This window comes from Acromyrmex echinatior, chromosome 15 (genome assembly GCF_024713525.1).
Source record: "Acromyrmex echinatior isolate Ae372 chromosome 15, ASM2471352v2, whole genome shotgun sequence".
NCBI lineage: Eukaryota > Metazoa > Arthropoda > Insecta > Hymenoptera > Formicidae > Acromyrmex > Acromyrmex echinatior.
In genome coordinates this window covers 669,215-779,606 of record NC_141866.1, presented here as the reverse complement: position 1 = coordinate 779,606, position 110,392 = coordinate 669,215, and the positions used below count along the sequence as shown (strand labels likewise).

At 33.3% G+C, this 110,392-nt stretch overlaps 6 protein-coding genes and 2 long non-coding RNA genes across 23 annotated transcripts in view; 5 read left to right on the top strand and 3 right to left on the bottom strand.

Annotated features, from left to right (window-relative positions):
• Positions 1-9,922: 9,922 nt before the first annotated feature.
• Positions 9,923-18,735, top strand: LOC105151248 (uncharacterized). Its single transcript, XR_846811.2, has 2 exons — positions 9,923-12,245; positions 12,326-18,735. It is a non-coding gene; the product is annotated as an uncharacterized LOC105151248 (long non-coding RNA).
• Positions 18,736-18,904: 169 nt separating this feature from the next.
• Ipp (inositol polyphosphate 1-phosphatase) lies at positions 18,905-22,782 on the bottom strand. Of its 2 annotated transcripts, XM_087414010.1 has the most exons (6): positions 22,603-22,782; positions 22,079-22,530; positions 21,744-21,987; positions 21,367-21,637; positions 20,944-21,112; positions 18,905-19,700 (listed from the first exon to the last, which is right to left on the bottom strand). In XM_087414010.1, the coding sequence occupies exons 3-6, from the start codon at positions 21,954-21,956 to the stop codon at positions 19,250-19,252; spliced, it is 1,104 nt and encodes a 367-aa protein (XP_087270136.1). In that variant the 5' UTR covers positions 21,957-21,987; positions 22,079-22,530; positions 22,603-22,782; the 3' UTR covers positions 18,905-19,249. The 2 variants fall into 2 exon arrangements, with proteins under 2 accessions (XP_087270136.1, XP_011063146.1); XM_011064844.2 differs by lacking the exon at positions 22,079-22,530.
• A 1,236-nt stretch (positions 22,783-24,018) lies between these two features.
• On the top strand, positions 24,019-33,157 carry Pep (Protein on ecdysone puffs). Of its 3 annotated transcripts, XM_011064841.2 has the most exons (10): positions 24,019-24,178; positions 25,880-26,198; positions 26,445-26,597; positions 27,536-27,765; positions 28,365-28,662; positions 28,873-29,031; positions 29,122-29,362; positions 29,442-29,636; positions 29,748-29,932; positions 30,000-33,157. In XM_011064841.2, exons 2-10 carry the CDS (start codon positions 25,893-25,895, stop codon positions 30,483-30,485), a joined length of 2,253 nt encoding a protein of 750 aa, XP_011063143.1. In that variant the 5' UTR covers positions 24,019-24,178; positions 25,880-25,892; the 3' UTR covers positions 30,486-33,157. The 3 variants fall into 3 exon arrangements, with proteins under 3 accessions (XP_011063143.1, XP_011063144.1, XP_011063145.1); XM_011064842.2 differs by lacking the exon at positions 24,019-24,178 and having other exon boundaries at positions 26,448-26,597; XM_011064843.2 differs by lacking the exon at positions 24,019-24,178 and having other exon boundaries at positions 28,368-28,662.
• A 390-nt stretch (positions 33,158-33,547) lies between these two features.
• LOC105151245 (selenoprotein F) lies at positions 33,548-34,953 on the bottom strand. 4 transcript variants are annotated; one of them, XM_011064838.2, is made up of 5 exons: positions 34,807-34,953; positions 34,584-34,729; positions 34,277-34,395; positions 34,086-34,201; positions 33,548-33,999 (listed from the first exon to the last, which is right to left on the bottom strand). In XM_011064838.2, the coding sequence occupies exons 2-5, from the start codon at positions 34,626-34,628 to the stop codon at positions 33,818-33,820; spliced, it is 462 nt and encodes a 153-aa protein (XP_011063140.1). In that variant the 5' UTR covers positions 34,629-34,729; positions 34,807-34,953; the 3' UTR covers positions 33,548-33,817. The 4 variants fall into 4 exon arrangements, with proteins under 4 accessions (XP_011063140.1, XP_087270137.1, XP_011063139.1 ...); XM_087414011.1 differs by lacking the exon at positions 34,584-34,729 and having other exon boundaries at positions 34,807-34,931; XM_011064837.2 differs by having other exon boundaries at positions 34,584-34,930.
• A 3,960-nt stretch (positions 34,954-38,913) lies between these two features.
• Positions 38,914-44,106, top strand: LOC105151243 (116 kDa U5 small nuclear ribonucleoprotein component). 4 transcript variants are annotated; one of them, XM_011064835.2, is made up of 8 exons: positions 38,914-39,014; positions 39,307-39,587; positions 39,877-40,148; positions 40,233-40,924; positions 41,028-41,257; positions 41,521-42,239; positions 42,372-42,652; positions 43,526-44,106. In XM_011064835.2, exons 2-8 carry the CDS (start codon positions 39,342-39,344, stop codon positions 44,029-44,031), a joined length of 2,946 nt encoding a protein of 981 aa, XP_011063137.1. In that variant the 5' UTR covers positions 38,914-39,014; positions 39,307-39,341; the 3' UTR covers positions 44,032-44,106. The 4 variants fall into 4 exon arrangements, with proteins under 4 accessions (XP_011063137.1, XP_011063136.1, XP_087270017.1 ...); XM_011064834.2 differs by having other exon boundaries at positions 38,948-39,063; XM_087413891.1 differs by having other exon boundaries at positions 38,974-39,143.
• Positions 44,107-57,009: 12,903 nt separating this feature from the next.
• Positions 57,010-81,516, top strand: LOC105151242 (uncharacterized). 7 transcript variants are annotated; one of them, XR_015547542.1, is made up of 6 exons: positions 58,244-58,429; positions 65,217-65,357; positions 66,612-67,189; positions 71,200-72,934; positions 73,334-73,433; positions 75,294-81,516. XR_015547542.1 is itself a non-coding variant. In XM_087413773.1 (5 exons), the coding sequence occupies exons 1-5, from the start codon at positions 58,414-58,416 to the stop codon at positions 73,378-73,380; spliced, it is 2,517 nt and encodes an 838-aa protein (XP_087269899.1). In that variant the 5' UTR covers positions 58,244-58,413; the 3' UTR covers positions 73,381-81,516. The 7 variants fall into 7 exon arrangements, 6 of the variants coding, with proteins under 6 accessions (XP_087269900.1, XP_011063132.1, XP_087269898.1 ...); XM_087413773.1 differs by having other exon boundaries at positions 73,334-81,516; XM_087413774.1 differs by lacking the exon at positions 58,244-58,429 and adding an exon at positions 57,010-57,933 and having other exon boundaries at positions 65,231-65,357; positions 71,200-81,516.
• LOC147907187 (uncharacterized) lies at positions 60,891-64,023 on the bottom strand. Its single transcript, XR_015547543.1, has 2 exons — positions 63,624-64,023; positions 60,891-63,561 (listed from the first exon to the last, which is right to left on the bottom strand). It is a non-coding gene; the product is annotated as an uncharacterized LOC147907187 (long non-coding RNA).
• Positions 81,517-97,276: 15,760 nt separating the features above from the next.
• LOC105151241 (Posterior sex combs) overlaps positions 97,277-110,392 on the top strand; it is a 13,569-nt gene continuing 453 nt past the window's right edge. Inside the window, exons 1-6 of the mRNA XM_087413777.1 lie at positions 97,277-97,416; positions 102,129-102,278; positions 102,365-102,455; positions 102,580-102,683; positions 102,782-103,170; positions 103,437-110,392. The exon at positions 103,437-110,392 is cut by the window's right edge and continues 453 nt beyond it. Coding sequence (XP_087269903.1) covers positions 102,164-102,278; positions 102,365-102,455; positions 102,580-102,683; positions 102,782-103,170; positions 103,437-106,829 — 4,092 coding nt within the window. The 5' untranslated portion in view covers positions 97,277-97,416; positions 102,129-102,163 and the 3' untranslated portion in view covers positions 106,830-110,392. The remainder of the gene's footprint in view (positions 97,417-102,128; positions 102,279-102,364; positions 102,456-102,579; positions 102,684-102,781; positions 103,171-103,436) is intronic.

The window sequence follows — 110,392 nt, the reverse complement described above, 5'->3', positions numbered from 1 at the left end:
CTTTTTTAAAATTGGCTGCGTTTAGCGAACTCAACAGTTGAGTGAGCGCTCGCTGTTATTGATGTGTTCTTTCAGATCTAAAATGCTGATCTAAAAGAATACATTATAACAGCGAACGCTCTATCTCAACTGTCGAGTTTGCTGAACGCAGCTATTGGGCAGCTATTCAGTAAATTCAACAGTTGAGTGAGCCCTCGCTGCTATTGATTATGTATTCTTCTAGATCGTAACAATGAATGTCAAATGTCATATGACGGATGTCGTACATAGTGTGAATCCTACATTTCAAGTATGCTGGGTTCATTCGGAGCGACTCTGAGCAGCTCCAGGAGATAAAATGAACAATGCTTTAGAGTCCTATTATCCTTTATAAGAGAAGTGCGACCAACTTATGTCAGTATCGCAAAAATACTAAAAAGTACTAGAAGAAGTATTAAAAATGGCATCGTTTGCAAGACGTACTATGAAATCCACTAATCATTCATTAAACAGCCATTTTTCGCATGAACTTGTTAGCCATGAAATTTGTGAGTAGAAAAGTGGAAATATAGGGAAATATGATGCAGTAATATAGAGCATTAGAAACGTAGGTATTCGCGTCCACTATTTTTGTTCCTTTTTCCACTCTACTCTGTCCTCATTCTATCACTGAGCTGTGACGTGTTATGGTCATTACAGGATACGATTTGTATTTGCTGCTTGAAATTTTGTAGCTCCTTTCATTCCATTTTTGTTCTTAAAATCAATTGAATATCTATCTTAATATTAGTGCAGGACCTGAAAAAAGTGTCTGGCGTTCAAGTTATTTCTAGAAGGTGCCAAATATATATGTCAATTTAAAGAAAAGGATTGAAATTTCTCATCCGCGAGGAAGTGTAGTAATGTTTATTCACAAGTCATGTATTTATTTTACAGCAATGCAGCAAATAATCGACGAATATTATTCGCAGGAAATTTAAATAATCGAATACCTTTTTCTATTGATACAGATTACCGCAAGGCATTTTATAATTTTTTTGCCTTCATTAATATACAATATAATATTTCAGTTTTTTTTATATCCTTCTTTTCGTCTCTTAGTTTTTATGATAAAATTTCGAAGCAAAAATTGTAACTAGATTCCGATCTGTTTCTATTGAATGGGACGGGTAGAAAAAATTGTTACGGGAAATTGGAACGGAACCGAAACGGAATGCTCAATTCCAGTAAGAAATCCGATTCATCATTTCGATCTGTGCTTAATGGAACGGCATCCTAATGGCTTAAGCCTACTCTACAAGTCGTAACTTATAGGTGATTGTAGTTGTAAGAATTGATCAATTACAGTCAAATATTCTCTTCACATTCGATTTGATTGGTGAATACTATGGAGTATAGAAAATAGGAGGCCGAACTTACATAGACGAGGCCATCAAAAAGCGTGGTCAAAAGTAGTCATCTGAATTAGTTCAATCGAGATGTCATTTTCGTTCCTCCACATCTAAAGTCATTAGATTAACAAAGTACCACGAACTGCTGCCATTTTGGCTCCATTACGCGCGGTTATTCAAAACTTCAACCTCTTTCGCTGCGGTTTTGCAATTTTCAACACAGCAACCGGACATTTTCGATAATAACAGAATCAGATTCTTCTTCTTCTTCTTCCAGACCCCTATCACTGACGAGATTCTATTAAAGATCGTCAACTCTGGGCAAATTTTCAACGGTATAAAAAAGGCTCCAAGGACTCGCAGGTAATTGAAGAATGCTGACATTATCGACAATTGATATAAATTTTTTTTGCTATTATTAACATAAATATTTGTTTCATACATTATTAAATTTATGATTTTTTATTACATAAATGTTTCATAAATAAATATGCATACTTGTAAAGCTGTAATATCCTATTGTAGAAAATTACAATTTTTTTCTGCAGTTATCACCTCTGTTGATAATAAAACTTTGACGATAACACTAAAATTTTATTTTAAAGAAAAATCAAGTATTATTGAGTTCTAAATGCATAAATATGTCTACTAAACTAATAAATCATAAAATAAGTACAATATTATCAGTTTTTAACTCTTAATCACTTGAATATTCACAAGGACGCGAACTCTTATAAGGATGTCGGTCTTTAATAATATCTTGTCAGTGCCCTTATATAGATTTCCGATCTTTTAATAGAATCAGGTTAGAATAGCATTTCGACGCCATTTTGGCTCGAAATGCTAATTCGGTGAATTTTCTCATCGCGATACTTTGTTAATCTAATGACTTTAATTACACCGTTCTCCCAGTTTGCATGGTAAGTCATATCAATTTTACATAAAGAAGAAATGCTCTATTCTTTATGCAGTTTTAATGACAATTTACATCTTCCTGTTAGGGCTCCGCACAATATATAGGGAACAGAAAACAGAGAATAAGAATTTCAACCTATCAGAAATTGTGTATTTCACTAGGTGTATTTTAATAGGTTGAAATTCTTATTTTCTGTTCTTTGTTCCCTGTTCCTTTTATTGTGCAGAGCCCTTTACTGTCAGAGCATGATGTCAAAGAATAATCTCTATTCTTAGGTTATGTATGTTCGGTTATATATGCATAAGTGTATAAAAGAGTTTTGAACGCTGCCTACCGAATATCACCAATACCACTTCAGAAACCTGATTTGGACACTTTTCAAAGCCTAGTTCAGCCTTTTATTCTCTATACTCTATGATCAATACTTACACTTACAACGGTTACACTACATTTCCATAAAAAAAGAGGGGATTATGTTGGTAACAAAGAAAACCTCTAGGCATTGCAATTTAATTTTTTATGGATTGATAACATCGTTTAAGTAGTAAATTTGTCAGTTTAGAAGTTCTTTCGGATAATCTTTTTGACATATGTGATATGCGTACGCGTATGTAATAAATATGTAATAAATATCTTTTAAACGTAAATATTAAATATATTGTGACATAAAATTAGAATTAAATGAAATAAAAATCACAAATAACTGAAAATATGAAGTGCATAGAGATGAAGCTTTATGAACATCCAAATTTCCGAATGAGATTCAATCGTAATACAGAAAGGAATTAATTATATTCAATTTCGAAAGAAATAGAAATAAACATGGAAAATTTGGATTTATGATTATTTTGTGTATGAACTGTCCCAACTCTGTGGAAAAAAAAATAAATTAATGAATATTTCAATACTCTATTCTTTTTTATTCATTTTGTTAGTCTCTATGCACTTCATATTTTCGGTTATTTGTGTGATTTTTATTTTATTTTATTCTAATTTTATGCCACAATATATTTAATGCTTACGTTTAAAAGATATTTATTACATATTTATTACATACGCGTATGCATATCACATATATTAAGAAGATTACCTAGTAGAACCTTTAAACAGATTTACTACTTAAACGATGTTACCAATTTATAAAAAGTTAAATTGTAATGAGATTTTCGTTGCTATCAACATTATCCCTTTTTTAATGGAAATTATATTGGGTCATCTAAAAAGTATCCGGTACTTTATCATTAGATATATGACCATCAACACATCTAGTGACAAAAAACCGCGGATACTTTTTAGACCCAATAATATAAGTCTGAGCACAAGAATTGTCGTAAAACTTATTTAGAGACTTAGGTTGTAGACGTAAGTAACGCACAAGCTTTAGCGTATAATGTACGATTTATTGCCGTCTTGGAGACATGGTAATAAGTTGTACGTCATACATGACAGCTTATGCGTTACTTACGTCTACAATTTAAATCTAAGTAAGGGCCTGAGCACAAAGATTGTCGTGGATTATCGTTATCGAGATTAACTTTCGAGAGAGTCATAAATCAACGCACAAGGATTTGTCGTAATTTCCGACAGAATTGTAAATCAACGCAAGGATCGATATAAACATACGTCGTAGATCGTAAGGATCTTTACAAAAATCATTGTGCGTTGATTCACGATTCTATCAGAAACTATTACGACAATCCATAACAATCTTTGTGCTCAGACCCTTACAATTACGATTACGATATTGTAGAATAGACTTAAGACTATTCTACAATGATTGTAAAGCCGGTTTTACATTAATTGCAAGCTGATCGCAAGTTTGTTGCGACAGCCAATCTGAAGCTTGCATTTTGAAATCAATGTCTTCATATTGGCTGTTGCAACAAACTTGGGATCAGCTTGCAACTAATGTAGAACCGGCTTAAGACCATAACATAAATCGCAACACGCAAAACTCATACGCAACGCTTGTCGAGACAGCCAATCAGAAACGCTGATCTGATGAAAGCAATGGCCGATTTATTTGTTTGCAAGATTATTAACTGTAATAGCGAATTCGATCATTTGCACTACACTAGGTCAGTGCATACTAAAACCTGCTTTGCATGAAATTAGCAAAATTAATTATTAAAGTATATAAATATTTTAAACGACTAATTATGTACTAATGATATTATCACGTTATTTAACAAAATATATGTGTCATTTTATTGTCAAAGTTGATTATATTGTATCATTGCATTGAGATAGTTTATATAAAGCAGCTTTTAATATGTACTGATCCAATGTAGTGCGAGTGATCGAAGATTTCATCATAAGTTTAAAGATGGATTTGAAGAAGGCTTTATAATGCGTTTGATTTTATTATTAAATCGAAGTAATGCGCTTTAAATGATTGTTTTGCAAGCATAGCAACAAAAGTTAGACATTGGTGGATCAGGCCAATCAATAAAAGAAGACGACAATAGAGTTTCCTATTTAACTTGTTTCACGAAATTAGATTAACTCTAAATTAGATCATAAAGAATTTTTTGCTTACACTCAACTCTAGCCTGAACAATATAAAATGCTATTGGAACTAGTAATCGTAATTAAGAAAATGTAGCAATCGGAAACCTCTCTCGTCCGATGCACGGTTAACCATTAACTTTGACGTAAGTAATTTCAATTGTTATTAATAGTATTCTGTTGCTTAAACAATTTATCTAATTGTTAACAATTTCTTTAATAATTATAACAATTTCCTCCTTTCTTTGTTTCATTTCAAGTATGTGCAACTTATCAACACTGGCCTAGTTTCCATCGAGGATTTAATCAGAATGTAAGAACTAACCAATTACAGTCGAACGTTCCCCTGTATTCGTTCGACTGTAACAGGGGAATACTCGACTAGTTGGCTGGTTTTTACATTCTGATCTGGTTTTGCACTTTTAGGCTGATTTTCGACTTGGTTCCGCCTTCCGTTATTCTCCTCACCTCTCTCCCCGCGCGCAGTCCAAATGTCGCTCGATGTTTAGGAGCGTATAACGCTCGCTTTAGGCGCTCACACTATAAACTTCATTCTATATCTTTTTTTTCATTACATAAATAAGATAGAATGAAGCATAAGCACTCAATTTTGCAACGCATTGCTTCATTCTATCTTAGTTATATAATGAACAAACAAAAAAAATAGAATGAAGTTTACAGCATGAGCACCCAAAGCGGGTAGACCTCATGTCTATGAACGTATGTCATACGTTCCTAAACATCGAGCGACATTTGGAAAGAGCGTGGAGCGAGAGATGAAGGGAATAACGAAAAGAGTCGGAGTCAAGTCGATAATCGGCCGAGAAGTGCAAATTTTGCCGAGCCCTGCAGACCTATTCTGTCTTTTAACGCAAATTTCATTATCATTATAACGCCGCTATGCAGCTTTTTTGAAAAGCAGCCATGATGAAAGAGCTGCGTAGCAGCATTATAATGATAACGAAATTTGCGTTGAGAGTTACAGAATAGGCCTGCTGGTCTTACGTCACGGTCATCGTAGAATAGGCTTTAGGACTGCCACGCACAAAATTCCGCAACAGTGACCGTAAGATATAAATTTAAGCCGATGAACTAATAAGGATATTGCTTTAGGTCTACGTAATCTAATCGAAATAGAAATGACAGTAAATTTATCCATAATCTCGCAATAAGGTGAATTTTGACCAGTTGAAACTCGCCTTATGAATAAGTTTACTGCTATTTCTATTTCCGTTAGAGTACGTAGATCTAAAGCAGTATCCTGATTGGCTCATCGGCTTAAGTTTATGCTTAAGGTTATCGTTACAGAAATTTTGTCTGCGGCAGCCCCTTTATATTGGCCGTAACCATATACCGTAATCTGTAAAAATTGATTAATCATCTTCAAGTATTCCCTTCTTACTGTTAAATGAGAGGGGAATAGTTGACTGTGATTAGTTAATTCTTATAGATTACGGTATACGACATACAGTTACGGTTAATATAAACACTCCCTTATTATAGAAGGCCCATAACGCTTATGCTAGTTACGCTTTATGTGAAAGCAGGTTAAAAAACGTAATCGGTCGATTAGTTCATTGGAATTGGCCAGTCGCATTTGTCATTTCGTTTGGCGGCAGATGCGATTGACCAATGTTAACTAATTCCAATGAACTAATCGGTCGATTAAGTTTGTTAAAGTGATCCTTATTAATTAAATCCATGTTTACTGTTATATTTGTTTACATATAAATAATATTGTATAGGATATTCATTATTAGAAGACAAATTACTTTTGGATCAATCGCATTTGATGCTAAATATGGGGTATTATTACGTGAATCCCCTAATCCAGAACCTGAACACATTTACAAATCGAAATACGCAAATACTTTCATCCTATAATAAATTGTTTCTACATAAAAAATTTTATGTTAAATTTAACACATTTTACATGTCCCAAACGATCCAAATTTTTGTGTTAATCAATTCAACATAAGATGAATATATTAGGAAGTAACACAAAGATTATGTAAAACATTAACACAAGAAGCATAATATACTTTGGCACTTTAAAAATAAATTTTGTGTTAAATTGGTACATTTATAATCCCAGCAAACGAGAATAGATTAAAATGGATTGAAATTTTTTTCTATCCGAATGCGTATTTTAAATAGCGAATACTTTTTTTGTGTGGAATTAATTGGATTTAATTAGATTTAATTAGATACAATTGGATTGAAAAATTGCATTTCCTATTCAAAATTTTGAATTGAACAGTATTCATAATGCACAGAAAAAGCTAATATTACTTTTAGATTGAAAGGCATAGAGATATGCTCCATGCAATTCCTATAAATGAATAAAAATGCATTCAGGATTGAAAAGCATTCATTTTAACATTCGTGAATCAATATTTCTGAAAATCTGAATCCATTTCAATTCATTTCAATCTATTCTCGTTTGCTGGGATGTTAAATTTAAGTGAAATTAAATGCTATGTTTATATTTAAATGAAATTAAATGCTATGTTTATATTTAAGTGAAATTAAATGCTATGTTTATATTTTTAATTTAGGCAATGCCTCTGTGATATTTAACATATGCAATATATAGATTTAACAGATATTTACTAATACAAAGAGAAAATAACACAATTTAAAATACTTTACCTTTTTGCATGTAAAATATGTAACTAGTTATATAGAACATATTTCTTCAGCAAAATTAACATTTATAATATATTAAATCAACACACACATTTTTATTTATTTATTCTTAGGTCCGTATTCAGAATGATGTTAGAGCGTTAATATGATATAATTTACGTTACTATAGAATTTTAGAGATAAAAACGTTTTTGAATACGGACCTTAGAATTTATATTTTAAAACTACATTATTTTTATATTATTTGTTTACTTACCTACCCAGCAAACAAGAATGGATTAAAATGGATAAAAATTGTTTTCTATCCGAATGCGTATTTTATATATATATAAAAAAAATAGCGAATATTTTTTTTGGATTTAATTAGATTCAATTAGATGCAATTGGATTGAAAAACTGCATTTCCTATTGCATTTCAAAATTTTGAATTAAATAGTATTCACAATGCACAGAAAAAGCTAATATTATAATATTTTTAGATTGAAAGGCATAGAGAGATGCTTCGTGTAATTCCTATAAATGAATAAAAATGCATTCAAGATTGAAAAGCATTCATTTTAACATTCGTGAATCAATATTTCTGAAAATCTGAATCCATTTCAATTCATTTCAATTTATTCTCGTTTGCTGGATATAAATTGTTATTTTAACATTGAGAAATGTTAAATTTTAATTTAACACAAAATATTCAAATAACACAATCATATTATGTTAAATTAAACTCGAATGTTAAAAATTCAACTATTGGACTAGTTCATATACCACATTGCGCGTTCTCTTTCCAACTCCTGTTCTCCTACCTATTGTAGTATACAGTGTTGGAACAGATATCGTTTGAAAGATATCTATCATAGATCATTAAAATGAAAAGGTCAGGGTCAGCAAACGAAAATGGATTTAAATGGATTGAAAATTTTCAATCCATCCGAATCCATATTTTAAATCTATAAAAATGAATTGAATTTCATATAAAAAATTTTTATACGGAATTAAAAGTTTAAATAAAAGTGTAAAAGTTTAAATAAAATAAGCAGTAATTACATGCAATTCTATAATTATTATTTTAACAAGTAGTTATACAAAAAATATAGCTGGATAATAAAAGAAACGTATTAATATAAAATATACACAAAAGCGATTAATTTATTAAATTATTAAAAATAAGGAATTTACATATGTAACATTTATTATACATATTTACGTAGTTCTTTTTATGTTTCTTTTAATTATTAAATGAAGTAGAATTCATGATTTATATTTTTACGGTACAACTTTTTTTTAACTCAGTTGAATTAAAACGAAAAATTTCTTATTCATAATTCTGAATAAAATAGCATTCATGATGTATTCTTAAATGAAACAATGGATTTTCTACTCACAATTTTGAATAGTATTCATGGCTCATTTTAAGAAAATAGACCATTAAAAGAAAAACTTTTTTTTATTCAATTGGATTGAAAAACTGCATTTCTCATTCAGAATTTTTAATTAAGCAGTATTCACGATGCATACCATACCACACAAAATACTATAATATTATTTTTAAATTGAAAAGCATAGAAATATATTCCATGCCATTCCTATAAATGAATAAAAATGCATTCAATTGAAAAGGAATAGACATTTGTTTCATGCATTCCTTTAAATGAATAAAAATGCATTCAGGATTGAAAAGAATTCAATTTAACATTTATGAATCCGTATTTCTGAAAATCTGAATCCATTTTAATCCATTACAATCCATTCTCGTTTGCTGGGAGCCATATTCAAAAACAGATCTTTAAACATGTAAACCTTTCAAAATTTAAATGATTATCTAACAATATATATTACCATGAAAAATAACTGATATATTATTCAAGGTCTCAGTTCAAAGTAAACATACATAAAGCGTGTTCTCAAAAAATATAAACCTTAAAAAAGTAAACGATTATCTGATAATATATTATCTAACAACATACATTACCATGAAAAGTAACTGATATATTATTCAAGGTCCCAGTTTAAAGTGAACATACATAAAGCGTATTCTCAAAAATGTACACCTTTAAAAATTTAAATGATTATCTGATAATATATTACTATGACAACTGATGTATTATTAAAAATGCCAGTTCAAAGTGAACATACATCAAGTGTATCCTAAAAAATTTAAACCTTTAATTTAAAAAAATTTAATTAAAATGTATCTTAAAAAAAACCTTTAAAAATTTTAATGATTATATGATGATATATTATCCTGACAAGTAACTGATATATTATTGAAGGTGCCAATTCAAAGTGAACATACATAAAATATTATATATTTTATCTAAATTTAATAATATGTAATCATAAAAAGTAACTCATATGTTATTGAAGGTGCGAGTTTAAAACGAACATACATACATACAAGTAAAACAGATTACAATTTGATTCTAGAAAATAAATGCTATATGTTATTCTTAGTGCACAAAATAAAAGTTTATTGAGATTCGATTTGAAATTTATACTAGCCCATACAATGAAAAATAATTGCTTGTAATTCCAGAGTACCAATTTGTTAATGACTCGGAAAAAGAAGATGGCGGCTTGCTCTAAAAAAACTTTCGATGGATGGAATATTGAAGTAAAAGAATTTAAAAAATGATTCAGATTAAAAGCTTCTAATCTTTTTTTAGTCAAATTTCGAATTTTCATATCAATTCCGATTTTGAGTTTATACCGTATTTTCAGCAAGTGATTTATTAATCAAAAAATATTACCTTATAGCCTGAAACTAGCAAATATTAAGTAAACCCAAAATTCATAAATAAAAAGTTTTCGGGTCAAGTACAAAAAAGCTATACGGTTAAAAAATTTACTGATTATTTGACGTAATATATTCACTTCGTTATAGAGCTTTTGAAAATATCATTCTAATGTAATACTTTTCGTATTTCAAGTTTGTAATAATTAAGGGGATGGACGGAATAAAGGTCTAATTAGAAAATCTTGATTTTAATAAAAATTAAAATAACTTGCAACTTTTTTATTATACATAAACGAGTATCAAACAGTATCAAATAAATTTATGTAATATTTTTAAGAAGTTATAATATTTCTCTACGATCAATATTATATAAAAAAGCTAATTTCTTAAAAAAGAGCCTAAGTAGAGTTGTGCCTTTAATTCACCCAATTCCTCTCAATTACTCTGTAAATACTTCGATATTATTTCTAAGTGGACACCAAGAAACTCATCAAAGTTTTGAGAGTAGGCTGCTATGTTCTTTTTCCGAGTCATTAACAAATTGATACTCTGGAATTACAAGCAATTATTTTTCATTGTACGAGCTAATATAAATTTCAAATCGAATCTCAATAAACGATTTTTATTTTGTGCACTAAGAATAACATACAGCATTTATTTTCTAGAATCAAATTGTAATCTGTTTTACTTGTATGTATGTATGTTCGTTTTAAATTCGCACCTTCAATAACATATAAGTTACTTTTCATGATTACATATTATTAAATTTAAATAATATATACTTTGTATATGTTCACTTTGAATTGGCATCTTCAATAATATATCAGTTACTTGTCATGATAATATATCATCATATAATCATTTAAATTTTTAAAGATTTAAATTTTTAGAACACATTTTAAATAAATTTTTGAAGGTTTAAATTTTTTAGGATACACTTTATATGTATGTTCACTTTGAACCGACATCTTTATTAATGTATCAGTTACTTGTCATGATAATATGTTATCAGATAATCATTTAAATTTTTAAAGATTTACATTTTTGAGAATACGCTTTATGTATGTTCACTTTAAACTGGGACCTTGAATAATATAATATATCAGTTACTTTTCATGATAATGTATATTATTATATAATATATTATCAGATAATCGTTTACATTTTTAAAAGTTTACATTTTTGAGAATACGCTTTATGTATGTTCACTTTAAACTGGAACCTTGAATAATATATCAGTTACTTTTCATGGTAATGTATATTGTTAGATAATATATTTTCAGATAATCGTTTAAATTTTAAAAGGTTTACATTTTTGAAGATCTGTTTTTGAACATGGCCTGACCTTTTCATTTTAATGAATTTTTAGGGATATATCACCTACTTTTCAGAGATATACAGGACAGCTTTCTAGTAATGCAAGTATCACAAATGTATATATTTTTGACTCTTAACTTTCTATAAACTACAATTTATGCAATACAGTTAGAAAAAATTGAAGCATATGGTATATACATATAATTATATATCATATGCATATATATTATATATTTAATAGTATATATGTAACTCATAATTATAATAAATATTGACTATACGTTACATATTTATTTCAATTGTAACAGAATGAATTCTTAATATTCTATGAATATACTTAAAATAAAGAATTTAGGCCCATTCTCGTGAGGATGCAACCATATTTTCTTCGTCTCTGCGATTTTAACACAATCTTTAATATTTATTTTGATTACAATAGAATGAATTTTTAATATTGTATGAATATAATTTTTTTTTGTTTGCGAGGAGGAGAAAAACACACATAGCCCCTCATCCGGAATGCTCCCGAGGAGAATCTAACCGGACTAACAATCAGGAGCCGGTCTCTTGATTGTGCAGGATTCGATGAGTCTATGTATAAAAAAGGACAGCGGACATCATCGTTTACCTGTTAAAAAACTCCCCCTATTCAGCATCTCCGCAAGCTACATTGGGCACACCTCGGAACCGCCCCGGCGATATTTCATCAGGGTGCACTCAAGTCGTATACGCTCCCACCTCCATGATATTCGAAGTTAGAATCCTACCCTATATTATATTAAATACTATCGTAATACGTATATTATATATACATTTTTACATGGTTATTATCAGGCCCGAGCTAAAAGAGCCCTTTGCCTCTTCAGGGCCTGACGCTCCCATTCGGCCCGCTCCTTCTTGCGAGAAGGAGACCGCATGACGGTCTCGCAGAAATCCGCGAGAGCTGTCCAACACGCAGCGGAGCACATAGCTGCCCTGACAATGGAGCCGTACGTCCTGTCAAGGACATCGAGCCCCAATCGCTCAAAAAGTGACGTCCTCTCCGCAGCCCAAGATGGGCAAAACAATAGCATGTGCATCGCCGTATCCGCAGTCGCACGAATGCGCACAAATCGGTGACGTGTTACGCTGTATCTCAAAACAGTAGACCTCAAAGCATCCATGACCCATTAAAATCTGGATCATGCGAATTATATGAATATACTAAAAATAAAGAATAGGCCCCTCCATCGTCCATTTTTTGAGAACGCAACGACATTTTCTTCGTCTATTTGATTTTAACACGATCTTTGACATAGAGATTTGACACAAAGATTGGGAAATTTTTTGGTTGATTTCTTAAATCATCGTATTCCAATCAGTGTTTGAATTATTTTGGAAACGCGCTGCCGTAAAATGTCCAACACTTTCGCTCCAAGATGGAAATGCCTTAAGGGTTGCAGATTATAATCTGGCTACCAAGTTAGCCTGGGAGGGGAATATGGACATACAATTTATTGGAAAAAAATTAGAGTTTTTAAACTCATCCTTTAACAAAATACACGACAAAATCGGAGAAATGCAATATAGACTTTGCAATAATACATTCCAATAAGTCCTTGGCATCGGAACTGTGGAATTTTGTGATGCGTTCATTGAATAACAGAGAATGCGGTACTTTAGAAGCTGCGGACACACTGTTAGGAATCCCTTGTATGGTACAGATAGTGATATCATTGTCAAATGGATTGACGTTAATGAGATGAGAAACAGAAAAGTTAAAACATTTAATGAAATTAAAGCTCTCGATGAAAATTCTACGAATATTTATTGTCCATCGCTCATCGATGATTACTATTCAAGCAAATCTAAGGAATTAGAATCATTTAATTTGTACGATTTTGCCAGATTTTGGGAAATTCGAAACAGATGCCAAAAAATGACGAAGTCAAGTGTTATAAACTTGTATCAGTTTATTTAAAAAAAAAATGAAAAAAGTGTTATTTAATTAATCATTATCGATTTAATGTAAAAATTGAACTCGAAAAATATTTTTACTCGTTGCTCCTTTTGTTTAAACCGTGGAGAGATTTGAGTGAAATCAAAGGTGCATACGAGACTTACACGGATGCCTTTAAGAATTCAATGTCTGCTTTGACGAAGGCGATGAAATTCACAAAAGGCTCGAAGAAATACAGCTTTTGTGTGCGTTGCTGAATTAATCGAGAAGCGCGAAAATGATCTGAAAACAGCAGATAGAGACAAATTCGATGACAATGAACTGGATTGCAATCCGATAGAGGCTGACAACGCGATGAAAGATCTGATAGATTTTGGTAAGATTGACACCCCGATTAATTTATCGCAAATGATGCGCGATTGAAGGCGACGAAGGCCAGAAAAGTCTTCGATAGAATATGTCAAGTTTTACAAAATAAAAATCAGATTCTGCGACTGTACATAAGTAGCGAGGGTGATACAGGAAAAAGTTTCTTATTGAACCGATTAAACATTGGATCAGATACATTTAAAAAAAGCGACTGCCATATCTGCTCCCACGGGTATCGCGGCATTCAATATCAATGGCTTGACGATCCATAAAATGTTTCAACTACTCGTTACCCATGAATCTATGGCAAAATATACGACTAAAGAGTGTCGAATTAAAGACTGTCGAATTATTTATAATTGATGAAGTATCTATGATTTTGAATGTGACATTTATGTTTATCAATCTACGATTATGTGAAATTGATACGACAGATGATAGTTTCTTTGGCAGAAAACACATTCTTTTGTTTGGAGACTTGTTGCAGTTTCCCTCTGTAAAAGAAACAATCTCCGAAAATATCTCGATCAGAAATTCACAAGTATTTAAGTACCATGGATGGATCTGATTCTTGGAGAGGATTGTTCGATTGCAACGAACTCTTGATTAATATACGACAAAGATGCGACAACATATATCGTAATATATAATACTTTCTAAAATACGCATAAGTTTGGTAACGGATTTCGATATCAATGTTCTTCAGTCGAGAAAAATCTATTTTAAAGGAAGTAGTTGCGACGAAAGATTGAATAAACTTTGCACTTATATGAATCAATTACCAGTTGATACAATATGTTTATTACGCACGTGATATTTGTGCAAGGTTTTGAACATGGCAATGCTCGATAAAATTGACGGTAATAAAATTGTACTGATAGCAGAAGATGATGCCAATTGTGCTCCAGCATTGAAAAAAAGAGTGCACAAAATTTTGGAAAACAAAGATGATAAAGTTTTGGAAACAGCTTGAAAGAGTAATAGCGATTAAAATTGGCGCTAAATTAAGTGATGATTCGACGAGACATTGATGTAACTTTGGGACTTGTCAATGGAATGATAGGCAATGCAGTTAATCGCTCTGTTGATGGAAATCATATTGATTCCATTAAAATAGTTATTTCGGATAACAAAGAAATCACAATAACGAAAGTAGATATTAAATTCGAAATATTTCACAAAATGATGGTACATCGGAAATAATTTCCATTGTCTCTCAGTTATAATTATACACTTAGGAATAACTATACACAAAAGTCAAGGAATTAGGAAAGATGGAAGGGCCCATTCTTTATTTTAAGTATATATTCATAATGACACGCGTTACATCAACTGGGACGTAATGTCAGTTGTATAACGACACGTTGCAATAATGACCATCAGTACACATCCACTAGAAATCTGTACATATATTTTTTTTATCTCTTTATCGACCAGTTTTAAAATCGATCTATTTTAAATATATATATACTTGTCATTTTGTAATTATAACATTGAGAATGACCTTATCGGGCTCGAAACGTCGTTTGTTATTTTTAATTTGGCTTAGTTCTTTATACTTATATGCAAACTTTGAATAGTCTTTTTATCATATTTCGGTAACTTTTACTTAATATTATTCCTTTTCTTCAATTTGGAATTATTACTTATTAACATAGACCTGCGGCATACGATACTTGTCTTCCCACTACATTTCTTGCAACCTTCGGAAGGTTAAGCAGTCACCTATCTCACGTTAAGAAGTTATGAAAAATGGAATAGGGAATTCAACTCTGATGATGCTGATTATGACATATTAGTCAATGTAATGATCCTTAGTGACCATCGAAAGACAATTCACTTCCGATAACCTTGACTCTTCCACACATTATGAAAATCATCAATCTTCGAACCATCAATCTTTGAACAATCTTCGGAGAATTGTAGCAGTCACCCATCACGCATTACAAAGCTATCTAAAAAAATTAAAACGATTCTTACTCATATTATTAAACTATTTAACTCATTATTATTTAACTCATATTATTATTAAAGTCATGACCCTGAATGACCATCGGACACTTTCAACAGACGGGGGTGAGAGAGGACGAAAGAGAGTGAGATAGAGCGAAAAAGAAAGGGGTGGTAAGGGTGGGTGGTGGAGGAGGAGGGGGTGAAGTTGGTCGAAGTTGGGGGAGATGTGAGTGAAAGGTGAGAGAGAAGAAAGATGCATATGACTGCGGACAAAAAAGAAGGAGAAGAAGGAGATGTTACTTCATTTTTCATGAAAATCATCATTTTTCGACCGCTTGTATGCCTAGAACGGCTTGACCGATTTTTATTTTTTTTGACTCAAATTATTCGTGGCGATGCCGCCTTTCAGGATATGTTACGTGCGATTCAAAATTTTTTATATTTTAGTAGTTCTGTACCCCCCCCCCTCCCAAAAAAATGGACTTTGGTGGCTCGGGATAAAAAACTTTGTAGTGTCTTTATGTCTTTTACTTTTTTTTTAACATAGCCAGAGACACTACCATGTCTCCTGATATAGGTATAGATATTACGTAGAAAATGTATTTAGGTATAAGTACAGATACATTTTTTTATAATTACCTAAGTATAGATACAGATATAAGAAAAAAGTATCCGAAAATTTAGGTACTTTTTAGGTACTTAAAAAAAAAGAAAAAAAGAAAAATGAGAAAGTAGGAAAAAATAGAGAAAACGAAAAGAGGAAAAGATATAAGCAGCATAAAATGCTACATTTTATTTGTTTGTTTTAATACATAAAAGAATATCTTTATAATGAAAATTTAAGTCAAAACAACAAGCTGCGTTCATATACAGGAGGTTCCCGACCTACGAGATCACTTCTCATGAGTGGATACATTGAGAGAAATTATTTTGTTATAGGAACAAATCAAGGGAAAATAAATGTGATATTTGTTAAGAAAACGATCGATTAATTACTATTGCAAATTATTTCTAATTCGTCAATGTAATAAATAATCAATAGTATCGCTAGCAAATAAAAGGTTCATATGTATGTATACATAGAAGTCGTAGACGATCAACGAGGATCTTAAATCATAAGAAATTGATCAATTCTAGTCAAGTATTCTCTCTATATTTACCTGTAATTGATCAGTTTCCCTCGACTTAAGTTATCCCACGATCGTCTGTAGATTTGTTCGCATCGCATGTTCTAACACGTTCCAATATGCTCCTATTATAGCTCTTACTCCAACGCGCTTGATAGAATGAGCAGAAACTATGATAGGAGCATGTTAGAGCTTGCGACGCGAACAAATCTTATGATTTTTATGATAAACGATCCTAAAGTCTATCCAAAAGATAGGTTAGGTTCTATATAGTTTGCTTCTATTACTAATAATTAGTTGGTATAGCAGACTAGTAACAATCACAATAAATCAATTGTTGTCACATATTTGCCGATTACTTGTTAAATATAAACTGGTGGCTTATTAAATTAACAAAATCCTTTCTCTCATTGTCAGTGTAGAACGGATTAAATTAAGTCGAAAAGTTCTTTATCATTTTGCAATTTTCGCAATACTTTAAGAGATAATAATTTCTAAAGATCACCAAATAAGCACATATCCATCAAGACTGTGCCTATCAGTTGCAATCGATTATCGCGCGAGGACTACTTGATAGGCGCGCGCTAAGCACCATAACTCAAGCAGCGCTTATTATCAAGCAGTCATTATTCTCCGCGCAACAAACGATCTTGACCAATAGGCGCATCCTTGATGGTATCCGCGCGGATACGTGCTCATTAAGTGATATTGGGTCAATAAAAAACCGCGAATACTTTTTAGATGACCCAATATTTAGAAATTAATACTCCTAAAGTATTGCAAAAATTGCACAATGATAAATAATATTTAGAAATAATATTTAGAAATTAATACTCCTAAAGTATTGCAAAAATTGCACAATGATAAAGGACTTTTCGACTCACAAGGAAAGTTTCACAACTGTCCGGAACCGATTTGATTCTCCATGAAATATGTTGTCAAACACGAAGATCTAAGAGACACGTATTTTTTTATATGCTCTAAATCATGTTTAAGAGGTTAAACATTTCTTTGAAAAAAAAACGGTATTTTTCTTTCGAATATCGTCAGAAGTATAAAAGATGGAAAAAAATTTTTTAAACAAAAGTTGTACGGTTTCAAGAGTACTTCAATGTTGTAAAAAAAAAAATTTTTTTAAATTTTTTTACCACTATTAACTATTGTTAAACAAAAAAAATTTTCAAAACTTTTTTTCTTCATAACATTGAAGAACTCTTGATGATTTATAGTATAGTATAGTAAAGATGATTTATATTGGGTCATCTAAAAAATATCCGCGGTTTTTTGTCACTAGATGGTCAACACATCTAGTAACAAAAAACCGCGGATACTTTTTAGATGACCCAATAGATAATAATCAAAAATTAAGTTTCTAATATAACATGAAATAAAATGTATAAGTACCTTGTGTATTTAAAACTTAAAAGATCCAAAAATAACTAGATACAAATACAGGGCCCTTATTCTTGAAAAGAAACGTATACAAAAGTCTAAGAAAAAACTACAGTGTATGTTACGTATACTATAGTATTTTCCTACTAGAATTTCGTATATGTTTCTTTTCAAGAATAGAAACCCAGGTATCTCCGCCTATAAGGATCTAGGTAATGCATTTAGATACAGCTAAAGTATCTAGATACTGAATCTAGATCTTTTTACTTAGATAGGTTCCAACACTGGTAGTATGCAGTTCTCTTATTCGTCCATTACAGTTCTATATCCATGCTTTCTTTCTTCCTCTCGTTGCAATCCTGTACTTATCATGTTATTCGCGTTCTTCTTTTTTTTCGCTAATTCTTTTTCCTTTACACTGATTTTATTGAATAAATATGGTAACAGATGTTTATCTAAATAAATTGTTGCATGGAAACCATACAATATAATTATAATTATCATATACTAGTTTAATATAAATGATTAACCAAATTTTTTTTATATTGTGTAATATATTTTTTTTACATTGTATAATCATTGTATACAAATAAAAATAAACATATATAATTAATACAAATTAAATGACCTCTCTTACTTAGACTCACATTTATTATATCATAATTAACAATTAGAATTACATCAATTAGCAAACAAATCTATTTGTCAAATCAACAAATATAATATTAGTGGATATATTTATTAGATACATTATATATATAATAAATATTTAGGACAATTGAATCAAAGTTCACATATATCACAAAATAAGTATAAGAAACAACTATGAAAACATCATCCAGAAGTTTTCGCATGAAACTTATAGAGTAGAATATGATTTTTATTTATATAATCATACACATAAATAGTAATATAATTATCATAAAATTTTTTAAATTCAATGTCAAGCTTTAGTATTAATATATCTCGTCATACTTATTAACGAGATTTACATAAAATACACTTGAAGGTTTCCAAAATTTGAGGATCTCTGTATGCTATCAAACCTGCACGATTAGAGAAATTTGTGCCAATAGGTAAATAATTCACGCTTAGATTGTCTGAATCTGGATTCACAATAAATTCTTTAAATTCGATGATATTTCCACCAACCGAAGACAAGAGAGCTTGTGGTCCACACGTGTCCCATTTATAAGTGGAACCCTTTGACAAGATGTAGGCAGCCGCCTGTCCAATAGCGACGCTCAGTATCTTGTATCCTGCTCCTGTTGCTTCCACTAATCTGAATCCACTGTTTAACAATTTTGATTTTACATCTGCATCTTCAAAGTGGCTAAGTAAAATGATTTTATCGACGTTGCACGCATTACTTATGGAAGACTTCGCGACTCCACCTCCCAGAAAACCCCAGTAACATTTTCCTGTCCATCTGTCCAATCAATACAAAATATAATGAAGTGGAAAATATAAAACGAGTTTTGTTTGTTTGGTTAAATATATTTTTTAATAATTCCAATATAAAACGTATATAAACGTTTATGTCAAAAAGAATTGCTTTTAGTCTTAACAAATATGTACTTTAACATACTAGCAATTTAAAATGTCGAAGTTGGATCTTCAAAATAATTGTTTTAAAATAATTCAAACTTAAATTATTAATATATACTATGTGCTTGCATATATACCATATTATAATTTTTTCGAATTGTGTCGAATTGTTGTCTCGATAATGGCTTAGTACGCTCGTACGGAATACAAGAGATCCGGGTTCAAGTCCCGGCCGGGATAATATTTTTCGCAATGAATTTATTAACAGTTTGTCAACATACTAATATCTTTATAACATGCTTGATTGTATCATCAAATTATTAAAATTGCTTGTCAATTTAATTCGCGATTACTAGAATAGTTTTAATTATGTTTATAGTCCGGAAAAATAATTCGCAGCACAGTTCGAAAAGATTACAATATGATATATATGCAAATACATATATAGTATATATTAGTAATTCAAGTTTAAATTATTTTAAAACAATGAAGATCCAACTTCGACTGTAATAAGCATTTTAAATTTCTAGTATTAATTGTGTTCTCACAAAAGGGATCTAAAATAAAAATTCTTAATATTGTTTGCTTTAAAATATATGAAGATGTTAATAAGAGAAAAAAGAAAAAAATTATTATATATACATTGTGAAAATTTTATTAAAAGTATATCGTTTTAACATCATCTATATACGAGAAGCGCCATTTTGGATCAATGTATATTCTTTAAATGAATTTATCTCAGAAATGACTGCGTGCCGATTACTTTCGAACTTTCAACACAATAAATCTGAAATATTAATAATCCCCCTAAATTAAATAAGAAACATCTTAAAACCTGTGAAGAAGGTCTTGATAGTTTAACTGTGAGAACACTCACATGGAATGTTAAAAATTCAGTTTCGATCTTTGGCCAAGGCAATAATTTTTTTACAGGTTTTAGATATTTCTTATTAAATTCAGGATTATTAAAATTTTAGATTGATTGTACTAAAAATCCAAAAGTAATCAGCGTGCAGTCATATTTCTGAGATAAATTTATTTAAAAAATACATACATATATATTAATAAATAAACTGTCTTGTTTCTAAATCTTATTGTTTATTGTTTCTATTCTACATACTTACTGCGAGTCTATATTGATGCAAAAAGGTTGATTAACTACACCCAAAACTGGTACTCCAATACTTTTTTTGTAGACTCCAATTAAGACAGTGACACAACGTAACCCACTCAAATATAAACCGGTCTGTTCATCTATTGTCTCCATTGCACTTATGTAATCTGCTGTTGAATCTACAAAAGTTCCACGAATTGCTCCACAGGTATGCATTTTATCAAACTATAAAACAAACAAAAATTCTTACAAGTGTTGTGTCTCAGTTTACAGGCCAATTATGATTCTTAACAAAAGAGACATAGCTTTATGTTTTACCATAATACTGTCCAACTTTTGTATTTTTTTCAGTCTTTTCCTGAATTAATGTAAATTTACTAAATATCAATAGAATATAATAATTTAAAATTACTGTTCTTACTTGTATACTTACCAATTGGATCTATCCAAATACCAAGGTCTTCTATATTGACATCGAAATCATTGGGAATGTCTAATGTGATTGGCACGTCTGAAAGCTGAATGTCTTTATGGACTTCGGCAGCAAGCAACTCTGCTGCCACAGCATCATTGCCCATAACTTTTGTCAGTAGCTGTGTTGTATCTTTGCTACATGAACAGATCTCAACAATAATAGATTCTCCCAAGGTATTGCTGAATACATTGGTTTCTTCACCTTGTACTATCTTGGCCAACTCTGGAAACTATTTATGACAAATTAAAAGTTTTACATTGGAAATAAGTTATTATATTAAGATATTTTTCTAGCATTTTGTACTTCCATATTTAAAATTTATTTTTTGTACTCACTTCAATTTCTATGTCATGTCTGATAGTTTCTTGAATGAGAACATCAGCTAACGTTTTGAAATCTTGGAAAAAACGAGGGTTTTTCTCTTCTAAAGATTTTTCTTGTACTAACAATTGAAAAAGAGCTTCCTTTTGCCGGCAAATTCTAGCAATGTTTGCTGCCTTCTCTGAGGCTTGTAAAAGAACTTTTAACAATTTACTACCGTTTCTCATTTTCTTTTTTTCTAAAGACACAGTATGTTTGCTAAAAAAAAATAAAAATTATTTTTATATCATTATCGTGTGCACATCTATTAAAAAAGAAAGAATATACTTTGTGTCATAAGAAACCTTACAAGCTCTATTGGACGTGTATGTATGCGTAAAAATTAAAGATATTGATTTTCTCTATAAATATAGCATAAGCACAATGTTCTTTGTGCACAATGAACAATATCAATAATTACTTCAAAATAGCATCACTCAGAATTAATAATTTCGTTCTATTACAAAAAAATAATCGCGGCTGCAGAAAATATATCAAAACAGTTATGAATGCGGATATATTTTATAAGGCGCGATTAAAATTTTTAATTATAACAGAAAAAATTACACAAATATAAAAGTACTCTTCCGTAAAAATTCGCAAATGAGAAAATTGCATAGAAATCTTTTTAAGGGTGCATTCCGAATTACGCATGGAGTGATATGATATTATTTGATATAACATCATTTCATCCTGTTTTATTCTTCGGTGAACGAAGACAAATGATGCATTGTGCGCCTTGTACCTAATTCGGAACGCACCCTAAAAAAATTATGTATGTATATAGCTAAATAACTTTAGTAAGATGAAATGATATAAGTAGTAAATATTTACCTAAAAGTTCAGTATAAATGACCGACAGGTGAAAAAAAGATTTATATACAGGATGTAGAGTGAAGGCCTTAAACTAGTATGGCTTATAATGCTAATATCAACATTAGTTGACATTAGGTGGCTAGTGACAGCCAGTAACACCAGAGAGAAACCTGAGAGAGGATATGAGGGCCTTTTTGTAACCGCAAAATACTTGTGCACTATCGCCCTCTGAAGAAGTAGATGTCAACTACATAACAACATCCACTTTTTTTGCGGTGCTCCTGATGGAAATAAATCATTGAAATAATTAAAATTTATCTAAATTAATTGAGATTTCAACGATTTCAATAATTTATTTTCATCAGGGACACTGCAAAAAGTGGACGTTATTACGTAGTTAACTTCTTCAGAGGACAATAGTGCACGGAGGCATTTTGCGGCTACAGGAAAAATAAAGGCTTAAACACAATAGGCACAGGCAATAGGAAATAATGAGTCAACTAATCAGAGTTCTGGGATATAATATCGAACTACACATCAGAGCTCTGACGGCTCGTTATTCCCTGTTGGCTGTGCCTATTGCCTGTGCCTATTGTGTTTAAGTCTTAAAGCTCTTAATATTGGGTCATCTAAAAAGTATCCGCGGTTTTTTGTCACTAGATGTGTGTTGATGGTCATATATCTAGTGACAAAGTACCGCGGATACTTTTTAGATGACCCAATATATCGGGTGCTTTCCATTTGATGACACAAGTCGACATAAACGTCGTCCTATTCTTCTTGACATTCAGAGAATAACAAAGATAGAACGACACTTGTGTCGACTTGTGTTAACCTGTGTCATCAAATGGAAAACACCGCTCAAAGTAGCGTAAGGCTGCATTTTCATGCTGACGCTCGATTTAAGCATCAAACATCACGTGATCAAAATTAACGAATATCAAGCATCAATTTTGATCACGTGACCTGTTATGACGCTGAAAATGAGCGTCAGTATGAAAAAGCAGCCTTACGCTACTTTGATGGGTTTTCCATTTGATGACACGGGTCGATACAAGTCGATATAAGTGTCATTCTATCTTTGTCACTCTCTGAATGTCAAGAAGAATAGAACGACGTTCATGTCGACTTGTGTCATCAAACAGTGGAAACAGCAACCAATCAGCTGGGTGATATGAACAATGGTGTAAAATAAATATTTTTTACGCTATTGTAAAAATCGCTTCGTTGATTAGTTACTGCTTCCGTTGCTTGACGCTTGATGCTTGCATGTGAATGCACCTTTAAGATAACTTTATACCTAGTTCACACTAGACGCGATGGGCGATGAACGACGAGCGATATCCAATAAAAGCTGAGCTTTTTCTGACGTGACGACATAAAGCAAAGCTCTTATTGGATATCGCTCGTCGCTCATAGCTTATCGCCTCCAGTGTGCAGTAGGCATTATGGTGGATAGTCTTCCTTAATTCCACAATTCATAATCGGAGAGAATCCGCCATTTGCGATCGTTCGCTGCATTCGTTTGCATTTCGTTCCGCTTGTTGTGATCTTGTCAGCTTTTCTTCATATTACGCGTAGTGTCATCAGTTTGGTAAGAAAACTTCAAAAAAAAAGACTTTACTATAACACATAAATCAGTATCTCGGTAAATCGGAGTTTGTTTATCGATTCCTTCACTGAGTATCGTGTATGCAAAAATCCGGTTCCACGATCGATCGTATTTTAGAATTGCTTCGGTCAGACATTTATTATCCGCCACGTCGTTTTGCGAGGCTTTGGTACAAAATAAGATGTGTTCTGTTTTGCGGTTATAGCACTTATAAGTATTATTTGTCCTTATTTCATAGCAAGAATGAATTGTTTACAGCGTGTGAACGTTAAAACGGAATGCACTCATAGTACATATGTATTGTATTTTTTATATTGTGAGATTTTTCTATTTGTATATAATAATAGTTTAATAGGACAAATTTCATTTTTACATGCAGCGCACGTGTGCGTGCACACGCGCGCATATATATATATATATATATATATATAATATATAATATATTATATAGAGGAAAGGCTTCTATTATGAGATACCAAGTTCATTTTGAAATGTTAGAAGTTTATGGGCAGAATTTAAAAAAATAATAGGTCATTTTGAATTTAATAAACTTTAAGATAACATTATATAAAATTTAATTCAAATTCAATTTTTTTTAAATTAAAGAAATGTAAAAAGTGAGCAAATCGCAAAGTAAAAAAAATGTGCTCTTAATATGAAATGCCCCAGGAAATCGTAAAACGCAAAATATATCGGTATTGCAATTAAAAAACTTTATTTCATGTTTCTAAAACGTAAACAAACAGCCAGCGTGCGTGAAAAATAAGCATGTGATAGATTATACCCAGAACTCGTCTTCAGGTAGTTGGAATCAAGCATCGCAGAAACAGGTACTCGACGTTCCGGTTGTCCTTTTCATTATTGTACAATAACATTTACTCTTTAGCAACGATTTTCACTATACAATAGGTGCATGGGTTATTTCATATTAGAAATATCCTGGATATCTCATATTACGATTTTCATGGCCTTATGGTTTTACATTATTATCAAATCGAACTTCTGTAATTAAACAATTTAACATATCCTATATTTTTCTATTAGTATGGCCTTATCACTACATGAAGAATTTACCAAATATTTATTTATTAAATAATAAACAAGGTTTAAAGGCTCATCTCAATGAAATTTGAAGCATTTAAATTCTAAAATCTTTTTACAATGACTACAGGCATGATCTAATAATGAATTTTCTACTAGTTTTTAGTTCTAATAGTTTTCAATCGAAGAGCAATAAATTCATGGTGGAACCAATAGATAGTGTTTATTAGTTTAGTAAAAACGCTGCTATTTTATACTAGGTGCCTATCTCAAATAGGTGGCTTTCCTTTATATATATAATGCGTGCGTGCGTGTGTGTGTATGATGATGTGTATTATTTTATCGTTGCTTTGGAGAACAGACTTTATTTTAGAATTCTGCTTCTATTAATTTCATTGTTATGTTAACAAGATGTATGCACGCACAGTATATTTATTTAGTATTAAAATTTAATTATTGAAAAATCCATATAGCATAATTATTACAGTAATTATCATTTTTATATAAAAGAGAAAGGAAAAGAAAATAAAAAATAAAAGACTAAATTTTTCAAAAATTATTGCAGAATATCCTGCATAGATTGGTTTCCTTTTGAATAAGAATATATTCAAGATTAATATGTTATTTTTAAATGTTGATCAGCATTAGGTACACAATGGCATATAATCGTGGAGTGAAAAGAGATTCCTTTAATCGAGGGACTTTCAATCGGGGTGTTAGTGGAGGTGGTGGTAATAGAGTTGGCAATAACAGTGGCATGGGAAGTAACATGGGCGGAGGACTAAGTGGGAGTGGTGGTATGGGTGGAATGAATCCCTGGGAGGGTGGCATGATGCCTGGCAGAGGCATCCTGCCTACACCCAACAACAATCTCTCCTTGGCATCGCCGCAGGCACAACTAGCAATCGCCAGCAACCTCCTTACAAATTTACTCCGTAGTCAGCAAGAGGCGCAACCACAGGTAAGAGAATCATTTCTATTTGATAATTCAGTTTTCATGCTCAATAGTAGAATTCTTTAATGTCTTATCTGCAATTGTCGCTATTGTTAACTAACAATAGTCAATGAAAGCCATGCTTTTTTCCAGAATAGTCCTTGTCATTGGCTATCACTAATTAACAATAGTGACGATCGTCAATAAGATGTTAGAAAATCCCAGTGGACTTATTATATTTAAGTGGGCTCATTTAACTCATTCATTTAAAAGCAGGTACCGTCTCTTATGAGTCTGGGAAATAATTATTCTGGACCTGGACCAAATTATCCCACTCAGCAGAATTATTCCTCCGGACGATTCGGATCTAACGATCGACCGGCACGGCATCCCATGAAGAATCAACGTCCTCAGCCATACAACAAGGTAAGAAATTTCGATTATAGAATACGTCATTTTTTCTTACAAACCAAGGTAATCTTTAAGACAATTCTTTTGACACCTGCTTACGATTTTCTTCTGTATCGTAAACAGGAGTTATAAAATGACAATCTGTAGTCCACGCTTTCTCGCATGGACACAAACTGTCTTTAACTATTTCCGAACGTTATAAATTCCCTTTCTTAAACGAATCGATTATATAGGATATATCGCTCACTCAATTAGACACGGCTGGCGAAATCACTAAGATATAATAATTCTTGTTGATGGATCAGCTTTGTCTGAAACGGCTTCTAAATATCATCTATAAAAATATTTCATTAAAAGAGCACTGTTGAAAAACGTGTTGATTTCAGAATGTAAATCTCAATTTACTACTGGAAGTTCACTGAAGGTTTTTGCAGGACTGAATTTGTATATTGCCTCACATTACAATCTGTGTAACCAAAGTCTTCTGTCCACTAATGTGATATTAAAATCAATGTGGTTGCACTTTATTCAAAATACTACCACTTGTACACACGAGTTGCATTTTTCACTTGATTTCTTCACGTTTATTAGCATTCACCAAGTTTTACTCAAGTATTTTTAGTGGTAAAAAATCACGTCTACTTTTCATAATTATGATCGTATCTTATGATCATTGCGATCGCGCCTGTATATATACAATGCGTTTTCAACTTGAAATCGGGATGCACTCTACAGTTTTCTCCTTTTCCTTCCATACTTGGTGTGGAAATGGAAGAAAGAGCTTCGGTATTTTACCGGCTCCGTCCTGTTTCCATTTATCGATTGTAGAACTGTTCTCTACCTCAAATCTCAAAGTGGTTTCTAGAACCAGTATCTCGATTTGAGAAGACTCACAGTTACGTCAGATACTTCTCATGATGCTTTTGGTCGTTTGACCTCTACTACTTAACTAGATGGGCAATCGAGCCCGAGATGGCCCCGCTGGGCGACGTGGCCCATCCGCACAACAATCTCGTGCACCCCAGTCTGGCAGTCAACGTATGAACGGAAACCAAATACAACATCGCAACGATAAATCTTCTAAACCAATTCCTGCCTCTAAACAAAATCAGACTGCCAAAAAGGAACAGCAGGATGTTAAGACCTCTGATAGCGAAAAAGCAGAACCGCCTGTTCCGAAAAGGTAAGCTCCCGATTACCTGTGATTGGTATAGTTTCTTCAAATTTCAGTAAGTCTTCAGTCTCTCCAGATTATTTGCCTAAATACATATATACATATACATATATTTTATATACGTTTCTTAATGTTAGCTACATATGTTTTTGTATCAGTCTCAGAAAAAAATTTTTTCTCTTTTATCTATATCTTTCTTTTTATATATTTATCCTATACCGTCAATGCAATTCAACTTATATTTCACAGACATTGGTCAGAGTGCAATGAAATTTTGCTGTTGCTTTCCGTAATTTCTTCTCCCTGTACATTTATCAAAATGTATTTTGACGTATATTGTTCCAATCGGTGATAATATACTTTATATTCTAATAAGATGTATGTATTACATCTTCTTATACACTTCTATATCGATGTAATTTTTTTTATTTGTAAAGGGATTTTATATGAATCGAGATAAATATTATGACTTGCAAAATAATATAATTAAATTTATAATTAGAAGTTAAAATTTTCATAACAAATTTAATATACTCAGCTGTTTAAATTGATAATAAAACTTTTCTTGGAACATAAGTTTTATCTTAGATTATTTATAATGTAAACAGCAGTGATGCAGATGAGTCTGAAGATAAGAAGCGCGATTGGAAGGATGAGAAAAACACGGAAGAAGTAAAAGTTGAAAAAATGGAAGATGAAAAAATGGACGATAGCGAGAAAAACGTGGAGAAGTCGGCTGAAGATTCTACGAAAGAAGCAAAGGATACCTCTGAGAAAACTGAAAAAGAGAACATGAAAACGACTGGCAAGAAATCGGAAGTTAGACACGCTGAAAGTCGTTACTCCGAAGTTCCGATGAACCATATGTTTTGTCATATTTGCAATAAGCATATGTGGGATGGATTTGTATGCATCATTGATGAAATTATTAGGTGTTGGAATTAATTCGTAGCGTTTTACAAGTGATGGGAAGTACTTTCATTAATGTATTTTTTAATGCTCATGTGAAATAAATAACATTCTTTCATTAAAAACGCTACGAATTAATTCCAACACCTAATACCAAATCTTCTATGTAATCGCCGAGAATTAATTAATTTTTATATTTGTTCGCAGTCCTTCGAAAATCATTTACGCGGACGTGCACATCAACTGATGATGGAAAAGTTGGATGAATCGTACAAATTGAAAGTCGATTTAATGAGACACGAGCTACGAGTTGCTGAGGAGCAGCGTGAACTTAGTTTGAACAATTCGAAACGACGTGGTAAAAAAGTAAGAATTATATCTCCTAGAAGAGTTGAATATATGTATATACAGATTTAATAGTAAGGGTATTTGTATTTATTTATAATTTCTTGATAGGTCTCTGTAGATTTCAATGTGAGAGAATATTGTACAATGTGCGATCTGAATTTTTATGGAACCTTATCTACACATAGGAAGAGCGAAAAGCATCAACAATTGAAAACATTTTTGCATCCTCGATGCTTTCCTTGTTTAAAAGAATTTCCGTCTCGCATAGAATATGACGAGCACTGTTTAACACCGGCTCATATGAAGAATGCCGTTCAATGCGAGGAACAACGGAAAAATAAAAAGAAAGGTAGTGAAGAAAATGAATGAAAGAAAACATTTGCGAATTAATATTTCGAAGAGAATTTTTAATTGATAAATTTTTGTAGAAAAACTGGCAAAGGGAGAGGCGGAGGTTCGTACTGCAGAAGATGAGGAGAAAGATGTGTGTAATGACTCGAAGAACGAAAAAGAAGAGGATTCAGGAGAACAAGAATACATCACGGATATTATGGAAAATTTAACTGAGAAGAAACTCAAGATACCGTCTTACAAATATTGCCGTCAAAATCATATCTTTATTGGTATGGATTATTGAAATTGGAAAAATATAATTTTAATTTACATGAACTAAAAAAAGGAAATATACGCGTATTTTTTTTGTATTAGTTTTACAAGAAATTATATTTACACAGGCAAATCTATGGTCAAGGAGGTCCAAGGATTTTATTGCGAGCGTTGCCGAAGATTTATGCTCTTAGCTGAAGATATGAACGCTCATCTACGCAGCATCACGCATTATCGGAACTTTGTGGCAGAAGTAAAGTCATTAACATTGAATGTGCCAACTACAGAGTCGAAAGAAACTGAACAAATTGATGTAAGTAATTATATCCCGTAAAATAAAATAAAGAAAATCTTGTAAAATTCTTGTATCATATTTACAGAATGAGAAAAATGTTGAAGTTAAGGAAGATTGTGATGTACATTGGAAACGTCGTAAGATTAGTCATGATGAAAATGATGATGACAAGCCGAAGGAGCAGCAAGAGAGTAGTGCTGATAATGTAAATGTAACACCGAAGAGATCGGACGGAGAGGAGAAGTATGATCCATTGGAAGCCGATGCTGCCGAATCGGAGGAGGAGGAAAATCGCGAAGCGGAGGAGGATACGAAAGAGACCGCCGTGGAAGACGCTACTAATATACAGGATGTAAAACCTTCAGTTGATGAAGTGTGGGCAGATATGGATAATGACAATGATGTTGAAATGGGTAACCTGATCGATGAAGCGGATGAAAAAGAACATGTCGAACCTGAAAAGTCTGTACCGAAGATAGAACGAAATCATAGTCCTCAAATGAAACAACCTAGAGGTCGCGGATTCGTACGCGGTCGCGGTGGTCCGCGTGCCAGGAGATCTCGGCGATAAGATAATGCCGATTTATGGAAATATGAAAGTAAATGTGAGAAAAAAATAACGTTGACATAAGAAAAATTTAATTCCGTATCTCATATTCATTCGGATAAGTTTTAATGAATAGAACACGTTTTTATCACCGAAGCGTGGGATATTAATATACATATTAATATTGCACATTATATTAATATTAACATTATAACAGAACATACATCCTTGGTCAAAATATTAGGCACCTATATTCTTTTTATTAATCGGAAATTATATCGCTTGAAAAATTATATTATTTGCAGCGACGGCCGAACTTAATCGAAGACTTTTAAAGTTCCAAATTAAAAATGTCGATAACAGTGACATTTTAAATTCAATTCTTACATTATTATTCTGTCTTACTCAAACGCATACATCTATCCTTATTTAACATATTGCAATGCCATTTTTGCAAGATCGAGTAACTACTAGTCACAATTACTGCTTTGTTTACAGTCTTTGCTAAGCATACACGTATACATGCAATTTGCAAATCAATAAAAATCTTTTTTTAAGCTTTTAATCTTAGTTTTATAAACACAATATTGTTCGTTCACATAATCGAACGAACAATGCAATGTTATTTTGTCCAAAGGACCCATAAAACTGTTATATTAAGGAAACGTCTATGTCAGATGATAGCTCTAGGAGTTGCAAAATAAGTAAGCTTTTTTTGATTTTTAGGTTAAAATATACCATCTTCTAATTTTTGCGTCTAATTCTGTAAAAGGATTTTGTATTTCATTCAGTCAATTCGGAGATTTTTATATAACTGTAATGTTTCGATGATTTGACCACTCCAGATACTCTATTCTGTAACTTGTTAAAACAGTAACGACATTGTTGCGCAGCTTTTTATACTATAAAATATCTTCGCAATAATATCGTTACTATCTTAACGAATTACAAAATACGAACTCAGAAGGAGGGGGGAGGGTAACGATCATCTAGGAGTGGAACCGTGAAAATTTTTATGGGTGTACGTATGTATGTACGTATGATGTATATATATATATATACACACAGGGTGTTTCTTAAATAGCGGACACTAATCATATAGCGTAATTCCTAATTAAAAATTGAGCCGAAAAATCTTCCACAATTTTTACAATGTTGATGAAATATTAATTTCTAAATATTGCCGAATAAGCGCGTATCCGGCTGCCCAATTATTAATTATCGCGAAAATTACAAAATGGTAGAGGACTTTTCGACTCAATTTTTAATTAGGAATAACTATATGATTAGTGTCCGCTATTTAAGAAATACTCATAGTGTGTGTGTGTGTGTGTGCGTGCGTGTGTGTGTGTGTGTGTGTGTGTGTGTGTGTGTGTGTGTACATATATATACATATATATACATATATATATTTACAAATGGCATCCAAGAAACTTCAACATGTCATTCATCGCTTGTGATGTCAGATTCAATATGGCCACAACAGCTACTTAAGAGCTTAAGGGAATGCCTAGGTAGCGATCATGTATGCCATTTGTAAATAAAGAGAATTTGTAAAAAAAAAATAATCGCTTATAAAAATGAGCCGCCCTTCTCCCTTACAATCAGTAAATAGTCGTAAAAGGCATGTAAAGTGAAAATAGACGCATGTGCATTAAGAGTTTATTCAAACAGCAAATGACATAAATCAATTTTTGAACTTGAATGTTAAATAATGGTTAATAAAATGCCTAATATTTTTTGACCAAGATTGTACATGATGATTGATGGTAATTCAGAGCAAACAAGCTAATGTGTTTTATCATCATTTTGACGTCAGTGATGATAGATAGCTTGTTTGCTAGGAAGTTCTTAATTATAAGTTTATAACTATAAACAACTTAGGGAGCGTTTATATTAACCGTAACCATGATGTAAGAATACAAGGTGTACCATTGCATATAATGGCGATATCATTCAAATTTTGACCTCTATACATTTTCCTGTGTATAATAGCGTTGGAATAGCCAATCAAATTTTGCCCTCAAATTCACTCCTACTACGCATCTTCGGGAATGGTACATCTTGTCTGTACCGTAACCGTATGTTGTAATGTGTAAAAATTGATCAATCGAGTATTCCCTTCTTACAGTTGAATGAGAGGGGAATACCTGACTGTGATTAGTCGATTCTTATAAATTACGGTATACGACCAATATAAACGCTCTCTTATACATTAGCACCATGGAGAGATTCAGAATTTTTTTTATACAAATGATGAGCTCTTCTCTTTAGCTACAACCATGATAATCTTTCTATTAGTGTATTCGATTTACTGATTCAACCCGATTCTGAGTCAATGATCTGTTCTGTTTAACTGCAAAAGAAGAGCTGAATTGTGCAAGAAATGCAGTTAAAAAGAACAGATCGTTGAGTTGGAGTCAGATCGAGTCGGTAAATCGAATACTCTGTATATCATATTTTAAAATCATTGCTGACTACACACACACACACACGCGCGCGCGCGCGCGCGCGCACACACACACACACACACACAAATGATAAATATTGGATATGTCACTAATATAATTAGAAGTTGTGTATATGATACCAAGAAAAAGGACGTTGTTTTAAATGTAAACAAGAAACTTCATGGAATTCTAAACACACAACTAATATGATGATATACGTAATCGAAATACATAATGTCAAATTTAGATATTTGTCTCTTTGTTTTCCATACACAATATATATCCATAAGAATATTCTTATATCATTTATTAATATAAATGGTAAAGGCTATACAAGAATTTCTAATTCTTTATTATGTTCCTCACAACAAAGTAAATGCATCCCCTTATTAATTTAAATTCTTTAAAAGATTATTAATGATTTTTCATTGTAACATTTATGTATTCAAGAGATACTGGAAGTGATGTTACATTTATGTATTCAAGAGATACTGAATGATGTTATAAATTTTCAACTTTGTATTTTATTTTAATTGCATGCATGAGTGTTCATTTTTAATAATAAAACAGAATAATATTTCCATGTATGAAGAGAAACAGATCAATTGTGATCTCGTTATATGTAAAGATAGGACATTTTAATGAAACAAGGATCTTTTTGTATCTATTTAAAAAATGTGCTTTACATTTTTGAAAAAATCAGAACATGAGATTATATTAAGATTTGAATGGTTAAAAAAAGAATTTGTATGACTAGAGATAACAAATATAGGCAATATGAATACATACAATATTAGAAAATAAAGTACAATCATATATGTACTATATATATAATATTCATATTAAAAGGATAGTTTATTAAGAATTCAATAGAAACAATATCATGTAATGTAATATTTTCTAATTTTAATCCTTAGAAAGATGAGTCGACAGAAATTCATCTACAGAGTCTGTATCCCATTTGTGTATATCGAGTACATCTTCAACTTTATTTTCTGCATCATACAACTTAATGATCGGATCTAAACCTCTTACATACTTTATGTTGAGGTTTTTATACTTTTTTGGTCGATCGCTTTTGATGAAAGCTAAAAGAAATGTAGTAGACATGGATTTATATTGAATTTGAAGTTGCAATATTATATTACTTTTATCAGAAATGATTGTAGGATACCTTGTATTTGTGGATATTGTCCAAATTTGCACGTACACACTTCAAGGATGGCTTTGGGATAACGTTTTGACAATTCATAATCGTTATCTTTTAGACAACATTCCTTACATATGGTACTAGAAATAAAAAAGGAGATACATTTACACTCTGGATATTCATAATAATTTTTGATGGAATAGATTTTTACATACTAAATTTTTTCTAGATCAGGTTCGGCAAAATGTTTACAGGTCGAGCAGAGCACATTGGCTTTATTAAATCCCAAAATCTTACAATCATTTGCCGAAAATTCTGCGACAGCAATGTCCATCTATAAAATTAATTATTAGTACTTATAATAATTTCGGCAAATTTCACAGTAATTTACTTTTTATTTATGATACATATGTATAAATTATGTTTTAAAATAAGAAAAATATGAGATATTTCGAAAATAAAATTCAGATACACGATCACTTTGTTATGTACAAATACAAAGTTATATTTTCTATTACTTACTGTAATGATAAACAAAAATAAAACCGTATGTAATAAGTGATTCATTTTGTCACCACATATGTTTAATTAATCAAAGAACTAATTTTATGTTATTTTTGTTATTAGAGATCTTTATTGTTATAAAGGTAATGTTTAGCTCCAACTAGCTAAAAAATCGATAAAATTATACTTTCAATTATCCGCGTTTTTATCCGAAAAGAATCTATCTGAAAAAAAGCGTTACTTTGTTCGACAAAGCGAGATATTAATTGTAGAATCTTGCCACTATCAATCACTATCAGCCACTATTGAGGATATGGCGAAAGAACTTGCCTCCATCATAATTGAGGTTATAAAAGCTCATACCGCTATAAGGCCCTGTACACAATAGTAGCAATAAGGAATTAGGAATAAGGAATAATGATTTTAACCTATCAAAAACCGTGTATTCCGTTGAATCCAATAGGAGAAATGCGATTGGATAACGGCCGCAGCACAGACTTTTGCATAACGCATAATGCATAGTGCATAAGCGAATCAATTAATCAGAATCTTTTCTTTCTTACCATTCCATAGAAAAGAAGAATTTGGTTCCCTTATGCACTATGCATTATGCTTTGCAAGAATGCTGCGGCTATAAGGGCCATTTCACACAACTTGCATAGCCGCATAAAAGTTTGTATAAAGAAAATCATCCAATCATATTTTATGTTTGTCTTTATGACAGAAATGATTGAATAATTTTCTTTATGCATACGTTTATGCGACTCTGCAAGTTTGTGTGGATATACCCTAAGCGGATAGCGGATCGCCAATCACAGAATTAAGTAGGGAATACAGACTCTTACATAACCCATAAAACATGAGGCACAAAAAATCAATCAATTGTATGATATACTTATTGCCATCTCTTAAGGGGATGCTGGAGTGTCCTGTTTTACCATTAATTATTAAAGACTCTTTTCTCTTAATTGTGTTTATAGATTGAAAAGTCCTTCTCCACAATTAAAGTATCGACAATAACGCAATTCGCCAGCTACAATTAAATACGAAAAACGAAAGAAAATTTAAGACTTATGTTTAAGACTTACATTTTCGTTATCGGCTTCTGTTAACAATATGTGTTGCATATAAGAGTTTCAGACCTTGCACGTTCATAAAAAGTTACTGGCGAATTGCAGAAAACCTGAAAGAACAATCCTATGTTTTTAAAAACGAAGTAGGGACTTTAGTATAAGAGAAAAGAGTCACCGAAAATTTCGTTTATATTGTATATTACGAGTGAAATTGACATGAAGCAATGAAACCGAGCAATATTTTAATTCCGCGATATTCGGACAGCGGCGCTATCATGAAAAGTTGAATCATAGAAATGATCTGAATTATCGACCTACTCAGATTCATACCAAAAAGCGTTCTTGCCTTGGTCAAAGTTTTTTGTTTTGAAAGGAAAAATAATAATAAAATAAATATAATATTAGTTATTTCAATTTTGTTGAAATAATTTCTTCATAAACAAGAAACATATCATATTATTTACATATGTATACAAATGAAGATCTTTTACATATATTTTATTTAGTAAATTATTGATGCATACATATGTGTGTGCGTGCGTGCGTGCGTGCGTGCGTGCGTGCGTGCGTGCGTGCGTGCGTGCGTGCGTCGTGTGTGTGTGTGTGTGTGTGTGTGTGTGTGTGTGTGTGTGTGTGTGGTGTGTGTGTACATATATACAATACATATATCTAAACTTTCCAAATAACTTTATTTACTGAATTATTTGCATATGCATATATATCAGGGCTCGGAACGCGATGTATATTCGGTTGAGTTTCGATTCTGCTCGGATGTTGGAATGACAAGCGGCAATCTCGTAGCATATAAATGAAATTTTCGAATACTCATTGCTCTTATACTAAAGCTCATAACTCTTTTCTGCAAGCATAGTTCTTTGAGGTTTTCTGTAAATTGCCAACTACTTATTTTAAACGTGCAAGGTCTGAAATTATTGTATACAAGACATTTTTGATTCGGATATCAACTTAGGCTGTGGTCAAAATCTCGTTACAAATGCTTTGAAGCATTTGAAGGATCAATTAAAAGAAAGAATTTTACAAACTGACCAGTTAACACTTCAAAGCGTTTGCACCATCGCGTTGACCGTACCCTTAGTAAGAAGCACCATTCCTCTTATCTGTCGCGCGCAAACGAAGTACCGCTATCTTCAATTACAGAAATGGATTGAATCATTGTATAAATCAACAATATATTGTTAGCTAGAAACGCAATAATAATAATATATTTTTGTATATATAGAAATATATATCAGGATCGTTGTTTAGAAAAGAAATCGTGCGCCCTTGTCGCATCGGCGATGATGCCAAACCAGAAATCACATTCTTGAATTGCAGAATGAATTATCGAAACAGAAGTACAGAGAAAAAACAGAAAAGGATAGAAGCTCCGATTGTAATCGGTGAGGCTCCGCACGCCGAGCTGAGCTCGTCGAGCGAAACAGCGAATCTAGTCCTCCAGAGTCTATCTCTATGGTCGCTTGTTTCTAGCGATCGAAAATACTTTCTGGGAAATTTCGACCGCTCAACATATATAATTAAGAGAAGGAACATTATAGATAACGTATAAATTTTAATAAATTATACTAATTTTAATAAATTATACTCCTATATTCCTTCAATTTATGTATAATAGCAAAAATAATTTCAAAACACGATAATTTAGGAGATATTGACATTTCTATGATTTTCCATAAGCGTATATATTATATTAGATGTAGTAAAAAGAAATCCATTATTTTTCCAATAGATGGCTTTAGAAATCTGTATCTCATGTTCGCGATTACGATTCTTGAAATGAGGTGAAAATTACGAAAGTGATCGAATTTACTAGAATATTTATAACTTCATTGGTTAACACCTAGTGAGTTTGCTCATTTTTGTAATTTTCACTTCGTCTAAAGAATTGTAATAAACCCCCAGGTCTGGATTCGAGGCGAGAAGTGCCCTGATATTTGTCATCAATTGTTTACACCTTTACGCTATTCTGCTACATGGGTAGGCACTCTTATGGCACGAACTCATGGTATGGAACGTATGCGCAATGCGGAATTAGAGGAACGATGTCCGTCCAGTCGCAAGTATTCCGTTAATTGCGCTCCGCTAACATGTCTTTTCTTATGTTCCATGGAGTGGAATTCGCAGAAGCGTAATTGGCGTGTGTTAATCACAAGAGATCTTTCTGTTGTATTTATGGGAACAGTTATATTATTGGCTTGCATAAATTACGCTTCTGCATTTTTCCACACATAAGGAAACGAATTCATGCAGACCAGAATCACACATGCGTGTGTATGCGAGTACAATCGGTTACAGAAAAGTTGCAACACTTTTTCTTTGATGAGTTTTGGAACGCAGCTTGCTCTCCGAGTGATTGGTTCTTGCTCATGGATCTATAAATAAGAACCAATCGCTCGGTGAGCAAGCTGCATTTTGTAACTCATCGAAAAAAAGATATTGCAACTTTTCTGTGACTGGTATAGACATTCATCAAATATAATCTACAAAACTCTAATTATCTGGCAGCTGTAAAGAACGATGTGATAATAATAGCATGGATCCTTATTAGCCACAAATTTTTTCAATCACGAAAAAGTTATACGCACGTGAGTATTCGGCGGTCCGCTAGAAAAGGATGTTTTCAAGTCTTGAATTGACAATACTGAAATTTAATCGATTAGCTTAATCGGAGTTGATGAAATCGGCCCTTTGATTTCTTCGCACAAATTCTCACAATTCCGACAATTTTGTACCATTCCATACATTGGGTATATTCAGTATTACAACTGTTCGGTGAGCTCTTGCATCTAATTAGCATATTCCATTAGAACTAAAAATATAGACCAAACAGATATAAGAGCTCATTAAATGCTCACTGAGCTTAATGAGCTCTTATATCTGTTTGGTCTATATTTTAGATGCAAAAACTCAGTGAGCAATTGTAGTACTGAATGCATCTATTGGGCACATTCAGCGGATTCAATAGTTGAGTGAGCGCTTGCTGTTATTGTGTAGTATTTTTTTAAATCATCCAATCAGCATTTTAAATCTGGAAGAATACATCAATGGCTGCGTTCAGCAGAACACAACAGTTTTGCAACCATTTTATGATTGTCTGCTGAGATAAGACCATTCTTCTTGATCTAAAAGCGTAACCCAATCAAAGCGAAGAAAACTTCCAACAGTTGCAAAATAAACGTTCTGCTGAACGCAGCCAATAGCAGCGAGCTTACTCAATTGTTGCAAAGCGGCTGGGCATGCTTACGAGATTGAATATGATTGGTTAGATTAGATCTATAAGTAGCAACCAATTATGCTTATTTGCTCGACAAGCAGGCTAGCCGCTTTGTCAACTTGAATGCCCGTTGAATTGTAGAATGTATGCATGTCAGTTTATACCGGGTGAAATAAATCACGTATAATTGAATGTATTAATGTTTATCATTTTGTAAATGTGTATATTAATAATAATAATATAAAATATAGAAAACAATTATGCATATCAAATGTGAATTTACATGAAATACATAATTTTAACTTATTTCTTAGGTTATGTTACATTTCATACATTTACGAAAAGATGTTTAATAGAACTTTTATAAAAATTGAAACGAAAAAAATAAGTTTGAAAAGTTTAAATCAAGTATTATAGGAAATATTCTTTTTTATAGAGAGATACTGAAACCAAGTTTATGTAAATATCAACATGGATGCGGATTTATATGATGAATTTGGAAATTATATTGGTCCTGATTTGGCATCAGAAAGTGAAGATGAAAATGAATATGGTAATGTTGGTGATGACACCGAGGATAGAGAACGATCGGATGAAGAAATGGAAGAAGACAAGGATGAATCACGAGAACAAGTGGAACAAGGATCTTCTATGGCAGTTGTATTGCATGAAGATAAACGATATTATCCTAGTGCATTAGAAGTGTATGGACCTGAGGTATAATAAAGCTACTAATTAATTTTTATTATTTAAAACTGAAATATTGATATAATTCTTTTAGTATGTATATATATATATATATATATATATATATATATATATACATATAAAATTATAATTGTAATTATATTTCGTGGCTCCAATTAAGATACTTATATTTCTATTATTTTATTGTTTTCTGGAATACTTGTGTATGTGTGTGTATTAGGCTTTTATTTATATAATAATTTATAATAATTTATAATAATTTCAAGCATTAGATTATATATTTTATAAATATTTTTAGGTAGAAACGCTTGTACAAGAGGAAGATGCCCAACCACTAGATAAACCATTAATAGCACCTACTAGAAAAGCAAAGTTTCAAATAAAACAACAACAGCTGCCTGAAACTACATATAGCATTGAATTTTTAGCAGATATGATGGATGCACCACATCTTATTAGAAATGTAGTTTTGCTGGGACATCTTCATCATGGCAAAACTACTTTGGTCGATTGTTTGGTACAACAAACGCATCCTTATTTACACAGTATAACCGACGAGAAACCACTGAGGTATTGTTATAAAGCATTTTTATTAAACTTTTGTTAAATCAATTATTTAAAAAAAATATAATCTTTATTTATATATGCTATTAGATATACGGATACATTATTTACCGAGCAACAAAGAGGTGTCTCCACAAAAGCTACTCCTGTCACTCTCTTGTTACAAGATGTTAAATCTAAATCATATCTTTTAAACATATTTGATACATCCGGCCATGTGAATTTTTCTGACGAAGCAACAGCTGCAATCAGACTGTCCGATGGTGCGATATTAATTGTTGACGCAGCAGAAGGAGTGATGCTGAACACTGAACGCCTGCTGAAGCATGCAATTCAAGAAAAGCTTGCTTTGACAGTTTGCATAAATAAGATAGATCGTTTGGTATTGGAATTAAAACTACCACCCTTGGATGCTTACTACAAACTGCGGCATATTATTGAAGAAATCAACGGATTAATAGCACTATATTCTTCGGACACTGAAAATTCTGGCTTTGTGTCACCTGCTGTAGGAAATGTTTGTTTTGCTAGTTCTGAATATAATGTATGCTTCACTTTGAAATCGTTTGCCGCACTCTATGCTAGGAACTATCCTGGACTCAATGCCAACGAATTTGCCAAACGGCTCTGGGGTGATATTTATTTTAATCCTAAGACACGGAAGTTTACCAAGAAACCACCTCATAATACTGCACAGCGAAGTTTTATTGAGTTTATCTTGGAACCTCTGTATAAGATATTTGCGCAAGTCGTCGGTGATGTAGATACAACATTACCTGATGGTAAATTTCTCTTTTTTTATTTTCATAATCCTTATAGTGAAGGATAATTATTTTATATATATATATATATATATATATATATATATACTTATTTCATGTGTAGTTCTGGACGAACTTGGTATACGATTAACATCCGAGGAAATGAAGATGAATATACGACCGTTACTGAGACTTGTTTGTACACGATTCTTAGGCGATATGTGTGGATTAGTGGACATGTGTGTCACTCATGTACCTAGCCCACAAGCACATGCACCCACTAAAGTACAGCATGTCTATACTGGTCCAATAGATTCGCCTCTTGCGCAGGATATGATTAATTGTGATCCTGACGTTAGTATTTTAATTTCAATATCATTAGCGTTTAATTAATATAATTATATCAATAACATCAATTGTAATGAGAAACGAAAAATTTTATTAATGAGAAACGAAAAATTTTAACTTTATATTCCATTAGAGAGAGCTTTATGATAAATTGGAGAAACTAATTTCAAAATCTCATATTAAGACTTAGAAATTCATTTAATATTACAAACTTTACTTATTTTAATATAATATGTTACAGATATATTTTATAAAAATTTTTTTTGTAGGGGAGATTGATGATCCATAGTACAAAAATGTATCCAACTGAAGATTGCACCTTATTTGTAGTTCTTGGTAGAGTAATGTCTGGTACATTGGAAGCAGGACAACGTGTTCGCGTATTAGGTGAAGCGTATTCACGCACAGACGAAGAAGATTCGCGTGTTCTGACAGTAGGCAGATTGTGGATTAGCGAGGCGCGTTACTCAATTGAGTTAAGTCGCGTGCCTGCAGGTAATTGGGTTCTCATAGAAGGTATTGATCGGCCGATCGTAAAAACTAGCACCATCACGGATCTTAACAACTCTGAAGAGTTGCATATCTTTCGACCGCTCAAGTTTAATACACAAAGCGTTATCAAAATTGCCGTCGAACCGGTGAATCCATCCGAGTTACCAAAGATGTTGGATGGTTTGCGAAAAGTAAATAAGAGCTATCCGCTGCTGGGCACGCGAGTGGAGGAAAGTGGCGAGCACGTTGTGCTAGGAACTGGTGAACTTTATCTCGACTGTGCAATGCATGATCTACGTCGTATGTATTCTGAGATTGATATAAAGGTAGCCGATCCGGTAGTTGCCTTCGCAGAAACCGTCGTAGAAACCAGTTCTCTCAAATGCTTTGCTGAAACACCAAATAAACGAAATAAATTGACGATGATAGCGGAACCGCTTGAAAGGGGTCTTGCTGAAGACATAGAAGCCGAACATGTCCGTATTACATGGAACAAGTAAGTAATCACATACAAGTAAGAAATCGATATGCTTGAATATATTTAACATTATTATACTACATATTGTGTCTATGTGTGAAAATTAATAAAAAGACTGAGAAAATATTATTAACTTTTTTTTTCCTCTAGAAAGAGACTAGGAGAATTTTTCCAAACTAAATACGATTGGGATTTATTAGCAGCGCGAAGTATATGGGCATTTGGTCCTGACTCTACAGGACCTAACATTTTGGTGGATGACACATTGCCTTCTGAAGTAGATAAAACATTATTGAACAGTGCCCGCGATGCTATCATTCAAGGCTTCCAATGGGGAACTCGTGAAGGTCCGTTATGTGAAGAACCTATTCGGAATGTGAAATTCAAAATCCTTGATGCAGTCATTGCGCAAGAGCCATTGCATAGAGGAGGTAATTAGCATATAATATATATAACATATAATATACAATTTTAATTTATAAATCAACATATAATATAAAAGATATATCGAGAATGTACAAAAAATAAAAATAAAAAAATAAATCGAAAAAGTTTAATATAATCATAAATGTTTTACTTAAAAAAAAATAAAGACGCAATTATATAAAATGCACATGTAACTCTTGTTTAAAAACATATTAAATTTTGAAAAATATAAAATAGAGTGAATATATGGCGTAAATCAATGCTTAAATTTAGAAAAGATAAACCATTGAGCATCAAAATAACAATGGGTCCTTGTCGTATGGAATTTCATTAAATTTATTTTCTCATTTTCTGAATTTTTTTTCTTCATTTTGATGGTTTTCATATTACATAATGGTCAATTACTGTCATTTTTTTGCTTAATAACTGTAAAACTTGTGGTCAATAACTATCATTTTAATACAAGTTTCTACTGTTAGAAAAAATGAAAAACATGGTTATTCAAAATTTTTGTATATATTCATATAATATTATTTGATATATTCTTCGAAACCTTATTTAACTTTTGCTTTGCATCAAATTCAAATTTCAAATAATTTCAATAATGATTACAGTGATTATATTAACTTTCAGCACTTAAATGGTCAGTCATTATATACTTTACTCTATTTTATAAAATTTATAAGGAAGAATTCTTAAAAAAAAAAAAGTTTATATTTATGATCTTAAATTTACTTTTTTCAGAAAATACTTGAAGTATTTATGTATAATTACAAGTATATTTTATAAAAAAGTTAACCATGCTAGAAGCTAAATTGAAAGCTTTACAAGGGAAAACTACAATTTCTACAATTTGTACATATTAATTTCGCTTTCAGGTGGTCAAATCATTCCTACTGCTCGACGTGTTGCATATTCAGCTTTTCTCATGGCGACTCCACGATTGATGGAACCATATCTGTTTGTCGAGGTACAAGCACCCGCAGATTGCGTGTCCGCTGTTTATACTGTTCTGGCGAAACGGCGAGGTCACGTAACGCAAGATGCCCCAGTCCCAGGCAGTCCTTTGTATATAATCAAAGCCTTCATACCAGCGATCGACAGTTTTGGCTTCGAAACGGATTTACGAACGCACACTCAAGGCCAAGCGTTTTGCCAATCTGTTTTTCATCATTGGCAGATTGTACCTGGAGATCCTCTGGATAAAAGCATTAACATGAGACCGTTAGAACCACAACCAGCCACCCATTTGGCCAGAGAATTTATGCTGAAAACGCGAAGACGCAAGGGACTATCCGAGGACGTATCCATCAACAAGTTCTTCGATGATCCTATGTTGCTCGAGTTAGCTCGGCAGGATGTGTTGCTAAATTATCCCCTTTAATTTACTAAATATATATATATCTAAATGACTTCAAGAGTAAAATACATTATTATACATTAAAGTTTCTTAAAGGAAGATGTGTATGTCTTGCATGATTTTGAATATTCCACATTATCTTCCATATCAAACTCCATATCCCTTTAACAAAACAAAAAATAATTACCGATATAATTTAATCTCATTATCATTTTATAATTTGATTGTTCGTCAAAATCTAAAAAATGAAATTGTTAAAGTATAGGCTGTAAAAAAAGGATTAGAAAATTTATCATCTATATTCAAAGAATAAAGATTTAGGAACTCTTAGAGGTTAATGTTCAATTTTCGTCTTGTAAATACATATAATTTTGTAGGCAAAAGGTTATTCTAACTCATAATAAAATAGTCATCGCTTTGTTACAATTAGTACTACCTCATTTCAATTATTTAAAAGTAATAAAATAAAAAAGCACTACAATATATTACTAGATCAGTAGATAATCGCAGAACGATCTTTCTTGCAAAACCTATTTTTCAGAGTTATTTTTTGTGATTTATCTCTTAATTGTTCGTAAAATGATCCTTTCTTTGAAATCTATCTTTAAATTTAGCGATCACAATTAATAATAGTATTATATTATTAAAAAAAAAATAATATCTTGAATCATAATTTCTTATTATATATTATAATTATAATCCGTTTTATTCAGGATAATTGTTTATATTTTTCACAAAATTGTGTAAATGCACCTGAAAATAATTAATAAAATTGATTTTATTATTGACGAATACTCATTAATCCTTCGTCTATTGAAAACCCTTTTGAATTCTTTGATATTTCGGTGTTACTTTAAACTGTTTGCCACAAATTTAGCCTATAAATTAAGAACGATATTTATCTTCCTCTCCTTTTTATTATTCTAAATAAAGGGATTATATATTTACTAATTTACTCAATTGCTCAAGTAAATATTATTAAAACAAATTAAAGCTGCTGCAAACAGCATTATGCTGACTTAAATAAAATAAATTGAAAAAATTCCATTAAAAATAGGCAATTATGCTATAATTTTAAAACATGGGTATTTATGGGTATGGGTACTTTTCAGTACAATATATGAAATCGTGAAAACTGCATATCAGATTTTGTGCCAAAGTCTTTTAACATTATAGGTTTGTCGCGTCGCATGCTCCAACATACTCCTACTTTCTCCAATCATAGTTCCTATTCACTCAAAGGCATATAGGAACATGTTGAAGCATGTGGCGTATGCGACGCGACAAACCTTACATTACGATTGTGCATTGGAAAGAGGGATAATTGTGACAAATGACAAATCAAGCTTCATAATGCAACTAACTGTCGTAAAATTCTTCAATACGATTGGTTCTTGCTTTTGGTTCTTTATAAATCTAAATTATTGTAATGACTGCGTTCAGCAGAAAAAGCAGCTTTGAAACTGTTATAAAATTCTTTAATATGATTGGTCTTCCTTTAGTTCCTCACTGGATCTAAATGTATAACCAATCATATCTAAAAATTTTACAACGGTTGCAAAGCTGCTTTCTCTGCTGAACGCAGCTATTCATAAGTCTGTTCGCATTGCTTGAAATCTCCAAAAATTTTTGTACTTAAAAGAAATAAATATATATGCATATACATATATTGGGTCATCTAAAAAGTATCCGCGATTTTTTGTCACTAGATGTGTATTGATGGTCATATATCTAGTGACAAAGTACCGCGGATACTTTTTAGATGACCTAATATGAACATTAAAGAGAGAAAGCGAAGATGCTAAGTGGAAAAAGTACAAGAAATGTGAACAAACTAATAGTAAACTAACTTAATGGCATTATCAGCGATATTTCACTCTCATACTTGTACTCAGCGATTTTAGGAATGGATTTATGGCCTAAATATCTAATCTAATTCTTTGGTCATCTATTCTTGCCATCGAATTTTTAAATAAGTAATATTTGTTATTTTGCCTTTGCACTTCAATCATTTTATATACTATATATTTAATATTGATAATGGTCCGATCTGGGGATCGATTCTGTATCTTCAAACGAGGTTATTGATTCTCTAACTTTTATCATGATGAAAATGTGAGCCATCTCACATCACGTGGTTCCTTAACTTTCATAATGTAATTGCGAGCAATCTCAGAAGGGTTCGTTCGACAAGAAATTTCCGAGAAAGAAAAGCTGAGAAATAGAGCGAGAGAGAAACCACAGCCGACTGAATCGACTGAATTGACAGTTTTAAGGTTAAATATACAATATAATTTTGCACAGTCCAAAGACGAAAATAAAAACAAATGGCAATATACAGCAATTTGTTACTGTAGCAATTTTGTTACTGAATGAAAAGGATAAAGAGGCACCTTTGAGAATTATACGAAGAATGCTCAGAGATATTCATTTTCATTGACTTTGTAAATAATGGCAGAAAATCGTTTAGGCCTAGTTTCATAATTCACAGTTACTTTTAATCACTTTTAATCGAAGTTCGATTTATTCCTCATCCGTTTTCAATTCTATTGTAGAATTGGAAAAAAATTAGGAATAAATTGAACTTTATGGTCGCGATTCAATTTATGCTGAACATCGTTTGTTTTCGTTTAACATTTAACAAACAACAAGAATGAAATGATTTTTAAGCGTGAATCGGACCGCGGACTATGTTTCACTTCACATTTTTACGTTTTTCCCCACACCGGCAAATCTAGTGATTTCGTATTTTCACTTCGTTGTTACAGAATCACACGGACAAACTCACGTGAAATGAAAGTACGAAAAGTGAGTAATCTCAATCGAATTACAGAATTGACCCCGAAGTGAAAATTACAAAAGTAAGCGAATTTACTAGAATACTAATAATTTCATTGGTCAACATCTAGTAATTTGCTCACTTGTGTAATTTTCATTTTGTTTGAAGATACAGAATCGACCTTCAGAGTCGAAATATCATTTTGATGTAATCTATTTATTTGTATTTTTGCATCAGTACGTACACTTATTGACTAAAAGGTTGCAACATTTTTTTTTTAATGGGTTTCGGAATGCAGTCTGCTCACCGAGCGATTAGTTCTTACTTATGGATCCGTAGGTAAAGACCAATCGCTCAGTGAGTATATAGGCTGCATTCCAAAAACCATAGAAAAAATTGTTGCAACCTTTTAATTGGCGAGTATACATTAAATTTGTTATTTTGGTTCGTAGCCCTTCTTGATATACTATTATTTAATTTCATTACTTGAGTCATATTATATTATTATAATATCGAATCTTAACTTCCAATATAGATACACGGAAATACTGCGTAATCTCAAATCGAGAGGGATTCGATGTTCTTGAGAATGTTTGGTTTTCAAATCAGAGACATCCGTTTGCTATTTCACCTCGAAAATCGTTCGACAACTCGTATCTTTCTGTTACATGTCATCTTATCTGCGTTCGATATTAACATTTCTAGAGCCAATCGAGCTGTTCGATCTACTCCGGATTCAACCGAGCTCGCAGAGCTAATGCAAGTTTTCGCGCCTAAATTAAATTCATAACCTGTATATTTACGATAATGTATCCAACTGATTCGTTAACACATGTACTCTCATCTCTTTTAATCACTTCTATTTTACAAATAGTATATTTGAACTGTTATAATGTCTAGCTGAGTTTATAAACACTATCGAAATACACTATCGAAATACTATAGAAATTGACGGAGTACATTATGTATAATATTTAACGAGGAAAATAAGTTTTTAATTTTTTTCTCTTTATAAATTTGAGGTTACGTATTTGAAAACAAAGAATTTGCTAGTTAAGTTTTAGATCAAAACTTATGTGGCACATAAATATGAGTGAAATAACATTGACATTGCTGAATTAAACGCACTTCTTGAAGATATTGGGAGATATCTACATAGCGACGGACGCGAGAAAGTTGCGCGTCACATCGTCGCATTGTTTGCGCACGCGGCGGGCGGAGCTACAGCTGGTTGCAGCTGCGCGTTACTAAATAGGCGGGCTCGATGGTCGGAGTCAGGCGCCATTTTAACATCCTTGGTCATTCCCATCTATCCGCCCATAGGCCAGACTGGTACCCGCCCGACCGACGCGATGCATCCGCGCGCGCGCGCGCACAAAGTCGCCCGTTCGCCGCAGCCGATCGTGCAACGGCAACCTTCGGCCACGATGCTATCGCAAACGATCGATCACCCCGAGTACTCTGACGTCCCCTTTCATCCCCTCTTCTCCTCCTTACGTTTCCATCCTTCACCTACACACAAATAACCGCGCGCGATCCGACGCACCCTTCGCTGTTTCTACGCGACGATTTAGCTTCTATGACGCGAATTAAATCTTGCGGTAGAACCAGAATATGACTAGTATAAGTAGTACATTTATTTTTTTATTGATGGATTTTTGATTATTTGATATAATCCCAGAGAGCACAAGTCATCTAAAAGGTGACTAAAAGACGACTAAATTGTTATAAAGATATCTTTTAGTGAAAGAATAGACGACGAAAAGATGACTAAAAGACGACAGATGACGCACTGCTAGTCATCTTATAGTCTTAACCATATGATAATTAAAGGATGATTTTTTTGGATATCTTTTAATTATCCTTTAATACTTGTTTTAGTTTTAATATATATATAACTTTAATAAGATCGAATTCTTAAATTTTTACACAAAACGAAATAAAATTGCATGACTGACAATATATGACCCATTTCCTGCAATTTTTGTCGTGTCCTATGTACAAGAGTCATTATCTTTTATCATAGTCGCCTTTGGGGACTTGATTACAAAAAAATATTTGATTAGTGTTTATTAGAACATGAGTAAAATTTCTTATAACGTTATACCTTTTATTCTGTCTCGTATGATAACTGAACACAAGAAACTAAACTCCATCACGTCCATCTGGTGGTGATTTCGCATATTGCTCGCGAATGAGTGTGTTACATACCAATAAAATCCCCTTATTCTTTATAGAATAATATATTCGTCATAGGTATACAATTTATACTTTACTTTTATCTTATCGCTAGATTTCCCTATTTTATCTTTATTTCGAAACCGGAAATTCCGTTTCTCTTTTATATTCAGTTTCTTTATTTGAACATTCAAACTCTAACAGATAGATCACGTTATGTACTTTTATGCGTCATAAAAATTATCTATAGAATATTCTAGAAAGAATGTCTAAGAATATCACACGATCTTTCTCAAAGAAGCCCTCCTATAAAATAACAAATATAAAAGCATATTATACATTAACATTAATAATAACGTATATTATATTAGCGTTTAACGATTAAGTATTAGCAGTAAAATAGAAATCTTCCTGAATGCGAGAACGAATATCTTTTTTTTTTTTTTTCCCTTTTTCTTTTTCTAATAAAGTTAAATTAATCTTAAATATATGAATGTAGTGAATTCGCCTCGCATAAAGGATATTAAGGAAAACCGAATTTTTATAACAAATTGTTAAAATTCAACTATTACTTATTAAGAATAAACTTGTAGAGTGGGGAGTAGGGCTTACGCGGAGCCTTGCTGCCTTATCTCAAAGAAAGCGCGAGTATAGGTTCTACCAAATTTTGGGAAGTGTCGATTGGTTCTGAAAGGACACTCCCATACTCATTTTCAGTATATAAAGGGAGCTGTCGAAGACAGAAACGCACACTTATTCACAAACTCTTAAACTTACTCTCAAACTCTTAAACTCACTCTCAGATTCAGACTCTTAGACTTAGACTCACTCTTGTACTCAGACTTAGACTTAGACTCACTCTCAGACTCGCACTGCTTCGATCAATCAGCCAGTCAGTCAGTTACAGTCAAGGTGAGAACTATCCTCGCGCTTCATCAGAACCTCGTTTTCGCATTTATCTTTTTTTAATAAACGATAATATCAAATCGAATCTATCGATGGAACGTCTAAATCTCTAATCTCTAATTCTTCATACAAATATATATATATATATATATATATATATATATATATATATATATATATATGAATATCTGAGGAGTCGTTGCGACTGTCGCTGCCAATAGCGTGGCCTCCGTTTGTCAGCACTTCCTCGGAGAATTCATAATTTTCTCGTATCCAGAGAGCTGTTACGACTGTCGCTGCCAATAGCGTGGCCCTCGTTTACGACAGTTCTCCGGAACATTATAATTCTTTTTTGCATTACTTCCATGCCTACCAAAGGCGGACGAAGACAAAGAGAAAAGAGATTGAGGTTCCAAGTTAAATCGGCCCTTATTTCGAACTAAGATCCTTTCCCCTATTTTCAAAAACTTGCGCAATTGTTAGACCAAGACAAACCGGTAGACTCACCCCGCGAACCTGTCTATACTCTAAATAAATTGGAGGTCAACCTCACGTTTCCTAGTTACAAAACCATTCCAAAGCACGATCCACGTAGATTCGCCTATAAACTTCGCGATCTTTTTGGCACCGGATTCAAGGTTAAATTAAATTCTTTCCTTTAAATTATCCAATACTTCCCAGTGAATCGCATCCTTAACTACACAACTTAATCTCCAGTCCCCGAGTAAATTGTTTAAATACATTGACTCAAAAACGGAGAAAAAATCTCAATAACAACATTGAGACGTAACAAGTGATAAAAAGTATCAAAATAACGGAAAGATATCTTTTTCATGTTGTCTTTTCGGCAATACGAAAAGATATCTTTTAGTCGATTTTTTGCTTTGCGAAAATGACAACCATAGGAAGATAACGAAAAGATGTTTTTTTTAAGTTACCTTTCCGACAAAACTAAAAGATGCCTTATAGACATATACTCGCTAAAAAGACAATCTAAAAACAATGTCTTTTCGTCATGTCTTTTAGACATCTTTTCGCTTTTCGAAAAGATAACTTAAAAAAGACCTCTTTTTGTCATCTTTTAGTATTTTGTGCTGGGATGCTTTTTAACATTTTTTATTTAATAGTCAGGGACGGAGACTTTTTACTTTTTTTCTGGATATGGAGTAAGCAAATGAGGGGGAGGGAGATAATTTCAAAATAATACAAATATTTTATCTCTTTTGTTGTATTATATGTGCGAAATATACATATTTCTACATATACATATATACCCTAGTCATAAACACTGTTTGTTAAATCACTTAAAAATTTTTATTTGTTAAAAATTAACATATTTTTTTAAATACCCCGAACTTTGGGTGTGGAATTCAACACCCATAGGAGCTCTGAATGTGAAAAGTTCCATACTAATGATTCTAAAAGTAGAAATCGGCCAATGTCAATTTGATCCGTGATTGATTCTGTCATGTTATTGTGAAACGGATGTGAAAGTGAGAAAAGCGAATATGAGAATAAGAGTAACCGACACCTTGCTGTAAAAATTCTTATTGAAATTGCACGTTGATATATTAGTGCGCATTTCCAAGATCACGTGATTTTCAGTTTCACAATATCATGTCAGGCTTTGGCCGATTTCTACTTTTAAATTCTCTAGCTCCATATATCCTCCATAAGGAAGTCTTCGTCTATGATAGTAATAGTATAAAGAGGGTAAGAGGAAAGAGACATATGCGCGAGTAGTTCAAAAATACGCTATGTCCTCTCAGCACAAAATATTAAAAGATAATAAAAAGAGGTCTTTTTTAAATTGTCTTTTCGACAAAGCGAAAAGATGTTTAAAAGATGACGAAAAACATTGTTTTTAAATTGTCTTTTCAGCAAGACGAAAAGATGTATACGACATCATTTTCGTCATCTTTCTATGGTTGTCATTTTTGCAAAGCAAAAAGATTTCTTTTCGTATAGCCGAAAAGACAATATGAGAAAGATATCTTTCCGTTATTTTGATACTTTTTACTACTTATTCGCTAGTAGTACGCGGAATCGTCACCAGACGGACGTGGTGGAGTTCAGTTTTTCGTTTTGAAAATCATACAAGGTGGAATAAAAAGGTACAGCATTATGAGAAATTTTACTCGTGTTCTAATGAACACTAATAAAATACTTTTTGAAATCAAGTCTCCCAAAGGGGAGACTATAAATGAAAGATAATGTGGTTCTTGCACATAAGACACAGCAAACATTGCAGGACCCAGAAATGGGATGTATATTGTCAGTCATGCAATTTTATTTCGTTTTGTGAAAAATTAATTTAGGAATTTGATATTATTAAACATTATTATGTGCCAAAATATAAAAACTAAAAGAAGTCTTGAAGAGGGTTAAACGATATCTAAAGAAGTCATCTTTTAGTTATCATATGAATAAGGCTATAAGATGACAAGCAGTTCTATATCTGTCATCTTTTAGTCACCTTTTTTCGTCAACTATATTCTTTCACTAAAAGATATCTTTATAACAATTTAGTCATCTTTTAGACGACTTTGTGCTCTCTGAGTTTTCTGCGAGTTGTATTTTTTTAATTTCTTTCTTTATGACACACTATTTTTTTTATACCTATTTCATATAGAAACTGTACTTGTATGTATGACGTAGTGTAAAGTAGATAAAGTTCATGGCATACACAAAACGTAAAGTAAGTAAAAGGCATAAGTAATAAGGAAATTGTAATGCGTAGTTTACAATGGCAGTGGTAGTAATGGATAAAACTGTAATGCATGATCTACAATGGGCAGTAACAATAGTGGATTAAGGAGTAGGCATAGAAATCGACTAATCATAGTTGAATGTGAGAAAAATAATCAATTATGATTGGACGATTTTTACACCTATTCCTTAATCAACTACTGTTACTGCTATAGACTATGCATAATGCGTCGTTTATAATACACTTAGTAAGAAAAAAGAGTAAGAAATTGACCAATCACAGTCAATTATTCTTCTCACATTCGACCGTGATTGATCAATTTCTGACTCTTATACAGCCTTATTCACTACTGCTACTGCCACTGTAGATCTGTAACATTGCATTCGTTATTAGTGATGGGCGTTATTTCGTTTGTTACTAAGTAAGGTTATTGGAAAATACTAAATAACTTTAGTAACCGTTATCAAATTTGAAAAATAACGTTATCAGACTTAAATAAAACTTTTATTTTTAAATTTTAAATTTTATAAGTAAAAAAAAGGTAAATGATAATGTTTAAAATCTTACTATTTATCTTTTTTGCTAGTAGAAGCGTTGTCGGCTCTGCACTGTCACAATATAATCACAGTATAATCATATAGTAGCGACATTAAACGTCAGCATTTTTGATGTAAGTGTTCTTAGGTCACATGATTCACCGTCATGTTGTGAAGTGTACACAATAGAGTTATGATAGGACAGGTTCTTAAATTTATTAAAAATTTCTGGTAAGCTTCTAATACATCCATATTCCTAATCTACAAACATAACCGACATATGCGCATTAAAAATTGCAGACTACAAAAGTTCATTGTCGCTGTGGTATAATCATATTCAATAGCGACAGTGAACTTTTTGTAATCTGCAATTTTTAGTATGCATGTATTAGTTTGTACACTTAAGAATATGGCGGACGTATTAGAAGCTTAATAGAAATTCAATAATGTGACTTAAGAATACCTACATCAAAGATGCCGATGTTCAGTATCGTTATTGGTATGATGATACTGTGTCGCTATATTAAACCAATATTACACGCGTCCGTTTTTTATCGTATGACAAATTTTTCAAGCCTGTTGATTGACTATAGAACAAAGAGATCCAAGATCCTCTCTGTTTGCAGCCAATTAACACGCTTGAAAAATTCATCGTACGACAAAAAACGGACGCATGTAATATTGGCCTTACTCATTATCAAGTTGTTATCAATCTTTATGCATAAAATTTTACATTTTATATTTATTGGTTTGCAAATATTTTAAATAATGAAATATATTTCGAAATAGACTTCTTAAATGATTTAAACAATGAGAAATAATCCAAAAAATGTGACTACTGAAAGAAAAATGTTTGGTATTTGTAACTATAATTACATATTACTATAATTATGATTATTACTGCTATAACAATAGTAATAGTAATTATGTATATAGTTGGCAACCTAAAATTACTATAATTATAGTTATTATAACCATAAAATAGTTGAAATTATTATAAAATTATAGCCAGTTGAATTATTTTTACAGTAATTTCAACTATTTTATAGTTATAATAACTATAATATGTAATTATAGTTACAAATACCAAACATTTTTCTCTCAGTATAAAATATAAGATATATAAAAAAATAATCTTTTATATAACTGATTGTTTAAATAACCGTTAAATAACCGGGTTATTTAAACAGTCACTATTTTGAAGTAAATAGTAATTGTTATAATCGTTAATGAAAAATACTGTTTAACTCATCTGTTCGCTTCTGATCTTACGATCTCTATTGTGATTAAATAATTTGCTTACTGCTTACGTCTTATTGCTTTACGTTTTTGTGTATGCTATGTGGGCTTTAAGCTTATACAGAATATTATGATAAAGGTTATAACACTATTTTATGATGCGATCTACTTAATATTATAAAACTTCAAAATATTCTTTTTTTTTATTGATCATATTTAGTAACAGCCTTTCTTGTGATTAGTCAATTAAATGCCTCAAAGCATTTGCTTCAAGTAGATCACAAAATATCTACATAGATAATATAAATGTATATATAAATTATACATATAAAATTACATCTGCATATATATTTTTACACTTATAAATAAATAAACTATTTTCATCTAATTTATAACTACTCTTATTTTTCCTTGCAATCAACGTTATTGTAAGAAAAAAATGAGTTTTTAAAATAACCCACTGACAAATGTATGTCGTTAATACGATAAAATATATGTTGTTATATGTATACATATACATATATTGAGTGCCAATTTTAAATTCGAATAATAATGGCTATGGACATCCATGTCCTACATTTGCATGCAATGCGGTCGAGTTTCTGCTATTATCGTACGTTGCTAATGTACGTTATTACACATGTAATTGATCGCTTTACATTGGGCTCCTTATTGTCGCATTAATTTTTCTTCAGACATTTTAATAACGCGTTTGATATTTTAATAATTGCTATCATATTAAACCCTTGATATGGAATTATTATTCTATTTTAGATTTAATTAATAACATATTAATAATGTTAAAATTACAATATTGAACATTTCTTAGATATACTGTGCAATATGTTAATTATCGATGCAAAATTAATGAAATTTATTAGTAATATTGATCACGTAAGCTCGGATCTATAATAGGTTTTTAAGCCTTAAGAAATGGACGAATCATAATCAATTATTCTTCTCGCATTCGATTGTAATTGATCAATTTCTTACGGCTTAAGGCTTTATAAAATACTTTGTAGATCCGGAAGGCCGTAAAACATTAACATTCGTTTTTATTTTTTAATACGTAGAAATAGGAATACGTAATTAATTTATAAAATTTGTAAGAACTTGTTCAAAATGATTCTTAGTTTTTGCTGTCGCCTATCCCTTATTTTATATCAGGCATAAATATTCTAATATCTTTATTCGGTAAGACATATTATGGGTTTTCGACAATAAATCATTACCTAAGCTTTAACAATAAGTCTTAAGCCGTAAGAAATTGACCAATCATGGTTAAATGTGAGAAAAATAATCAACTGTGATTTGTCAATTTCTTACAGCTTAAGAGGATCCTAAATCAACAAGAATTATTGACAATTGCAAATTGCCAATTTCTCTGAATTGGCTTTATAGATCACCAAATCTTTTTACACAATAAAAGTACGCATAAAAAAACATTGGTCACACTAAATTTGACGAGAAAATCGAGGAAAAAAATTAAAAGTTCACTTTATTTCATCTCTCATAGCTGTCACCTCAGATTACAATTCCCTTAGAAAGATTCTGCAGAAATTCTGTAGGTCGTATGTATCAAATGATACCTTCCCCGAAAGCGTATGACATGTACAAACAATCCTGAGTTTGCGAAATTGTCGAAGACCTAACAAAAAAGATTTTCCAAAATTAAAGTCGTATTTTTTGTATACCCATTACTTTTTTCCTCTTTTATAGATTCAAAAATCCTTTTCCACGAAAATATACACATTAATATGCGCCTGTGAAATGGAATTTATTCCGACAAAGAGAACAAAAAATTGAAATCTTAAGAAAAATTTTTTGTCGTTCTCGGCATAAACTCCACCTCACAGACACGTATTAATGCGTATACGTTAATCGTAGAAAAGAATTTTTGAATCTGTAAAAAAGAAAAAAGTAATCGTTAAACAAAAATCATGATTAATCGATAATAGAAATGGCTTTAGGCTCCCTTTAAGACTTGAACTTAGGTAATGGCTTATTGTGGAAAGCTCATTAAACAGTGTAAGTACTTTGCAAGGCATTTTTCACATAGACTATTTGTATATGTGTGTCGATTATATTTTATGTATGCATTTATTATAATAATTTATTATGATATTATAAAATATAAACAAATATTGTCCAACTAGACGATTAATTCTCCAAGTTATTTCATCTCATATATGACGGAATGCATCGCAACTCAAAGAGTCAAAGAGATCCTTTCTTAAGATGGATGGCTCGATCAAACGGCGATCGCGAAGCCACGGAAAACATAACACGCTGTCTGTGCGTAGAACAGGAACATATAGACACAGAATGGCAACCTCCATCTGCGGGGGATAAACGAAGAGAGAAAGAGAGAGAGAGAGAGAGAGAGAGAGGGAGAGAGAAAGAGAGAAAGACGCGATAAAGCTAGACGAATGAGACGAAAGCGAGACGGAGCGAGAAGAGCGGGTGGATTGCCGAAAAAAACACGGTGTGTCCGCCGACGCCCGTCGACGCTCGGCGTCGCTCGTGCGGTTCCGTAGCAGCGAGGCGGGGTTTAGGCGGGGTCGATACGAGGCGCCTTCTCTTTCCTGTCTTTCCGTATGGTGTTATTCTCAATCGCATGGGTATTCCAACATCACGGCAACTATCATCCACTATCAATGCAACTATCTCTATATGCTTTCTATCTCTCATTCTTTTGTTAGCCTTTTTTTTTCTTTCAATAATCATCAATCGTGCCGTACTGACAGTATTGCAAGTCAATCGGAGTAGCCACAGACTACAGAGCAACATTACATCGCGGCGCGTCGGTTTGCGCGAAAGTCGCGTGCGGTGCGGAGAAAGGGGAAACGGAGGGAATTGACGGGATGGGAAACCTGAGAGGGGAAATGGAGAGTCTCTTCTCTCTCTCTCTCTCTCTCTCGCCTGCGTGCGCGCGCGCGCGCGCGCCCTTCGGTTCAGCTCGTGCCGGTCGATCAGCGGTGCGAGTGACTAGAAGACGAGGACAGCGAACCGAGTAGCAACAAGGAACGCGCAGCGCGGTCGGAGCACCGACAGGCGACACGGTGATCGGAGCAAAACGAAAACGCACGTCGATCGGTGACAGTCGACACGACACGAGACGCGACGCGGCGCGACGACGGCTGGTGCGCGACACGCATGCATATGATTGTTGCGTCATTAGCCATGACGAGCAACGCGAGGACGTGATGTTACGTGGCCGTTATCACCGTGCGTTGCTTATCTATCCAGAGTCGCGAAAGATTCGACGACTCGCGCTCGCATACGTCACATACGAAAAGGAGAATCAACGCTGGGAGCAACGACTACGAGCGACGAGCTCTATCGGACGCCTCGGTGCCGTGGCCGGGGCCGGGGCCGCGGCCGGGGCCGGGGCCGGGGCCGAGGCGCCGTTGCACGCCGACGGACGGAGCAGCGTTGCCACTTCCTCGCCGCGGCCGCGGTCGCGGCCACCGCCACCGCCGTCGCACCGTCGTTGCCACGTCCGCCGTTACGTTCCACCGCCGGGAACGACGACGACGACGACGACGACGACGACGATCACTTCTGCCACGCTGTTGGTAAGCTGCTACTGCTCCTGCTCTTGCTTTATATGTATTTTCTTTTTCTCTTTCTTTCTCTCCCTCCTATCTTCCCTTCCTTTCTCCTCTCTCTCTCTCTCTCTCTCTCTCTCTCTCTCTCTCTCTCTCTCTCTCTCTCTCTCTCTCTCTCTCTCTCTACAGAACGATGCGTGTATGAATCGGAGTGACACGCCGTGGCCGCGCGGTTCCAATTCGGAATATATGCGACACGCAGTACTATGGTGTGTATACTTGTGTGGTGGTGGTGATGCTATAATGCGCTGCTCGGTAATGGTAGTAGGGAGGTCATGGTAATCTATGGCCCGAATAAAAGGCATGATTTCCCACCTGACAAGACACGCTCGCGACCACAAACCTCACGTTTGGATCTTAACGAGTGATAAAAATGTTTTCAATATACACGTGATTGTATGCGTTAGTCGATCGGAGTCGCGATATCTCTTGGACTAAGAAAACAGTATGAAAAATAATATAGGTAAAGTGGATATATATCTCCCATGATTATTGTGTTATTAATTTACTTGTGTTGCAAGGATATGACGCAATAAAATGTTGGAAATGGAAAAAGTTCACATGCTTGCTTGATATATATATTTCCTCCATTTAAATGTACTAAATTTGAAAAATTTATTTTAATTTAATGAAATTTCACGTAAACATGAAATTATTGGATGGTCATTTAATATCAGCAATATACTTTTTACATTTTTGTTCGATTCTTTTATTCGATATTCGCGTTTGAAGTGATGAACTGGTTTTTCAGAACATCCAATCGCAATTTTATTTTTTAATCGCATTGTCATTTTATATTTTGCGCTTTCCTGTAGTAGCTAAATAAATATATTACGATATATGTATAAAATATACATAATCAAAAACGCGCACAGATGGAATCCATTTTATTTTAATTTTAGGTTAATTTTATTTTAGAAAATTAAAATCGGTATGTTAATGCTGCAATTTGGCAAAGATGAAAATATTATCTCTTATATATATATATATAAAGTATTAACCAATCCACTTCATTACATTTAAGTTAAGTTGTTAAGTACATTTAGTCACAATTTATCGGCATATTTGGCATAAATCTATTTTACCAAACGTGAAATACAACCACTTTATTCGTTATTGCAAGAGAGATTATTCATTTCCTCATATTTTTCTCGTTGACGTCAATACCTAGATATACATATATCGAAACAGAAATTTTAAATATAGATATATTATGAATACGTATAAGTATATTATGTACTTACTTTTATCACCTTTATGTCATAAAATCTTTTGTTTTTCTCTTTTCGTATACGTGAATAAATATCTACTTGATACCATTACATGCTGTGAAAATGAATACGACGTATTTTAGCACATTAAGCAAATGTTTATTTTTCATATCGATCGCCACTGTGTATCTCTAAAGTCTAAAAATATTTTAATTCAAAAATCTCGAACACACTGAGAATTTTATTTATAACTTTAAAAGTCCTTTCACATCATGATTTTGAATGCAATCAGATGTTTACGATTTCTTTTCAAAAATTAACATTTTCATAGGGATGCACCGGATCATAAAATTATCGAATATTGGATATGGAATATTCGAAAAAAATGGTTCCTTTTTTTGCTCAGCTTTTTTTTATATGTCCCGGAATCCAGCCGGGTATCCAGAAAATGATATGAACCTGATATCCGACTCGAAAAATTGCCTTCCCGGATGTCGGATATTAGATATTTTCCGGATATCAGACCGGATTTCGGGACAATGTCTAAAAAAAAGCTGAGTAAAAAGAGGAAAAGAGACCGTAAGAAAAAAATATTGATAATAATTAATGATTTTAATGTTATCGTCCGAGTTTGATTGTCAATAGAGATAACTGTAATTTTTAAAAATTATAATTTTGCAGCAATATATAAGATCTTAACATTACTAGGTTAACATGTCGAATAGGAGAGACAGCTCCGAAGACCTTGATATATGTTGTCAAGGTCATGACTCTGAGTAACTTCCATCAGGTCTTAGCCGTCGTTCGTCATTCATTAAAGTTATTAATAAAATAAATTTGAAAAATGATGTCCCTTTTTACTATATAAACAGAAATTTTTCGCTTTAAAATATATTGTATAACTTTCGACGCGAAGCGACTCTCTCACCTCACTTCCCTCCCCCTTCTGTTTAGGGGCGCATGACTTCCACGCGAAGTGACTTTACCTCACCATCCCCCCCTGCTGGAGTTATATAAGAAATTATATAAGAAAATATTTTGCGTTGTTAAAGCAGGGAATTTGTTTCATTGGAGCACAATTGTGTCCAAAAGTTAAGTTTTATTGATAAACTTTTTTTGTTAATAACTAACGAATAACGAGCGACGGCTAAATCTAGTCGAGGTCACTCAGGATCATGTCAAAGTCAAGGTCGTCGGAGCTGCTTCTCCTATTCGGCATGTTTACCCATTATTATTTAGTATGCATATTTATTTATAGAACATTTATATATATAATAAAAAATCAACAATTTAATGATATATTATCCAAATATTTATGTTAACAATTATAAATTTATATAAATTGTCGATATCAGCATGCTTCAATTACTTCTCGGCCCTCGAGTCCCTTTTTGTATGGACGAAAATTTACTCAAGATTGACGGTCTTTAATCTTAATATCTCATCGGTGGCATGATGTGCCATTTTGTCCTTTAATATTCGATGAACAACAACGACAAATGATACATCAAGCGTTTCGTGTGTAATTCGAAACACGCTCTGTCCTATTCCTGTTTTATGTCTAATAAATATAAAAATAGAATGACATGTTCATACTGTTGATATTATTCGCTTCCCATGCGAATGCAGTTCAATTAAGACTGTAAATATTTGGATAATATATCATTAAATTTGTTGATTTTTTATTATATCAAAAAGAAAGAACTTGCACAATTTATTTTATTTTTTATCTTTCCAATGTAAAAAGAAAAAGATGAAAGACGAACTGTATACGAAGTTCAGCTGAAAAAATGGAAGTCTGCATCAGTGACACAAATTTTCAATATAAAATTTCAACCGAATATATTCCCGGATACTAATGATATCCGACTATTCGGTCGGATAGTAAAAAAGTGCCGGATAATACCGGATATCGGATACTTTCCGGATATCTGATGCATTCCTAGTTTTTAATAATCTAGAATACACATGTATCCGATTATTTATGTGCAAAAAATATTTAAATGTAAAATATTAGTATTAATAAATATTAATATAGTAATTATTATATGTTATACATACAACACACACACACACACACACACACACACACACACACGCACACATGTGTATATACATCGTATTATAATATCATCCCTTTTGTAATAAAAAGTAGCTAGACAAAAATAATTAACTAAAAGATATTTTGTCAGTTTGTCTTGTTGCATACAATTCAATAATTATGCGAAATATTTTGTATTTATTTTTTTTATTTACATATATCACTTAATTTTTACACATTGTTAGATGCATAATATTCAATTAATATATGAAAAATAATTTTATAGACAAGAACAATATAATCTATATTGATTATTAACTTTCGCATATTATATATAACTGAATATTACCTATCTATCTGTCATTTTGAAACTTGTAGTACCTATAATATTTATGTATCGCACACTGATCAAAACAGTTAGGAAATGATTTCAATGGGTCTTTTACATCTTCAACTTGGATCAGGATTCACAAAAAGCCAGAATTTCTTGATTGGATATTCTTTCTCGCTTCTTCGATCGGCTAAAAAATAGAATGTGCATTATTCGAGCAAATCGTTTCTTTCGCGATAAAGACCAAAGTCTTGAAGATCGATCCGAATTCGTCTGACCTCGCAAGTTTGTTTATTCGGCGCGAGCGATGACACGTGACTTGATTTCTGACGAGTCACGGCATATGAGGAACGTTTTCTAGACTTGGTACCCGTATCTTCTCTCTCTCTGTCTCTCTCTCTCTCTCTTACTCATTCACTCACTGACTCACTCTTTCTTATGGATAGAGGAGAGGGGAAGAGGGCAGACAGACAGAGAGAGAGAGAGAGAGAGAGAGAGAGAAAGAGGGAGGGAGGGAGGGAGGAGGGGAGAGGAGGAGAGAGAAAGGGAGAGAGAGGGAAAGAGGGAGAGAGAGATGTTCATCCCTTCCCTTGCGTGTCTAGCCTTGGCGGATCATTCACAGACTGGAATCGCTTTCGCACAGATTCGTACGCCCAATGTATCAACGTTATACCAGCAGGGCACAGATAATATATGGTATATGGTGGTGGTCAATTTTCGTTTTCGAAAGTTCATTAACCCATCGCAACACGTTATGCCATCACAGTAGTCAGTCGGCATAGCATCTTACTATTTCACTGAAACTATTTTTTTCAGAACTGCATTTTATAAACTTACACAAAAGGCGCACAATAGGAATTAATTGTTACATTTAGACGACGATGCTTACATTGAAGTAGTCAGAGTCTCATAAGTGAAAATATTTATTATGATGTAAGAAGTAAAAAAAGAATAAAGAAACGATAAAAATAAATTTTTAATAATTCCTTTTTGAATAACTATTGGTGCTGAAGATAATTATGCACATTTCAGATAACTATATATATAGATGCGCTTTTTGAAATTGATTTGCATAAATAGGTATTAGACACAATTACGCCACTGTTATTTGCTTACAATTAACAATTTCTTTATCGTTTTGTGATCTAATATAATTTTAATGATGATGTACGAGGATATCGCAAATAGGATTTATTATATTTTATTCATAATCTTAGCTTTACACATAGAATACGATTATAGTGTAGAGGAAAGTCGCTTATACTGACACAGGTCCCCTTATTTCTCAGAAATTAACTATTGTACTTTATTAATATTGCATTATTAATATTGCATTTATTTATTAATAAAAACATGATTTGTTTAATTAAAAAAATGTAAACGCATAATTCATATATTTGTGCTTGTTCTTATACGAAATCAATTAAAAACGAATTCCATGAATGCGAAAATAAAATTTAACGATTTTCTTTTGCAAATTGCGTAATTTAAATAATAGTGACTATATTATTAATACTATTACATCGTTTAAAATGCTTGTAGTTTCCTAAATCAGTTTTATTTATATTATTTTCTTTCTTAGATTTTCAGAATATGATTTTAAATATAAAATTAAATATAAAAGGATACAGCGTAAACCGGCATATCTGTCTGTAAAACAAATCATGAGCTAATTTAATCTTTGTAATGTTACATTATAGTGTCAAATAACTCTATCGAAACTGAAGGTAATGGTACATATATAATAAAGCCTTTGAAAAACTACGCATTATACATCGTGTTATTTGCATCTTGCAGAACAGCATAAAGTAAATACGTATATAATTTAACAAAAATGTTTTATATTGAAGTGAAAAGATTCTGGAAAATCTTATGTTATACATTCTACTTATTTACTTATAATATTTTATATAGATAATTTCTATAAAACAAAAAAGAATAAGAATATGTGGCATTATTGCTCACTGTATCAATTTTGGAGCCCATTTTGTCAGACGCTCATTTTTCCTCATCTACGAAAAAATTAATTATTGCAAAATTACATGTATTTATGTATTTAAAGTTTTATTTTTACCTTTTGTTTAAGAAATATTGTTTAAAAATAAAATGGTATATCCGTATCGGTAATCTTCCATACGATAATTTTTGAATAGTTTCGTTCGTTATAAAACTTTTGTTAATATTTCAAGAAGTACAATTATCCATATTTATTTTTATTTATTCTATTAATTAATTAGTCGTGTAATTTATTATACAGTACACAGTAACATTAATTAGTATAGTAATTTATTATACATTCATACATTTGAAATTGAGTTTTTGTTATTTTTCATTGTTTTTTTTTCGTTTGGTCCTGGCAATTTTATGTATGGGAGTCTTAAAACTAGTGTCACTTTTGCTTTAGTAGGTAAGAAAAGAAGAAAAGTAAGCGTGAGTTGACCAATCGCAATCGTTGATAAGCGTTCTTGAAAATGGTAAATTACGTTAAGGAGAGTACTCGATTGTAATCACTATCTTCTAGCTTGCATTCTTTTATACAGTATATGGGGCCTTTAGCTATTCTCGTTATTGATGTCGAGTATCAGGCCGCACAAACGAAACGGTCGCACGAACAAAACTCGTATACTGCGACACACACTTACACCTGTACACTGTCGAGTCGTCGAGCTCGGCGTGTTTACCAGCTTGAAGTATTACACTAGTTCTTCCATAAGCGCGCGCGCACGCGCGCGCACGAGAGAGAGAGAGAGAGAGAGAGAGAGAGAGAGAGAGAGAGAGAAGGAAGGGAGACAGAGTAGAGAACCATCCCCTTTAAGAGATAGACCTTAAAGTCTCGGCCTATGTCGGCATGTTTCCCCCGACATCTCTCGCGAGGGACATTTGTCCACGCACGTCTCAACCAGCACGCACGTCGGCATCGTGCACCGATGCACATGAAAATCGCGTGCCGTTCATCGCATGAGCAACGAATGGCGCGGCGGGCGTCGCACCGCGCCGCGTCAGCGTTCTCGTGGCGCTGCAATGGGAATGCACTGCGAACACACGTTGCTGCTCGCGTTGCTAAGTAGTGTTGTACGTATTTCCACAGATGCATCAACAGTAGGTTGCACTGATTATTGCGCATCTTATCACCGACGTTCATCGTGATAACGTCACGGTAATTCTTAAGCTGTCACAATAAATTGCACTAGTTTGTTCTGGAATAAAAAATCCTAATTCGGGTTTCATAATCTACTTTTTTGTTTTAAAGAATCTAATTTACGTATATATTTCATTTTTGATCTGTTTCGTTAAAAAACAAATCTTTCGTTAAACATTTATATATTATACATATTGCGAAACCATATCAAAAATGTAGAACAAATGTTGAAAACAAATATAAGGTAATCTCATGTATTAGTATTAGTTTTAATTATTTATCGGAAGTAAACTAATTTTTGTTTATAGAAAATTGTTTAAAAATAATTTCCATTGCAAATATATTAATTCCATAAATATATTAAATATGATAATGAATAATAAGATTGAGAGGATCCAAGATGGTTTTTTTTTTACAACAGAATTAAAGATTAAAAAGTAATTATCGAGCATGTGTCAATAATAAGTCATAACTGTATCGCTGTATTGTTTACTATATAGATTATTGATTAACAATCGATTGGCACAGCTGTTTCAGCACAGGTTAACAACATGGAGGCAAAGGAGAGGGAAAAGCCGTTAGTCAAAGATTTGAACGAACATATCGTATGTCCCCTGTGCAGAGGATATCTCATAGACGCTACGACTCTTGTGGAATGTCTACACTCCTGTTAGTATTTTGTTCAGTATAATTATTGCTTGTCGTTAATCATCGAGCGATCACATTGTAAAAAAAAGTATAATAATTTATTAAAGACATGATATTTGTATAAGAAACAAATGTAATACAGAAAGAATTTTTCTTCGGGATTATTATATTTAGAATTTTTAAGCCTCTTTCTCAATAAGTTTTTCTTAAGACTTCTGAGTAAAAATTAATGTGTCATTTCTCGCTTCTGACATCATGACATTTAATATGGCTATGGTGACTACTCAGGAGTCTTAAGGGAATGCTAAACCGATTATCGAACTTGATCGAGTAAAATTTTAATTCTAAATTCGATAATAGTGGTGATATCTTTGATTAATTTCTTACACTATATTATATAATATACGTATATCGTCCTGTCTTACTCAAACGCATCTGTCCTTATCTAACATATGCCAGCACCATCTTTCGCAAGACCATGCAACTACTGTTACACGGATTTTGGCTCTGTTGACATTTCCAGTCTTCGCAAAGTATCCATGTACATGTATTTTTCACTCGGTGAAAATACTTTTCTTCTGCAACTTCAGTCTTAGTTTTACAAATTCAGTATCGTTCGTTCCAATAATGTGACCTTAACTGCACGTTTATTTTTAAGATATGGATTCTAAAACTTTTGTATCAAGCAAATATTGGGTCATCTAAAAAGTATCCGCGGTACTTTGTCACTAGATATATGACCATCAACACACATCTAGTGACAAAAAACCGCGGATACTTTTTAGATGATCCAATATATACCTGACAGCTGTACCAAAAGTAAGTGAATTTTTTAACTTTTTTTCGATTTTTTCATGAAATTCAGTGCAACTGAAGTCCTGTTTGTGCGTACTTTAATTTATGTAATGATACTTTTGCAATTCGTAAATCCAATTCGGAGATTTTTTTCACTGGGTGAAAATGATGGTTTAACAGGTGGCTTTAGAATCCCCTTAAACAACAGGTCATATTTTGTAACTAGCAACTGATATAATGCTGAAGTTATTCTCTGTATTCATCCTTGTTTTTGCATTTATACACGAATCATGTTCTTAATAATATTTTTTCAAATCTGGAAAAGTTAGCATATTCTTTTTTAATCATTATCACTTTATCAATTATTATTATTATTAAATATCGCGATGTAAAATCAGTTTTAAATCAGTCATATTAGATATCTCAATTTTGATACGCCGTGATAATTTTTTCTCACGCATTGCGGACGCGGATCATCAGTTTGCAGAGGTTGTATCGTTCGACGTCTGAGTAGTGGCGCCCGCGCGTGCCCCGTGTGTAGCGTTGCGACGTCGCCACCTCTCTTGCCGGATATGCGACTCCAACGGCTGGTGTACCTTGCGGTGCCTGGTCTCTTCCGGTCGGAGCTTGAACGTAGATGCCATTTCCGTCTGGTGAATCCGCAATGTCCGCCTTTGGCACCGCCCGTGGGTGCTCTCGAATTAACACTGGATGATCTCGTCAGTCTAAGCTTGCAAGAGTTAGAGGACACGGAAGACGAAATACCGAAGAAAGAACGCGGCTCGTCGAAGAAGGATGTGCCAACGGAGAACAAAAGTACAAGCGGAAGCACGAGGTATCTCAAGTGCCCAGCTGCTGTGACAGTGCGTCATCTGGTGAGACTGCTGATGCTGAAAAGAGGTTGGGAAGAGGCTAACGCGACCGTCAACGGTATCATTAATAGGATAAAGATTTTGTACCAGAAACACGAGACACAGCACCCCGACGAGTTGAATATGTATCCGCTGGATCCCTCTTGGACACTTCTAGATCTTGCTTGCATATTTCAATGGAAGAGGGTAAGTTTATACACATATCTATATATTGACTTGATATACCGCGCGGCTATTTTTATCATTTTCGTTTTCATATAGATATCAGAATGATATCGAATAATAATTTTAATATTACAAATCAAATCTACATTAAATTTTCAGTATTCGAATTGATTTGATCTAAATAGTTTTTCTCCGGTGTTTATAATATATTTTTCTGTATAAAAAGAGATAAAAGAGACGCACGCACGCACGCACGCACGCACGCACGCACGCACGCACGCACGCACGCACGCACGCACGCACGCACGCACGCACGCACGCACGCACGCACGCACGCACGCACGCACGCACGCACGCACGCACGCACGCACGCACGCACGCACGCACGCACGCACGCACGCACGCACGCACGCACGCACGCACGCACGCACGCACGCACGCACGCACGCACGCACGCACGCACGCACGCACGCACGCGCGCACGCGATTTCTTATTCAATATTTTTAGAATTTAAGGATGTGTATGGGTGATATTTCAACATAATAACATAATTATGAAAAAACTAAGATTATTCTAAATCATATTTAAAAATAATACAATAAATTTGATAATGGTTTATTATCTGGATTGTAAGTTTTGTATATATATATATATATATATATATATATATATATATATATATATATATATATTTATATATATGGTATACAGGGTGCGTTACCAAAATCCGGACAAATCGAACAATTTCTTTAAAGAAAAAGTTTTTTAAGGAAAAATTAAATATTACTATTTATATTATTTAATTAAATTATTACACAAAAAATTCTTCTACATGGCATTTGGGGGATCCTTGTAGAGCACAATTATTCGATATATCCCTCATTAGCTTGAATGATGGCCTCTATTCTGGGTCTGAAGCGTTCGCACGCATACTGTAATGTAGCGCTATCCATGCCGACGAATGCAATAGCGGTCCTTAATTACATCACGTTGGGATGCATAGACTTGTTTGTGACTTTTTCAACTTCATACATAGTCTAAGGGATTTAAATCTAGGCTGTTGGGAGGCTAGAATTCTTTGGACCAAAACATATCGACGTTGTCTGAGAGCCAATTTTGAATCAAATGACTCGTGTGAGCCGGTGAAAAACGTTCTGCTGAAAAACATATGGCTTTCCGGACGCCAATTTCCATCCATGGCTTCATTACATCCATCAGAACGCGCAACGATTGCCCGGATCCGAAATCAGCATTTGAGTTTTTTCGACGACTGCGGGAGTCCTCGCAGTGCGTTCTTTCGAGTGACTTCCTCGCGAGCATACTGGAATCTTCGGCCTGTTCTAATGTTGGCTGTATATTTTGCCATAACGTCATAAACGGTTCTCGGATATCTAAACAACCGAATTATTTCCGTTGCTGAACGCCCAGCGCGAAGGCCTTCGATTATACTCCGCACTTGGTTTCAACATCGCGGCCATTTTGAGAATATGACTGTTTACTAGAAGCATCAAGCTTTCTCGGAGGCACAATATAACAGAAAATTTTAATTGAAATTTGTCCAAATTTTGGTGACGCATATTGTATACAGGGTGTCTGATAATTGTCCTGACAAAGTTTGTGGACATGTAGAGCGGAGACGAAGAAACGGAGAGTCTTCTACTATTTTGCAATTTTCGCAATAGTTATCAAAATATTAAATGCTAGATTGCCGAAAATTGATCTTCAATAATTTTTTACTCAAATATTATCAACTTTACAGAAAAACTGCAAGAGACGAAAATTATTTATTTTTTTCTCATAGAACTCTACAAATTTTTTCAGAATTTTTTATCAACTTTTTACTGCATTTTCTTATTTTTATCAATATGAGAAAATACGGTATTAAAAAATTCTGAAAAAATTCTAAAAAAATTCTTAGAGCTCTATGAGAAGAAAATAAACAATTTTCGTTTCTTGCAGTTTTTCTGTAAAATTGATAATATTTGAATAAAAAATTATTGAAGATCAATTTTCAGCAATTTTTAGCAATTAACATCTTATTAACTATTGCGAAAATTGTAAAATGAAGGACTTTCCGTCTCAGTTTCCGCTCTAGTCCGTCCACGAACTATCGAACAATTATCAGACACTCTGTATATGTATATATATATATATATAAATATTTTAATAAATATATATATATATAATATCTCATAGGTTTTTAATCTGTGCTCTAATAAAAATGTATGGAAATGTATTATGAAATAAATGACAAAAATCTCAACTTTTTAATATAAATACATTATGTATTCAAGATTATTTATGTAAAGTAACGAGGTCTGTTCAAAAAGTATCGTGAATTTTGAATTTCCGCGGGTTACGTATATTCGATTTTCGATTTTTTTGTGGCGTTATGTTGGTACTCATGTCTCTCACTTATGCCGACAAGTTCGGTCATTTTGAATGTTAATTTTTGACAGCTGCTTTGCTTGCACGTGTTTTGGCTCGTCTTCGATTTTTGCCTATTCCAAAAAAATGGATCAAAGAATCTGTATCAAATTTTGTGTGAAAAACAAAATTAAGTGCGCGGACGCATTCCGAATGTTGACTATGGCATATGGTGAAGCTACCTTGGACCGAAGTAACGTTTATCGGTAGTACAAAATGTTCTCAGAGGGCCGAGAAGATGTGAACGACGAAGAGCGTGCTTTCGGTCGAATGTGAAGGTTTTGTTTACAGTTTTCTTCGATTGCAAGGGCGTGGTGCATCATGAGTTCTTGCCACAGGATAGAACGGTCAATAAGGAATATTACCTGCAAATTATGCGCAATTTGCGCGAAGCAATCCGCCAGAAACGCCCGGATTTGTGGAAGAACAAAAATTGGCTTTTGCACCATGATAACGCCCCTGCTCACACATCGTTGCTTGTGCGCGAATTTTTGGCCAAAAACAACACACTAATGATGCCACAGCCGTATTCCCCAGATCTGGCCCCCTGTGACTTTTTCTTGTTCCCGAAACTGAAGAGGCCCATGAAAGGACGACGCTACGCTACGATTGAGGAGATAAAGACGGCATCAAAGGAGGAGCTGAACAAGATCACAAAAAATGATTTTTTGAAGTGCTTCGAGGATTGGAAAAAACGTTGGCACAAGTGTATAATATCTGATGGGAATTACTTTGAAGGGGACAAAATAGATATTCATGAATAAATAAATAATTTTTGAAAAAACACAAAATTCGCGATAGTTTTTGAACAGACCTCGTATATTGCAATAGACTAGTTGTCCAATAAATAAACAAAATATTTGTTCTATATCTTTGTAACTAATTAGTGAATTGCAATGAAACATTGCATAAGTTATTTTGAATATTTAAATGCTTATTTAAAAAAATTAGATTTTTATCATTTCTTAAATTTTAATTTATAACAAAAATAGTAACAAATAAAATAAATAAACTATAAAAAATGTATTGTTGAATAAAAACGAAATGTTTTTAACACAACTTTTACATACATAGTTTGTTTAAAATATATATAAAATATATATATAAATATTAACACATTTATAAAAATAACACCTATATGTATATCCTTAATTTCAAGTCTGTCTGAAAGAGGCAAATTGAATTTTTGTTAACACATATCCATACGTAATTTTCCATTAGTACTTAAGGATTAATGTTAAGAAAACTTATTCATTACATTTTAATTAACTTTAGCATTTTATTTACTAAAGAGCAATTACAAAAAATATTTTATTGCCATTGATATTGCAATGCGTGCCATTTTAGCGGCAATATTTCGATATTTTATCGCTCACGATCGTTAAATCGTCGATTCATGTTCAAAAGTATTATCTTCTAATTTGAACAGAAATATTCTCGAGAAGTTTTTTGTAAATAAAATAAATAAACTTATCAAATAGCAACAGTTATAAATTTTGGTATTTGTTATAACCGAATCTAGCCTGTAGCTACTCGATTGAGCTGCCCGGCAGCAAACGTGCAGACGTTATGAAAGGCGGCGCGATGATTCCATCTGTTGCAGGAGGCGCCAATGAAGCTATTCTATCGGGTGTTGCGAAAGGATGGGCAGATTTCGATCTCGAAAGTTCCCGCATACAAAGACGATGTGACCAAGGATGTTCCGCCAGCGATGGAAAATATACAGCGACCACCGACCCCACCACCTAGTCCCAAGCCCAATCGTGAGCACGAAGAGGAAGCTCGTAACATAGAGCCACCTCGTGCTCTCGAAACAAATGTCAATGTCCGTGACAAAGAGATAAAAACGAAAAAACCACGTTGTGAGGTGACTCCCGTTATGCGTACTCCGGATCCTCCGTCAACCATCGAACTGTCGACAAGCAATCGTCATCGGTCGCTAGAGAAAACGAAGAACAAGGATATGGCAAGATTGGAACATCGGAAGCGGCACAAACGACACAAACGAGTGATAGCGGAGATCACCACAGTGCCGCGCGAGGATCTCTTGAAACTTAAGGTCCGCCTGACGCCTCGTCCTCCGAGAATTACTTCCGGGACGACAGGCGGTGGAGGGGGTGGGAGCGGAGGTGGTGCAAATAACCAAACGAAGGAGAAACTGTTACAGATGCGAGCAGTTAGACGTGACAAGCTCAAAGCGATTGCAGTGCAGCAGCGATCGCCAACGAGTCCAGTAGCTCGAGAGGAAACCAAATCCAAAGAGTGCGTCGTAATAGAGACGGAAGAAACGATCGAGGAGATCATCGACAGCATTCCTGACGAGGTCGTGCGTATCGCGCAGAACATAAATAATCAAAACGAAGAAACTAAGTTCAAGGAGTGTTCCACGACGAAAAAGATTAATAAGGAGGTGCCGGAACGAACGAAAACACCGGAGAGCAGTGACGAATCGGAGAATCCGAAGAAAGACGAGGAGATTTTGCGGCGACTGGGCCTGGTAGCTGTTAACGAAGCCAGCGGTGACAGAATGGCGAAGCAACGAACACAAAGTGGCACTGACAAGGTGGACAATTTGAATCATGATAAGCTAGAGAAGCAGTTGCGCGAAAACAAGGCGAACCGCGTGCGAAGCTTATTGGCGGAGAAGAAGATGCGTGACGCCCTCAAGACTATTATCTCCAAGAAGGAGGAATTAACGCCGTCCGTCATAAAGACGCCAGCGTCCGTTCTTACTTCCGTCGCCGCTGCTGTCACCGTCGCCACACCCGTGCCTACCGCGCCCGTGACTGTGCCTGTGATGCCGAAGATGAAGGAACCACCACCGTTGACGCCTATACGCGTCGCGAAATCATCCAGTTTTGCCGCGACCAGCGTGATAGTGTCGAATATCACTTCCAAATATGAAACGCCATTAGACCTCAGCAGCGGCGGTACCACCGTCAACGATAATGACAACGACAACGACAATGTTCTCGATTTGTCTGCTACGTTACCCGGCGGCAACCATCTTCCATCTTTCTCACCCTCCTCCTTATCTTCTCTCACCTCTTCCTCATCTTCCTTACCGCTGTTGTCGAAACTGTCAGCGCGATCTACAACCGGCGGCACCGTTGGCACGGTAGTTCGCAAATCCAAGGAGCTAGAACAGCAACGCGGCAAAGGACAGCAAGAATCGAATCTGAAGACTCTTTCGGATGTCGCAGTGTCACGTATGAGTAGTACCGAAAAGAATTCGCCGGTAGAATCGCTAACCTCCGCAAACGTAAACGCTGCCGCTAATAAGGTCGCTTTGCGCATACCACAGCCGCATCATCGCATCTCCGGTTTTGGCATGAAAAGTAAGCCTAACCTCGGTGTCCGCCACATCCCAAACCCCCAAGTCGTGGTCTCCCAATATCGTAATCAAAAGTTACTTCAACGCAATTACTACAATATCGTCCAGAAGCCATAATAAACGCGTGTCTTTTATCGCTAATATAACTTATCCCTTATCCCCTGCCCTTCTTTCTTTTATTATTTCCTTATAATATAAAAATCATATTTCGATCGTTAGTTCTCCATCGGCATCTTGGACTTTAAAAGCACAGTCGATTATTTGATTGCAAATTTTGATATTTCTGGTAGATTAATTTAAATTTGTAAAAAATATAAGTAAAAGACATTCCAATTTCTATTATACTATACGATAGTAAAAACTCGTTGTTAAAGCTTTCGCAAGTATATAAGAATTTTTTCAGATTTTTATGAAGCCCAGAACAATATAAAAATCTACACTGAAATTTGAAGAACCTAGATTGTAGACGAAGGGTGAAAATTTCATCACATTGTTGACAGAAGGTTAGATTTTCACGTTGAGTATCAGAGCGTCACGAGAGATGAAATACAATTGAATTATACATATGTGTATATTGTATTTCGTGGACTTTATCATTCGAATTCATTGGAATTTTTCTAATACGCGATGAGAGATTTCACTATCCGGGAAAAAATGTTATATAGGGGAAACCAGGACATCGTGAGTCACGGGATACTATAGATCATCGATTGTTTAACATAATTTAGAATGTTTAATTAATACTACTAGTACAATACGACTGTTACTTCATTGTCCATATTTTTTATCTAGTGATTAAATTCATTGTATCGAAAAGCATCGATCATTAATGATTTTCGTGCAAAAGTAATTTTTTAACCGCATACAAATGTTCAATATTATTTTTGTAGTAGAAGATACATGTATGAAGATAAGTTTCTGCGCATCTTTTCTCAACTTACTACGATATACTGATCTAACATTTATTTTTTATAGTTTTCTATTAAATGTATAATTAAATGCATAATTGGGGTACCATGAGTCATACATTAAATATTCATGATGAAACGAGACAATACAGAAAATATATGTACTAAAAGGACAGTTTATACTTCTAAGCAATTAATTTTATTTTATCGTAATATATTTTTTGTCTTATATTAATGGTTATTCCTCATTTGTTTTCTTATAACTTTCTATTTTATTATTTAATAATTATTAGTTATAATTATACTTTATTGTTTAGTGACTATGTTAAGAATGCGTAAGTTAATTGAAAATACTTTTCAACTTTCATCACCGTTATTTCTTGCAATCCTACTATTTTGAGTGTGAGCCATGGTACCCGAGTATGGGGCACTGTAAGTCGTTACTTAAAAAATATGTTTTTATTTTTTTCTTAAAAATTAATAAATACAATATTTATTAAATATACTTATTAAATTGTAAAATATGTATTATTTAATTATTAAAAAAAAAGATACAAAAATTGTTATATTTAGATGCACTTTTAAGAGTTTGAATTTTTGTGACTCATGGTGCCTCGACCTCCCCTATATATATATACACACACACACATACAGGATGTTTGGAAATTAGTAATAAGTCTTTCGCACAGGGGCAGAATGGACTAAACTAAGAAGAAAAATCCTCTACCATTTTGCAATTTTTCGCAATAGTTAACATGATATTGTTAAAAATTGTCAAAAATTGGTATTCAATAATTTTTTTACTCAAATACTATCAACTTTACAGAAAAAGATGAAAATTGTTTACTTTTTTCTCTAAGAATTTTTTCAGAATTTTTTTAATACTGTATTTTCTCATGTTGGTAAAAATGAGAAAATACAGTGCTAAAAAGTTGATAAAAAATTCTGAAAAAATTTTGTAGAGTTCTATGAAAAGAAAATAAACAATTTTCGTTTTTGCAGTTTTTCTGTAAAGTAGTATTTGAGTAAAAAATTATTGAAGACCAATTTTCCGCAATTAATATCTTGTTAACTATTGTGAAAACTGCAAAATAGTAGAAAATTTTTCTTCTCAGTTTAATCCATTCTGCCCCTGTGCGAAAGACTTATCATTAATTTCCAAACACCCTGTATGTCTATATATATATATATATATATATATATATATATATATATATATATATATATAGACATATTTTATATATAATTATATATAATTATATATGAAACATTTTTTCCCGGGTATACTCTACCGACAAAATCAAATTATCAAATATAGTATTCAATTATCTTACTCGAATTACACAACAACTTTGTTTATACATTCATCAGATATTTTTTATTACGTAAAAGCGCACAAATTACGTATTGCATTCGATCTATAATTATTGCCGTCGGCACGTTTTATTTTTCCAGAGGGGTGGGAAGGGAAAGGAAAATTGTCGACCACTCGTCGAATTGTTGTTACCTAGAGATATCAAAACTACGTATGACTGCAACTATACATCTGACTTGTGTCACGATCTATAAACTTTGGTTACCAACGGATCGAGTTGACAAATGGATTGTCATGAGGAAAAATCTGTGACGTTTGATAAAGTCGTATTCACTATTTAATCGAGATGATATAATTTAGCATGTGTGTATGCGTGTGCGTGGCGTGTGCGTGACGCGTGCGTGTGAGTGAGAGAGAGAGAGAGAGAGAGAGAGAGAGAGAGAGAGAGAGAGAGAGAGAGAGAGAGAGAGAGTGTGCGCATGCGTGTGTGTGTGTGTGTGTGTGTGTGCGCGCGTGCGTGTGTGAGTGAGTGATGTGTAAGTCGAGATATCATGAATGATAATAGCAAAACGGATAATAATAGATATAGTCGCTCGTTGTTCCTTCTTTAAAACTGCGCGAGAACTTTCAGTTTGCAGAAAGTTAACTACGGGTTTGAGTACTCAAAGATTTCTGTAGTAAGTTTAATATTTATTATAATCGAGTAGATCTCGTCAAGTCGTCAGCAATAAGCTGAGCGTATTTATATTTTTGAATTTTTGTTATGTATATCTTTATTAAAAGCCTTATATTATATTTACGATTTATCAAATGTCTTTATCACAAAAGAAGAATGCATTTTAAATCAGATAAGTTCTTTGTGGTATTTAACTTATTATTATTATCACTGTTGGATTAATTTAGTTACTTGTTTGTTGATTTAATTGTGTGCGGCGCGCGCGCGCGCGCGCGTGTGTGTGAATTACTTTTGAAATGTTCGTTTATTGAGAAATTGGAAATATTTAAAAAATGTATATATAATTTATCTGAATGCTCTCCAAGACATAAATAATAATCCTACGATTAAAAAATCACATGGATGAAATCTGATTACGTTCATCTGTGTCACATCGATGTTATTCTCAAGAAATCTATTTGAGACTCGAACTCGTATGAGTCATTTTTTTAAAATATATTATACGTACTGGCCTATTGCGTCGGATGCGATTTTTCCCGTTATCTCAGAACTTGCGATTAGTAAAATATATATATATATATATATATGTATTAATAATTTGTAGAGATGCCAAAGAATATACCCGAGAATGTGTGCAATGTACTAGTGCAATTTAGTTATTATTTAACGTAAGCATATAATCGATTTATCGCTCGGCGGTGTCGAAATATAAAAGGTAGGTAGGTAGTATTCACGGACACATACGAATTGTGTGTGCGTGATTTGTGATTTCCTGAAGGAAATTCTGTAACATATATAGGTGTCAGAGAGATGAGATGTTTTTATAACAGCACATTTTTGTGAAATTTATAAAAAATATTTGTTGCAAAATCAGATTGTAGAAGTATCGTTATGAATCGTGACCGCGCACTCCAATTAATGTGCGGCGATGACCAAAAAAGTAGTCCGTCTTTTGACTGACAAGCGTATAGGCCTTAAACTGGCGGAATAAGTGGCGGACAAATTGCAAATTCACGCCATTTGGAACAATAAAATTTTTTTAGCGAGTTTTATTTAATTCTTCCGAATTCGAGCTACGCACGTTTTGTAATGTATTAAGATAATTCATAGCGTACATTTACATTTGATGTATAGAAGCGAAGTTTATATTCTCATTTTTTCTTTGGTTATTGAATTAGAAATAATGTTCCGAAATTGAACGTTCAGCATTTCTAATTCAATATTAAAAATAAAATGTTTGTGTTATCATAGTCATCCAAATTTCTATATTTGCGATGTTTTTCAATTTTATAAAAAATCTTGGAGGAATTGAAAATATGAGTTTTGCTTCTACACTCTTGCTACACACACACACACACACACACACACACACACACACACACACACACACACACAATATGGAAATTGTGACAAAGAATAGATGCCAGTATCTTGAGTAGATGGTTATTCATATATTATAGAAGAAAATAACTGAATCATCAATTATAAAATAATCTCGACTAAAAGATTCATTAATTTGAGGAAAAGATGACCAATCGCAAAATATAGCATCGGATAGCATAAACTTTTCAAGTTTAATCAACGTCAGAATTAAACTTGAAGTTTAATCTTAACATTGAGAGATTGTTTAAATAACCAAAATATTCTGTACCCATAACAGCTATATTCCAAAGTACGATCTGCAGCGAACGATAAAATGCAGGAGCATTCGTAAAAGCCGGTTTTACTTCCACATGCGCTTACGATATAAGATATAGTCGATGTATAATCCCTCTGATATAACACATACATTGAAAAATATATAGCAAGTTCATACACGCGAAACGAATAATTGCGATTTAAAAAATAAAAATGCGTATTCGATAAGAAATTATTTAAAGTGGTCTTAAATTTCCTTGAACGATTGTTCTTCCTTGTCTTTTATATCGTAATTTTTAAGTCTCTTCTACGCAAAGTTAACACTTGAAAGATGATTTTTGACAGTCATAATAATAAACTTTGAATTTTAAAGAGTTGATCGAGATAAAATTTATTTATCACAAAAAAATTTTTTAACTACTAGAATTTATTAATTGCATATTATCAAATGCGCTTCAATAGCACAATTGCATATATTGTATAGATGGATATACTGCATATATTGCGATCACTTGCAGAAAATCTCATATTATATTGCAATATCCCTTATATTTGCATTATTGTCAATGTGCCAAAACATGAAGTAAGAATTTGACTTTTTTTATCAATATGATACTTTTGGATTTACTGTTTAATTATATTGAACTGTTTAATTACTGCGAATTTTTAGATAAATACAGATATCTTAAATATATTTTTCACCACAAAAAATGACGCATAAACCATGAATTTTATTGTTGCAAACGTTTCAGTACTCGTAAAACTGCAAGAAAGTGTGCATATTTGATTTTGATGTAATGCATCGCAAGTCAATTAATAACGGGTACCAATAGTAAACGAATAACATAACGTATAATTTTCATAAAAAAAAATCAGATGTACAGTTTGCATATGAGTGAAATCGTAACGGTTTACTGCATTTGTGAAGGAGAAACACACACTCGAGACGTTTATAGAAAACCAGTTCCTGTGAGTCTCTACTCGAATGAAATCAATACATGAAACGGCTTTCAATTAATAGTGTAATTTCTAAAACAGAACAGAATTGTGTTAAAATATGAGTGTGACCAAGTATTCAAATCGGTATTAAAATGGGAATTAGTGAATATTAATATAATTACGGAGAATGATAATAAGCAGATTTAATGCCAAATAACATACGTAAAATTGAATAGTCATTTATTCCTACGAATTTTAATCCTGCTGGTCTGTTCAAATTTACTATACGATCATATCATTTAGGTTAATGTAATTAAAAAGTCCTAAAAAAACTAAAATAAATTTTCACAAAAAATCTTACTCTATAAGAGATGAAGTTATTAAATTTCAGAGAAAAAATTTTTAAATAGAATTTTAGTGAGAAAATAAATTACATTTTAGATTAAATAGACCCGAACAGATTAACAGGATTAAAGTAAAAATGTAACTATTTTTCCCTATTTTTCTCAAACTTTTTATTATTATAAATACATAATGTTTTTACATATTTACATTTCTTATTTATCACATTAGTGATAAATAACGATAAGAAGTAACCAATAATGCAAATAAAATTTATTCGTGGAACTTGGGAGAGAAGTTATTCACTATAGAAAATTAAACATGTCTATGTAAGTGACGAACACATGCGACATTAATATTAAATAAGTTTATCGTAATAACAACGTAGAGAAATGAATATCTGTTTCCGATGTGAGAAATATTAATGAATAAATATTGCAAATAGTAGGAAAATGAAGCCGCAAACACAAAGATCGTCATGAACAAAAACTAGATTTGTGTGAAAGAAATAGAATCGATTAAAAATCAATAGAACAATTCAGAAAAAAAAACACTAATAGGCAAACTAATATATGTGATAAGAATACGTAAGATAAAAGCAGAGAGTAATTAAAAACGCAAAAGAAGTCAACAAGAAAGTCAAGGCTATCGTTATATTTATTATTAGATTAATCTTTGATTCCCTGTAATAAAATCAACTTTCAGTAGAATAAACTAACTAACTAAATAAATTTTACTGAAACAAAAAACACGAAATCTGCGTCGAAATTATGTTACTAATTACGTCAATACAAGTCTGATAAGAATGTGACGCACAATTTAGTATACACACATATTTCTCGAAAAAAAAAAAAACATACGATTTTTATTATTATACAACTTTTTATCAAAAACAACTATAAGGCAGTTTTTGATATACTTTTATAAATTCCATAAAAATTGGTCTATTCTTTGTAATTGAACGTTTGCATCATTTATCTTTCCTTTTTTTTTTCTCTAACTTAGAAATTAAATAGGAACAAAAAAAGGAAGATCAAAAAGTGTAAGAAGTTCAAAAAGAATAGACCTAATACATGATATAAAACTTCAACTACGCAAGAAATTCGTGCGTTTCCTCATTTTCGATGTCACAATGCAACACGGCTTATTCAATGATTATCATGATAATCGACGATATAAAGAACAAATAAATATATAATAACGCTGATATTTATAGATTTATATATCTTTTTGAGATCTTGTGAATATAAATCTACAGAATAAGAAAGAAATAAGAGTTTGAGAATCGTTACGATTCATCGTTAATCAATATACAGGTATTTCCTATCTTCTTTTCATATTAAGTACTTTGAAGAAACAATTCGGCAAGTCTTATCGAGAGCGAAAATCTTCAGCATTCACATTAATTATAGCGACGTTTTCGAATGATGTGTACGGGAACGCACGATAACGAAAGTGTTGGCTCAAAAAATGACTTCGTTTGCGAGAACCAAAAACCTCAGATCACCTCACATCTTTACGATTGTAATTCATTCTTATCATTACTAATCATATTATAGCAAGTGTATCATATTATACAATATTCTATTCAAACGGATTCGTCCGCTCGAGTTGCTTATAATATAATATAATCAACGGTAATAATTACTTCTAATTGTATGCCAAACTATAGCGAGGAACTATAACGATTCATATACATATATTTATTTATGTTTGCCGAAGTTTGTATAAGTTGTTTCATTATCTTTAGACGGTAGTTTTACAATATGTTAAAAAATATTACACGTTTGCATCATTATTATATTACAAATTTATAAATCTATTAGCTATAACAATTGTTCATTTTTTGAACATTTATGTTACATTCCGATTTTGACGTTATTGTTATTTGATTATTTCATTTAATAAATTTAATATTTATTTAAATAAAGTAAAATTTTTTTGTTAACAGGTTTACCCATATTAACTTTAAGTATGACTAACGTTTATGAATTATCACAACAAAATTTGATTACAATTATAATTAGACATTATGAGTTAAATTGTATTAACATTGAAATAGCTGTTAAAAATTGATGTTTGTATTAATTCAAAATTCATAATCCGATATTCATCATCGTTTAATAAATCAATGTCGCTAATTCTTCCTTATTCGCATAAGTATAATATATGTAGCTCATAAATAAATAATACGACAGTGAAATATATTTACTGTTGAAATTAAATATAAATATAAGATGGAGACATACTAAATCGGGTTTTTCATTAGTAAAAAACAATACATAATTCGTATGTATGTTCACACTACAATAGTATTGTGCACAAGTTAAATTGTTCTATCTATAATGTATTTGAAATAAGCCAAGCATTTCCAAAAAAATCCAAGAACGGTACTATAAAGCTCCTAAAATCAAAATTAATGACAAAAATGATCAATGCACAAAAATCGGTTTTTACGATGTGCGAGCGCGTGTATCTGTATAGTATTATCTTTGATATTGTTGCCGTTCGAATGTTTTAATTAATGACAAAATGAATATATCACGCGATGCGATTTTCGATGTTAATGAGAGAGAAATAATTATCGAGTTTAACGAAAGCGAAAAATTAAGTGCCGAATGGATAAAAGCAGTAATTATTGCGTGTATTTATTAGTTGCTCCATCCAATCCAATTCATCTGTTTCGATAAAGCTGTTCGAGAGTCATATCGTATTGTACGTTGTAGGACTTGCTCGTAAATGAAATATAAAGTGTATAATATCTTGCACATGTGATTCACATCAATTTATTCATCCTTGCCTTATACAGTGACACACGAAATGCTTCTCCAGCAGATACAAATTTACAACGGTAAGTCAACTTATATAAGTGAATATGTGATTTATTGGAATCTATAAAAAGGAATTATATTATTATATTGCATTATAACTTAATTCTTGTTTTGAAAAAAGGAATCATTACCAAATCTAATAATTATAATTTCTGTATATTTTCGTATAATATATTTTCATATTCATTATGTAACGCGGAAAGGAGTTCATGCATTTTAGACGATTTGAGGAGCATGTAGGGATCATTGTGTTCATCTTTTTTCTTATTCAATTTTACTTACTGAATTAAAAAATCATGATTACAATTGTTCTATGGTATTCGGGAAAGATTTTTTTTTCATATCAATAAGAGAAAGCAACGGTCGATTTTATCATATTGCTGAAACATATCTGCGAATTTCTCTTTGTTTGTGTATAAAATTGTTTTTCTTTATTAAAATAAACTATTATTAAACTCATGATTTTTATTTGCACTGTACAGAGCAGTTCCATATTTTAATCCATACATTCAATTTTCTCCGAAATGATTAATGATATGAAAAAGTGTTTCAGATGAAAGTAAAATTGTTTCGAGGAGGACGTATTTTGGCCATGTTGTTTTTTCTTCTAAACGGAGACTAAAAAGATATGAAGGTCACTTCCACTTTTTTAAATAGAAATTATATGATTTTTTTACATAACATGATTTCTTTAATTATTCCGCATATAAAAGTACTAAAGTAAAGATATAACAAAACCATTAGTTTACGAAGTATTTTATACTTCATTATGGCATATGTTGGCATAAAACGTTAAATATCTCGTAAACTATAAATTTTTTTATAATCGTATCTTCATGCTCCCCAAATCGCTTAAAACGAATGAACTTCTTTTCATGCACTGTTAGAAATATTTGCGATTTCAATACTTTCATTATAAGGGAGACTGGGGACAGCAACGGAGATAACAATGCGTACTTTTAAATGATAAGAGATAAGATGATCATATGAAAAACAAAATTAATCGGTATCGAGACCTGCATCTGCCTTACGCCATCAATCGCGCGTGCGCGCATGTAAAAGAAATTGTATGTACTGTACCCAGAAGACAAGCCACGTAAGTGAAAATTTATTTTATATTTTTTTTGCTTTAAACTTTCAAATAAAATGTTTTTTATCATATTTTCATTTTATTAATTCTAAAATGTATGTTTTCTCAAGACATGTCTTTTTTGATATTTTTAAGTGGTTTCAAATATATTCATATACAAATTTTGATAATAGCGGTTTGGGATTAAAAGTACCATATCGCTAGGGTACATTGTAACACTATTTTACGTAGTTAACAGTAAATGTTAAGAAGAGCTCGCTCATCTCAAATTTTGATAAAAATACACTAAATCGATACGTTTTTTCGCATAAAAATAAATATTTGACAAGAAAAAAATGTCGCTCTGCTTTGTGAATCGAAATATTTTAAGTTAAAATTGACAATTATTTAGATTAGAAAATCTGTCACAACCACGAAATACTGCGATGCAAGCACGCGCTGAGGTCACATTTTCATGCTCTATATGGCCACGTGCAAATGCGTTGTAAGTATTTGTTATTGTAATAGATATTATTCACTGCTTTACAAATACAAATTCACTGCTTTAAAAACAAATTATCTATTCTGAAACATAAATTTATTGCTTTAAGACACAAATTTACTGCTTTGAAAAACAAATGTTCTGTTCTAAAACACAAATTCACTGCTTGTTAATAGCAAATTTACTGTTTTAGAAACAAAAATAATACATAAGAAAATAATTTCTGAACAATTTTAGAACAGATAATTTATTTTTAAGGTACTGAATTTGTGAAAACATGTTATAACTTTCTCTAGCTCTGTTTTATTTTATCTCAAATCAGGGCAAGATGTACTAAGATTCAGATTTTAATATTTTACTCATAAACAGCTTAAAATTAATAATACCATAAATCTAAATAGTTGTTGCGTCATGTGCATTAAAAGAAATAAACATATACATTATAAATAAAGAAATACATATGTATATTTCTAAAAATTGGTACAACTATCCCCAGTCTCCCCTACATATAAATTTAATAAATTCAATAAATTTTCGATACTTGTAGTGATTTTGCTTAAAAAATGCGATTTTACAATATTTGTGATTTCATAATAAAATGTATCTTTCAATGCAATTTGTCCAAATCAAGATATTTATGTTGTAAAAACATTGTTTGTTCGCGTCGCATATTCCAATATGCTTCTACCATAATTGTTACTCATTCAAACGCGCACGTCAGAACTGTCAGAGTTCTTGTCATTCTCGCAAGGTGATGCGCGCGAACTTGCCTATAATAAAATAATGATGACCGGTCAGCATGTGGCATCATTTTGTGTATAAAGCAGATATTGGAAAAAGAAAAAGAGTTAACGCTCCTACAAATTCTTTATTTTAAGAAGGCATGTGTGTTTTATTATGTTACAAAATTATTATTATATATATTTCTATAACGATGATTAATATTTTTTTTTACGTACATATAAAAGTTATTATAGAAAATATTTAATAATGTTGTAACATAAGTTAAATAATAATAAAAATAAAAATTTTAATTGATTCTGCTTTAATTTTTACAAATTTATTTTTTACACAATTGGATTTACACAATTGGATTTAAATTTGCGGGAATGTATGATAAATATCGGACCAATCACAAACCGGGAAGAAGGTGATCAGACTCTTATTAGAGGGTCTCTAATCAGAAGTTGATAAAAGAAGTCTTTAGTCATACAAATTGGCTATTGGCTAATTCTTCGATAAGACTTAAGACTACCCATTACTGATTCATTGTAGAATCAACATAAATCATTGTTATAAAAATACATATTAGGTGTTGGAATTAATTCGTAGCGTTTTTAATGAAAGAATGTTATTTATTTCACATGAGCATTAAAAAATACATTAATGAAAGTACTTCCCATCACTTGTAAAACGCTACGAATTAATTCCAACACCTAATAATATAATAAAATATAGATACTTAAAATTTTATAATAGGAACATCAATACTATTTCTTTTTCCTTTAACTCAGATAGCACATGATATACTGAATTCGTACGGGATCTCTCACAGATATACGCAACTGAGAATATACTGAGAATATTGAAAACTATACATAATGGGTTGGAAATATTTTGTATATTCTGAGGATATTCTGAGTATATCGCTAACAGAATATTATTATTATTATTTTTTCATAGATACTTCTTACACACTCTTGAGAAATATTTTTAAAATTCATCTTGAAAATGCCCCTATATGTATGTACATATATAATATTCTAAGGATATTCCTAGGATGTAGTGAGAATATCAGGTGTATAGAATATCATTTTTCATTTTGAAAATGTATATATGTATAATATTCTAAAGAAGATATATTCTAAAGAAGATATATTCTAAAGAAGATATGAAATTAAGCAAAAACAAACGATCAATCATAGTTACAGTCATTTTGTACGAGGGCAAATCAATAAGTACCCGTGTTAGTAATGAAGACGCAAGCTTTTCACAAAAATTTTTTTTATTTTTGAACATAATCCCCTTTTGGAGGATACACTTTTCCCAACGCTTCTGCCATTTTTTTTTGCCCCTCAGAAAAATACGATTTGTCGAACTCTGGAAAATAGGCCTCTGTTTCGGCGATGACTTCCTCATTCGACGTGAATTTCTTTCCATCGAGCTATTTTTTCAAGTTTGGAAACAAGAAGAAGTTACAGGGGGCTGAATCCGGAGAGTACGGTGGATGCGGCAACAATTCGTAGCGCAATTCGACCAATTTGGCTGTGGCGACTGCGGAGAAGTGAGTCGGTGCATTGTCCTGATCACGGCACCCATCGGGCCGACAGCTTTTTTATTCCCAAGTTATCATGCAAAATATTGAATGCTGTTCCGTACGACACGCCTACGGCCTCTGCTACTTCATGCACTTTCGTTCGGCGATCAGCGAGAATCATGTCGTGGACTTTTTCAACGATTTCCTCAGTAATCACGTCTGCCGGGCGGTCTGGGCGCTCCTCATCAAAAACAGACGAACGTTTGAATTCGTTGAACCAATATCTGATGATTGTCATAGATGGTGAAGAGTTTCCATAGACGGCATCCAACTTGGTTTTTATTTCTTCGCACGTTTTTCCATCTAAAAATAAGAAACAAATCACAGATCGATATTGCTCTTTTTCTATTGTATCGGAAAACATCAAACACGCTCACTACGAATTGCTGTCAAATCAAGACTATTGCATGAATCACTCTGAAATTTTGTATAGCGTCGTTTGAAAGATGGTAGTACACGATGGTAATGTCAACTTGCATCAGCAACGTCGCCTGTCTTGAAACATGGGTACTTATTGATTTGCCCTCATAGCTCTGTGAAATATTTTTGCGCAACGAAAATTCTACTAAAAAATTTACTGTTGCTGATTCTAACAGAAATTCGACTATCCACAAAATGGATTTTTAGCCATTAGATGATTATTGCTCGTATTCATGTCTTGTACATATTTAAGGCTTCCTTAAATTTATCTTCAGATGCTCTACGAATTATTTTATTGGCTAGAAAGTATCTAAAGATGAATTTAAGAAAGCATTAAAAAATATAAGACCAGACAACGAAAGATGAATGATACGCGCGTATATCATTCTACCAGTCTGGGTACCAATTATGAAACATGTCGGATTTTGATGAGTATTATTCTGTTTTTCCTAGAAAAAAACAATAGAACTCTAGGGAATAATTATGAACAATTCTGATCGAAATTATTCATTCCGATTCTTATTTCATGATAGATGTCCTGATAAAAATTCTACTGAGTTGGTAACACTGCCAATGGCTACGTTCGCTTGTAAGCATTATTTGTCCTTGTTTAGTATCTGACAGATAAGGATGGAATGATGCTAACAGTGCGAACATAAAAAGCGGATGTACTTAATAGGTGAGTTCAAGTCGGCAAAGCGGCTAGATCTGCTTGCCGATTTAAATATGACTGGTTCAATTTACATGTAAAAATCAATCATGCTCATTCGCTCAACAAGCATGTCTAAAATATACTCGGAATATTCCTATGTTAACAGCAATTGTTATTGTTCTCAGTATATTCTCAGAATATCATCGATATTTTTGAGACTATTTTAAAATATTCTTAGAATATCATTGACGATATTCTGAGGATGTATTAAGAACAATGTTGCTGCGGACATAGGAATATTCTGAGTATATTTTGATTATATAGTACATGTACAGTATATCTTACAAATAGCAGACGTGACATTTTATAATATTCTCAAAATATGATTAGAATATAATGTGTTATCTGGAATATCTTTTATATTATAAAGTATACATATTTGAATTCATTGCGATTTCGCAGCAAAAGTATTGTAAAATTACGATATAAATATTCTAATATTACGTTAAACATTTTGTGATTTTACAATAAATTTATGTTGGATAAAAGCTTCCAACACTTTTGTTATGATTTCACAACAGAAATTTTTAACAGTGTGAAGGCAAGACACCGAATATGATATCGGATATCGTAAGTAAAAATCAAATTTGTCATATTTTTTGAATAGATTATTTGAATAGAAAATCATTTTCTCAGTTTACTATATATATATATATGTGTATATATATATATATATATCTATATATATATATATATATGTATACGCTGATATTTTTTTTATAAAACAATAAAATTAATAATAAAATTATAATAGAATAACCAGCTTACTCGCCTTCGCATTTTTAACTGTTCTTGCGACTCATATAAACAGCAATACAGTCGAATCCGTATCGAACACTGCAGAAAATTAAATAATCTCTTAGTTTTAATTTTTCTCTAAACCTTTAATATCAAAACTCATTAGCGAGAATAGAAATTCTCTTCTCTAGTAAAAGTTTGATTTGTCTGCATGTGGGACCGAGCGTGAAAATGGCGAGTCAAGCTTGGAATGCGAAGTTGTAACTACATCATGATTATAATACTGAATCCATCGCTTAGCATTCATTAGCGAATACATATATATGTATCGTTAAGTAATAAAAAATAGGTAAATTTTTGATATGTAAATTATTTTGACACTTTCCTTGGTAAGAATTGTTTTAGGCATTCATTTAACTCAATTCATTTTTCTTTTTAAATCTTTACTTTACATGAGAATGATAATGATCTATTTACAATAACTTATCCGTTTATTATTATTAACAAGAAAGTATCTTTATAAAATTAATTACAAATATTTCTTGTACCTCAATAAACTATCATGCTTATTTACAACAAGTATAATAAAATAATTGTTTAAAATGATATTATTCATAATCCTTTTACTAATTAATATACATATCGTGAACAGCGTGACTATAAAACTGTGATCATGGAAATTTTATGATTAGGGAGTTTTTGCAATATCGTTTATCCAAATACTCTAAGGTCAGATTACCTTCTTCTTAAAAACTATTTAAGAAAAGGATAACATGACTTTAGCATTCATCATATCTGGATTCACGTTATTGCAAAAACTCCCTAATCTCTGGAAACGCTAACGTCCATTCCTAATTTATACGGCAAAAAGTGATGTTTTTCTATTAAGTCGATATAAATAAATAAATAAGTTTATACTATTGTCATATATTATTATCAATCAATAATCGCCGACATTTTAAAATTCTATAAAAATCATGAAGTTTATTGCACAGGACCAAAATCGTCTAAATAATACACCTTGATTCTTTCCCTCTCCCGTCCCTTCGTCTGGATTATTAGTAATTAGCAGGAATTCAATTATACGCTTTAAGGCGGAAAAGTCTACGATTTAAGGAGGAAGATACATCGATGCTTACCTTCGACAACCTACATTAGACGCGAGAGTCAGCCTGCAGCCACAAACCTCGGTCGCTGATTGGCTGTGGCCTCCCCGGGGAAGTGCGTCGGAAGTGAAGAGGGCTGAGCGCGCTTGGGGCGCGAACGAGGCGCGGTTACACAACGCGACAATACGATCTGCACCCTCGACTCTTCGATAAAAACGATTACATATACGGTCATCGCGGTCGGATCAGCGAGTGATGTCAGTGACATCTAGACTCAAACGTGATGCAATCGAAGATAAACCAATAATGAGATTAACATGTGAAACTTTTCTTAGTATTGACAACACTGAAGTGCTTGATGTTTATTAGTTATATGAAGGATCTTTTTATCGCATTAATATAAATAATTCAAAGTCTTATAAATTTACACGACACTTGTCAATTTTTCTCGTAGTTATAATTATTTTAAACATTTGATATAATTATTAATAGATCTATCTACAATGAAAATTAAAACCTAATCAAGTTGAATAAGCTTTTTATCTCAAAAGGTAAAAAACATTCGAGAAGCAAAAAATCCAAGTAAAATCTTTCTATAGAGATTCAATATTATAATTTTATGATTTTAATATTGAATTTTTCACGAAAAATATCTAAAATTGCGGAACAAACGGATTCTTGATATCACTTGTGACGTTTTGTGTCTTTTAATCTTAAAAGAATTAAGTATAGTAGAACCTAGCTTTATATTCTGGAACTATAATATATAACGAATTTTTTTTGTAGCTAAACAAGAATTTATAAAATGCTAATAGTTGTTCCAGAATAGAGGGATTCTATTATATACCTTAATACCCAAGATTCTTTGACAAACAAACCCAAGGAAGAGAGAGAGAGAGAGAGAGAGAGAGAGAGAGAGAGAGAGAGAGAGAGAGAGAGAGAGAGAGAAAGAGAGATTAGAACGAGTAGAACGATATCTTCATCGTGTGTAAGGGACATTCACGTTTAAATTATTCCTCTTTCTCGTTCGCTCGCGTTCCGTCTCGTTTTATCCTATTGGCGGGCAATCCTCGGGATTTCGTTTTTTTCTGTCTCTCCCCCGCCACGCAGGACGAACGGCAGAGCTGTAATGCCGCCACCCTTTTCGCCACCACTCTCCACAATGTGGAGGTCTTCTTCCATCTCGAGCTTCTTCTTCTCCCCCTATCCCGGCCACGCCGCTGAATCGCACGCACGCACGCACGCACACACGCACGCACGCATGCACACGCGTACATGTACGCACGCACACGGCGCACCCTTCGCACTGCCTGTATGTAGTGGAGAATGAATAATGTACTCTCGCATCAGGAGGGGCCCCGGGGAATGTGAGAGCCCCGTTCGCTTTCCCTTCCTCTCTCAGAAGACGCACAGGCCACTGCCACGTTCTTATCGAAGCGGCAGGCGACTAGGAACGGTTTATGCGTAGGCGAACTGGGCTTCGATATGACCGACGAAGCGATATTCGTTCTCGTTCTTCTTTGCGATTTGAATGGTTCTTTACGATCAACTTGACCGCATCTAGTGGCTGATTCTATCATCAAGTCTAATATATTATGAGAAGAAAATGAAAAGTGTCGATGGAAGAAATTAAACGATGAAATCGATATATCGACGAAATTTATTTGCGGTGCAGAACAACATTTCCGTTTTGCTAATTCTTGCTCGTAGCTGTACGAAAATGATTATTGATTCGTTTCCATGTTTGACCAATCGAACAATCGCGTTGAGTTTTGGATAAATGAAGATGAATATTAATATATATATAAATGATATTAATAAATTTATACGACTCATTGTGATGTGATAATATAAAATATATTTACTGAAATGTCCATAATAAATTACGCTCAAAGTTATTTTAATAACTTTATTTAAATTTCGTAAAAAATATTGTACAATTACGTAATTACATTTTTTCTACAATTTCATATATATATATATATATATATATATATATGATTGATCATTTACATTCGTTGTTAGTTCAATTAATAATACCACTTGACAATAGAAAAAGTATTGACTACTTTAAATGGAAAGGGTTCGATAAAATAAAAAACGTTATATTTTTTGTTTAAAGTTTAAGCATATATGTATACATTTTATATGTACACGCACACGTGTGCGCGCGCGCGCGCATACACGCACATTCTCGTTCAGACACACGCTAAAGAATAAACGGTTCGCAAGGATATCTTTCCTCCAGCACGCATTCTAATATCTATCATCTCCTTGGCCGAGGGATAGGAGAGTTGAGCGAGACGGAATCGCAGCGCGACTGTCCTAAAATCGGTGGCAGGACGATGAATCGATACGCTTTCGCGTCCTTGCTACCGCCCTCGGGCACAGATCGCTCGGTGAGATCATTTGACTAACGGCACATTGATATTGAATCGATGACAATGACTTGTCGATACAAAATATTGAGGAATCATTCGATTAGGTATACCTATCGTTTCTTAGGATCTAGATCATTTAAAATCCTCGTATACAAAAAAAGGGATTATTCAAGGCTTGTACGAGCGCAAGTCGACTCCCCCGCTTTCTTCTCCGTGAAACACGTGGAGTGTTTCCCAAAAGCATTTCTATCGACCGGCGCATCGTGCGGCGCAGACTCACTGAGAATGCCGGCGTGCGCGCACGCATACACTCGCATATGTATATGCACATACACACATGTGCACTCGGATACGCACGCACACGCGCGCAGGGAGGCACGGATGGAGCCGCCCACGCGTCATCACCTATACAGATTACACGCACGATAAAGGGGACGATGATTCGCGGAACGGGCCGTGCTTAGAGAAAGGGCCACAAGGCGAGGAGAGATTGCGTGCCCCCATCTAGGTAGCGTCTCATTCGCTGCGTCGTTTCTCGCTCCTCGGCGATCACCGACCATCCATGTAGATTCTTCTTCGTGGTAGGGAGATAGAGCAAGGGCAACATCCCAAGCTTCAACATCGAAAGCTTCGGAAACGATTAGCCCGTAGGGAATGATAAAGAAAAAAAGAGATAGAGGGAGGAAGAGAGAGAGAGAGAGAGAGAGAGAAAGTATTATAAGAATCAGGTATAAGGAAAGGCACGCGCCAAACCACGAATATTTTCGCCTACTTTATATATCGTAAAGGAATGGGAGGGGGAAGAGAGAGAGAGAGAGAGAGAGAGAGAGAGAGAGAGAGAGAGAGAGAGAAAGGTAAGGGTCTTGAAATACCGATCGAGGGTGATTCAAGATGGAAAGGTCGTACATTGTAGTGAGGCGGGATTTGGTGATCATATTTCCCGCTTGTATATACCTACAGTTGCGACTGCTTTAATTAAAAACTAACAGAAAGTATCCGTAGCGGACCACTGAATATTCAACCGTGATTGTAGAATGGACCAATAAAACCCATGCCTACATGATTTTTCTACATTTCTCTCTGTACATTTATACAGCGAAACTCTCTGAACAATTTTAACAAATCGTATACATATACCGTGTAAAAAGCAAATCAATTAATGATTTATTGTTGAATTATATTATATTACAAAAAATATATCCGATTGTTTATATGTATTGTACAGTCGGAGTTTTAGAATCAAATTTTGAATAAAAAGAATCATTTTTAATTAAATAAAAGATATCTTTAAAATTCTTATTAGGAGAAATATTTATGAATAATATAAACTAATTACGTATCGTTAACTTTTTATAAGAATTAAAAAAATAAAAGTTCTTCGGTTGTATACCGATTAAAGAATGCAACAAAGAAAAATGTTTTTCTTTTCTTAAGAAAAAGAAAAAGATGCAGCATTCAATATTTTTCAAATAAGCCGACAATAGTATTTTGTTTCCATAAATATAAGTCATCAAAGTATCTCAAAGAAAACGAAAATTAACCTATAGAAATCAATTCAAGATTCGTCCTTCACGTCACTCCATTTTAAAGCAACTGAGAATTGCTGTCGAAACAGTAAATAAATGGTTGAAAATGTAAAAAAAATGAATCTCTTCAAACCTGATGTTACTGAAAATGTTGAAGTTTTTTTTTAATTCAATTCATGCGTCTTAAATAAATAATTCATACTAAATAATTAACTTTTTCAAAATTTTGGCTATTTTTCCAACATACATCTTATTATACATATACATCAGAGCTCAGATAGCGATAGAATTAAATAATTTCAATGTCTTTAAATTTGATGTACATTACATGTACTTGATAACTTGATTACACTGTATTTTGAAAAGGTTAACCAGTAAACGTTTTTTAGGATAATTTAAAAAATGGAGGTTTATAAAAATGTAAATACAAATTTCTAATTGTAAGAAAGTTTCTGCGATGTTTGTATTTGTCCAAGTTGATATTTTGTAAAGTCGATTTTGTATGGTCATAGCGCGATAAAAAAATATTGAGCACTGAGGTAATTATTTTATTTCAGTGGTTTATGAGTTAGTTTGCTTACGCATTCTGCTCATATTTGGTATCTCCATTACGCCGGTCACAACCGCTTGTCTCTTTCCGTTTAAAAGTCTTTTTTCTAACTGTCCATTCGATAGCTAATAGATGAATAAAAATCGACGCAAGAGCCTCATATTCGCTTTCCATTTAGTACGATTATTCTGATTATATTATTATTTTCTTTCCTTCGTTAATTTTATGTTTCGATACTGTATTTTCTCAGATTTTCGATAATATAATATTAAGTCATGTTTCGAACAAGATTTATTCTATTCGCAAAGTATCATAATTATGCTAAATAAATTTTATGTACCCAATATCAAATATTAAATTTGATAAACATTTTTTAAGTTAAATTTAATGAAATAAGAGCTGAGAGATAAAAAATATAAAGCAAGATGAAAAAGTTATCATGATATTTGAAGTAATGTGTGATATTGTACGATATAAGTTTTGATTGAATGATTTCGAAATAGTTTTTCAGGATGGATTAAGGAGCATTAAATTTGAGAATAGAGTGACCAATTAGCAGCATAAAATAATATTTAAGAAATAGAAATATACTTTTTATTTTTCTACTTCTTTTTGTATGTCTCTACATGCTAACTGACATAATTCTTGGTTTTAACGGAAGAGTTGGAAGCAAATAAAGCGTATTAGCAACAAGGAATTAAAATGGCGTATATAATGTGTTTCATTTGCTTGTTCCTAAACTGCTTCTTGACTGTGCCAGCTTAATGAATACGTCATTCGTTCTTCAATTACATCCATGATGCAAGCAAAGAAGGTTAGTTATTTATTTGTTGAAAGCCGATCATTGGTCGTATTGATTATCGATGTGATCGACTTTGATTGTGATATACTTGTGTCACGAGATTCTGAAGATTCACCAGATTCTCCTCGAAAGGAGAAACAGAAGAGAACAGAATTTCGTTTTGGCGAAATATACGTGAGGGCATATTCGGATGATGCGGCGCGGCGCAGGCGTGGCGTACGCGCAAATATAGCGACGGCAGCCTCACGTGACACGTGCACGGAGATCTCTACCGTTTACTTGCACACGAAGACTCGCGTAAAGGATCTTAGATGTTGGAACGTATTAATCCACAAATTCGTAACGTGTAAGTAACAAATTCGTTTATCGCGTATACGTATCCTCATACTTTCTTTATTTCGATTAACACAAATATTAGCATGTTGCACCTTGTACATTTACAAATTTACGTTTATCTGTATTAAACTATACTACTGTTTTAATGTAAAAATGAAACGATGAACTAGTATAACAATGGCTACGTTCAGCAAAAAGAGCAGCTTTGCAAAATTCTTGAATATGACTAATTTATACATTTAGATCCAATGAGGAATTAAGGGCAAGACCAATCATATTAAAGAATTTTACAAAAGTTGCAAAGCTGCTTTTTCTGCTGAACGCAGCCATTGCCATCGACTGTTAAATTAGTGCAGCTGAATTAATCATTGAATTGGGTTTCGTTTTTATTTTTCATATATATTAAATTGAATGAATATTTTTGTTCTTCTTGTTTCATAATTTAAAATACTTAACACGAGAAAATTACTCATTCTTATATTAATAACTTTTTAAAGAGACGGAAGACATACAATTTTTATTTTTATACTGCGTCACTTAAATATCGTACCCGTATCATCATATTGATCGTTCATGTAATGTTATAACATGACAGTGTTTAATGCAATTACATAAAAGTGTTAAATAAAGCGAAAATCGAAGTTTTCCTATTTATATTTCATTTTGAAGCGAAATTTACGTTGAAATGTACTGACTTTAGTATTACGTCACTTCTCAACCATCGGCGTCTCTCCATTAAAACTGCCGCCATCTTTCTTAATTCGACCTCTACCTGCGATGGTAAGAACGGGACCAGTGGTTCTCATTTATTAAAATTATTTTTAAATGTTTGAGAAATGACGACTGATATTTTAAATAAATAAATATATTAAAAAATAAAGTAAAACAGCAGAAAGTAGAGGGGGTGATGTGGAACTTAAATATTTAAATATAATTGACAATCTTAATTCTATAGTATTAACTTGTGTGTTCTTTGTATCATGCAGTTTTTCTTACTACATATGTAGATATATATTCTAGTTTCCAGCTCTATAACCCTGGGTCTTAGATACTTTCGCTCAAATCTAACTTATTTGTCTGCATTGTTACGCATTCACATATATCTGCATTACTTATACATTACAATAGATACAATTACGATAATGTATCATTAAAATTCTAATTCCGTATCATTCAAACTTTCGACATATCTTACACATTCGAGAGATAAATAATTCTTCCTTCTGGAATGAAAATACGATTTATTTGTGATGCGCCGTTGTATTTGGACACACGATAGCTTTTTTCTGACTTGGCGTCAGGTGGACGTGTGGAGATTACAAAAAACGATTATGCATCGCAAAGCTGTCTCTCCTGCAGTTGTATCAGTCAAGAGAAAGAAAAGAGGGATTGATAAAAACAAGGGGGAGGGAGAGATTATAACAAGGAAAATGAAAGAGAGAAGGAAACGAGTGAAGAAGATGCGATTGTGAAATAGGCTGGGAATGAGTAGAAAGAGACAAGAGAGGAAAGGTCGAGAGTGGGGAAATCATTTTTCGGGGAAAAAGAACAGCGGAATGAATGGAAGATGCGTGAAAGAGAGGAAGGATAGAGAGGGAGGAAGGAGAGAGGGGGGGAGGGCGAGAGAGAGAGAGAGAGAGAGAAATATGGACGCAAAGGGCATCCGATGTAAAAGAAAGAACAAAATGGGGAGAGAAATAGAGAGAGTTGCGAGATAAAGGATCATCGAGAGGGAGCTCAGGGAGAGAGGTTGAGAGAAGCTTCTACGAAGAGAAAAAGGTAGAGAAACGCTATACGGGGGAGAAAGGGAAAGCAAAGATAAAAAGAAGAAAGGGAGAGACAAGGGCTCCGGGGAAGAGGGAAAGAGAGTTGACGAAACTAGGAGGGGGCTGTGTGATAGAGGGATGAGGCGCACGGGAACAAGAGAATGAAGGGGGAGCTGGTAGTCGTGTAACCCCAGCTGGTAACGACCAGCGCGGAAAGGAGACTCGGTGCCGCTGGGCCGTGAGAGGGGCAATTCTATGTCGCTGTGTGAGTGCAAGGTACTATCCAGTCAGGGAGAGACTGAGAGAGAGGGGGAGGGAGGGGGCAGTGGGGGAGAAGGAAGGGAGGCTGAAGAGCAAGGAGGAACAGCTGAAAGTAGTGGTGGGAGAAAAACGAAGGGGAAACGAGAGTGAATACATATAATAACGCGGCGAGGAGAAACGAGCTAAACGAACGAACCGGCAGAGCCGGCAGAGGTAGTAGAGCTGGTCGCAAACAGAACAGTGGCGAAGGACAGGAAAGAGAGATAGATGATGATGGAGGGAGCCGGCAGCCGGCAGTCGGCAGCCGTAGCGAGAGTGCGAGCGGAAGAGTAGGGGGAGAGCAGAAAGGGTCGGAAAGGACTGGAGGAGAGAAAGCCCGAGAGGGGAAGAAAGGGCATCTCCCGCTCTACTCTCCCATTTAGTTCGGTATGAGACGTCGTCGGTGGAACGTACTGTTGCGCGTTCTCTCTTTGCTCGTGTGGTCCTCGTCGTCCCGCGTCGAGAGCCGTGCCTGCAGCAATCGTTAGTTCGCGAACGCGCCGCGCGGCGCTGCTCATCGGCACCCGTAACTTTGTGACCGCTCTGCTTACTGCTGTTCGTCGCAATTTCCTTCGTTCCTGACCCATCCTCGTTGTTGTCGAGGAGCTACTTGGAGTTACATACTCCACGCCAGCTGGCAGCGTCTTTTCGAGTCATTCGATTTCTCCGAGACAGTCGCCTCGTGACGAGGCGTAAATCGGTACGAGCATGAGATATCGTCTAGATCGCGGTTGATCGGTTCGGCAATGACGCGCACGACGAATGGCGAGATTGCGCTGTACCACGCGACATCATAGGCTAGCCACCCTGCACAAAGAGAGACCGGGAGGTCCGGGAGCAGGGGACAGAGGACAGGGGAAAGGAGGGGAGGGGGTGAGAGACGTCATTTCTTCGATGGCTCCGACGCCGACGCCGACGCCGATGCCGATGCCGACGCCGACGCCGACGCCAACACCAACACCAACACCAACACCAACACCAACACCAACACCAACACCAACACCAACACCAACACCAACACCAACACCAACACCAACACCAACACCAACACCAACACCAACACCAACACCAACACCAACACCAACACCAACACCAACATCAACATCAACGTCGACCGGTCGACTGTAGAACGTTCCGTACTCTCTGTTCCGTATGTACGTACTACATATGTATGTACATTACATCGTAGTGTTGTCGGCATCGTTGTGAGAAGTGTGGCGCGTGTTAGGACTGCTGGGAGCACCTAGTTAGGTGCATTCTTCCTTGCCTCCGCTGACTGCTCCGACCACTCCATAAGCTCGCATATTCGCACGTAAGTACGATGTATCGATACGCACATCAAGTACACCACACTCGTATACATGCACGATACGTCACATCGCCGCCGCCACCGCCGCCGCCACCGCCGTCGCCACCGCCGCCGCCGTCGCCACCGCCGTTGCCACCGCCGTTGCCACCGCCGTTGCCGCGCCGGTCTCTGTATACGGTGCATACTTGTATACAGAGAGAATTTGCGTTTGTTTTGTGTACCGGGAGATGGAGCAACAGGACGGGACGAATGGACGAACGGACGATCGGGATGATGTTCTCTTCGTCTGTTTTCTCTTATATCTCACATATGATCCTTTTTGTCTCTGTATCTTTTTTTCCACACATACAGCTTCTCTTCTACTCTTTCTCTTTTACTTCTCTTTCCAGTACACATACTTGCATTTATGCGTTTCTCCTTGTCATTCCGCCTTGTCCTCGATAGAATCATGCAAGATTCACTCGTCTGCAACAAACATTTTGGAGTAAGCATCTCTGGTGAGATGCATTATTAACTGTTAGCTGTCGATCACGAAATATTGAGATGAATTTTCTAATTTCATAGAAATATATGCTCGATAAGAACGCTTCCTAAAACTAAACGCATTTAGCAAGTATATTTCGTTGCTTTTTTTTATTATTCTATGAATGTAAGTAAAATAGTGAATTAAGATCCAATAAAGTATAGGTTTTACAATCTTTGCTTAGGATTTTAACCTTTATTCTATCTGTTTGTAAATTGTATATGAATAATTGAAAAAAGTAAAATAAAAGCTAATTTTTTGTTTCGAGAGAACATAGTATTAATAAACGAATTATTTTCCTATGAAAATGTTTCATGATTACTTATGATTCAAATAGTAAAGTATCTATAGTGTAGCTTTAAAAGTTTTATAAAGATTTGTACTTTTCAAAAATAAAAAATAAAGTATATATGTGTGTGTGTTATGTTTTGTGTGTGTACGTGTGTGTGTGTGTGTGTGTGTGTGTGTGTGTGTGTGTATTTTCAAGAAAAGTTTCAAGTTCAAAGTTTAATCGATTCATATTCGATCTTCCGTTCATAATCGCGAATTGGTACTAGACAGAAAAGTTTTCTTATCTTTCCGCTTAACTTAAAAAAGCTAAGTTAGTAGTCGCTCCCTCGTTTTATATGGCCTCTGATCTCTTTAATCTGAGGATGTACGGAGAAGCAGAGAAGACTATCGATATTTCGTATCAATATGAATCGAAATACGCAGTATCGATACGGCAATATATTGATTGAAAATGATTCGATATTCGAGAATATTGTTACTTCTTCTTTTGCATGTTTTATTATATAGAGATGTGCAGAGAGCCAAAACTTTCGATTTTAAAGAAAAATAAAAAAAAATCACTAGGTAAATTCACTAATTTATCAATAAAATTATAAATACTTTAATAAATTTATACATACGCAAATGAGAATGGAAAGAGAGATTGATGAGAATAAAAAATTATGCATTTATACATTTTATACAGTACATATATTTGTCATTTTATAACTCATCATATAACTCTATCAACTAACAAAAATAATGTGAAAGATAAAATTTCTTTTAATTTTATTCATATTCATAATGACGTTGATCGCGATGTCATAAATTGTCCCCGAATTGGCATCCTTGCTACGTTTATGTGGTTGAATTTTGGAAATACAACATTTGTATCGAATTAATTGATATCTACGTTTCAGATTCGATATGCTACGATACAGAAACTAAAAGTTTCGATGTAAATATCGAATATCAAAAAGGATAATGATATCGATAATTAAATCTATTTTACAATAAGATCGCAAATCGTAATCCGTAAGAAATTAACTAATTATTGGCGATTGTTTTTCTCATATTCAACTGTGATTGATCAATTTTTACGGCTTATAATTTTCAATTCTATTGTAGAAACAGGTATTGTCGCTTTGGTTTTAAGATCATCGCATGCTTCGTACTTTTCGCAAGTATTATATAGAGCCACTTACATATAAATTTATAAATGTTGAAGCGATGCTGCTCGAGCGACTTGGATCATTTCTTTTATCATGAGAATTAAAACTGATCGCTTAAGTCAAGCGTGTCATGTTTGACACATTTTCTTGCGTTTGTCAAAGCAATAACAATGTTATTTTCATTGTTTTTCTTGACCATAAATTAATTCAGAATACATGCATTATTACGTAACGAACATAAATTGGCATAAATATCTTGTTGAAAATATGAAATGTGAAATGCTTATTCCGACAAGTTTCCGATATGAAAAAAAATCTCAAGAAATAAAGAGGAAATCGTAGCTTGTCGCGTCGACAGAATCATCACACATCTCGGATTAAGGCAGTGTCACGCGACAGATAGAAAAAAAAATAAGTGCATCGTTGCTTTGAGCAATAGCCAATGCTCCGAGAACTCGCAACACAAAGGCCGCCTTCAACGTTCGCTTTTACGCTCATTTTTTTTATGCGGTGCGCTGCGTCGCACACACGGAGTTGACACGAAGATGCTCACAGCACGTGCTAATTTCCGAAGCACGTGTGTTTTTTTGTACATATCAGTGATTCCCATTGCATTCATTGCGTTACATGGACACAGCGAATTTTGAGACTGGTACTTTTATCAAGATTTTTTTACTTTTTGCTATATAGTTTTTTACATGATGGAGTATTCGATGACATCAATCGAGAATGTCATTGCTGTACGCTTGGTCTCAATTGCAATCATTTCCCAAATCCAAATTATATAAAATATAATATTTATCAGTGTCACATATTATAGGTTTGATTAGAAGATTCTAAATATAATATCAATATCGAAAAAATTAAAATTATAATGAATAAAATGGCGATGAGTAAAAGGTACAAGAGATTATTTTAAATCTCTAAACTGTGTACTTTTCGGTTTTGATAATGACATGTTTAAAAAATAATGACATGTAAAATTAATTTGTAAAAACAATCGCATGTATCTTTACTGTCTACAAGACTCGTAGGTCAGTCTATTAAAACTAAAAGTATAGTAAGCAAAAACTAAGAGTACACGTTTATATTATCATATAATCATCTATTATGACATCATCTATTATGACATTATTAATATTTGATTGTGAGATATTATTTGGAATATATGTATCCTTTGTTCAGTTTCGGAGCTCGCGCCACGTTTTCGCGTTCCCGCCTTTCATTTGCCGTGGTGAGAATTTCGCTCCTCTTCTCTTGGAGCAGTTCGGTATAAATAGACATAGTACTAGACATCGCAAAACGCGATATATGTATACTCGAGACGTACTTCAGGAGCGCAGTAATGCGAGTTCCCTAAAGGTTCCCGAAAATCTTTTATGCCTTTTTCTTATTTACAATTACAATGTTTACACAATACTTGACTTCCAATTGTAAACCACGTACACGCTTTGATCACATAAATAGAATTATATTATTTGCGATGCGAATGCATTTTACAAAACGTCTTACGTCTTCTTGTTCCAATTTTTTGATTTTTTTCAATTTTCTTAGATTATTCCTGAATTTTTTTTTTTTTTATTGGAGATGGGGAAAAAGATGGAGCTCGTATTGAATAATGGACGCTATGACAAAAAGATGCGTTTCAATGTAAATGGCGGAATCTGTTCTCTTTGGCGGCACACGTATTCGCGTTAATAACGATACGCGTGTTATTGTTTATCAGTTCGGCGATATGGAACTTCCATGCTTGTGCATGCTGCTAAAAGAAGAAAAAGGGCAAGAAAAATTGTAACATTCGAAATTTTTCACGTATCTAACGAATGTTATGCGATAACTAGGTGAGTCGGAGTTTATCGTCGGGCCACAAAATACCGCGATATTCGATCAATACCGTCAGGTATATTCGACGGGCATGCACACACGCAAATGTATATCACATTGCAAGGGACGTTTGGAGGTTTAACCACACCGGTGGGTAAGCGGAAAAATGGAAAGGACGACTCTAAACAGAGATGGAAATAGGGAACGCGTACCCGTATATATATGGACGGGCTTGAGCGGACTTTAGGGAGAACTGGCGGGCAACAATGGGACAACCAGATAGCTACCTGAGAAACCTTTGGAAAATTCATCTAGACATAATGATAGATCGTTGGCACTTTTGTATCAAAAAACTTAAGTTTGCGAATGCAGCTGCATTGGGAAATTTAAAATATTTTGAAAATGTTAAGAAAACATCACGAAAGACTAGGTTTTTTGAACTTTTCGATTGGACGATTTCGTACTTTCTCGATATTGTTCAAGAAATCATTGTCTCATTAATTTATAATTCTCATCTATACCTATATAGTTCCGTGCTTATTTAATATTTGAATTTTTTTTTTACATATAATTATGAGAAATGAACAAATTGGAGTTTTGTAGTTATATTTTTATTAATTCTGTTATATTACAATACTTTCTTCTAACATAGAAATAATATATACAATGTTTTTTTTTTTTTCATAAAAGGTAACAACTAAAATTTTATAGTAAATTAGGGAAAATGATTAAATGAAATAAATTGCTATAAACATATGTATCTAAGACGTTTTGTAAAAAAATGATATGATAATTGTGCAATTAAATAGATATACTACTGCTTACATATTAGAATAATTCCAAATAATTATAGCTAATTGAACACTCTAATATTTAATTTAAATATTGAATTAACAAGTTGATAATGATTGCATTTTTCTTTACAGACTTCGTGCTTGACGATTTATTTACACACGAAAAAATGGCGAGTATAGGCAAAAGGACACTCTTGCGTGATATCAATCCACATCTAATATGCCTATTATGCCGAGGTTATCTCATAGATGCCACAACCGTGGGGGAGTGTTTACATTGCTGTAAGTAAAATCGAAATTTAAGTAGCGCGCGCTTAGATTTATTTATTGGATTGACACTATTAATATACTCTATTTTTGTTATTCAGTTTGTAAAAGCTGCATCTTGAAGTATCTCAGTACTGCAGCGCATTGTCCATTGTGCAAACATGCGATCAACAAAGCGAAGCCAAATTTCAAGTATGATTATAATTTTTTGATAATTTATACAAAGATTTACTCCATCTATTCGAATTTTTGTAGTGATAATAAACGATCAGATTATTACTTCTGGAGAGTGTTTAAGATCGTAATTTCTTTATAGAGCTGACAAAGCGTTACAAGATATTGTATATAAATTGGTGCCCGGGTTATATCATAGGGAAATGTTAAAGAGGAGAGAATTTTACAAGAAGCATTCCGAACACGGTAATTGATCGTTCTAAGTTTGTATATCAATAAAATAATATTCTAAACATTAAATCTTAAACAATATATGTTGATTAAATTAATTTTCAAACAATTAGCAAACTTGGCAACGCCGGAGCAACGCGGCGAGGATGTAAGCGGACGTTTAATATTTAATCCAGAGGATGTAGTGAGTTTGAGCTTGGAGTATCTACCACCTGGAGCAGATCCATTGACTATATTGAGTACCAACGACATGGATACAAATCACTTAAACAATTCAAATAGTACTAACAATAATAACAGTAATTACAACGATAATATTGTTAACAATAGAAGATATTTGCAATGTCCGGCTCTAGTAACTGTTGCACACCTGAAGAAATTTATAGCATTGAAGTACAGCGTTGATGTAACGAGATATACCATCGAGATTTGTCATCGACGCGCGACACTTCCCGAAAACTGGACTCTTATGGACGTTGCTTATATTTATGCATGGAAAAGGGTTTGTATCATTACTTAATTTCTTCAAAATCTAGCTTTTCGATTTTTGCGAAATAGAATATATAGCAGATATATAAATTTGGTCAATGAAACAACAACTAGACTAGAGTAATATGAGATTAGATTAAGATTGAGTGATTATATATGAGGCTAGATTATATTCTTGTAGCATATATATCTGTTATAATTACACTGCCTTATAATTCACATATTCTGTATCAATTATATACAAGAATTTTATTATTATTTAAATTGTCTTTCATACAGATTGCACCGATGAGGTTTTTTTATCGAGTGGCACAAGAGGAACAACGACTCGAAGCACCGTTGCATCAAAGACCATCGACTCCGGGACTCGGAGCTCGGGAGTGTTTGCCACCGAGTGAACAGCACAACAGTAATTCAGAGAGTAATCCTGTTAATCATTTAGAAACTTCTAGATTAGAAATTAAATCTATGAGCGGCAGTGTTGAAACAGTATCAGCAAAAGATTTAAACGAGACTGCCAATGACAAGATAATCTCATCTGTGGATCAGCAAACAACAGTCAAGCTGAACAAAGAGAAAGACGAAGAAAACAAAACGATAACTGCTGTGTCCGTAACGTCGTCGACAGTAACAATAAACGTCACGAGTACGGTGACGACCACTACGACGAATGCATCTCCTTTATCAGGGACGAACACGTCCCCTTCGATAGATGATTCGAATAAGCAAATAAAGAGTCCAATTAAAATACTGAAGAATCCAGACGGAAGATACGAGGTGCTTAAAAATTCGACCTCTGTTACGGATGTCAAGAATCCTACGAATCCTGAGTTTAGTGTTGTGAATTCTAACGGTGTAAAGATAACGCTGAAGCAGTGTTCGCCACCGCAGAATAGTAGTGCGAAAAAACCAAGAGTCATTAGCAATATTCTATTGCGTTGCGCCCAAACGGAGAAAGATACGCCGCAGTCATCGAGCACGTTAATGATTGAGCAATTGCAGCAAGAGCAAGATAAGGACAAACTTATCACAACGAGTCCGATACTGCCAGGTAAACAGGAAAAGCAACGACGTAAAGTAACTTTCGTGGATCGATCTCCGACATCCGAGAAGACTTCTCCTATTACCAATGTTACCATGCCGAAAACTGCATTAAAAAAACCGGCGGAACAGCAGGACAAGAAGCAGTTCCTACAAGGTTTTCAATTGACCGCTAGAGAACCATCAATGTCGGATGATAGTAAGCCACTCTCTGGAGACATTAGTGTTGCAATCAACATTGAAAAACGAATATCGAAGATAGAAGAATCTTTTAAAAAGAAAGACTCTGAAATCAAGAAGAAAAAGAATGACATTGAAAACACCGGCTCGAACGCGAATGATAGCACTACTATGGCAAATATAATTGCGAAACGTGTTGTTGATGAACGCACGTGTAATTCAGGAACGAGTTCAAACAGCACGAATATCGCGAGCAGCAATCATGTCGCCAAAACAGATGTATACACCTTCCCCAGCGATTCGTCAATTGTTCCAGCTGGAGCGGTCAAGAGGAAGTGTCCTCCGGGTGTACCGATTGCTGACTTGAAGCGTCGAAAAGCACCACAACTAGTACAGAAACAGGAAACTAACAAGAAACAAAACGTTTCCCAATGTAATTCTGTTATTAACAAGCATACTTCTTCCATGGAACATGTTCCTATGAATAGAACGATCAATGTGATAGGAAATCAAGAGATCGGATCGAGCCGTACATCCAATGTAAATAATACGAAAGTATCGACTGGTCCATTACTTTCAAATGATACTAGAGACCTACTAGTGGATGGTTATGGCTTGAATATTCCAGCGAGTTTGAGCATAACACTAACTTCACCCAAATCTCCGGGAACTTCTGGACAATTCGTCGAATCCAATGATTCCAGTGATAATAATCGTAAGGTCGCGATGGGCAAAGTAAATCCCAGCATCACGTTGAACGACTGTTCGGTCGATCCACGCGTGCTGAAAGCTCTAAAAACTGGACAGATTAGAATGCCAACTACTTCGCCGAAAGTTAAATCAACAACAGCAGTGACGGCGACAACAACGATAGTAACGGCGGCAGCGGTAAAACAGACGATGACTATGATGATGACTGATTGTGGAGAGATAGCAAATCAACAACGCATGATACCATCTGCTGCCAAACGAAAAAGAGAATATGAATCATCCAAGGATATTTTGGATTTGAGTGGAGGCAATAAAAAGAAGGACATACATCCTCTGAGAATTCCACAGCCGGGGACAAAACTTAATAAGACTAATAAAGTTATGGTAAGTAGAGATAATATGCAACCAGGAGGTGTCTCCGATCAAGGTCAAGTGGTGACGCTGATGAGTGGTCACAAATATTATCGAGCGCCGCCAGGCTCTTTGACACCTGCCGCTCATCGCGTCAACGATTGCCCGTTATCGACATCCCGTACACCTGTTTATGCGCCGTCTTTCAGCCTTAATCGATCAAATTCAGATCTTTCGTCTGTCTTCCCGAGTCTGCCGAGTCTTTACGCTCTTCATCAAGCGCCAAATCTTCAGCAATTTCAAATGGATACAGCACGGTTGAAATTGCGACCTATTGTAGGAAGTGGAGTAATGTCTGCGATTGGAAATGACAATCTTAATATTAGTGGTATATCAGGAAAGAGTCATTTGGCCGCTCAGTGTGCACCTATTAAACCCGCAAGATCTTCTGTAGCATCCTTAGCAGTTCCCATCAACAAGCAACAATCTACTGAAAAATCCACAAACATTAACGTTAATCGAACAATCCCTGTTGATTCAAACAAGCCTCTAGCTTTTCACAACAATGAAGCTCTCGAATCTACAGATGAAACTCGTGTCCAAAAGAGATACTCTTTGAATGTTGAAAACACAAATAATAGGTTCTTGTCGCGGAGTAAATGTGCAAAAAATAATGATCAAGCCACCAATGAGACAACCAGGAATTCGAATGTGAATTCGAATTCCGAGTCCAAAAATGAAATCATTAATACTAATGATAATTTGGTGCAACAGCATCGCGAAGCAACGAGTCCTAATATCGTATCATCAACGGCTTCACCGTCACCACCTCCTGGCAATGATGGCATGATGAACGCGAAAAATGAGGGTAGCGCTAAGAATGGTAATATCAACGACAATTCGAATGGAAGTAATAATAAACAAAAGAGTATCAGTTCCGAAGTGACGTGCAGCAAATCGCCGGATAGTCCGGATTCCAGTTCGATCACAATAGAGAATTCGGGAACAAGTAAGAGCTCAATCTTAACGGATCGGGAAATGCCAACGGATGCCCACACGTCGTTAGATACGATTAAAGCTTCGGAATCAATCGTGAATCCAGATAATAGTATCGTTGATGATTCGAGCATTACTGACAACAAGAATAAATTTACCAATAAATCAGAAGCGAGTGAAATCGCGGAACAATTGACCTCTGTGCAAAAAAAATTGCTAGCAGTTTTTCCTTCAACTGATTGGGCGAAGAATCCTGTAGCCGCTGAACACTTGGGAAACTTCCTCAAGAGTTTGAATGCCACGATAAAAAACGAGGAATTTGTCGAAGGATCCAAGACAAAGAAAATTGACCAGAAAATTAACAGAAATGATGATAATAATAAGAAGCGGTAATGACACATCTTTCATGAGATTGAAAGATTTTTCAAAATAATTTCGAGCGATCGTACGATTCATAAGATATTGCAAAAATGATGTCAGGCTTATATCATTTTATGTGTAATGGACTTTATTTTGATTAGAATTCATTCCGAACAATTCCATAATACATGTCCAGGATTTATAATTTTGGCTTTTAGTTTCTTTTATCTTGATTAAATCTTTTATCTTAATTATCTTCTTGTTATAAGCTGGAAGTTTCATTGAATTTTATCTAGTTATCTCGTATGCAGAAAACAATGATGAGAAAAATATATGGCCTGCCGAGTACAGAATTCTAAGACGCTGTCACAAATCGGAAGATGCATAAAATTATTTTTAATTGAAATATGTACAGTCACTATAATTCATGTGAGAAAAGATTTTTACAGATGAAAATAACTATTTCGTTATACGTATATTATAGAATACATAAAGTATAGTGTAAAAAACAATAGATCGAGAATATTATTTTTTCAAAATTTGTAAGAATAAATCTTTCACATATACTGATCTACATATAAATAATCTACATAAAGTAATCTATACACGCAGACTATACACATTACTAGTTTGAAAACTTGTAACATTCCAGAAGAAAGAATCCATTAATTATTTTTTTTAATTTGAGAAGTTTCTTCGCTGATGCACACACACACACACACACACACATATAAAAAAAATCTTTTTAAATCAATGATTTAACTGATTAATATTGAAATTGCAGGGAATGGAACTAACTCGTTATTTGTAACAAAATTATAGTTACTTTTTGGTAACTGCGTTACTTTTTTTTTAGTAACTGTAATGGTAGTTACATATTTTGATAACAGGAATGAAATTTCACAATTACTTTTATCGTTATTTTGCGATTACGGTTTGATTGGACACAAGCCACTCATAGTGCTAGAAAGCTCCTAAGCACCTGTCCACTGTGATAGATGGTCGTCGATTTTTAACGAAAAAATAATGTAAAGTTACTTTCTCAAGTAATGATAATTATAATGAGTTACGTTTAACATCGATAACTAGTAATGTAATTTGTTATTTTTAAACAGTAATTTTCCATTCCCTGTGAAATAGCTTATCAGCAAATGAATTTACATCTTTTAAGGCAATGTTTTCAACACTTTTACTACTAAAGAATCCTGATAAAAGAACTAGCTCAATATCTATCGGATTGATAACACTCCAATCTCTATATTCTTAACATGTTCGGGACCAAACTTCTTATTCTTAACATTTTTCTTCTAATAGTCTTATTCTAATGCATATGCAAAAAAATGAAGTCATTTACGTGTAAGCCTGAGACACAATTAAAGAGTGAGACAGAAACAGAGAATAACAGATTTCAAATTAGAAACCGTATGTTTAATATACACGATACTTTCCATTTAAGGACATGAGTCAATATAAGTATCGTTTTGTCTTTATTACTCATCGAGGAAAGATAGAATGATATTTGTATCAACTTGTGTCACTCCACAGTTTCTGATAAGTTAAAATCTGCTATTTTTTGTTGCCTGTGTTTTTCAATTGTGCATCATTCATTTCCTTACTCTACGTATGATTATGTGTATGGCTACATACAAATACAAATATAAGTAATAAATATACAGGATGTTTGAAAATTAAATGTGAAAATTTCGGGAGCGTGTAGGAAATCGATAAATTAAGAAAAAAAGTTCTAGAAATATGATCGTTTTTGCTTCATTTTGTAGAAAATTGCAAAAAAGAAACGTAACTTGGTTCTCGCACTCTCTCTGAAATATCATCATTGAAATTGTGCACGAAAACAATAGTAATAATTTTCAGGTGAACACTTTTTTTGTTTGTTTACATTTCTGCCTCTCTTCTGTAAATTCGTCAGTTACTCGTTAGAAATCATCGAATGAATTACTCCTGTTACAATATACCGTGTACGATGGATTGGATGTGGAGGAATAGTATCTTGGCCATCCTGATTACCTGATTTGACACCACTAGATTTCTTTGTGTGGGGAACTCTGAAGCAGGAAATTTATTCATCGTCAATCAACTCAAGAGAACAATTGATAAATCGAATCGAGATTGCAGTGCATCAAATATCATCAGATCAATGTTTGGCTACAACACGAGCTGTACTATGCTTGCATTGCTGCAAGAGATCAACATTTTGAACAATATCTACATTAAACAAGTGAATAAATACAATGTGAATATAAGTAATGAGAAAGTACAAAAATGAAAACTGTGTTTTGTCTTTTTTACGATTTTCTCTAAAACGAAGCAAAAACGAGCATGAGATAGGACTTTTTTTCTTAGTTTATCGATCTCCTGCACGATTTTGGAATTTTGACATTTAAATTCCAAACACCCTGTATAAAATAATATGAAAAAATTTAAGAATATGGAGATTCGGTTGTAAGTAGCAGTGAATTATATCTGTTTATAGTTATCTAGAAAGATGATAAAAAGTCAAAGGTAGTTTAAGCTGAAACAAATTGCAAACCGTATTCGCATCCAATATTTCGCATTTTTTTTAATACAAGTTTAAAATCATCTACATACTAAACATACAATTTTTCTAATAACAAACCTTATTAGTTCATATCAAGTGCTAGGAAATTAAAAATTTCGAGCATTTTTGATCTTCCATTTTATACATCAGTACTCTGATTAAAATAGATATAGACTCGAATCCGAGAAGCAGACAGATTTAAAAACTAAAGATAACTATTACAAAATTTAAGACATGTTTATAAAGCTACAATTTTGTAGATAACATTTTATATTATTCTTATATATCGTATAGGAAGCAAATTTATGAAGAATGAATATAGGATCTTTCATAAAATTGTGAATTGTTAATAAAATATATTTTAATGTATCAAGCTTTTATTATCTTATCTATCTATAGCTGTCTATATATTTTACTATATAATGTATGTCGCATTAAATCGAATACGAATATTTTATATAGATGCGAATACAGTTCTATATACATATATACACATACAAATCCGAACAATATTCTTGGAAAATGAATCTTTTAACCAAGTGCTGTTAGTATCTTAAATTTATTTCTTATGTTACGTTTTATGTATTAGTAACATGCATAATATCAATATGTTGTATGATAATTATTGCATACGTTATGCGATCGCACGCAATGCATTTGTATTATATTAATTATTGTATTATTTTGGGATTGTATATATTTATAATTATTATAATAGCAAAAGAATGAGACAAGTTCTTGCCTCGAAATTTCTGTTACTTTATAAATCGGAAGCTCAGTTCAGTGTATTTTCTGTGTTTAAATATTAATTTACAATAAAAAGTAAGACTATGTATTATAATTTTAAAAAAATACATCGTTCATATATACTTGAATATACAATGAGTACACATCCTTATTGTGTGAATTCATTAGAATCGAATTACGTTCCTATTGTAAATTTTTCCTACAATTTTTATTCAAGTAATCATAATAGAAATGTGTATTTTACTTTTAATATTACATTTGGATGATGTAAAATAGTGAAACAGTATCTAGT

Bases quoted from the DNA above. Each gene is read 5' to 3' on its own strand.
- LOC105151243 (XM_011064835.2), top strand. From the start codon at position 39,342: ATGGATGCGGATTTATATGATGAATTTGGAAATTATATTGGTCCTGAT. The intron at 39,588-39,876 runs GTATAATAAAGC...AAATATTTTTAG, and splicing joins TAGAAGTGTATGGACCTGAG to GTAGAAACGCTTGTACAAGA. The intron at 42,240-42,371 runs GTAAGTAATCAC...TTTTTCCTCTAG, and splicing joins GTCCGTATTACATGGAACAA to AAAGAGACTAGGAGAATTTT.
- LOC105151242 (XM_087413774.1), top strand. From the start codon at position 57,562: ATGTTACGTGGCCGTTATCACCGTGCGTTGCTTATCTATCCAGAGTCG. The intron at 57,934-65,230 runs GTAAGCTGCTAC...GTTTCAGCACAG, and splicing joins TCACTTCTGCCACGCTGTTG to GTTAACAACATGGAGGCAAA. The intron at 67,190-71,199 runs GTAAGTTTATAC...CATCTGTTGCAG, and splicing joins GCATATTTCAATGGAAGAGG to GAGGCGCCAATGAAGCTATT.
- Pep (XM_011064841.2), top strand. From the start codon at position 25,893: ATGGCATATAATCGTGGAGTGAAAAGAGATTCCTTTAATCGAGGGACT. The intron at 26,598-27,535 runs GTAAGAAATTTC...CTACTTAACTAG, and splicing joins GTCCTCAGCCATACAACAAG to ATGGGCAATCGAGCCCGAGA. The intron at 27,766-28,364 runs GTAAGCTCCCGA...TAATGTAAACAG, and splicing joins GAACCGCCTGTTCCGAAAAG to CAGTGATGCAGATGAGTCTG.
- LOC105151245 (XM_011064838.2), bottom strand. From the start codon at position 34,628: ATGAATCACTTATTACATACGGTTTTATTTTTGTTTATCATTACA. The intron at 34,396-34,583 runs GTAAGTAATAGA...TTAATTTTATAG, and splicing joins TATTTTTGTTTATCATTACA to ATGGACATTGCTGTCGCAGA. The intron at 34,000-34,085 runs GTATCCTACAAT...CATTTCTTTTAG, and splicing joins ACAATATCCACAAATACAAG to CTTTCATCAAAAGCGATCGA.
- Ipp (XM_087414010.1), bottom strand. From the start codon at position 21,956: ATGAGAAACGGTAGTAAATTGTTAAAAGTTCTTTTACAAGCCTCAGAG. The intron at 21,113-21,366 runs GTAAGTATACAA...GAACTTTTGTAG, and splicing joins TATTTGGATAGATCCAATTG to ATTCAACAGCAGATTACATA. The intron at 19,701-20,943 runs GTAAGTATGTAG...TTGATTGGACAG, and splicing joins TGCATCAATATAGACTCGCA to ATGGACAGGAAAATGTTACT.